Below are 140,106 nucleotides of genomic sequence, written 5' to 3'. Positions count from 1 at the left end.
TTCTCGAGGAGCCAAAGCCTTTGTCAAATCTTTGCTCTGGCTTTGGCTTTGAGAGTAGGGCCTTGCTCATCTCTGGGCTCATCCCCACACTGCCTTCCACCTGGCCTCTGGTAACCCCAAGAGCACAAGCAGAGACGGCCTAGGCTTGGCTTTTCTATACAGGAAAGCCAAGATGGTTCCTCCCTGGTCCCTCCCACTGCTGCTGTATGAGTCCCTGGTGCAGAGCTCAATGCTGCTTCCTGAACGAGCCAGAAGCTCTGGGCTTTGAGAGCTAGCCCTTCCAACTCTCTTCAGGCCATTCCTATACAAAGAGAGGAAGGGGTGGGGCGGGGGTGGTGGGTGGAGGGTCGGGAGAGGGAGTGTTGCCGAGCGACCTTGCTGTGGCAGCCCAGCCTGCTGGGTGATGGAAGCGGGGCTCTGACTTGGTCTAGGATTAAGCATGGACACGGGATTTCAGGTGGATCCCAGTTCACTGGTCACACCCAGACTCACTGCACCCCATTTTCTTCCTGCAACCTTGGGGCCTGTGGTGGGGTTTTCTGCCCCTGCAAAGACAGGCAGCAGGTGTAGCGTGCTTCTTTCTCTGAACATTTAAAGCTTTTGGAGGCAAAGAGGCCCCATTACCCAGCTCTATCCAGGCCCATCCCCAAGTTCTTGTTCAAGTCACCTCCTTATGCTGCCTAAAACCCAGCGGAGGCGGGTGACTGGGTGGCCTTGCCTGGCTCTTTCCACCCCTCTGCGTGTGGAGTAATACAAGAAACGGTTGTCCTCTTACCACCAAATGCCACTTAAACCCAGTTCTCAGCCTCAGTCTCCTGCAGTGTTCCCCCCACCCCCGAACTCCATCCCAAAGGTCCTACCAAACTAGAAGTGGGGTCTTCTTCAGCATCCCAGCTTGGCCCCAACCCTGCCAAGCAGGTCTTCCTTGCTGCATGCTACAGCCCAGGCTTATAAACGCAGCCACACTCGCCGGCTGTCCATTTAATCAGTGCAGATTATTTACAGAACTCAACAATGCGGGTGGATGCCACCCCCACCCCTTGCTGGCTCTCGGGTTCCGCAGAAGTGACGTCCAGAAAGTGCTGCTGGAGGCCCCTCTCCCCCCACCCCCAGTCCTCACCTCCAGGGCCAGGTTCTGACAATCCACCACTCAGAGAGAGGAGGTGGTCCAGAGGATCTGGGGGGTGGCGGCCCTTCACTGCTCACGGCTTTCGGGAAGCAGAGGGGACCAGAGCCAGCTGTACAGTACCATTTCCCATAGAAGCCTCCTGCTGACTCCGGAACGAAAAGAGGAAGGGGGCCCCCTTTCACCCTTAGGACAGACTTCCCAGGCCACAGTGGATTCCTTCGGGGGTTCTACAGTCTCTGTGTGGGGGTGAGCTGCTGGCCAGTGCCTAGTAGTGTCATGTGGAGAGAGAGATCCGGAGGGAAGGAGGCCCACAGTCTGGTCTATGACATTGTGGGCATCCATACCATCAGGCACTGTCTGGGGACCTCTGGTACCCTAGCCTGTGTGCCTGCCAACACCATCTCTCCAAGGGTTGGGATGAGGAGAGCAGAAGCCAGAGGGTAAGGGGATGCCCAGAATCCTGGGACCTGGGGGGTGATGAAAGAGGAAGTGGGCAGCCTAGGGAAGGAGAGGCTAGTCCCTAGCATCAGGAGGGGAGCTCGGCAGGCTCCCTTTGGTCCTTGGTGAGACAGGTCCAGGGCCCTTCCCAGAGGAAAGGAGCTCAGGGGTATGTGGGAGCTACTGATGGCCAGAATGGGAAGGGCTTCAGGCTTCAGGCTCTCAGAAGTAGCCTAAGAAGGAGCCAAGCCGCAAGGCAATCAGAATGGCCCTTGGGCCAGATGCTCTTCCTAAGGCAAAATCCAGAGGGTAGAGCCCTAGCTGGGCTCCTTCAAGGCAAACACAGCTCTTGTCATGGGAGAAGAGGTTCAGGCTGAGGAGAACCAGAGCTGAAGAAGTTTCCCAGCCTTATGCCACCTTCCAGAGGTAAGCCTCTGTCCCTCAGTCCCTGTCTGGAGCCGTGCACCCAGAGAACTCCAGGTATTACCTGGCCCCAGTCAGGAAAGCAGAAACAATTGCTGAGAGAAGGTGCCCAAAAAAAAAGGACACCTGGGCATAAATAAAGGAGGGCAGGAGGCAGGACTGGCAGGGGATGTGTGTGGCTAGGAGGGGACCCCACTGGGCTCGGGAAGCATCTGGGAGCCACACGCCTGCCCCTGTGGGGACCTGAGCACCGGGTGCTGCTGCGGATGGCGGGCGACTACACCCACTCCTGCAGCGAGCGCTTGCAGTAGAGCAGCATGCGGGGCGCGCCCTTGCGCTGCATCTGCACCAGGGCAAAGGCCAGGCCCAGGATGCAGAGCAGCAGCAGCAAGGGGACCAGCACCATCACCACGTTCACCGTCCGAACCACCTCCTCCATCTGCACCACCACGCGGCTGCCCTCGTCCTTGTCACCCGCCTCCTCTTCCTTGCCGTCCTCATCGGCCTCGGGCTCGGAGCCCCCGTTGGGGTTGAAGGGTGGACGAGCCACGTCGGGCCATCGTGGCCGGGGCTCCACGTGCTCCTGGCAGCCCATGAAGTCTCGCAGGATGGATTTGGGGTGGCCCGGTTCCATCCGCAGGCGCTCATTGTTGAATTTCCAGTATTTGGTGCCCTTGTAGAAGTAGGTGTAGGCTATAAGGAACAGACAGGCCAGGATGGCTTCAGGCTGGGAATGGTTGGTAACTTGTAGAGCATGCTAAGTGGTCTCCCAGCACCAAAACCAAACCAGAAAACAAACAGAAGAACACGTTTCCCTCATTCGCTTGCCCTCTCAAATCTGCTATCCTGCTGTGGCCTGGGGTGGGGAGGAGTTTTGGGTCTCCAGCTTCCTGGTCAGCGTAACAGGGCAAAGAAGGGACCCCCACAGCCTGCCAGGGTCTAATCAAGGAACCCTGCTGTTATTCCCAGGATGGGCTTTATTCCCAGCTACAGGAGCCGGCAGGACTGTGTTGGCCCTGGGCCTTCATGGACCTGGGTGAAACCCAGCGCTGCTCTGGACTAGCTCCTGGCCTTGGGCACCTTGTGTGCATCCCACGGACAGCAGGAAGGGCCAGGCTTGAAGCAAGGGGCGCATGTGGGCTTTACTGAGCACGGTGAGCTCAGAACAGCTGCAGTGGCATGCCCGGACACAGCGTCTGGTGATCAGGTCGAGCACTAGTAAAGCCGGCAGGTATGCCCGGAACATGAGGGTCCCAGATAAAGAATCAGACACCCAGGGACCCTGCTGGAGAACTAACAGACTCACAACCCCGTCACTCAATTACAGTAACAGATACTAGGCTCCTGGTGCAGATCTGTAAGCACAACCTGGTTGATTTAATTCAGAAGACTTTTCTAGTATCCAATGTCTCTCTGCGGCTATTGTCCCTTTCTCATTAGCGTTAAGAAAACTCAAGGTTAATAAAGCATTATGTAATCTATTTCTGGGGGCATTTTCCACCCCTTTTGGTCCTTCTATCCCTGCTCAACACTGAACCAGGTCCACTGCCCTGAGACTTTGAGTTCCTGAGTTCCAGCTCTGGACACAGACAGACATGGGAGGCACCTAGACGGCGGCCTCTCCAGGTGTGGGGCTGGAGGTCCAGGACCGATGCAGGGAAAGCAGGATGTCACGCTGGAGAAGAACCCAGGCTGCTGCATGGCACAGCTGGATCCCCCTTCCACGTCATAACAGTGCCACGGGACCTTGGGCAAGTGCGGGGTCCTCTGGGAGGGGCTGGCCCGGTACCTGCATCGTTGCTGAGGAAGGCCCCTTTGGGAGAGTTGGGGATGCCCTGCCAGACACTGATGGGCTTGGGGTAGCCAGGGTCTCCATGTTGCGTCTCCTCATTGAAGCGCCAGTACCTATGACAACGACCAGAAGTTTCAGGCTACGAACGCGGAGCCCTACTTGGGCCTCCGTCCTTTTCCCCACTGACTCTCTTTGGGCAGATCTGAGGATGAGGGGGCCTGGTTAGAGCCTTCTCCTTCAGGGAAAAGGGAATAAGGAAACGTTTACCTGTCTGCTTGGAAGAAGAAGGTGTGGCCCGTGGGCTCCCACCAGATGGCTGTGTCGATGCGGTCATAGGGGATATCTGTACCATAGCTGCTCAGTGGTTGTGGGTAGCCAGGCTCCAGGTTGGCTTCCCGGAAAAGCCAGTAGCGGTTACCTGGGAGGGGAGCGGTGGGTTGTATGAGGATGGGCCTGGGTTGGGGATGGAGATGGTAGAAGCCACGCTTTTCCGGGTCCACAATCCATTCAGACCATCACCGCCCATCCCAACACACCAACACACGTATACACAGAACCACACACACTCAGCATGGTATTCACAGAGGTGTCTGTGCTCACGGAAATCTGTGATATACGCACTTCTCTGTGCACAAGTTAGCTGCTCCCACCCAGCCCACCCACACACTATATACATGGCCCTTCATTCCACAGGACACCTTCGCTAGGCCTGGGAGCTATGCTCCTGGATATTCAAATGGCCCTTTGGTGCCCGGTCTGGAATCCCCCCATTTCAGTAGGAGTCCAGTCCTGTATTCAGAGGGTTCCTGCCTGTGGAGCCAGAGATACAGATGGTCTATCAAGGGGTACTGCCTCCCACAAGAACGTTCTTCTGCAAACAGACTGCAGAGAGCCTGGCCAAATGGGTTTGCGGATAGCTCGGCTGTCCTGGAACTCACTCTGTAGACCAGGCTGGCCTCATTGCCTTTGCTTCCCAAGTGCTGGGATTAAAGGTGTGCACCAACATCCCTTGGCAATAATATATAATAATTTGGTGTTCTCCCTACATGTGTGAGGGTGCAGGATTTCCTGGAACTGGAGTTTTAGACAGGTATGATCAGCCATGTGAGTGCTGGGTACTGAGCCCAGGTCCTCTGGAAGAGCAGCCTGTGTTCTTAACCTCTGAGCTGTCTCTTGAGTCATCACCCATGGGTAGCTGTTCTTAAAGAGGACCCGCCTGTTCTTATGGGAACCCCTTCTCAGGAGAACAAGAGGCAGGGGTAGGGCATGAGGTGGGGCTCCTAGGCTGCAGAAGATGGCAGAGATACATCTCTCATCCAGGCGGCTCTGGCCTCCAGGGTCCAGGTCTGCCTAATCCCGCAGCTTCTGTCTGCCTTTCCACTCCCACCTTGCTGCCCCCAGGGGCTGAGCAAGCCCACGATGGGGACTGGAACTGCCGGACTCTCTCCTTCCCTGGATCCAGCTGAGCTACAGTAGAGTGACAGCTGCCTGGGCCCCTCACACCATCCTGGCTTACCTTTGAAAAAGACAAAGTGTCCATCCTGGCGCTCGTAGGCAGCACTGATGTTCCCCGGCAGACCACGCCAGAAGTGGCCAATCGGCATAGGATAGTTGTCCAGAACACGGTTGTGCCGGACTCGCCAGAACCAACGGCCCTGTGAAAGGGGGTGGGTATTGACGGGCAGCACATGCAAGATGCTTTGGCTAAGGGTGGGAGCTGTGCTCACATTGCTCTTCACAGATCAGGGACAGCCTATCAAGAGAGGCCATTGGGCCCTGAGGAGCCAGGCAGTACCTGGAGGGCCAAAAGCAGCTCCAAGGAGACAGCTCTGGCCTGAGGAACAGGCACCTGACTGCTGTGTAACCCTGGACAAATCCCTTGTTTACTTGGGCTGGTTTCTTCCTGGTCTGGGGTTTGGCAGGGACCCAGAAGATGTTAGCAAGGGAGGAGCTAGGCAAGGCTCTGGTGGGTTCAGAGAGGTAACGTGAGGGAGGGGCAGGACCGGGCTCTGGGTTGGCTGGAGGAGGCACCGGAAGGATGGGACCAGACCTTAAACACAAACATCTCTCCACGAAGCACGGCCACTGTGTCGAAGTTGCCATCGCAGATGTTGGGGCCATACTGGTCAGGCCTCTCTGTGGCTCGGGGCTGGGGTGGGGGCCCTGGCTTGGGGGGCCTCTCTGGCTTCCCACCTGGATATGGTGGCTGGGGAGGCCGAGGGGGCTGGTGGTCTGGCCGTCCTGGCCGTCGGGGCCTCACCGTTGGGAGAGGCCGGGTGGGCTGTGGCTTACCATCTGGGGAGCCTGCAGAGAAGTAAGGATTAAGAAGTGAGAAGGCAGATCTGGATGTAAGGTTCTCCTACATACAGTGCTCAAGTACTGCGTGCATCCCCTCCAGGTACAAGGTCCTGTCTACCCGCAGCAGACTCCTTTCTCTGCTACCCCATCACCATCCTTGGCATGTGATGGTGGTTGGAGGGTGAGGGCAGCCTCCTCCACGTGATCTTTCTCTTGACCTCTCTGCTGGGTGAGAGGCTACCTGCCTCTGCTTTCCCTGAGGCCATTCCCCTTACAGTGCTGGCCTCCTCAGTGGGGCCCTCGGAAGGGAGGCGCCTGCAGAGTCAGGAGCATGGCTCTGGCTTAGGCTGTAGCAACTTGAACTCTACCTGATGCATAGCTCATTACTGAAGTTGCTGGGGATGCAGGACAGGGTCAGGCACCACATGGAGAAACAGGGACTGACCAGAAGAGCTGGCCTTGGGGAGACCTGGCCACTGTAGATTTGCTGGGTAGAGTCTAGGCTGGGTAGGCAGCTGTCTCAAATCCCCTGGGAAGTCTGGAGAGTGCTGGGCACAGATTCAGACTATGGGTCCTGGGGACCATGAACACCCTTCAACTAGTAGGAACACTGCCAAGGATAGGAGGGAGATAGGGTGAACCATGTGCATCCCCTTGCAGCTACAGTCTGGAGCCACACAGTGTGGGCTCTGGCTAAGTGACTGGGCCTCAGTTTTCTTGTCTATAGAATGGGCCAGAGTGCAGGGCCAGCTGGGTATAGCCTACTCACCATACAGCTGCTGAATGCCCCGAAGGTCGTCCTCGGGCAGCTGGAAGTTGTCAGTGTCCATCCATTGGTAGAAAGGAGCCATGATGGCATTGGGGTTACTCGAGTGCTCCAGCCCTAGTGCATGGCCCAGCTCGTGCACTGCCACCAGGAAGAGGCTGATTCCTGTAGCGGGGGTATGTACGGTCACTCTGGTACATCCTAGGCCCTCTGGCTGCCATGGACCCTACTCTTGCTTCTCTTTGGGATGAGGCTGAGCTGCTCCGACTTCTGGTTTCTAATTTCCCCATCTGAAAAATGGGCCCAACATATCCTCTTCCTGCCTTCCCTTGGTGGGACAATAGATTGGGACTAAGTATAAGGTTCCAGAGACATGAATAGGGGACGGTCTCCCCTCCCGAGCCTGAAGCCACTGGGCTGGAGAGGCAGCCTAGCTTGGGCACTGCCTGGCCTGTTCCCACCCTGGCCAGCTGTCCTCACCATGCAGGTCAGTGCTGGAGAAGGTCCAAGGTTCATCTGCGTCGAAATGGGTGTCCCCACCCAGACCAGGGCCAGGGAAATAAGCATGGGCCAGAAAGCCACCCACGCCATCAAACGGTGAGCTGTCGCCATGGAAGCCAGAGGCAAAGAGTACCATGATGTCAGCCTCCTCACGCCTTCGCAGCCGAATGTCATCGTAGGATACTTCCTGGAAGACCAGGGGCGTGACCTGCTCCCACACGTGAAACGCCCTGCGCACTGCTTCCATTGAGTTATACCAGCCCAGTTTCTCTGTGTAGTTCTGGATGCTGCAGGTGGGCAGGGAGGACAGGGTCAGGCACCAGAATGGACAGGGCCCTGTGGGATCCTGTCCATTGCTGCCACCTTCCTAAGAGCACACGAAGCCGCTACACTATTCACTGTGAGTTTATTCGGATATGAATTAGAACTTGCCACACTCAGTAATTCATTAAAATATGACCCGATGTTTTTATGGTAGAAGATAAACAGATTTAAATTAAGAAAGTGAGGCAGTGGTGGTACACGCCTTTAATCCCAGCACATGGGAGACAGGGGCAAGTGTCTGAGTTTAAGGCCAGTCTGGTCTACAGAGTGAGTTCCAGGACAGTCAGGGTTACATAGTGAGACCCTGTCTCAAAAAACCAAAAAGAAAAAAGAAAGAAAGAAAGAAAGAAAGAAAGAAAGGAAGGAAGGAAGGAAGGAAGAAAGGAAAAAAGAAAGGGGAAAAAGAAAAAGTAAGGACCTGGCATGGTAGTGCATGTCTGTCATCCCACCATGTAGGTGCATGTCTGCAATCCCACCATGTAGGTGCATGTCTGCAATTACACCATGTAGGTGCATGTCTTCAATCCCACCATGTAGGAGCATGTCTGCAATCCCACCACTTGGGAAGTGGGGATAGGAGGACTGGGGGTTCAAGGTTAGCTTCAGCTACACAGCAAGCTTAATGGAATCTTGGGTATAACATGAGAACTTCACCTGGTCTTAATAAATACCGCCCCCAACTCCAAATCCCAAGCCAAAAGGTATAAAAAAATAGTAAATAAAAGTGCAGGTGCTTTGTGGCCATGGGATGGGGGTAGATGAGGTGTGGAAAACTGGCCAAGCCACTCTGCCACTCTGAATGCTGACCCAGGGCCAGGCAGACCCTAACTTTATCTGTGTGACCTTGGACATTTGACTAGACAGTTTCAGTTTCTTCCTGTGAAAGACAGAAAAAGGGGAGGGAGTAATACTTCCTTTCTGGGGTCCTTGAGAGGATTAAGTAAAACACCGCACGAAGGATATACAGCATAGGGCAGTGGTTTTCAACCTTCCTAATTCTTTGACCCTTTAATACAGTTCCTCATGGTGTGGTGACCCCCAAAATTATTTCATTGCTACTTCATAACTGTACCAACTTTGCTACTGTTATAAATCATGATGCAAATATCTGGTATGTAGGATATCTAATACACAACTCCTGTGAACGGTTTACTCAATCCCCAAAGGGGTCGTGACCCACATGTTGAGAACCACTGGCCCCAGGGCCTGCACATGAAGAAGCACAAAGTCCATGTCCTCCCTGTGGCTTAGACTACGATGCTGGTGCAGACAGATGACCATCAACTGCAAAGGGGAATTTGACTGGGTGGACCAAACTCACTCTAGGATCTAAGGCCGGAGTGAAAGCTGAACACCTGACCCCACCCCCACACCTACTGACCACAGTGACTCAAAAGTCCATAGGGCCACATCAGGCCAGTCTAGCCTGCTGCTAGCTGGGGCCAGGAAAGGACTCAGCCAGCAGGAGATGCCTGAAAGAGACCTGGCTTTCCCTGGAGGGAGGCTTCCTAGACGGTGATCTGGGACCATCGGCACAGCAAGCCAGACCCCTTCTGGGAAAGGCATTCTGAGTCTCCGGGAGCGGGACAGGGTAGCTCTCTTCCCAGCTGAACCCATACCTGAAGGTTAGGTGGTGACTGTTCCACGTCTTTCCCGTCAGGGTATAACGCTTCCTCCGACGCAGGTTGGCTTTCACGCGTACCCCAAACTGATCAGGCACCCCACAGCGGGGCCGCTTCATCCACCTGGACCAAAGACATACAGAGGGGTCAGCTACGGGTCACCTCTTCCAGGCAGTCCACCTCCTTCCAACTCCCTCTTGCTTCCCAGTTTTCCCCCCACAGGGATGTACTGAGGGTGGGAGACTCTCTGTTTGGGTCCCCGGAGAGTGGGCAAGAGATTCCGTTTTAAGCGCTGAGCAATGACTAAGGAGGTGTGCTCCCTCTGAGCATGGGATGGGTGCTCTTCAGTCCTCCTGCCCCAAGTCTGTCAAGTTCTGTGCTTTTCAATGTCTCTGTAGGTCCTATCACTTCTAAGAGCAGAACAAGGCCTAGCTAGGTAGTCCCATCCAGGGCTTCTGTACTGTTATCTTTCCATTCCCATGCCTGTAGCAGACATCACTAATCGAACATTATGCCCTTCCTGCCAAAGCTGGGTTACATCTACTTCATCTCTCTTTATGTGTATGTATGTGTGTGTGTGTGTGTGTATGTATGTGTGCCTCAATGAATCTATGTGCACAGTGTGCATCCAGGCCCTCTCAGATCTGATGTGGGTGCTGGGAGCCGAATCTGGGTCATCTGCAAGAGCAGTCAGTGATCTTAACTCTCCAGCTTCTGTCTTCTCTTTCCTAACAACAAGCTTCAGGCAATCATTCTAAACAAGAAGCGTTAGCATGAAGGTGAATCATTGCCACTCCTTATCCAGGCTGTGCTCCCCTGGAAACTCCGTTTACCAAAGACTCCTCAGAGCAGGCTGGAGGGCAGGAGGCCTGTGGGGTCTGGGAGGGGTCACAAGGAGGGACTCACGCCTTTGTCTCTTCGTCAAGCACACCCGTGACAGGGATCCCATAGAAATTCTGCATCTCCGCAAGGGCGGAAGCCAGGATCTGGGCAGAGCGCATGGTGGACATGTGGCGGCTAGGCTGGGGTAGGTAGCCGTAGAGCCGCAGCCAGTTCTGCAAAGAAACCAAACAGGGTCTCCTCAGTCACTGCTCAGAATCCTCCAGGATCTCCCAATTCAAATGAAAATCCAGTTCTTCCAGGGCCTATAAACTCTTCACCACCAAGCCCAAGCCCTCAGGCCTCACTCCTACAATCCACTAGCCTCAGGGGCATTGCACTTGCTCTGCTTGCTGCCTGCCTCTTGTGCCTGCTGCTGTTGCAGGTGGGACCCTTCTGTTCCAGGAAGACTGCTGGGGACCCTCAATATGCCCTCAAATATGCCATGGAATATTTTTTTAACTATGCAAAGATGTGTTGCATTTATTTAATGACATAAAGATGTGTTGCATTTGTTTAATTATGTAGAGATGTGTTGCTGTTTTACTTTGCCTACCTAAGGCACCTGACTGACCTAATAAAAAGCTGAATGGCTAACAAGGGAGGAGGTATAAATGTGACTTTAGGACCGGGAGAGTAAGTAGGAGAAGGAATTTAGGCTGGGGAAGAAAGAAAGGGACGCAGGGGGCCAACCAGACAGATGTGGAGGAAGCAGAAAAGGAGGGCATACAGAATGAAAGGGTGGGGGGAAAACAAGGCAAAACATAGATGAATAGAAACAGTTAAGTTAAAAGAGCTAGTGGGACAAGCCTAAGCTAAGGTGGAGCATTAATAATAATAAGTCTCCATGTCTTTATTTGGGAGCTGGTTGATGGTCCAAAGGAAATGCCAACTACACTCAAGTATTTAGAATCTCTTGGTTAAGATTTTATTTTTATTTCTTTCTCTCTCTCCCTCATTGTGTATGTGTGTCTATGTCTGCACATGTGTACACCAGTGCCTGGATATACCAGAAGATGGCACTGGATCCCTGGGAACTGTAATTACAGGCAGCTGTAAGCCACTGGATACAGGCGCTGAGGACCAAATTCTGGTCCTCTGCAAGAGCAGCAAATGCTTTTAACTGCTGAGTCATCTCTCCAGACCCTCTTTTTAATTTAAAAAAAATTTTTAGTTATGTGTGTGTGCATGCTGGTGCCCATGGAGTCCAGAAGAGGGTGTTGGATCCCCTGGAACCGGAGTCACCTGACATAGGTGCTGGGAACTGAGCTTGGGTCCTCTGCAAGAGTAGTACATGCTCTTAACTGCCGAGTCATTTCCCTGGCACCATTTAAAAAGTGATTTTTAAAAATTTATTCTTTGAAAAAATGCTTACATTTATCCAATGCATTTTGGATATATCCCCATTCGTGTTGGAATTTTGACTGGCTTGATCTTCAACAGACATATCATGTCTGAAAGCCAGCTTTTCACAACTCTTTCCACATCCACCAGCTCCTAAGTCTTCCTGCACACTCTCCCACTGATCCCTGATCTGTTAACAGAGATGATTCATCCACAGCTGAACACCCACAGTTACTTACACTTGGCACTTTGACCAGTTCTGAGTCTCTGCATTGACCACTGCCCACTGTGCAAAGAGACTTCTCTGACCCATGTTAAGAGCAACACAAATCTATGGGTTTAAATATAAATATTTAGAAGGCAGTCCAGCAGCATGACTGTTTAACATAGCAGCGGTAGGTTTGGCCCTCGTGCCTATGATTTTCCCAGTCATGAACCTTTTCCCTGCTCGGCTGTGAACTGGTTTGTTTATTTTGAAACAGAGTCTCTAGTCAGGCTCTGTAACCAAGGACAACCCTGAACTCCGTGTCTTCCTGCCTCCACTTCCCCAGATTACAGGTGTGCACTACCGTGCCTGGTTTCGTGCAGTGCTTGGGGCGGGCGCAAACTCAGGGCTTCACGCATGCTAGGCAACCAATCTCCTAACAGATCTACATCTCTGGCTCCTCCTGTCTGTGTTGGATCTGTTTCTTCATCTGCAAAATGAAGCCCGATGTGCTGTCATGGGCTGATTCAGTGACTGACTATGGCTGAGATAAAGCACCATGACCTAAGCAACTTGGGGAAGGAAGGGTTTACTTGGCTTCCAGTGCATCCCTGAAGGAAATCAGGACAGGAACTCAAACAGGGCAGGAACCTGGAGGCAGGACCTGAAGCAGAGGCCATGGAAGGGTGTTGCTTACTGGCTTGTTCCCTTGCTCAGCCTGCTTTCTTACAGAATGGATGGCACCACCCACAGTGGGTTGGCCCCTCCCCATTAATTATTAATTAAGAAAATACCCTACAGGCATATCTTCCGGAGGTATTTTCTCAATTGAGGTTCCCTCCTTTCAGATAACAATAGCTTGTGTTAAGTTGACATAAACCATGGTAAGATTTGAGGGGCACAGACCCAGGAAAAGCACTCAGGGCACAATGAGCGTGTTTGGTTTCCTTCTAGAACTAACCAGGCAAATCCCATCCACGCATCCATCCATCTGACCATCTATCCACCCGTCACTCACCCATCACCCACTCTACCATGACGGTGCCAGATAGCATGCCAGCTGGGGGCTGTGGGAGACATGGCCCTCTTGAGCTTAGAGACTCCCAGGAGACTGTGTACTTGGAGAGGAGGGCTTCATGGCTCTCAAGTCCATGAACGAACTGGAAACCAGAAGTTACAACTCTGATGAACGGTTCTGAGAAACGCTAGGAGAGACCAGCCTGCCTCATGCCCTCAAGGTGGTGAAGGGATGGGACCTAGGGAGAAGGAAGGAAGCAGACATCGTCCTTGTCCTTCTATGTACTTGGCCACATGGAAGACCCACTTTCTACCTTGTTCTAGAAGGGGAAAGCTATATGCTGAGGGACCCCAAGGCAAGACAGAGTAGCTGGACATAGTAGATGCTTTAGGCTGACACCCAAATACTGGCTCACTCGGTCCAGGGCAGCGGTGTCCAAGTTGGATGGACAGAGAGCTGCTGAGCAAAGTCCCAGCCTAGCTGGCTGTGCAGCTCCACTCAGAGGCCCCAGGGCCTTGGAGGGTAGCAGAGCAGTGAGCAGAAACCCGGAGCTGAGAAACAAGTGTCAGCTCTGTATACACAGGGCAGGGCCAAGCCTACGTGCAATAAAAAGGGGCTGGATGGGAGTCTGTTTCATCTGTGAGGTTCGGCAAGGATCGAGCAGTAAAGTGCCCTGTTGTGTTGTGGATGAAGAGATCAGGGGCTCTGGCTGGCAATCTTTATTTTTTCTGCCAACACAGCTGAGGAGTCCAGGCTCCTGGTGAGACTGGTCTGGCACCAGCAGGCCCAGGGCCCAGGGCAGATGGGGGAAGAGGGAGCAAACCCATGGTGTCCCCACTAACTCTCTTCAGGATTCTGAGCCACATGGTAGCAAGGCTGCCGCAATGTCTCAGCTCTTCCCAGGCACTGACACTGCCCCCAAAGCTCCTAAAGTGGCTCCACTTCCCTTTTCCACAGCTCTCCTGAAGCCTCATGGGAAGATCCAAAGGGCAAGGCCACCAGGTTAATGACAAAGACACAGAGCTGGTGTGTGTGTGTGTGTGTTAGTGTGTGTTTATTGTGTGTGGCGGGGGTGGCTGCTAACAGGTGAGGGCACCTTCGTAACTCCTATTTGCATAAGGTAAAAATATCTCCAGTGCACGCAATCAGAGTCACAGAAGGGTTGATTAGGCTGTCTGCAGAGCTATAAGAGGACAGAGGCTCAGGAGGGGCCCTGAGCATGGAGGGGAGGGGAGCCGGCCTGCTGGCAGCAAAGAGCTCCAGAGATCTGCAGAGGTCTGGCAGAAGACCTGCTTCATCCCAGAGCCAGCTCAGGAGCTGCCAGGCAGGTCCCAAGGGAGCCTGGTGGCCCTCCTTCACAAAGTTAAATGCCTGTAAGTCCCCAGGCAGCAGAGTTCCCATCTCTTTATCAACTGTGCCTCAGCAACCACTGCTGGGGTAAAGCTAACCGATGACACCCTGGGATAGGACCTGGTGGGCGGAGCTGCAGCCTCCCAGCAGGAGGTGAAGTTGATGGCCGGCCTGCGCATGCTCAGGGTGGCTGAACCTGAACAAAGTGTCCACAAATCTGCCAAGTGGCAGCAGTCACTGCCGTGGGGCTCGCGTCCTCCGTAGTGGTGGGAGTAAGTGCGCCATCACACCGGCACAGTAGTGAGTATGACAAGTTCTAGCTATGTGGGTGGGAAGGACAGCAGCCACCACCGCCTTAGAGTGACAAGCGGCTCAGACTGCCGAGCCTCGAGTAGCTAAGGTGATTTGCCACTTTCAGACAACTGGTAGAAACAGTGCTCAAGGTCCCAAAGTGAGAAATGGCTCTGGTCAAGCCCTCACTGTTCTTATTGATGGCGTCTGTCCCTTGTACATGGTACCTCCTAATTTTCTTTGTCACCTAGAGTTTTATTGGCGAACGAAGCAGGTGAAGCTTCTCTGATGGGGAAACTGTGTATAGTAAAGGAAGGATCCTAACCCAGGACTTGTTACCACTTCCATGAAGGCCCTCCAATGATGGCCACTGGGCCAGAGGAGGCCTCTCCCATCCTTAGACAGGAGTGTGTCTGTGGGGTGTCCCTGAGCATTAAGGGAGGTTGAGAACCCACTGTCCCAGCTGTCCTTGTCATTGTTTTGATCTTCGGCCTCCATCCTTATAAGTATTTACTGATGTGGCCAGTGAGTGACTTGATCTCAGACAAGAAGACAAGGGACCAGTCATAAGGGGAATGCCTGACCCTCAGGAGAGAGGGTAAACACAACACTTGGGAACCTGCTGTGGGCCATTTAATGCTCACGACCCCTCCTGAAAGATAAATAGCTCTTCTCATTGTGCCCTGTGAGTTGCCTGCTCAAGGTGACACAGCTGATCTGTGATAGGCCTGGGCACAGGAGGCTTCGGTAGCATTCCCAGTTCCTTAGCCTGGTATGCTGAGCTCTGGCCCTTCTCAGGAACAGCACAGCACAGCTCTCTGGGGCAGGGCACCTGATCCTCTTCACACCCAACATCTCTGGCTGGGTCTGGGCACTGAGCCACTTGCCCTCCCCCAGGCCTGTTGAAGCAATATGGAGGGATGTAAACCTGCAGGGAGGGCTTGTCTGAGAGGGAGCCCCCAGATTCCATCCATGCTGTGCCTAGAACAGCTATTGGAGAGGGGGGTGGGGCCAGAGCCATTGCTGCCACCATCGCCTGCTCCTGGGGCCTACACAAGCAGATTGACCAGCAGCGCAGCAGTCCCTCCCTCCCCAGAGCCCTTATCAGGCCCCAGGTGATAAAGACAATCTCAAGGGTTCTGCTTTGACTCTCAGCTCAGCCCCCTCTGTAATCTGAGCAGTCCCCGGCTGTTTCTGCCCAGCCAGGTACAAAGGGAAGCTTGTCGGAACCATCAAAGATGGGTCAGTCCCGTCCCCCCCCCCCCCCCCCCCCCCGGACCTTCCCAGATCTGGTGAGGTTCCCTCTCTTCCACACTCCGCCTCCAAGGATTCTTGGGAACAAACCAGGGCTCTGTCTGTCTCTGTCACACCAGAAGGAACAGGCACTGGGTAATTAGGTCTGGGATGGAGACCCCACAAAGGCTAGGGCGTGTTCTCTACGAGTGGTGGGATGGTGGGGGTGATTTCCAAAGCCACCAAAAGTTCAGCCACCAAAAGCTCAGCCACCTCCCTGAGGCAGGGCTGCAGTCTGATCCAGCAGGTGCCCCTGCAGACAGGGAACTCAGAGCTGCCATTTGTGCTAGCAAGGAGCCTTAGAAAGCTCCCTCAAGGCTGAGTAGAAACTAGCCTTCGCCTTGTGCCTCTCTGCTCAGGACCTGGCTGCTTGTCCATACTAAAGGCCAGTGAGAACCTGACTGTGGCTAACATAACTCTGAACCTCAGTTCTCCTGCCTCTGCAAAATGCAGAATAGGGCTAGGAGCTTGAATGACTAGACACCAGGCCAGCAAAGAAAGAGAAAACTAGCTGGCCATGGTGGTACATGCCTTTACTGCTGGCACTTGGGAGGCCGAGTTCAAGACCAGCCTGGACGACGGTGTAAATTCTAGGCTAGTCAGGCCTACACAGAGAGCGAACGGCTCTCCCAGGCCCGATCATGGCAGACAAGTCACCTGACAGGTTTTGCCTTTTTTTTGCCTTCTCCCCCAGTCCCTCTCTATTGCATTCCTAAAGCTGACCACCGAGGTCCAGTCCCTTATTTGGCCACTTCTTCCTCCTGAGGCTAATTGCAAAGGTTCAGCTAGTAAAATGTTTAAGTCCAGCAATCAAAAGCCCCAATCAAATACGCCCAATCAAAATTAACCAACATATCCTAACGTAGGTGCATCTGTCTCCTCTAAACCAGAGGCATCTGTTTGTCGCTCTGGAGCAAATAACCCCCCACTTCCTTCCTTCTCCTTCATCCTCCATCTCCTGTCTCTGACTCTTATTCCCTGCCCTTCGTTCCTCTGGGGCAAACAAATCCTTGTGCTGAGAACTTGGGGGGGGGGAGGTCCTGTGCTGACTTCGAGAGTCCTTTAAGAGAGACCCTGTCATAAACAAACAAGGGACTGACTAGACTATCCAATTCTTGTTGCTTGATACTCCCATGGTCCACTTAAATAGTAATAGGACATGTGCATTAAAAGGGCCTAATGTATTTCTCACTATGAATCTCTCTGTTTCAGTCTCCCAAATCCTGGGACTACAAACATGTACCATCATGCCTGGGCCACCACGAGTCTTTAAAAAAATGTATATACATTTTATATACATAAAAATGTATACACACACACACACGTGTTCGTGTGCATATGAACATGAGTTCAGGTGCTTTTGGAGGCCAGAGGCCTTAGAGGTTGTTGTGAGAAGCCTGATGTGGATGTTGGGAACTGGACTCTGGGTGTTCTGCGTTTGCACACTTCTCTACTCACTGAGGCTTCATCTCTGCCTTTCCTGGCCCAAGGGTCTCCCTGCCCCCAGCACTTGGGATTAATTGACTGCACCGCCTAGAACATGCTAGGCAAGTACTCTACCTCTGAGCTCTACCTATCCCAGGCCGTTTTTTTACTTTCTATTTTGAAACAGGGTCTCCTTAAGTTGCCAAGGCTGGCCTTGGATTCATTCAATAGCCCAGGCAGCCCTTAAACTTGGAATCCTCCTGCTTCAGTTTTCCAAAGAGCTGAGACTTCAGGTCAGTACCACCAGGCCCCTACTCCACTCTGGGTGTTAAAGAAAGTTGTAGGTGATAACTCTGGGGGACTTCCAGCCAGGGAAGCAGGAAGGAGGCAGCCGCCCAACCCGCCCCCACAAGCCTTAACCTGGAGGAAAAACAAACGGGTCCTTTGGCCTGTGGGCAGGGAGGGGTGGGGCGGAAGGGGCCTTTGTTTGCCAGGAGTGTTCAAGGTTGGCCAGAGACCAGGCCTTGAGTTTCACCTGGACCTTCCATTCCAAGGGATAGGTCTTAGATGGGGCTGCCCAAGGCAGGGAACGAGGCAGCTTTGGCAGAACCTTGAAAAGGTCTTCCCGTCTGGGTCAGTCTCAGCAAGTTCTGCTAGCAGAAAGTGGAAACTCACAGGGTTCCACCTTGGGATTTGACCTTTAACCCAACCTGAGGCTCTAAAAGAGAAGGTTCTGGGTTCAAACCTCAGTTCTTCAGTCCCTGGCTGTGTAACCTGAAGTTTCCCTCACCTGAGGTATTAATTTCCTCCTCCACACACAAAGAGTTAAACAAAAGATGAAATGCAAAAATGCTTCTAGAATGCTCCTGGGCAGAATTAGTCTGATGAAGGTACTGAAATAACCCCTGAGCCTCTTGGGCAGGCTGTGCATACAGCATTCACAGCATTGCCTATAAACAGAATAAATTTCCCCATAATTCCATCAAGCGGATACTATGGGAGTATCTGCTTCCCATTTTACAGGCAGGAAAACTGAAGTTCAGACAGGTTCAATAACTTGCCAACACCTAACGCCACTTGCTTCTCAGCTATTAATTTTCCCAAAGGTTGTGATGTTGTAAAGTGCTAGACACGGAGCTTGGTGTCCTCACTTCTCCGAGGTGTACCCAAGTCTAGGGGTATCTAGACTTGTTAGAGAGGTGCTCCAGACCGTACAGCTTTAGGGGCCCAGTCACTAGTGGCTGTGGAACATGGGACACTCAGAGCTGGCTGATGGCTGTGACCTGGCTCCTCACCTGTCTCTTCCACCCTCTCCTGACAGCAGAGATCAAGTCAGATCTGCTGTTGATTTCCTCCTGCCCCTTTGACATGAGACACCCCTTCTTTCCCAGGGCAGACCCATGGCTGCCACACTTGCCTGGGGCTATACAACCTATTACTTTCCTCAGAGGCCCTAGCCCTGTAACTGCTAGTCTCCAGGTATTCTCAGAACACATGTCCTTTGGGGAGCACTGCTCAGGAGCCCTAATTCTCAAGTCCTCTAAAGGGGCTTTTCCCAATAGGATGTGCCATTGTGCTGAGGTCTGGGGATGCTCAGCTATGCTCAGGGTCTCAGGGCCTCACATTTATTGTGGATTTCCCAGCATCCTCTTTGCAATGAAGAAGTGTCCAAGCAGAGTGTCCCCAACCCCTCTTTGTTTCTGCTGACTCAGAACATTGTACTCAAGTAAAACTGGCCAAAGGATTCTTTTCCTGCCTCAGCATCCACTTAAGGTTTGGGGTGACATTGAGGATGCCACCTTTGAACTAGGAGTCCAGGGAACAGTAATTATCGTGGCCACCCTTAGGGTAACAATGGCAAGGACCGTCTGCATCCAGCCACAAAAGGGGCACAAAGGGACAGCCAGAACTAAACAGGAGGTAGGATGGGGCTTTCCATGCCCACAGCATGCCATTCTGAGCTGGCATAAGTGACCTGGGTGGCGAATTACTGGAATTCTGGAGAAAAATTTTAGGGGTGAGGATATGGGCAGGTTTCTGTGAGGTTTCCTGTCCACATTCAGGAGTGTCTTTTAGAGGTCTCCTTCCTCCTTGGGGTGGGGCAATGGAAAGTGTGTGTGTCCAGGAGTCACGGTGGCAGGCCAGACATATGCCATTCCAATGAAGACACACAAGACAGGTGGGCCCAAGGACATCCTAAACACAGTGACGTGCTAAGGGCTGAAGATGGTCCACATCCAAGCTCATCACAACCCTTCTCCTGGCTTGAGAATGTGTAGAGACCGCCTCCCAGTCATCCATACTATGAGCCTAACATGAACCCCTTTCTCTTTAAGGAAGACATGGGGCCTCTACCCATAGTTAATAAGGGGAGGGGGACCTAGAGGGACCATCACTGGTACATAAGAGGAGATCATCTCACAGACAGTGACTCCAGTCAGACCTAAAGATCAAAAGAATTCAAGGCCTGGTGGTGGTGGTAAGTGACTTTAATTGTAGCACTAGGGAGGCAGAGGCAGGCGGTTCTCTGAATTTGAGGCCAGCTTGGTCTATACAGAGAAACCTTGTCTCAAGAAACCAAAAAAAAAAAAAAAACAAAAGACAAAAAACCCACAACCACAACAACAACAACAACAACGAGAGAGAGAGAGAGAGAGAGAGAGAGAGAGAACTCTAGTTAACTCCAGCCTCCTTTTGCACATCTTCCCCTGTGGTCAGATGGGGGCAGGAAGACTTGTGACACTCTTCAGGGAAGAGGGAAGGTGGGAATGTCCAGTTTTGGTGTCGGTGGAACCCCACCTGTGAACTCTCGCAGCCTGAGTCATTTCCGTGGGACAGGCTGAGGGTGCTAACGTTCGAGGAAGAGCAGGAGGACGAGAGCTTCTCTAGGGAAGAGCAAAGGTACTTAGGTTGCCAGGTATTGTAGCCACAGAGCAGGACGGGCTCCTAACGGGCAAAGCTGGCAACTCATCCAGATGGGGATCTAGAGCTGGGGCAAGACGGGAAAGCTAGGGCGGAGTGGATCAGGAGGAGCTTTTCCAAGGAAGGCAGGCTACTGGGAGCTAGCTGCAGGCATGCGCCAGCTCCCAGCACTGGGTAGTTTCTGGTTCCTTAGTTGAGTGAATTCCGGTGGCCTTGGCTCAGTGACCAAGGTACTCAGAGCCATAAGGTGACCAGAGATCTGGAGCTGTGGACTCCCTTAGGTGACAGCTAGAGCCGTTCTCAAAGGAAGGGGTATGTGGACACTCTGTAGGCAGAGCAAAGGACTCTTTGAGCCCAATTATGGCCGGTCCTGAGGGGGTCTCCCAGAGCAGCCTGTACTTCAAAGCCAACTCTCTAGGGGTTAAGACATCTATCTGCAGCCTTCCATCCACTGTGGATCCCAACATGCAACACTTCAGAGTCCCTTCCAGCCAAAGCCTCGGCACAGCCCAAATTGTATCTTGAGTCAACAATCCTAGCCAGGGTCACCATGGCCCTCTTCCGCGGAGGTGGAGGACTGTGGGCACACTTAGCTGGGCTTCCTCAGGTGGAGGAGCTGGGATGGGAGAACTGCAGAGCAAAGGAAATAGCATGAAGTCCTCCAAACCTCGGTCCCAGCACCCAGATCCTGGCCATCCGGGAGGCCCATTCACAATGCACAATCACCAAATTCCAGCTTGGTCTGGGTAGGCCACAAACTCTCCAAGGCGAATCTGTGACTTGAAATTCTTTGGCAGGCAACTGCTCCGCGGCAGTACCTTGGATACAGGCAAACACAGTTCCTGCACGCAGGAGTCCACTGTAAGCCTCCGCCCCTAGACCTTGTGAATCGGGTTGGGCCAGGCTCCCTGAAACTCTCTGACCTGATAGGGGAAGAGGGCTGTGAGGCGGAACTGGTCTTTGCAGGTTTTTATTAAAGTAGGGTGGGGAGGGTTAGACTTCCATTGGAAAAGTCTCTCAGGCAGGCCAGAAAAGTGAGGGAAGCCTCCGGGGCTGAAATGGCAGACTGAGCTGTCTGCAAACACAAACAGCACTCCTTAAGGCCATTGATCTGGGAAGTCCAAGGGCACCAAGAGCCCAAGCCTACAAGGATGCAGTCCCTGGCTCTTGTCCTCTCTCCAGACTCCACACCTAGTCTCCCTTTCTCCCGGGGCTGGAAAGAATGATCTTTAAAAGTTCGATGACATCCTGGGGTGACTGAGCTATCGCTGGAGGGATACGCTGGAGCGGGAGGTACTGGTTGGTACTCTGCGGGGAGATCGCGTGTGGGTCACTCGCCGGACCAATCCAGAGAACCGCCAGCATATGGACGTCAGCCCGGCTTCCAAAGAAGAGGCGTGAAGTCTACCCTGTTTCACAACCAGGCCTGGGCAGTGGGGCACTGGTGGGAAAAGTGTTTCGGGAGACAGGGTCTGTTCCTCAGACACTACCCTGGCGTGGGAATGCTTCATCGCAAGAAAGTCGCTGAAGCACTTCTGCAATCCGGTCATTTGTCTGGGTGGTTCTTACCCATCCCCCAACCATCCTGGCCCACCGGGCAACGCACGATGTCACCCAAGGGAGTGTCAGTCAAAGTGCGAGCTGCGGGGCTCCAGCTCCGCCTGAGCTCTTCCCACCCGCAGCAATGCCCATCCCCACTCGCAAAGCCCACAGTGCGCGGATTTGGCTCTCGAGGAATCGGTGCGGGCAAAGACTAGAGGCGCGGGCTGGGGGCTGCGGAAGCGGCAGTAGGGACTCAAGCTCGGGCGGTTCAGTGCCCCGAGCGGCTTCAGGATGCCGAGCAGTTGTGCGCACAGGGCTTTGGGAAGAGGCGCGCTGCAGAGCTCCAGCCAGGGAGTGGCAGCCTGCCAGCCCCGCTTTCTGCCCAAGCTCTCCAGTCGGGCTCAGTCCTCACCCCCAAGGCGGGGTGCGTCTTCCCCACCTGCAGGTTCCCGTTGCGGGCGTGGTTCGCACCACGTCCCTCCAGGTTCTTACCTCGGCGGCGTACACTTCGGCGTCCTCAGACGTTGTACCGCGGCCCAGGCAATCCAGAAGCACCAGTAGCAGCGGGAGCAGCCAAGCTCGGTCGCCGAGGCAGCTGCCAGTGCAGCCCGGCCGTCTAGACGCGCTCCGGTCGCTGCCCATGCTCGTCGCCCGCCAGCCCGGTTCTGAGCGCTCCACGCGGGGCTGGCTCTCTGGCCAGCGCCGGGTCCTCGCACGAGGCTGGGAAACTTGCGACACTCCCTGGCTCCCGGCGCCGCGGATCTCGGGCTCCCAGGGCGTGCGGGAGCCGCTCAGGTCCCTTCTGCAAATTCCCAAACCGGTGGAGAAGCGGGCAGGGCAGGTCGGGGCACGCGGGGGACCCGCCCGCAGGAGAGGGGGACCGGCCGAGCTGCACGCCGCAGAGTCTCGCAGGCTTGGCGCGGTGCGCTCTGGCCCCGGCCCCCGGGAGCAAGCACAACTCCAGAGCCTTTGTCTGGCTCAGCGCTCCGGCCGCCCGGTCCCGCGGCGCCCCCTGCGCGCCCTACTCTCTCTGTCCATGCCCAGGGCCCCGGCGCTGCCCACAGCGCGCGCCTCCCGCCGGTGACTTCGCTGGCCGCCGCGCCCAACGCGGCCTGGAGCTCTAAGCAGTCCCCTGAGATACGCAGGGAACCGGCCAGAGGGAGCGACGAGCCCGCCCGCCAGCTAGCCAGCGCCCCGCGTCCCCCGCGAGTTTGGCTCCGCAGCCCTACTCCCAGTGCGCGGCGGGAGCCGCCGCTCTTAAAGGGCCAGTGCGCTCCCTGTGCGCAAACCTAGGAGGAGGCTGGGGGCGGTTCCTAACCCGAGGCTTCTCAGTAGCAGGTGCGGGCTGCGTTGCCCAGCAAGTGGGTGACCCTTCTCATCTTTCCTGATGGCAGCAAACCTCCCCTAGCCTGCTTTGCTCCCATCTCTGCTTCTGGTGAGCAGGGGTGATCCCCATAACTTGACTCCATTCTGAGTCAGGGCGCAAGGAAGGCGTGGTCTCCCTTCGAGGGTTGCACGTAGCTTTCTCAAGCCACTTGGAGGAAGGCATAAGGACATTCAGATAGAGGGTAGGCCAGAATAGAACTGGGGTAAACTGTTTTAAACTTTCAGAGATAACAATAAAACTCCAAAACAAAGAAGTTGAAGGGATAGGTAAGATGACTTAGTGGGTAAAGGCTCTGACCACCACCAAGTTTGTCAAATGTGGCAACAAGAGTTCGATCCCCAGGACTCGTTTGGTGGACCTATAGAACCCATGTCTATACATGCACACATGCACACATGCACACACAAATGTAGTTTTAGAAACAAGCCCAGAGTGTCTTAGGCTCTTTAGTAAATTTTCTAAGTCGCAAAGTCTTGGGTTAGGGCGTAACTGAGAGTCCAGGCTTACAAGGAATCTGAATCCCCATTCCCTTGCTGCCTGAGTATGAACAAATTACTAGTTCTTTCTGAATCTCCATGGTGGGGTGAGGGTTAGGGTTCCTAGGTTGCACATTTTGTTTTCCAGCTCTACTTGGTCTCTATTATGTGAAAGTCAGTGTGTGGATGAGGTTCACCAGAACGCTGGGTAGAAGAGCAAAGCTTCCGGTGAAGTTTGAGCTAGACTTTAACTTTTACTCCAGTATGAATGCTAAGGGGGTCCAAGGTCCACGAAAATATCGCACAGCCCAAGGTCAGCCCTAGTGTAGTGAACTGGAGCAACTGGGATGCCACTTGAGGACCACAGAGACCAGGGCCGAGGGCAGCAAACGTCTACCACCTCCCTCCAGACAAACGGGAGCTCACCTTACCTGAGGGTAGGTCTTTCCTGGAATAGGCTCTCTGTGTGCCTCTGCCTCTCCCATCTCCCTGGCAAAGGACCTTAGAAATAGCTGGTTCGAACCCACCCTCTGGGTGAAGGAAGACAAAACATGCCAGTACCTGGCCTAACATCTCATGGAAAGGAAATTGGAGTTTGGAGAAAAGATAGAGGTAGTGCTTCCCCTTTCTTTCCACTGATGGACTTCCCTTTGGGGTCCCTCACCTCGCAATCTGGCTTCTGAATTCTCTACTTTGGAATTCGATTTTGAGAAAAGCCCAATGTCCAGCACACAGCATCCCATTTAAGTCAGGGATACTGCAATTGTTTGCAAAATTTATTCTGGACCATTTTTTAAAATGAGTTTATGGGGTTACCTAGTGATAAATAAAATCTCAGGTATGCAGGCAAGGTTTGAGAGACCGTGGTCAATCAGGTATGGTGTTTGTTTTCTTCCATTGCCAGTGGTTCTGGTGGGAACTTCTGGCTTAAGGAAATGACTTTATTATTATTATTATTATTTATACAATATTCTGTTTGTGTGTATATGCCTGCAGGCCAGAAGAGGGCACCAGACCCCATTACAGTTGGTTGTGAGAGCCACCACGTGGTTGCTAGGAATTGAACTCAGGACCTTTGGAAGAACAGGCAATGCTCTTAACCTCTGAGCCATCTCTCCAGCCCCAAGGAAATGGCTTCTTATGTGAGAAATTCTACAGAAAACTCTGGATTTGAAGCCAGGTCTCTGGGTTCATGCCTGGTCTACTTTACTGGAATTTGGAAGATCTGTCTCCTGTTTAGGTTTACCTTCTTATTTGTAATGGCGGGGGGGGGGGGGGGGGAGAGGAGATTCAGATCCAGCCAATAGTTGAATAAGCGGGTTCTCTTCCTCACTGAAGGTGCTGTGGGCTAGAACTGGGCCTGGATAACGATGCCCTGGCTACCCAGTTACAGGGGTTCCTCAGGCAGCGTCCTCACAGAGGTGAGGCTGACACTGAGGGAAACCTGACCAACTCTGCTGTTCCGCTTCCATTTATTACCTGATTTTTCCTACCAGCTTTAGAAGTACGTGGCTATGAGCTACACTCCCAATAGCTTTGTTGTCAGTAACCCCTCTGATGAGAGGGTCATGGGAGAATAGGTTGTCGGCTTTTTAGTGCTTGGAGACTGCTCAGAGGAGGCAGAATGGGCAGCAGAGATGACTCAGTGGTTAAGAACATTTGCCTACCATTCGAAAGATGTGTTTGGTTCCCAGTGCCCACACCAGAGAGGTCAGAACTGCCTGTGACTCCAGCTCTGAGGGGGACCTGGCCCCTTTTCTGGCCTCAGTAGGCGCCCACACATACATGTGTATATACCTCTGGTGGGGCTCGAAAGTACAGAACATGTTCCGTCTCTTTTCCTGACCTCCAATCACCTTCTCCACGACCCAGACCACCCTGTCTCTTTACCCCACAAACACCTCTAAAGCCTGCAGCTGGTAAGGCTTTAGACAAAGCTCTTGCCGCCTCACACTCGGCCACTATCGCTTCATGACTGTTACTGCGCCAGGCTCACAAAACAGGACCCTTTCGACAACAGGACAGTCTTTTGGGCTCTGGGTGCCAAATGAAGGAATAAACACAGACACAAAGTACTTTCCCCCTCTCTTGGAACTAGAGCTGGGGAGGTCTAAAGAGGCAACGGAGGAGGCCTTGTTACCAGGTGAGCATTTCGCTGTCCTACGGGGGAGCATCTGAGGATGCTAGAGCCAGATGTGCCGATTCTGTACTCTCCCAAGCATGATGAAATCGTCACCGAGAGCAGTTCCTCCCCGCACACTGCGCACCTAGCGGTGGACAGGCTTGCTCTGGCCTTCCATCTCCAGCTGTCTCCTGGGTTTCTGGAACACGTCTCCTCTTTTGGAAGGAAGCACCCCAGCTGCTTCTGCACTGTCAGCGAGTGCTTGCTGAAGGCACTCCACTCTGGAAGCACATTGCCTGTCTGGGTGCCCGCCAAGCAAAGGCTGCCAGCCTCCCCAGGCACGGCTTACGTGCCCATCCCCCTCAGCAAAGCTCAGGCTTCCTTCCTCCATTGCCACCTCCACTTTCTGCTGAAGAGCCGCTTATTGATCTTGGCCCATTTTTCAAAGTGGCTGCACGCGTAACTCCACTCTCAGCACAGCCGACCTGCAGAGCCACATCCTCTCCGGAGGATGTACTCAGTGCTTTGGACAAGTACGAGGTTAGGGATGGGCATTCGAATCAGCACACCTTGCCAGTTTTCCCTTGGCACCACAGGGCCGGCCCGGATTGGTCCATCCAAGGGTGCAATCACACGGAGCAGGTGTCAGGAACGTGACCTGTGAAGCTAGGGTTACCATGTTGCCTAGAGGCCAGAAAACATGCCTAGCTTCTTCTCCAGTGTGGCTTCAGATGCCACTAACAGCAAGCAGCAGGTCAGCTGGAGCCAGTGGACTGGCACAGTGGCACTGGGGGAACAAGGCACGATTGTGTTCTCTAAGGTTGGGGAAAGACAGGCCTGTGAGGGCATGAATCACAAAGTTGGGTGCATAGCCTGAGCAGGGGGCAAGTGTAGGGATGGCCGAGGCTGTGTCATGGTGGAAGCTGAGGCCAGGGTTGAGTCAGGCCCTGACAAGTTCTCACGTCCCCGGGCAAGTCAGGTAACTGTTCTTCCTCTACCCAGTTTGCATTCCTCAGCCTGGCTGTAGGGAGAAATGGCTGAGAAGGCCTTAATATCTGTGTTTGAGGGACGGGGATGGCGATTTCTTGGGACATGCCAATCCCTGGGTTCCATGTATCATATGCTGCTTCACTTCATGAAGTCCTGGAGGACAGGGTAACAGCATCTCCTTTTCTTTTTCATGTGCGGGGTGGGGGGGATGTGTGTGTATGTGAGCACAGAGGTAGACAAGCATGCGTATATGGGTGTGCACACAGGCATAAGCCAGAGATCAATCCTGGGAGTTTACTGTTCCTCAGGAGCTAGCCACTTGTTTTCTGAGACAGTCTCACATTGGCTTAGAACTCAACACCTTGATGAGGCTGGCTGGTGAGTGAGCTCAGGGATCCTTTAGTCTCTGCTTCCCCAGTGCGGAGGTTACAAGTACCGCAACAGCTTTTTAAAGGTGGGGTTCTGAGGACTGAACTTGGGTTCTTATGCCTGCAAAGCAAGAATATTACTGATTAAGCTAGCTCTCCAGCTCCCATTTTCCTTTTTTAATTAAAATTTTATGGGTATGGGTGTTTTGCCTGCATGTATGTGCGCCACGTACATTCCTGGTGCTTGAGGGGCCAGAAGGACTGGAGTCATGAATGGTTTCGAGCTGCCACATGGGTGTGGCATCAAATCTATGCCCTCTGAAGGAGCAGCTACCTCTCCAGCATCCCCAAGCCCAACATTTTTTTTTTCTTGAGTCACAGTTACCACAGAGGGGCAGTGAGAGGGCTCACTGGCTAGAAGTTCATTTTCAGAACAACCACGGAGCCTACAAAGTGGCAGGAAAGAATTGACTCCTGAGAGCTGTGCGCGGAACTCACGTGCCTGCGCACGCACACACACACACACACACACACACACACACACACACACACACACACACACGAACACCAAAACAAATAAATACATAAAAACCTCTAATCATAACAGAGCCTCGCAAGAGCCCCCGGACCATGAAGCACAGCTGGAGGGGAGGCAGCGGCACCACTCACCTTTAAAGCAGGAGTAGTTTAAAATAAGACACCACATTAAAAAGGCAGATTTTATTTGTTGAACATAATTTAAAACTGTAAAAAAAATATTTCTTCATCCATTACTAGAAATCCCCATGACAACTGGAGAGGTTTGGTTCTTTGCCCCGAGAAGAGCTTGGTGGAAAATAAAATCCCTGGTGCCTCCCTGGCCTCTCCACCTCCCACCCCACCCCCACCCCTGGAGAAGGCTCAGCCCCAAGGGCAGGAGTATTTTGCCTGGAGGGAAGGTGTCTCTGTGCTTCCTTGGGAAAGTGGGTGGGGGGGACCAGGGGTCATAGGTGTTGGAGGCCTGGCCGGCAGCTATAGCCAGCCAAGATGAAACATCTGCTGGGCTCTCCCCAGGCACCTGGCTGGGTAAGTGGGAGGAAGGAATGAAGAAAACTGCTGCTGACCACAAGTTAGCACCCCGTGCCCTGGCCCTGAAATGACCTCTCCTGGCACAGGATGGGATGAAGGAAAAAGTGATAAATAAAGGAGATTAAGGGGGGGGGGGTGACAGACTCAGTGAAGCCTCCAGTTTGACAGAGGTGAGTCTGGGTACAATGAGTTTAAAAACTCTGTGTTGGCCAATGGCATGGATACAGATTACTGCAGGGGAGAGACCTCAGTGGGGACTCCTCTGGGGTGGACCCCACAGCAGGGCTCATTTTCTTTTACCAGACTAGACTAACAGAAGAATTAGAGGCCCGGGCTGCCCTCTACTGGTGACTTCTGGAAATGACCGCACCACAGCAGCAACCAACCCACCTACTACCCTAAAGGACCAGGAAAGAGGAGCCCGCTTCAACAGTGAGTGCTAAGTGTGTGATTAGGGCTTATTGCTTGGGGTATACCACTGATGGCAGCAAGCTCCTCCATCTCAGCTGGCCTAGAGAGAGGCATGGGGCAAAGTTCACTTCAAAGGCATTGAGAAGAATTTGTTCCCGGACTTGCAGCGGACCTGCTCAGCCAGCACACGCAGCAGCATCTCAGAATCTTCAAACTCATCCACGATTTCCTTCAGCCAGCAGCAGGAAGATGACAGCCACGTTAAGAGGAATCAGTCCCCGAGGCACCACAAACAATGCCAGTCTGATAGGCTGGGCAATACCAATCACCTTACAATCTTATGAGCTAGGCCTGTCACTCCACCTCCACTGACAGTGAAGACACACGGAGCCCTCTGAGCTAGTTTGGGGCTGGGCTCTCCTGGAGCTCTTGCTGCCTTCCACATGGCCAGGCCAAGGGGAAGGTGCCAACAGAGATCATGGCCCAAGGCCTCTACAGATTTTGACTCGCAAAGTACTTTTTAAAAATCCAAATCAGGCACCCGAGGACAGTGTGGTCTACAAAAAGAGGCCATGTCTTGAAAAACCAAGCCAAAATAAAATAGAATAAAAAAATAAAATCCGAACCAGTTACCAACATCAGAAAATCAGAAGACTGCACATAAAAATCTGGATTTCTGGCTTCTCTTGAGAAAAACATGAGAGCTACCGACTTGCACACCGCCAGGCACTGTGCACGGGCACTGCTAGTTCTTCCGGGCACTGACGGGAAGGTTGCCTGTTTCACCTGCTATCAAAATATAGCCAGACCTGGTGGCACAGGCCTGCCATCTCAGAATCTGAGGTAGGAGGAACACGGCAGGTTTGAGACTTGCCTGCTCTACAGTGAGCTCCAGGCCCAGCAAGGAGACCTTGTGAGACCTGACTCAAAAGTAAAACCCGTGAGGTAACAGGCGCTGAGGGCTGGAGCTTCCTGGTACCTGGCATTCTTCCTCTATTTACAACTGCCAGACCCAAACCTCTGACCGCAGATAAATGGCTGGTCCAGGGTGGGGGAGGTCACCCTCATCTCGTGTCAGGTGTAAGGCAGGGCACACAAAGTCCTAGAGGTTTTGTTACAGTGCAGTTCTGTTTCCCTGAGTGCCACTTAGATCCCAGCTGCTGGCTCCGGGGTGACACTCTGAGCAGGAGGGGGGCAGTTGAGGGTCTCTTCTATGCCACTCAGTTTCCTACAGATTTAGGTTCCAGTGTCCAGTCCTTCCCTTTCTGTCATTGGCTCATCATCACTCCGGAGCTCAGAGCTCTGTGCCCCTGCCCTGGAAACTCACCTGTAGTTCCTGCAGGCACTGTCCCTCCAGCTGCAGCCGTGCGTCACCCACACACCAGGCCAGACTGACATGAAATGAAGGGTCCTAGGGAAGAATGCCATGGCAGGCCTATGACAGTCCTGTCAGGTCTCCCTGTAGGATCCCTGGCCAGTGCCGAGGGCTGAAGTCCTGTCTCATCCCCTGCCTACACAGACAAAGTGGCTTATGATGGTCCCCACTACAGACTGAACTGTACTCCTCCCACAACTGCAAACAGTGAAAGCCTAACCCCAGTGTGATGTGTCTGGAGGTAATCAGGGTTAGAAGAGGGCACAGGGTGGTGCCCTCAGCAAGAGATATGCATGGGCAACGGCTCAGCGGTTAAGAACACTGGCAGCTTTTCCAGAGGACAAAGGTTTGATCCTCCGTGCCCACTTGATGGTTAACAAGACTCTGTAAGGAATGTCTGGGATACTGGTCCCAGGAGGATCTGACACCCTCTTATGGCCTCCAAGGGCACTGCACACACACGGTGCATAGCCGAAAAGGAAGGCAAAGCATCCATAAGCACAAAAATAATTAAAAACTAAGAGGGGGGTGTAGAGAAGCTATATGCTCCTTTTCCTCCATGATGGAAGGGCACAGTGAGGGATGCCTCTTACAAGCCACAGCCCTCATCAGAAACCAATCATATAGGTGCCTTAATCTTGAACTTGCAGCTTCAGGGTTAAAGGCATGCACTATCATGCCTGGCTCTGACTCTATTTTCTGATCCAGAACCTTCCAGCAGAGGCCATACTTTTCAAATTAAAAGAACAAAAGTCAAAAATGGTCACAATTTTGGAGAAACAATAATTCTATTTAAAAATAACTGTACACCTGTCATGGTTTTGAAAACACAGAGAATAAAACCAATGGCCTTTTGAAGCTGTGCCACTCAAGCTGGACTCTGAGTCCCCACAAGAACAGAGGGGAGGGACAGGGAGGATGTGAAGCCACAGCTCTTCCAGAAGGGCCATTTGACTAAATGCTGGAGATGCCTGCGAACAAGGCAAAGCCGGATACCTCACAGAGCTGAAAGCACAAATCTTGAGATGCACAAACAGTGCTCTGACGTTGGGCTTTGGGCAGACTAGAACTTGTGATACCCCAGACCCCAATCCTGTGCGCTGGCACTCGGGGCTCCATATGGGGAGATTGCCTCTGATGAGGCTTCTCTGAGGATGCTCTGTTCTAGACGGGCCAGTGTGCAGCAGCCCTGTGGCAGACCGTAATCATCTCTGTTCATTTTCCCCAACCGTGTGCATTACCTGGTAGAAGGTGGTGAGGTCAAATTCCTCCATGACTCTGTCCACCTCTGAAACCAGGTCCAAGAACTGGGCATGCCCTGAACTGACCTCGAGTCCAATGAAGGTCCTAGGAAGAGGCAGTGGAGTCAACAGGGGCACAAACGCAGCCTGCGAGAGCACAGCCTCACAAGCAGGGGCAGGAGGCATCCAACGGGAAGCCAGGGATCTGTGGCTCAGCCTCCTTCCAGTGCATGCCCTGCTGCTCTGCGTACCACCTTCCACCCCCTTCCTCCCTCACTTAGAAACCTGCCCTCACTGGACGCCTTCTCTCCTGTCTAAGGAGCCCTGCAGGGCAGCCTTCATCAACCACTGCACACCTCGTCCCCTTGCCTGCTCCCCTCTCGGGCGGACTCCTGGGCCCATCACCCTCTCCAGGCTCTGCTCTCTGGCACCCGCTTTCCCCTGCAGGTGAGAACTGCTGTCAGCAATTAAATCCTCCCCTGAACTGCATCTTCAGCCAGCCCTCATCCAATTCTCAACGAAACACCGTAAAACAACAACAACAACAAAATGGTGGCCTGCTGTCTTCCTCTGTACTAGCTGGTGTTCCACTTTTAACGCTCTCTTAGAAATGCTCTTGTCAAAGCAGCCAATGAGTATAGTGATCTCTATGTTATCAGAGTCACAGATTCTGTCCTCAGTTGCTTGGAAGTATCTGCCACAATTGGCTTCCCACTCCTGGAAACCCTTCAGCTTATATTATAAAGTTCTGTAGCCTAGACTGAGGGAGAATCGAGCCCTCTCAGAGCGGCTGGGAGGGGTGGCTCAGTGAATGAAGTGGACAAGAGGCCCTGCAGATAAAAATGCCTTCTTTTTTTGGGACGGGGGAGGGGAAAGTTTGAGACAGGGTGATGGGGAATTTTTGTCAACCAATTATCTTTAAGAGGGGGAATCAAGTTAGGGTGTGGCTTTCTGAGAGAGAAAAACACAGCTTGGCTTGTGTGCTCTCTCTGTGTGATTCCCTCGCAGCACAGCTGAGCTCTGACTTCTCGTTTCTGTTTTGTGAGTTTGCCCCTTATAATTAATAAAACTATAACTGTTTTATCTTTTAGCTAGCCTGGTTATTTCTCGACCTGAGGTAATTCAACAACAGGGCTTCTCTGTGTAGTCCTAGCTGTCCTGGAACTCCCTCTATACCAGGCTGGCCTTGAACCCACAGAGATCTGCCTGCTTCTGCCTCCCAAGTGCTGGGATTAAAGGTGTGCGCCACCACCGCCAGGCTAAAAATGCCTGCTTATGTTCACTTAATGCTTTAGGACTTCTACGTTTTCAAACCTCATTGGCTCCTTTGGCAATGGGCAAGAAAGGGGAAGTGAGAAATGGTGCAGAAGGGAAGGTAATGGGAGCTCACCACAATGGCAGGGAGGGGGCTCCACCTGCTCAGGCTGCTCTATACTGAGATGGCTCTCCTGCACCTGCACTGCTCCCCAAACTCCCTCAGTGCTTCTGAATAAGCTTGAGTTTTGTTTATTTTTAATATTTATTTATTTAATAAAGTAAATTTATTAATTTATTTTATTTTGGAGAACAGATGCCCCATAATATACGTGAAAGCGAAGTGTATCCCTTCTATCTTTGCAACACAGTCAGGGACCCACCTGGTTTTCTCTTGGTTGGTATAAATCTTTACCTGGTTGGCAGTAAAGAAGAACCTGAAATTTAAAAGAAGAAAGAAAAAAAAGAAAGACATAAACAATAGTTCATGTTTAAAAACAAAAAAATCCCCAGCCTTTTCAGCAGGGGATGGTGATGGGTGTCTACAGTGTGTGCTCTAGAGACCAAGGCAGAAGATCTCAATTTACAGTAGCAGCCTATCTCAACAAACAAACAAGTAACATCAGTCCCTCTAAATACCTCCCCTAAACAGCAATTTAAAATATAATTAACTCATTTTTACAAGCAACATTGTTACTCCATGATTGAACTAAAAATATCTTATAGTTAGACAAGACCCTAAATTACCCTTGTAGAAGCAAAAAGTTTGCTTTGCAAAGAACAGTCCATCCCAATATACAACTTGAAACCACCTATGTACTGAGAAAATCGTTCATTGTGTGGGTGGAAACAGTTGATATGACCCTGTGAGGCAGGCCCTATAATTATGCACAAGAAACTGGACCTGTGAGGCTGACTTTGGTGAGGCAGGAGATGAGGCTCAGTCCATTTGCTTGCAAAGCCCTTGATCTCGCCTAAAGAGTGAGGAGTCTCTGTTGAAGCGGGTCTGGCGGTGGAAAGTAGGGCAGAAACCCCACTCACTCAGCACCTGTATTAGTTACACAGGGGCCAGAGTCGGGGCTGAACTGCCCAGGTTTGGTCATCTCAACTCAATGCACTGAGGGTTTGCAGATGCTCTAGCTTCACTGAGAACACAGGGCAGCAAATGGAGCCAAGACAACATCAAGTCCATTTCCTCAAAGACACAAGCCAGCGCTCCAGGGGCCGCTCTCTGGTCCTCAAGTGAGCAGGGCAACAAGCAACACACGTCCCACAGAGCATGATATTCTTGAATGACTCTTGGGTCGTCTCCAGAGGTCCCAGCTTGCTCTGTTAAAGAACTAGTTCCCACTAGGATGCTGAGGGAGTGGCTTCCCAGACCTTGTTCATGGGATTCTCATGCACTGGCTTCTCACCTTCATGCAGCCTGCAGTGCACCTGTCAGTCTTGTTACCATGACAATGTGCTGATCACCCAGACTGAATGCTAATTTGTCCAGGAAACAGAGCTCCAGTAAGAAAGGGGCAGCAGCATCCTCTAGAATAAGGGAAAGGGCATTTCCACTCTTTACTTAAGGGGAGAATATGAGCAGAGTCAGACTAACCAAAGTCATTCCCATGACGTCTGCTGAAATCACATGGAAATATATGAAAGACTGGAATTCTGATACCAGGACCCAACTAACAAGCTGGGCATCCTGTATACACCTGTAACCCCAGCTATAAGCTGGACAGAGAGGATGGCTGGGGCTTGCAGGTTCCAAGCCTAGCCAAGAAAACACAAGCTCCAGGTTTGAGTAAGGCCCTGTCTCAAAGGAACAGGCAGAGAGTGACAGACAGCTGATGTCTGCTTTTGGCCGCCACATGCACAGAGGCACAGACCCCACACGTGTATGCATAGGCATGCCACGCCCACACCCACAAACACTTTAAATTTTCCTTTTCTTTTTTGAGAGTTTTTGTCTGCATGTAGTCTGTGCACCACATGTACGGAGTGCCTATGGCGGCCAGAAGAAGCCATGAGAGCCTCTGGAACTAGAGTTACAGACAGCTTGAGCTGCCAATTGGGGCTGGGAACTGAATCTAGGTGCTCTGCAACAACAGCCAGTGCTCTTACAGCCGAAGCACCCTCCCTCAAGCCTAATAAACACATTTTAAAAGGAGCCTGCAGGGTAGGGGAGATAGCGCAGTGGGTAAAAGTTGTAGCCAGACAAGTGTGAGGATGTGAGTTCAAAACTCTGGAGCCCGTGTAAAAGCTGGACACAGAAGTGTCAGCATCTGCACTTCCAGTGCGCCCATTGGGAGATGTGACAGAGGTGGGAGAATCCTGGATGCTCAGGGGCTATGCAGTCTGAGACACACGGCAGAAAAACAGTACAGAGATCCTATCCCAAACAATGTGGAAGGTAAGGACCAACACTTGACTTCTGCATGCATGTACCTGTATTCACATGAAGACACGCACACACACACACACTGGTGGGTTTCCTTGTCATTGAGAGAAGGAAGTCAACCTCATGGGGCAGAGCTGAGACAGCACAGCCCGGGTAACATCTCTGGCTACCTCCATCTCCTCATGCGTGAAACTAGGGCCGTCTCTGAGCCCATCTGTAATTCCAGTTGGGTGAAGTCAATTTAGGTTGGGTTCTGGCACCTGGGACAGACCTGACAGTACGCAGCTGGCTTACTAAATCTGGTAATGGCGATCACAGTAGATGAGACTGAGAGGCGCTATACTCTGGTTTTCTCACCAACTGACTGCAATGGAGCAAATTCCTTCCTCAGGCTCCCCGAGCAGTGGGGTGGGGTCTTAGAGAGCTCTGATCTATAACAAAATCAGAATTCTTGGCTGACCTAGGGACCTAACATGAGCTGGCATCTACTGTAGAGGGCAGCTGGTGGGACGAAGCCCTTGGGCTGTGAGGTTGCCCTCTGGGGCACCGGTGTCAGAACTGAACTAAACTGTAGGATACTCAGTCAGTCTCTGGAGAGTTGCAGATGTGTCGGTATGAGAAGCTCTTACATATCTGGGAAGAGAAGTGCTGGAAGCCCTAGGTGCGAGCACACAGACGGACAGCAGGGTTTCTGCAGACAACAGAGGGAGAGCAGTTGAGTCGTTCGTGCGAGGTGCCCGCATTACACAGAAGGGGACACAGCAGCCGCAGGTCTGGTCTGCTTGCTTGGCACCGTTCCTATCTCCAAGCACAAGGGGCCGGGTGTGGGGGGTGAGACACATCTGACAGACACGACAGACAGAAGAGGGAAGTGCTCACCTTTGGAAAGAGGCCATGTGATCTTTGAGGACCTGCACGAAGGGAAGGATCCAGTGGTGCCGGAGAACCACGCTCTGAGACAGACTGAGGTGGAACTCCTCCATCCGTACCAGCCGGGGCACACACGTCTGAGCTCGGTGCAGCAGCTTGTCGAGCAGATCCAGGAACTCTTCCTTCGCTTCGTCTAGAGAAGAGCGAGGAGAGGAGACTGGCCTCAGCCAAGCTGTCACAGAGGAATAAGGAGCCCGGAGAAGCCGGGCGGTGGCGGCGCACGCCTTTAATCCCAGCACTCGGGAGGCAGAGGCAGGTGAATCTCCGTGAGTTCGAGGCCACCCTGGTCTACAGGAGCTAGTTCCAGGACAGCTAGGATTGTTACACAGGGAAAACAAACAACAACCAAAATGTCTGCTCTGAAAAGACACTGCCTAGGGGTGGGGGGCAGACTGAGAAATACCTAATGAGAAGCACAGAAAACACAGAACCTCTAGGTAAGAAAGCCAGATTACAGGAGGTCTTCATCGTCCCAGCACTTGGGAGCTCAGGCAGGTGATTTTAGTGAGTTCCACGCCAGCCAGGGATACACAGGGAGACCCTGTCTCAAAAAAAGAAAAAGAAAGAAAGAAAAGTTCACTAAAATATAGGAGCACTATCCTAATATACAACTTGCCCAGGAAGATGGACAGACAGCAAGAGGCACATGAAGGATGCCTCACGTGGGTCAACAGTGAGAAAGAGCACCTGCCCTGCAGAGTGCTGGCTGCGTCAAGTGCTGGCAAGGACACTCACTGCTGTTGGAAATGTAAAATGGGACAGCCATTGTGGGGGACAAATTTAAACATACAGTTCCCATACAATCATGAAATCCATCAGTCACATCCCTTATCATTTACACAAAGGAGCTACTGAAACATGTCCACACAAAAACCTATAGCACACATGTACTTTTTTTGAGTCAGCGTTTCCCTGTGTAGCTCTGGGTGTCCTGGAATTAGCTCTGTAGACCAGGCTGGCCTTGAACTCACAGAGATTTGCCTGCCTCTGCTTCCCGAGTGCTGAGATTAAAGGCATGAGCCACCACCATCCAGCACATATTTTATTTTACTTTATTTTTTGAGACAGGGTCTTACTATGTAGCTCTGGCTGGCCTAGAACTCAAAGAGATCCACTTGCTTCTACCCCCAAGTGCTGAGATTAAAGTCATGCCCGCTTAAAGCATCCTGATGCTTATCTGTCCAAAGTAAGAAACAACCAAAATGCCCTTTAGTTGGTAAACATACAGCCAGACAGTTTAGCGCTAAGAAGAAATGAACTATCAAGTGTGCCAAGGCACAGAGGAACCTTAAATGTACACTACTGAGCCAAAGCAGCCCATCTGAGAGGCTATATACTAAATGATCCCAATTCTGTGACAGTTTGGAGAAGGCAAATTTGTGGAAACATGTTGTTGGAGGGCAGGGACGGCTAAGTCGAGCATGAAGATTCGTATCGCAGTGGCCTTACTCTCCACAATAGTGTAGATGCACATCTTTTTAGGTTTGTCTAAACTCACAGAATATACAACACCAAGATTTACCCATTATACAAACTGTGAAGTCTGGTGATTATAATATGGGCTCAAGCCGGGTGGTAGTGGCACACACCTTTAACTCCAGCCCTGGGGAGACAGAGGCAGGCAGATCTTGGAGTCCTAGGGCAGACAGGACTACACAGAGAGATCTTGTCTCAAAAACCCAAAAATAAGCGGGTTCATCTGTTATAAGAAATGCAGCACTCTGACGGTGGGGCTGATAATGGGAGACTCTACACTAGGTTAGAGCTGTCACCTTGTGTGCTGTGCTAAGAAGCTGACGTAGATTATCCTACTTAACCTTCCAAAGAGATAGATATTATCACCCCGCTTTAGGGAAACAGAGACCCTAAGAAGCATGTAACTTTCAGAACACCCAGGTCTGATTAGCCTGTCACCTCCTCAAGGCTGGGGTGGGATGAGTCCAGCACACAGGGGCCCTGGTTTCGTCCTCCTAGCCACAGCTAAGGGGTACCTGTTTCTGACAATTTGCCATTAGTAAGTGACTCACATGGTATGTAGATGTGGGTGGCCCAGTTGCCACGCTCATGGGGAAAGGAGCGGATGCGCCCCCCGTGTTTTGTACTGTCATCCTCAGGCCCCTCCTCCTCACCAGAGAACATGCTCAGTACACTGTCAGGTACCGGGAACCTCTGAGTGGGAAGGGGGTTCTGGCCACTGCAAAAGAAGAAAGAACAAGCATGGTCTTCCTTTGCACATCCAACAAAAGTTCTGAGCCCTTATGCACAGTGATTCTACAGCAGTCTTGTCTGTAGTATAGGCTGGCATCAAATCTGATCCTCCTTCCTCAGTCACAGCAGCTGAGTGTGTATCTCCAGGCAGGTGTTTGAGCATCTAGAGAGCCACAGAGCTCTAGAATTACCGAAGCCTCCCAGTTAATCTGGGAGGCTCAGCGGGGCTCTTGGTCGCCATGGGAAACACTAGAGCAGGTAGTAGTGTGGCTTGGAGGTCTTTATTACCTAGCTGAACAGGCCTGAACTGAAGTAGCTCTGTGATCTTGAACATTAATTTCCTCGTGTGTAAAGCTTTTTTCTATTTGCTAGAGCTCTTGTGCAATGAACTAACAACATACTGCGCTCTGCAAAGACCGGTATTTAAGGACCTAAGGTCCTTGAAGTATAAGATCCCCATAGATTTTGCATCAGTCTGGAGAGTCCAGTCTCCAGTGTGGCTAGCTCCCAGTGGCTGTTCACTGAGCATTTACTAGACGAGTGAAAAGCGTTGATTGTTGCATTGTGTTCAAATGAAGAAACAGATCTTGAAAGGAACATGCTTGCACACCAAGGGAGAAAAATGCACTGGCTAGAGCTGGCCTGGAACCCATGACCTCACTCCCAACTTTGCCTTAGCCAAGGCGGTGGTGGTGCCATTTTGGGGCTTGTCCAGGGTGTGCTCTGAATTCTTCTTTCCCTCGTCATTTCTTTTTCTTCTTCCCGGGGAACTGACCCACCCTCCCGGGTATCCCGGAGGCTCGGGTCCCACCAGGGTTTCCAAAGAATCGCGCCCTCGTGATAGAAACTTCCCCGCTCCTCACCAACGGCGGCCCCCGGACCCGGGTTTGCTACGCCTCGCGGCGGCGGCGGCGGCGGCCTCGGCTTCATCCTCCGAACCGCTGCTGCTGTAGCCCACCAGGGGCGCCTCGCTCATGGGGCCTTGACCACAGGCGGAATCCGCGGGCACCTTAAGCCGGCGCCCCCAGTTCCGCTGAGCCGGAAGTGCTCTCAGGGGGCGGGACCTAGAGTAGCTCCACCCCGGGGCGGGGCCTTACGACGGAGGGGGCAGAGCCCAGAGGACTACCGCAAACTGCGCCCGCCGGCTACGCGGTAAGTGCTGCAGGAGGCCTTCTTGGCGGGTTCAGCCGCCCTAGTGCCCCAGTGCGGCTCCGCTCGTCAGACCTGCACAAAGTCAGAGCCCCAGGGTCCCTCTTGAGAGCGAGCTGAGCGGCGCGTCCGCTGAAGAAGACCGGAGAGGCGGTGGGACGGGCTGTGGCTAGCAGGGACAGGGCTGGGGCTGGACCCCGGGCGCCTTAGCACCGTAGGCTTCGGGGAGCGAATCCCGAGGCTCCGGCCCCGCCCCTCCGTACCTACAGGCTCGGGCCGGCCGGGCCACGGATTCCCGGTAGGGGGCGGCCTCTCACCGTGCCTCTGGTTCCTCCGCAGCCGCCGCCCGGGCCGCGGCTCCTCCCCCGACCCCGCCTCCCCGGCCTCGCGCCGCCCGCCCGTCCGCCGGTCTCTGCAAGACCGTCGGTCTGTCCGCTCGCTCGTCCGTCCGCTGCCCGGGTCCCGCTAGCCCGAGTGCGCGAGTCGATTCGTCGGTTCCGGCCGCCACAAACCCGTCTCCCGCCCCCGAGCGGTCCGCCTCTGCTACGCGAGGCCGGGGATTGGCAGGGTGCGTAGGCCGCGCCGCGGCGGATGGAGCCGGAATAAAGAGGCAGCCGAGAAAGCAGCTGGTCTCCGCTCGCCCCGCGCCTGACCCCGCGGGCGGCCTGGAGCAGGTGAGCGCCAGGGTACCCGGGGCTGTATCGGGGGATCACTCCAGTGCCCACCGCACCTCGGGAGAGCCCCCTGAGTTCTGGGACGGCCCAGGCCAGGCCTGGAAGCGCAGACGCTTCCCGGGCACGGTTTGAGGCTCTGGGGCCTTCTTCGGCCCGAGCCACCCTTTCTCGGGACGCAGCGACTGGGCCATCCGGAGCCAGAGCTGACAGGAGGTAGCCCAGCTGGGCCTGATTGGAGGTGACCAGCTTTCATTCAGTTACCCGGAGAGGAAGAAGGGCTAGGGTGGGGCGCAGGTGGGGGCTTCTCCTTGCTTTTCCAATCCCTCCCCTACTCTCTCCTGCCCTTTGCGGAGTGATCTGAGAGTGTTCCTGGCTTCACCTTTCTGGAGAAGGGTTGGGGTAGGCAGTGGGGTTGCTCCTGAAGGTGGAGAGTCGGGGTGGCCGCTGGAATTGACAGCCATTCAAACCAGGAAAAATAACACACAGTTGGATTGATACAGCTAGACCGGACAGCGTTCAGAGCAATCCCCCCTCCTCTCTACCTTAGGAACGCTGTGGCGGCTTGTTCATACTCCTTGGTACATACTCCTTGGAATAAAGGCGCAGCAGCATCTTTATTCCCTTCTTTCCCAGAAGATGCTGAGGATGACAACTTTCTGCTTGATTCTTAGGTTTCTTTAGCGGAACAGTTAGAAGCTGGACTGGCTTGTGAGGTCATTTTCTACCTTTCTTCCTTCCTTCCTCTCAGAGAATACTTAACACACTTTTAAATCTAAGCGGCGGCAGATGAGCTGAGAACCTAGAAAGGGGTTGCCTTTGGTTCCAAAAGTTCCTCCCTCTCTGGAATTGCCTTGGGTTTCCTCAAAGAGGGGAAGTAGAGATTTGGGGTTGGGTGGGCTTTATTTTGCATTGATTATTGTGAATGTTTCGAGCCTGGAAGAGAAGCACCCTGTGGCATGCTTTCTCCTGTCTAACTCCGGCATCCTCTGGGAGATGGTTAGAGTACAGAAGTTCAGCTTGGGTGGGTCTGTGAACCTGCCATTTAACCCTCCCTGCAAGGTCGTTCATCCTGTTGTAACTTGAGATGCATGTGCCCTGGGAAAGACCTGGGGTGCAGGTGAAGAAGAGCGTGGACCAATCCCATGAAGAAGAGGGTTTTTGAGACGGTCCTTAATACCCTTGTATTAATATTCGCTTCCACAGTTCATTTGCCTTAGGACTGGTGCCTTGTGGGTGTGGTTTCCTTCTGCCGGCAGATTTCGCTGATCTTTTAAAACAGCGGAGTCCTCATGTTAATGTGACGGGGGCTGGCAGGCCTTAGGGACAGGTCACCCCAGACCCTGTGAGGCACCTGACTGAATAAGGCCGTATGGAAACTAGAGGGGATTTGTGGAGGCTGAGATGTCCTTCCCAAGGATGGGGAATTGAAGAAAATGGGCACGGACATGGCTCCCTTCCCCTTTGCATGGAGGAATGGAGCTGCCACCAGACTTCCTTGATAGGATGAGGGGAGCAGCTTTCCAGCCCCGAGCATCTCCCTCTCCTGAGGTAGTTTGTATCTGTGATGTGAGTGTGGGCAGCATAGAAAAAGATAAGGGGAAGGCCACTTATTCCTGCCTCAAGTTCACTGTGTCTCTCTTCCCTACAGAACCGATTACTGGGGAAGGCAGAGCCTTCTCAGCATTGCTGGGACCCTGTCCCGAAGAGCCCCCTGCCCTGTAAGCACTGCATTGTAGGCTATCTTCTTGGCTCATGACAAGGGCTATCTGACCAGTTCTCCTCTGTGCCTTGTGTGAGGTTCTTGTCCGTCCCTGAGATCCAGTAACTTCTCTCAGGGTTGGGTTCACCTTAAGCGGGAAACTGAAGCCATTACTGTCCAAACCCAGTTTCATCTTCCCAAGCATGTCGGAAAGTTGGCAGCAGCCACCACAGACGCAACCACAACAGCCACAGCCACCACAGCCTCAGCACCATGCAGAACCACCACCAGCCCTGGCTGAACACACGCTGCCCCCGGGCACGGCTGAAAACCCACTAGGCTGTGCTGTCTATGGTATACTGCTGCAACCTGACCCAGGCCTGCAGCCCCCACAGCATGCACCTCTGCAAGCAGGGGAGCCCGGCCCCAAATGTGGTGTGTGTGGCCATGACCTCGCACACCTCTCCAGCCCTCACGAGCACCAGTGCCTGGCAGGCCACGACCGCTCCTTCCAGTGCACACAGTGTCTCAAGATATTCCATCAGGCCACTGACCTGCTGGAACACCAGTGTGTGCAGGCTGAGCAGAAGCCTTTTGTCTGCGGTGTCTGCAAAATGGGCTTCTCACTGCTCACCTCGCTGGCCCAACACCACAGCTCCCACACTGGCATGGTGAAGTGCTCCATCTGTGATAAGACCTACAAGCCAGCGGAGGCTGCCGAACCGGCCACCACTACTGCCCCATCGCTGCCCTCGGCACCTCCACCCGCTAATGTTGCCCCAGTGGAACAGCCTGAGAAGCCCTACAGCTGCCCTATCTGCCAGAAACCCTTCAAGCACCTGTCGGAGCTCTCCCGGCACGAGCGGATCCACACTGGAGAGAAGCCGTACAAGTGCACGTTGTGTGACAAGAGCTTCAGCCAGTCCTCCCACCTGGTGCACCACAAGCGCACACACAGCTCCGAGCGGCCCTACAAGTGCGCGGTCTGCGAGAAGACCTTCAAGCACCGCTCCCACCTGGTGCGTCACATGTACGCGCACTCGGGCGAGCACCACCTGTTCCGCTGCAACGTGTGCGAGCTGCACTTCAAAGAGTCGTCGGAATTGCTGCAGCACCCTTGCACCCCGAGCGGTGAGCGGCCCTTTCGCTGCGGCGAGTGCCAGAAGGCCTTCAAGAGGCCATCGGACCTGCGGCAGCATGAGCGCACTCACAGTGCCGAGCGGCCCTTCAAGTGTGACCTGTGCCCCATGGGCTTCAAGCAGCAGTATGCGCTGATGCGGCACCGGCGCACACACAAGACGGAGGAGCCCTTCAAGTGCGGCTTGTGTGAGAAGGGCTTTGGGCAGCCCAGCCACCTGCTCTACCACCAGCACGTGCACACCCTGGAGACTCTCTTCAAGTGCCCGGTGTGCCAGAAGGGCTTCGACCAGTCTGCTGAGCTGCTGCGGCACAAGTGCTTGCCAACCTCCACAGAGCGGCCCTTCAAGTGCCCGGTGTGCAACAAGGCCTACAAGCGGGCGTCTGCCCTGCAGAAGCACCAGCTGTCGCACTGCGCGGCTGCAGAGAAGCCTCTGCGCTGCACCCTGTGTGAGCGCCGCTTTTTCTCCTCCTCGGAGTTCGTGCAGCACCGCTGTGACCCGGCCCGCGAGAAACCGCTCAAATGCCCAGACTGTGAGAAGCGCTTCAAGTACGCTTCAGACCTGCAGCGTCACCGGCGAGTGCACACGGGTGAGAAGCCCTACAAGTGCCCCAACTGCGATAAAGCCTTCAAGCAGCGCGAGCATCTCAACAAGCACCAGGGCGTTCACGCCCGTGAGCAGCAGTTCAAGTGTGTGTGGTGTGGCGAACGCTTCCTGGATGTGGCGCTGCTCCAGGAGCACAGTGCCCAGCACAGCGCTGCCGCTGCGGCTGCAGAGGGCGCCTACCAGGTGGCGGCCTGCCTGCCCTGAGGCCTCGGGGTTACCACCTGCCCTGTCCAGTCTCGCCTGCTTGCAGCTGCTTGGCAGCAAGCCTGTCAACCAGCTCCCTCCTCAGGAGTGAGGACCAAAGGGTTCTGGGCAGGTGGAGGGTGTGCATGTTCAGTTCTCCTAGCACCAGATCAGCCATGGGAGCAGCCAAACTGCTGGGGCCAGACCAGATTCCGTTAACCTCTACCCCACGACAGGACTTGCTTTCTGAGAGCCTGCTGCCTTCCCTCCCATCTATAGGGAACTTAAATCCCACCTGTAATCAGGTGCCTCTGCCCCAGGTGTGAGGGATGTCAACCCAACCTTCCCAAATTGTTCAGCCTAGTTAGAAGCCAGGTGGCTTGGGAAGAAGGAAGTAGGGTTTCCCTCAGATTGCTTTTTTTAGGGGGTGGGGAAGGCCAGCTTTGTGACAGTTCTGGATACTTAGAGTGTGGACCATGAGCTGCAGGCTCAGATTGCCCAGCTAGGGTGAATGTGCCCGAGCCCCAAGTGTCTGATAGTCGAGATAAGTAGGATAGGAGTCTTTGGGCAGGGTGTGCTTGAAGCCAAGGGGCCAGGCTGGGGGAAGCAGAGACATCCCATGACACCCTCGGGCCAGCCAGTGCTGTCCACAGGGAAAGGGACACAAGCCTGTGTGCCAAGGGCAGTCCTGAGTCTGCGGAAGCCCCTCCTGACTGTGAGTGTGCCCTTGGCAGAGCTGCAGCTGTAGAAGGGGGAGGCTGTTAGTCCCCTCACCCCAACCTCATTCCTGGGGTGGGGAGGAAGGAGAACCAAGCCCATGATTTCCCCAGCAGTCATAAACAGGCCCCTTCTTCCCAAACTGTGTGAACCAAAGTGTCTGGGGCTCAGAGTCATGATTTCAGGTTGTCCCAGCCCTGCCAAATGGAGTTCTGGGCACCCAGGGTGAGGAATGGCTTCTCACTTCACAGAGCCCTTCTAACCCATGGATACCATGAGCCAGCAGTCTGCTCATGGGCTTGGGCGCTGTTGCCAAAACAACCTGCTCTCTGTTGAGTTCTAGCATCCCCTTAGACCTTTGGCTACTCACAGCCTGCCTCCTATAGCAAACTTTGGGACACAAGAATAAAAGAGCTTAGTGGGCAGCGTTCTTAGCAGGTACATGGTCGGCCACCATCACTGGATGGCCAGAGCCACCTCCAGAACCTGGAGGATCTTTGTTGTCAAAGTCATCATTCTAAACCCAGCCATGCCCATGCCCTCCTCAGCCCCCCCACCCCCCGTCCATGAGTCTTGAAAGAAGACTCACTGGCACCCAAGCCAAGGGCCAGATGGTAGGAGAACACCACCACACCTCTTGTCTCCAAAAGTCCAGCTGGCTGCATGCACCTGCTCTGTCTGTCCAGGCTCTGGCCTGCAGCCGCAGAGACACATTAGCACTCCTCTTGACCTGACTCTTGTCACAAAGCCTCAACAGACTGGAACTCAGGCTACAACAGTCCAGTCCTACCTGCTCATTTTCCCCTTTGATTTTACATTCTAAAAGCAGTTTGTTACACTATTCATAACATTGTATAGCTTACTTTCATGTCATTTTGGATCATATATAAATATGAGAGTTTGGAATTTTTAAAAGAATGACTCCATTTTAGGCAGCCACTTTTGATGTTAATATCCAGTGAGTTTGATGTGTGCTCTAGAAGTAAAGACATTGACCGGTGCAGCCCACAGCTCTCTACTGTTCTTTCCGAAGGGAATGATGGGAGGTGCAGAGTCTGACAGCCACACCAACCAGAGAGGCAGGTTGGGGCTAGGCTTCAATCCTGAGCTTTGAGGCTTCCAGCTGTGTGACCTTGGACTGGTCACTTAACCTCTTTGACACAGTTGCCTCATCTGACAACCAAAAACCAAATTGGGAGGCTAACTTGCCTCTGTTGTGAGAATTGCATGAAGTCATTGTTGAGACTGAGGGGAAGCTATGGACAAACTGGCAGGTACCAGGTGCAGTGTTCCCCACCCTACCTGACTTTAAGGTTTAACCATAGCCCTTGAGAAGGGAGCTAGACTGTGAGAAAAAGAAGCTGGAGATGGCAAAAAAAAAAAAAAAAAAAAAAATGCATTCCGGTGCTCCCTGGGACAGCGGTGGATCCACCGAGCCCGGCCAGCCCACTCTCACCATTTGGTCTGCCCTACAGTGATCCCTTGGTGGGCCAAGCCCAGTGCCTTTACCTCCATCCTTACATACATTTCGCCTGTGCTCCATCCTTGCCTACAGCAGTCTGTCTGTAACTCACATAGGCCAGAGTGGAACTGGAGAGAGGGAGAGATAGCCCTCAGCCTGGCATCTGAGAGCCGAAGGCACCCTGTCCTAGGTAAAAGGTAGAAAGTTAAAGGGCACGGAGCTACCCATAAACCACACGTGTTCCTAAGAGTGACCCATTCCTCGTGTGGCCCTGAGAAGCCAGGAGATTCTGTCCCATAGGTTTCTGCCATTCGGCAGCTGTCTGTGCCAGGCTCCAGGCCCCGCTTATTTTCTAGTTGTGTGACCTAGATGCCACTACTTGGTGGGTAGGACAGGCCTGAACACTCCTTTGTCCAGACCGTTTGGAGGCTCGGGGATTGTTCAAGCCACACAGTGGTAAGTGCCCTGGAGTTCACCTGCACACGTGAAAGACAGGCAACATGGCCAGGACATCCCTGGCATTCTGGCTCCAAGTCACTTTTCTGACCAGGACTGTCCCTGACACCCAGTCTGGCCAGGGGATCAAGGCAACAAAATGTTCCTCCTGACCCAGCTGGTGCTCAGCTCCCTGACAGATCCAAACTACTGTTGTCCGCCTTCCCATGCAGGCAGAGGGGTAGGTCCTTAAAGGGCCTGGCCTCGTGGTACTGCCACAGAAGGTCACCTCCTTCCTGGCCCATAACCCTGCTCTCCCTCCAGAGCTGACTGACAACGTCCCACCCTGGACTACTCACCCTGTGACGGTCCAGAAGGCCCCAGCCAGGCTCTGGTGATGAGGTCTGCATCCCACCCTCAAGCAAGCATTTCAGTCCCTAGAGGTCACAACCCCAGGAAGAGCCTTGGCTGCTGTCTGTCTGCATCTCCAGAGGCTTCTGCTGCAGTATCCTATAAACGGCAGTCTGTGGGGACAGGGTTGTGGGATCTCCCCCTTCCCTATGTCCCCGCCCAACCCTGGCTCTGCATTCCTCCCTTTGTTTCTTCCACGACCATAACCGAGCACCGCTGTTTGCCAGGCACAGGACAAGAACTTCAGACAAGAGTTTAAATGAATCAGAAGTAGAGAGGAAAAGGTCCAGTTGGCGCAGTACTTGCTGCTCAAGCATGGGGACCTGAATTTGAATACCCAGCATCTGCATGGTTGTATCCGTAGGCTGGGAGCACAGGTGGGGGAATGACAGGACATACGGGCATTCCTGGAGCTCCTACCAGTCAGTCTAGCCATTTGGTGAATACTGGATTCAGTGAGGGACCCTATTTCAAAAAATGAGGTGGGGAATGATTGAGGACATCCATGTTGATCTCTAGCTTCCACATGTATGTGCAGCCACAGGCAAACAGGCAGTAAAAATGGCCACAGCCATCTGGGAACAGTCCCACATCTTCACCACGCCCCATCTCAGCTTGAGCATTATTTCTGAGCCTGCCCCAACCCTTGGGCTATGATGCATTTCCCCATGCTGCTCTGTAATAAACACTACTGTTTCTTTATAGTAGGAATTTCATTCAGTCCAAATTTGCTCGCATTGATTCTGGAGACCCAGATCCCATTCCTGCACCTCATAATGGAGGTAAAAGGAATGCTGGCAACTAAGACTACTGGCCAGATATGTACGTCCCCTAAAACAGCCAAGGCCCCTGTGCTGTGGTCTTTGGGAAGAATGAGAGAAGGGGGCATGTGAGGCCCTTTAAGGCTGGTGGAAGGGTGGCTTTGGACACAGTTTGGGACACTAGATCCTAAGAATAGGACAGAGCAGCGAGAAAATGTGGTGGAGTCTGGAAACGCCAGGGAACTGATTGTGTGCAGGTCCAAAGGGCCTTGAGATGAGGTCATGCTGGCTGCACGATCCCCAAGGTTACAATTGCAGTAAAGATTTCCCGTAGGATCTGTTTATCATGAGCCATGAACTCCTGAAGGTGACGAGGTGGTCAAGGCAGTGAGGTAGTGACCACTAGTACTTCTGAGAGCATCCCTATGTCTGTCTCTCAGGCTAGTCCCACACTACTGGGCTGTTTGTCATGCCGCAGCCTCCAGATCGCCTGGGACTATATATGTATGCCACCAATCTTGGCTTCTTAGTTTTCTAACGGGACATCCCTTCTAAGTCCGTCTTTAGTCCCCAGTTCCCAGGAAGCACCCCTGCTTTCGTCCCAACTCTTGGCTTGTTTCTCAGAGCAGGAAAGAAGCAGAATGAAGTGGTCACAATTCCTCTGCTTTCAACTTGCTAGTCACCGGCTATGTGGTCTTGGGCCAGTCACCGCTTCCTCAAGCCCATTTATTTAGACTTCTGTGAATGAGTGTTTTGCCTGCGTGCGTGTATGTGCACCACCTGTGTGCCTGGTGCCCCTTGGAGGTCAGAAGAGGGCTATATCCCCAGGAATTAGAGTTAAGATGGTTCTGAGCCTCCATGTGGGTGCTGAGAACTGAACCTGGGTTCTCTAGAACAGCAGCCAGCTCTCAATCTCTGAGCCATCTCTTCAGCCCCAAGTCCATTTAATTAACCAGCTAGTAAATGGATTTAAAACGACTTACCTCATGGGGCCTGTGAAGCACTTAAAAACTTAATAAAAAGTACATGCTCAATTGTTTTTGCTTATGCTTTCTACTCCCTTTATTGTTAGGTACAGTTTCTATTTCTTGTATTTTTAAAGTTGGTATTAAATGTACAGCCAGTGGACAAGAACCTTAATTACTGTTATGGGTTGTCCCTTGTGGAATCTTGGACTAGGGGAATGTGGTTTGGGGTTTAAAGTGGCTTGGCCTGCAAACCTGTTTTTCTCAATTGGGCTCAAAGCACCAATAAAGGAAGGCTGACTGCTTGTCTTTGTCACCTGAGTGTTCAGTAGAACACTGGCCCAGGCACAGGCCCCAAAGCTGGGCCACATTATGTGGTGAACTTTCTTAGTCATTCTGGGTCAAGGAAGCAGGCCCAGAAAAAAATAAATAAATTAAAAATCCTGGTCACTCAGTTCCTTCTTGCTCCATCAGCATGTTCCTTAGCGTTCCTGTGACTATTGTCACCCAAGGCAGGACTTCAGCATCCCTGCTGGGAACCTCAGGCAGGCCCATTTCTTCTCTGTCATTTGGAGGAACACTTGGAGCTCTGACACCTCAGGGGCTCTGCCATTGGCTTCCCAAAGCTGTTCACTGGATTTGCATGAAAGAGGCAAATCCTTCCCAGGTTCCTGCCCGGTTGTCTGCAGAACACCAGATACTAGATGATAATGTATTCTGACCTGTGAGGCCATTTTCCTCTCAATTCCTTCCTCCTGAGACATTAGCCTTGGCATTTAACAGCTGTGCAATGGATGCAGGAAGGAAGGAGTGAGTGAATTCCTAATGCCTATGGACGCCAACTTTGCTGAAAATAAGAAAACAGGGGTCTATCCTTGGAATACACAACAGCATGTGGACATGTGACTTGGCACGTGATTTCAGGTTTGTGGGTACCTGAGGCTCCAGGGGAACTCCGGGAACAGGAATCCCGTACTGAGTTCTTGAGCTTAGTGGCTGTTTGTCCCAGTCGGGACCTCTCCCTGCAGGCTGCCCTCTAGCAGGGTGAGGCATGGAAGACCCAGGAGCATATACAGATATCAGCTGCCCTAACATAGCACCAGGCTGTGAGACCCTCTTCCCTGAGGGTTCCCCGCACCTAGGTCATCATGGTCTCGATTACTGGAGGGGCTCAGGACAAGGGACAGATGAGGGCCACTCACACTGCTGAAGAGTAAAGCAGATGGCCTTCTATTTAGGCGATAAATTCCTTAGTGCCTTGAAGAGTCCGGAATGCTCTCACCTCATCCAGGTTTATATTTGAAACTTGCTGCTTCATAGGGAATAGATGGTACAAGCCTAACCTGCCTACTTCCTTTCAGGGAAGCTCTGGGTACCAGGAAACCCATTCCAGAGAGGTGTCACAGATCCCTCTCTAGGCCCTCCTTTCCACTTAATGCTCAAACTCAGGATCTTGGTTAGGGGTTGCAGGTAAGGGAAAGAGAAGCATAAGGGAGAGCCAGATCCCAGCCCGCCCAAGTGCTTCAGCCCCAGCTAGACTTGAGCCTCAGGCCTGATATTCTATGCAAGGCCACAAAACATCCTTCACTAGCCCCTACACACCCTCTTCTCATTCCCTAGGCATTGGTAAAGAACAGACAAGGGTAATAATACACTATCAACTGTTCTTGACCCGGACCACCCCCCACGCCACACATATATATACACACACAGAACCTGGGCCTCTCTAAAGAAACATTAGGTTTATTTCTTGAACTGAACTCCTGGAGAGATGGATGGTGCCACCATATGCCCTCTGTCCTGCTAGGGGACCTGGAGGTGGCACAGTCCAGCCATAGAGGGATCAGCCTTTCCCCACCCACAGATTAATGCCAGGGAGTCAGATAGTTGACGCGACTGTAGAGAGAAAGAGGAGTGAGATGGGAACTCCAGGGTGCTCTCAAGAGAAAACAAGCTTTTCTTCCCACGCTCCACCCCAACCCCAAAGCCCACCTCTCTGCCCTCAGGGATCTAAAAATAGTTTCCATCCAGCCTATGTGCCCAAGAGCCTTCAATAGTCCCCTATTTCCTTTCGTATTTTTTTGACTATTTTCTTCATCTCGAATCTACCTCATACTATTTCCCAATGACTCCCCAACGTCAACTGCTTCATGGGTTTTCAGTCATGTATGAACCTACTCTAGCATCACACAGTAACAACACCCAAAGTTTTCCTCCGTGTGGGCTGGGGAAGGCAGCTTTCGGGAACAGGAAAGGGCAGCACTCTGGATGCTAAAAGCTACAAGAGGTGAAGCAGAGTGTGTGTTGTAGGGAGAGACAGTGCATGGTTGTGCCAGTGTGTGTGTGTGTGTGAGAGAGAGAGTGTGTGTGTGTGTGTGTATGTGTGTGTGTGTGTATGTGTGTGTGTGTGTGTATGTGTGTGTGTGTGAAGGGGAAGCTCCATGAGGGGAAGCTCCATCATGGAGTCTGCGTCACTGGGCATGGCTGGAGAGATGAGTTTCTCAGCACTTCCACTTTGTATCTGGCCTTTAACTAAAGGTGACCCTGCTGGGGGCGCTATCACGCAATAGGAAGCAGATGGCAGTTCCTTCCTTCTCCATCCTCCCAGGCCCCCTCCTTCCAGCCTCCACTAGGCCAATCCTGGTGGGAAATGCACCCCTAGCCCGGGCCCACTAAGCAGTAGGTTGATAGCTGGCTGAGCATCTTCCAGTCCCCCTTCCCAGGGGGCGTGGCCGGCTGTGGCCAGGGCGGGGCCATTCTCTACCTGTAGTGGGAGCCAAAGCGTCGGAATGCGTTCCTGCGAAAGAACCGAGAAAACCCCTGCTGAACTCGGCTCCCAGGGCTAGGAGGTGCCCATAGGCGCCGGTTCGGTAGAAATTCAGTATCTGTCCTACAGTTACAATCCCTCCCTTCCCTGCTCGGGGATCGGGGTCCCGTAGAGGTCCCGCGTGGTGTCACTTACAGCGAGTCGAAAGGCAGGGGCTTCTGTCCGTAGCGGTCCAGACTGGGGTTCTGGTTGAGGCAGTACTGGGGCAGGCCACAGGAATGGGGACCCGTAAGCCCTCAGGGCGCGGACCCCAGCAGCCGCTCCCTCCCAACCACCCGGGTCGGGTCTGCGTGCATCTTTCCCTACCCGCCAGTTCTGGGTCACGTCAGGCTTCAAGTACCGCACCGCGTAGCCACTGAAACTCTCCACTGTGAAGAGAACCCACCTTGGGAACCTAGATCCGAACAAACCTGGCCCGCCCTCATTTAAGCTCCTCCTCGCCGGAGCCCTGCTTGACTCTCAGGCCCAGCCCCAGTGACTTCCCTGACCTGGAGTCGCCCCAGCGGCTCCCCAACCCCAACCTGGTTCCTGTGCTTGTGTTTCTGGTCCTTGGGCCCATGGCCCTTATTCCTTCATCCCTTGCTTTAGAACGTCATCAACCTGCGGGAGATCTCCCCCTTTTCTAGGGCACCCTTTGTGATTGGTAGACTGACCCCTCTTGTTTAAGCAAGGTAGCTTGAAGTCCCCGGACCTGGACACAAATTTAGACCAGTCTTCGATGGCACGCGTGTAGCAGGGCCAGTCGACCCGGTTGATGCCTGGCGCGATGGGCACCATTTTTCCTTCGCGGTACTTATGACAGAGCTTCTGGCCTGTCGCTGTGAAGTCCTGCGGAACGATGGATCATAATGGCCGATGCAAGATCCTGGGGGCTTCCTGAGCTGACATTAGGCCCATGGGACTGGGGGAGGGGGAATTCAGTAAACCAGGGCCTGGATTGGATGGGGTGAAGTCCCAGGTAGGTAGCTGGGCAGATGCTCAGGAAGTAGAGCCCTGGACCGGAAGTGCCTAGGCATCAGTACAGACTGGTGCCACTGAGCCCATCCAGGGCTGAGGACAAAGTACACTCACCAGGCATTGCAGGGGTTTGTTGGGGACTCCCAGGACTGTGAAGTGGGCCTTGTTAAAGTCATCTGTTGAAAGATGATAAAAGTGTCCCTTTCAGGAGCCCTTATAGGCCCACCCTAGAGGCTTGACCTACACTATGCCCCTTAAGAGAGGAAAAAAATGTTTTGCCAGGTGTGGTGGCACGTGACTTTACTCCAGCTATCAGGAGGCAAAGACAGACAGATCTCTGGGAGTTCAAAGTCAACTTGATCTATGACTCAAGTTCCAGGCCAACCAGGATTACATAGTGAGATTCTGTCTCAAAGAAAAAAAAGTTAGCTTTTAAATATTTAAGATAAAACAATATCAATATCTCTTACCAATAAAATGCAATGGAGAGCAATATGAAGACTTAAAAGTACTAGAAGAAAATGTGGACAAACTCCTCTATAAACCTGGGACAGAAGGACTTAATTCCCTTAAAAAGCCAAAAGTTGAAATAAAAGACCAATAACCTTGAGCACACAAAAATAAACACAAACCTAGCAAAAAGATCAGTGGTTAAAAGGCACTTGACTGATGGCCCCATGACCTGCTACCCACAGGAGGGAAGAAGAGAACTGACCCCTAAGAGTTATCCTCTGACCTCTATGAACCATGACCTATCAGCACATGCATGCATGCATGCGTGTTAATAAATAAGATAAAAAATAAGCACAAAAAGAGTCAAAAGACAAAGGAGCCAGGTGGAAGGCAGAGGCAGGAGGATCTCTGTGATTTCAAGGCCAGCCTGGTCTACAAGAGCTAGTTCTAGGACAGGACCCAAAGCTACAGAGAAATCCTGTCTTGAAAAACCAAAAAAAGAAGCAGAAGAAGAAGAAGAAGAAGAAGAAGAAGAAGAAGAAGAAGAAGAAGAAGAAGAAGAAGAAGAAGAAGAAGAAGAAAAGAAAAGAAAAGAAAAAGAAAAAGGAAAAAGGAAAATATACCAATTTTACAGAAGAGATAATTTCCTTAATGTTAGAGGAGCTCCTAGGAATCAGGACAATACAAAACAAATAAAAATCAGAAGGAAACACGGATAAATGGCTTGGTTGAGTAGTTCATACACAAATACTAGAAATACATTTGACTTCAGGCCCCTAAACACATAAAAACACACCCTGCTTCATTTACAAGATGAATGTACATTTAAGTTACATTAATATTCCAATTTCCTCCACTTATTAGGCCAGACTGGGAACAATGCAAATGTTAGTATAGCTCTAAGAAATAGGCCCCTCAGCATACATTACTGGAAGCTATGTGAATTGATTGGAGTCTGCAGACAGCAGTCCAGGAAACATTCACATAAACAGAATTGCAAATATGCACATGTCCTTTGACTCCACAAATGATGTCAAAAGAAGAAGACCTATTTTCATGTTTGTAACAGCAAAAGACCGTAAGCATTGGTCATTAAACCAAATAAACCCAATCATACCTGTGCTAGGGAACTGTGGAGAGTAATCTGAGTCAGGTGTGGTGATACATACCTGCAATTCTAGCACTTGAAGGAGGATTGTGAGTCTGAGATCAGTGTGGGCTATCTCATGAGACTTGGTCTCAAAAATCTAAGGGCTAGGGTACACCTCAATGGTAAAGAACTTGCCTAGCTTGTGTAGACTCTGTCTTCAATCCCCAGAAGAACAATAAAAAGTATTCATCTGAGTTCACGTAGGTCTAGGATCTTTAAGTTTTGAGACTGTAATGGTCTGTCCTGTCCCTTTAAGAGACAAGCCCCACCCCAACCCCTCCACCCCCATCCACCACTGAGGCAGGCAGATCTTTCTTCCTGCCTGTAGCCTGAGCTCTCTTCTTTTCTCTCTCCCAAAGAGAGCTGCTGCTGTGGCTCCTCTCCTTCCCCCACCACCTCTCTCTCTCTCTCTCTCTCTCTCTCTCTCTCTCTCTCTCTCTCTCTCTCTTCTTTCCTCTCCTCCCTTTTCCCTTCCACAACCCATTAAATAAATCTCTAACCTCACTCTGCATGGTATGCCTATCTGTGCCTCTCTGTGTGTCTCTTACCCACTGTGACTGCTGTCTTCTCATGGGACTGGCTGTTCTGTCTTGGTCTCTCACCCACCACATGGCTCCCTGCCTAGGACCCACTGGTCCTCATGGCCTGCAGGCCACTTGGGCTCCCTGCCTAGAACTGGCTGCCTTCGTGGCCCGCTGTGGTCTCAGGACCCACTGCCTGCTGCAGCCACTTGGGGAACAGCGCCTTTTGTTTTTACCATTACATTGGTGCTTGTGACTCAGCCAGGCTCTCCATGTAACTTCCTATCCGCTGGCAGGCTGGCAGAGTACACGTGGGACTCTGGGCTTGGGAACCAGGTTTCTTTACAACAGCTCTGCATTTTATCTGCCTAAATGCCAACCTCTACGCACACCAGCAGCTTCGGTGGTGAGTTTTCCTGTTTCTGCCCCCAACCACAGCCTTCACGACTATGTCCAAGCCCTTTACTAACATTCATCTCTGGTTGCTTTTCATAACTAAAAACATGACTCAGGGTTGATCCTCCTGTGCTAGCACTGCACACGCTGTGCAGTGCATTCGATTTGGGGCCCAGGGTCCCTCGGATTTTTCTTTCTCCTTTCTTTTTCTTTTCTTTTGGACCACTTGTAAGTGGTCCCCATTGTGAGAGATCACTCAGAGTGGCCTCTAGCCTCTCTGACTTCCAAGTCACCCGGACTGGAGCCAGTCAGACTTTAACACCCTGCCTGTAGAGAGAGGGACAGTCTTCTATAGGTCCTGTGATGTTTTTCATGGGTTTTCAAATTTTCAGCTATGGTATAAACCCTCAAACTATCAGCCACCTGCCTGCGAATGCTCTGACAGTGTCCTGCCAGCTCTGCTTTTCCTCAGACTGTCCCTGCCACCACTACTGCTGGTCCCGTGGACTGACTGGATCCACGAGGCAGCTGTTTTCAATTCCAGTCTTTGCTCCCCACCGAGGCGTGTGCTATGTTTAAATCTCTTGTGGCGCAAAAAAAATGTGGCTTTTCCATACAACATGTGACTGCTGCCATTTTGACTGAGGTCAGGTGAATTTACAGCCATCTTAACTGAGGTCAGGTGACTTCACTGCCATCTTAACTGAGAGCCAGGTCAGATGACCAAGTCCTGCCATCTTTACTGAGGTATTCCCTGCCTGGTTTCCCCTGTGCTGACTCTGTTACATGTGTGTGTTGCACAGTGGCATGCCTTTGGTAGGGCCCACCAAGAGCATCCATTCCAGCAGTTCCTGTTCACTGTGTGTGTGTGTGTGTGTGTGTGTGTGTGTGTGTGTGTGTGTATACATGTAACTTAAATAACCTATGTTTACTGTTAAATGTTATAATTGTCTGTTTGTTGTATCTCATTCCAGACTACAAAACAATGTCTCATGTTTTAAATTGGTATGTACTTTTAAGTCTTTTACAAAAAGTACTATATATGTAATCCAACCCTGATTTAAAATATATTAAGCTGTTCTCTACTATTGTCATTTCTGTGGCTAACCTTCTATTGCAAGCAGTTTTTTCTTCTTTCTGTCTTTTTATAAGTGTAAATCTTACCTGTTAAATTGAGAGCCGGTACAGTCAAGCTGGGACCCAGCTCTCCAGGCAGATTCTATACTGTAGTTACACCTGATAAACAGCCCTCAACTGTTCAGAGATCTGAGGAATATGACATTTAAATATTTAATTATAAAAAAATTTCAAACATAAAGGGACAGGTAGGCTCCTAGCAGCAGCACTCTGCTTCCTCCCAAGAAGACAGAAGACAAATGGACACAGAACACCATTCATCTGCAATTTACTTCAACTGCAAGTGCTGACCACTGGGAAAAACTGCTTTTCATCTAAACTGAAGATCTCCAGACATGGACAGAATCACTGGAATTGATAGCCTAGCTGCTCAGGTAAAGTTAGGCTGGTCTCCTTACAGATTCCTAGCCCACAGGATCTTCTGGAGCCTGGCAGGTCCTGAGATAAACAGCAAAAGAAAAATACGACCCTCATCGATCATGGCGGACCCTGAGGAGCAGTTCCAGGTGCCACCAAATAGGTTCTCTGTCATTTTTTAATCAATAAATCAAATAAAATTTTTTATCTTTCTCAAAGATCTCTGATGCAGTTTGACAGCTGAGAGGTTTTTTTTTCAGTTTAAAAGGACAACCTCATCAAACAAATTTCAGTAAAACTTATTAAGGTGTGTACCTGCAAATTATAAAAATGTGAGGATAAATACAAGTTACCAAATTTCTCTCTCATGCTGCCTTTCACAGTCTTAAAAAATAATTTTTTAAAATATTTATGTATTTATTTATTTATTTATTTATTATGTATACAATATTCTGTCTGTGTGTATGCTTGCAGGCCAGAAGAGGGCACCAGACTCATTACAGATGGTTGTGAGCCACCATGTGGTTGCTAGGAATTGAACTCAGGACCTCTGGAAGAACAGGCAATGCTCTTAACCACTGAGCCATCTTTCTAGCCCCTTAAAAAATACTTTTCATTGTGTAAAAACATCTGTCACAGCCGTTCTAATATAAATATACTGCTGTCTAAAACGTATGTTTTCACAAACCCCAAAAATTCTTGTGAGTTTCAGGGAGCCGAATTGAAGGATCCACCTTAAACAGGTCAGATACACCCCTCTCAATCCCCTGGTCCTAAAAAAAAAAATTTCATAAACTTAACTCTGTCCTCTGCTCTGCCAATACCTTAAACAGGTGTAAGAGAAACCAGACATTTCCACCCCATAAACACTGGACAGGAACAAAGAGACCAGTCACACCAAGATGTAACCAACATCCAGTTTTCTCAGGTTCCCCTTCAAGATGATATCCACAAATAAGCAGGAAGAAGTCTTGAGAATCTGCCACCCTAATTCATTTAACCTGTTGTGCCTAACTTCCAGCCTTTTTATTATAAAAAAGAGATAGGAATGTAATGGTCTGTCCTGTCCCTTTAAGAGACAAACCCAGCCCACTCCCTCCCACCACCAAGGCAGGCAGATCTTCCTGCCCTCCTGCAGCCTGAGCTCTCTTCTTTTCTATCTCTCTCCCAGAGAAGTAGCTACTGCCGGGACTTCTCTCCTTCCCCCACTCTCTCTGCTCTTCTCCCTTCTTCCTTTTCCTCCTTTCCCCTCTATAACCCACTAAATAAATATCCAACCTCTCTCTGTATCGTGTACCTATCAGTCTGGGTCTCACACCGCCACTTGGGGGCTCCCTGCTGTCCACTGCAGCCACTGGGGGACCTTCAGCATTTTACTTTTACCATTGCAGAGACTATTGGAGACCAAGAAGAGCTTACACTCAGGTTACCACCTTAACCAAATTGCCAAAGTTAGCAGCATAAACAATGAAGAATTTAGTGACCTTCTTACTTTGTCAAGTCACCTATGAAATGCTGAATGTGTATAAACAAGCCTTTAGATCCAGCTTTCAAGTAATGAATTAAAGAATACCCTGGAGGGGGTTGGAGAGATGGCTCAGAGGTTAAGAACACTGACTGTTCTTCCAGAGGTCCTGAGTTCAATTCCCAGCAACCACATGGTGGCTCACGGCCATCTGTAGTGAGATCTGGTGCCCTCTTCTGGCCAGCAAGCACACAGACAGACAGAACACTGTCTACATAATAAATAAATAAATCTTTTAAAAAAAAAAAAAAAGAATGCCCTGGAAACAATTGCTGAAACTCATCATGGAGGATTGCCTACAATGCTGCTGTTTTGACTCCTTTAAAAAGCCACTAATGGTCCGGCAGTGGTGGCGCATGCCTTTAATCTCAGCACTTCAGAAGCAGAGGCAGGCGAATCTTTGTGAGTTCAAGGCCAGCCTGGTCTGCAGAGTGAGTTTCAGGACAGCCATGGCTGCACAGAGAAACCCTGTCTTGAAGAACAAAATGAAACAAAACAGAATAGGACATCCTTCTTCAGAGCCTGGTTGGATAGACAGACGGAACTAGAAAAGATCATGTTGAATAAAGTAACCAAGACCCAGAAAGAGAAATGTCATAATTCTCTCTCATCTGAGGTTTCTAGTCTGAAGTCTTTGGATGTGAGTGTAGAACCTGGACTAGCTACAGAAACCAGGAAAATAAAAAGAGAACACAGGTGGGAGGCAACAGAGAAGGAAACAGCAGAGTACAAGTGATGTGAAGGAGGAAGTGGGAAAAATAGAGGAACATTAGTTCGGGAAGAAAGATAAATATGCAAAGAGCAGGGAAGGAATAAAATAACAATAAGGGTATCATACTATTATTTAGCTGCATAAAAATACCTATAGTGGGGGCTAGAGAGATGGCTCAGTGGTTAAGAGCATTGCCTGCTCTTCCAAAGGTCCTGAGTTCAATTCCCAGCAACCACATGGTGGCTCACAACCATCTACAATGAGACCTGGTGCCCTCTTCAGGCATGCACATAGACAGAATATTGTATACATAATAAATAAATACTTTTTAAAAAAAATACCTATAGTGCAATACACACACACATATTTTAAATGAAAATTTTTATCTGGGCTGACAATGCCCCCTCCAAGTGCCATGGACCATCTTAAAAAGCAAAACAAATAAGCAAACAAAACTAACACCAGGCATGGGAAGTTCTCTTCTGAATTCTTGGTCAAGGTTGTCCAAGAGACTCCTAAAACATTATAAATTATTGGTGTTCCACTTGGTTGCCTCCCAGCAGTGGCTATGACCAGGACCCAGAGCACCCACGCTGGGTCTGCCTCACCTCCTTTCTGAGGACTAGCTTTCACGGTCCCTTCTGGTAAACTTTCCAAAGGAGGAAAACAACCAACAGTCCTACCCATCTATGATACTATGAACCACAACAATGGCCGGCATGCCATGATGACCCTGAGGGTGCAATAGTAGCAAGCATAACTCAGCAGTGACCAACAGCTAACTAATTAGGCTTAATACCTACTCAACAAGAGGGAAGTCATGCCTGGGTGGAAACCTAACCAACTACTTGGGGTTAGAGGAGTCATTGATCTTGAAGAATCCACAACTGCCACTTTACTAAACCAGCGTAATCCCTTAGCGCTTTCTAAATATTTATCCTTATATCCAAGGTAAATGCAATTTTCCTCCTCTCATCAAGGAAACTTTTCTTTGTAGTGGATGGAGACTGTTGCCGGAGGCTGCTCATTCATTCTTGGATGCCTAGGCCAGAAATAATCACTGAGAAACTATATTAATTAAATCATAGCCTGGTCAATCACTTAAGTGTATTGCTAGCTAGTTTTTATATCTTAAATTAACCCACTTGCATCATTTTATATTTTACCACAAGGTTTGTGGTTTACCGGCAAGGTTCCAGTGTGTCTGTCTCCTGTAGCCTACATGGCATCCCCTTGACTCTGCCGACTTTCTCCCAGCATTCAATTTAGTTTTCCCAGCCCATCTCTATTCTGTCCTATCAGAGTAGCTTCTTTATTCATTAATCAATAAAAGCAACACATACACAGAAGGACTTCCCACACCAGGAGACCATTACAGAAAACCACAGTTGATCAAAATGGGGAGTTGTGGAGTCTCGTTCCAAGTGATACATCTATAACACAACTCTTGCAAGGCTCAGGAATCATCGTGGAAGAGGGAGCAGAAAGAGCCAGAGGAGCGGGAATTTTGCTGTGAGATTTTTGTCTCCTAGGAATGTCAATGAAGCTACACTTGTGAAATCTCACTAACATGGCTGCACATATATGACCTGAACAAGGATGGTACCAATCGACACCTAACATGGAAGCAGGGAAGGTCACAAAGTCTCAAGCATAGACAAAGAACTATAGTAACTAAGGAAGGCAGAGAGTGGGAGAAATAGTCTTCCCCAGGGAAGGGCTCACCAATCGGCTCTCCGATACCAAGTAGTCAGGCCTGAAAACACATACAAGTAACATTATACAGACTGAGCATATTATGTTGGGAGTATGTATGTATGCATGTATGTGACAGCAAGTAAAGAAAAAAAGGCATGATTTTGAGGGAGAGCCAAGGAAAGTACATAGGAGGTTTTGGAGAGCGGAAAGTGAAGGGGGGAAATGATGTAATCTTAACCTTAAATACAAAAAATTATAATAAAAAGCGAATAGTCCAAGGAAAAAATTGGAAACAATGGAAAATCGTTTTAGGCTAAGGCTAAAGACTTACATGATGCATAACCCTCAATTCAACCCCATTCCCATTTTAAACTATAAAATACATATTTGTAGACTCCAGGGGAGATTTTAAGGTGTGCTGGTTAAGGGCTATTGTGGAATTATTAACTTTCCTAGGTCTGATAATGGTATCATGTCATGAAGGGGGCTGGGAACTAACTCCCTGGCAAAATTTCACATGCACATATGTGTGTGTGTGAATGTGAGAGAAAGAGGGAGAAGAGAGAGAAAGGAAAAGAGGAGGAGGGAGAGGAAAGGGCGATACAGGAGAGAGCAGAGAGAGAGAGAGACGGAGAAAAGAAAGCAAGCAAGAGATAGCGCGTGAATACAAACTGCAACAGACCTTGGGCGGGTAGAGGGAAAGGAGCTCAGAACACTGCCGTTTCAGCTATTTTCTGTCTGAAAATCTTACAAAGTCAGGGAACAAAAGATTGTGCTTCTGTATCGAGCGTGGTGGTGTGGACTGGCAATCCCTGCTGATGCAGAGGTTGAACAGGGAGGATCGGTTGAGTTCAGGAGTTCAAGATCAGCCAGGACAGCCTCGCAAGTCACAGTCTCAAAGACTGGTGGCGCAGGGGAGATAGCTCAGTTAGTAAGGTGCTTGCTATATAAACATGAGGACCCAAGGTCTGGTCCAGGCACACTCATGAAAAGCTGAGTGTGGTGGGGGACACTTGTCATCCTAGTGTGCGGAGAGGACAGAAGGATCCCAGCATTTGTCCAGCCTAACTGATGAACCCGTCTCAAACCCACAATGAACAGCAACCAAAGAAGGACACCTGAGGTTTTTCTTCTGAACGCTTATGTGCGCGCGCGCAGCTTAAGCCCTCCTCCTCCTCCACACGACAGGCCACTAAGAAGATCAGGTATGGGGCTACATATCTGAGACAGGAGGAGCAGAGTTTCAGGCCAGCCTGGGCTACGTGTTGCAATGCAGTGGGGGCGTTACCTTCAGAATTCCAAGCTGAAGAAACCTTATTTTGTTTAAACCTAAAGAAAGTAAAAGAACTCTGCCCCCCACAACAGCAGCAGCAGGGTTCTCTGCCCATCAGTCATGCAGCAGCAGGCAACCTGCCCTTCACCCTTAGTTCACGCTGCCTCCCGTAGCCCTGGGAGTGGGGAGGCAAGCCCTGTACCGGTCCCCATTTTTTTTCTGCTCAGGAAGTAGTGGACAGATCTTGGAGGAACCTTCTGGAAGGGAGTGGACTGGCTTCCATCATTTTTTTCATCTGCCACTTGCCCCAAGCCTTTTCCTCCAAGATCTCTGTCTTGCGAGCCACCCTTGCTCCAAAGGCAAACAGCAGACCCTTGAGCAGCTGCTGATGGCGACGTGGCCTGACCTTTGGAGCAGTAGGTGGAAGACTGGGAGTGCTCATCCGATAGGTAGCCCTTGACAGTGTCCATGTCCATGCGCCGCAGCGTGGGCAGGGCTGGGTGGTAGAGCTGGTGCTTCACACCGGCGAGTGGGTTGCGCACGCGCTCCAGCGGGAGGAGGATGGCTGGGGAAGCATACACATGGGCGGAGCCATCTTCCCAGGGCACCACATCGATGATTTGGGCCATTGCTGCGGAGCAGAGGGGTTGCATTAGACATCCTTACATATAGCCACACGTTCTTGGTCTACAGGCTGATCTAACTATTTGTCAAGCATTTATTGCGTATCTTCTGTAGGCCCAGTGATTTTTCAGGAACTCCACTTGGGTAGCAGGGACATCCAAAACACACACACACACACACACACACACACACACACACACACACTGCACCCAGGGCTGTATGAGGGAAGTCAGCACAATGTGTGTGTGGGGGGGGGTCTGAGAGGCCGAAGTTGGGGCACTCCAGGAACTGTCTAAGTGAGACTTAAATATTGAACAGGAAAAGGCCATGGCAAAGCCATTTAGAATGTAATTTAGATTGTGGTGTGTCTTGTGACACTAGGTAGCCATCTCTGGATTTGCCTTGGCTGTATCTAGCATTTGCCCCAAATGGTACAGATAGATGATGAGATTGGTTTTTTTGCTTTTGTTTTGTTTTGCTTTTTTTTTTTTTTTTTTTTTTTTTCTTTTTGAGGCAGAGTTTCTCTGCAGCTTTGAAACCTGTCCTGGAACTCGCTCTGTAGATCAGGTTAGCCTCGGACTCACAGAGATCCGCCTGCTTCTGCCTCCCAAATGCTGGGATTAAAGGCGTACGCCACCACCGCCCAGCTGAGACTGTTTTTAAGGGGGGGAGAAATATGACAGATCTGAATTAGAAAAAGATGGATGGTCACCTAGTGCTTCTCTTTTAAAAAGCAGATATGCCCCCTTTTAGTCTTTTGCACCTTAGTGAGAATTCGTTGACTCTACTTCCTGACCCCCAAGTTAGAGGTGAAAAATGGAGATGGGGTGCTAGGTAGGAAGGAGGGGAGAGGAACTTGACCATGGAGGACCAGGAAGGGGCATGGCAAGAAAGTATGGGAAGCTGTCTCAGAGATGCCGCCAGCACTTGAGGACAGACAGGATGGTAGAACAGAGAGAAAGGAAGAGAGCTCCCTGCTGCCGTCGACCCACACCTACTACCTCGTCTGCAGGACACGGGCCCAGATGCACAGGCAGAAGAACCTTCTCGTCTCCTGCTCAGGGAGCAGCGGAAGAGAGGCGGGTGGGCCTTGTGGGCCGCGGCAGGATAAGGAGCACCACAGAGACAATGCCCACGGCAGCCTGATTGTGAGGGCGCAGCTCCCAGGTAACCCTGGCAACACAGGCTGCCAGAGATCCCTTTCCCTGAAAGCTTGGGGGTCTCCATGGCTGCTACACAAGCCAAGCATCTTGGGATGCCAGAACTGGGGCTCTATGAAGGTGACCTGGCCACACAAGGGCAAGCCTAGCTGCTGGGCCCGCTCAAGGCTATGCTACTGTGCTTGCCTTTTCAACTTGACACAGCTCTCCTCATCTGAGAGGAGAGAACCCTAACTGAGAAAACACCTTCATAAGATGGGGCTGTAGGCTAGCCTATAGAGCATTTTCTTAATTAGGGATCGATGGGGAGGGCCCAGCCCATGGTGGGCGGTGCTGTCCCTGGCCTGGGGGTCCCGGGTTCTATAAGGAAGGAGGCTGAGCAAGCCACGAGGAGCCAGCCAGTAAGCAGGACCCCTCCATGGCCTCTGCATCAGCTCCTGCCTCCAGGTTCCTGCCCCGTTTGAGTTCCTATCCTGGCTTCCTTCAATGATGAACAGGGATTTGGAAATATAAGCCAAGTAAACACTTTACAAGTTGCTGTGGTCTGGGTGTTTCATCACAGCAATAGTAGCCCTAACTAGGACAGTACCACTAGTCTAGTTACTACTGCCTCTCTCTGGCCCCCAAGAGCACTATTTGTTTTAGGCAAGGACCCTAGACTCTGCAACAGGGCTGCTTGGGAGCCTGGAGGGCCCCCTGTCCCCATGAATCTCAGGGAAGGGGATGCCAAGCTGTCTTTGGTCTTGGGATGCAGGGGTGGGGTGCGGGGGTGGGGTGGAGATTAGCCAGCCTCCAGGGTCAGGGCAGGGATCAGGAAGAGTGGTGGCCTCAGCAGGCTAGGGATTAGCAGGTGATACTTCACCCCACCCCCACCCCATTCCATCTCACTACCTGGGGAGCTGCAGTCTCTTTCCCCCCCCCAGGAAAGCCAGGCTGTGGGTATCTTAGCTCACAGCTTGACACTCTGGGTTTAGAACAAGACATCCCACGGTTTGCAATCCTGGGGCGCCTATTCTTTTACGTATATTAGCATATGATCTGCATACACTAACAGGGGCGCTAAACCTGACTGACATTCAGTATTTCCTGCTGTTTCACTGCCGTAGGATTGGGTGCTGCTCTTCTGTAGGGACCCAGAACCTAAGCAAGGCCTCCTCGTACAGAAGCTTGTCCAGCACTGACTCTGATTAGCACCCCCAACCTAAAACACAACTCTTTGTTGTTTTGCTTTGTTTCAAGATGGGATTTTTCTGTGTGGCCCTGGCTGTTCTGAAACTCGCTCTGTAGACCAGGCTGGCCTCAAACTCAGAGATTCACCTACCTCTGCCTCTGGGATTAAAGGCTTGCACCACCAATGCCCTGAAAAGGTCCAATTTTTTCAATATTAGAAAATACCTGGGCATAGCGACACCCACCTTTAATTCCATTACTCAGGAGGCAGAGGCAAACCTATCTCTGTGAGTTCAGGAGCAACCTGATCTACACAGTGAGTTCCAGGCCAGCCAGGGCTACATAGAGTTATCCTGTTTCACAAAAACCAAATTAAGAAAAATACAGAAAGCATATAAATATACAATTTAGTATTTTATAAATTAAGACATATCCTCCACCCCCGACACCGGTAACTGCTACTCAGGTCCAGACACGGTACTAACTTTACAAAAGAGTTTAGTGCTATATTAAAAAGTGGAACATGAACTAAGCATGCTGGCATACAGCTATAATCTCAGCACCCCAGAGGTTGAGTTCAAACCGAACCATGGCTACAGGGTGTGTGGCCCTGTGTTCTACAGGACTACCCTCCCAGCTAAACAGCTGCCTTCTTGGGGAGTTCTGCTGTGCCTATTTGCAAGAGATTATCTCCACTGGGCTTGTTGACAATTGACATCCCCAGGGGGTAGAGCAGGGAGTCACAAGATTCTCCTCTGTGTGTGTCCAGCAGCTCCTGATCACCTGTCACAGGCGACTCTGGCCTATCTACTTATGGCCTCAGAGGGGCTAGAGGATCTCCTAAGGCAGAGCAGCAAAGGCGTGTGCGTGTCTATGCAGCTGTAAGAAAGTCTTGGACGTCGGTGGCAGATGCCTTTAATACCAGGAGGCAGAGGCAGGCGGATCTCTGTGAGTTAGAGGTCAGCCTGGTCTACAGAGTGCGTTCCAGCTACAGAGAGAAACCCTGTCTCAAAAAAACAAAACAAAACAAAACGAAAAGGAACAAACAAAAAAATCTTCAACCCTGCTGGGAAAAGACTTTCTGGTGTAGACTCTTGGGGGAGGAGCACCCACACTCCAGAAATAACCTGTCGCCCACTCTCTAAGGAAGTCTGATAAATGCATTGGCTCCCCGTAGTGAACTCTGGTGGAACTGTGCTGGGTTTGTCATTGGGACCTTGGGAGAGAAGGTGTAGGAATTGCTTATGTTTCCTCCAGGGAAGGAATTTTAGCAACATCCTGTCTCTGAAACACCCAAACAACAAGAAAGAGAAGTTTACAGTATGATTGTTTCGTCTGGAAGAGCCTACCCTAGAAATGGTCTGAGAGAAGGAACCAGTGCCGGGAAGATTTGCACGCAGAGTTTGGTGCCCATGGCCGGCGTGAGAAACAAACATCACGCGCGCTTCCCAGATACCACCTCTTCTACTGCTTTGATCTTCTGTGGCAGCAGTGAACAGTACCCTTCTGTTCCTTGTAAATGACTTGTTTGAAGGTGTTGTGTTACAGTAACAGAGGCAACAGGACAATGGGCTTCGGAGGAAGTCCTAAACTGGTCTCATTCAGCAGGCTTATGGCTGACTCACAGACACACAGGATCCTCAGGTTAAGTGACCCTAGAACCAACTCGGGTGCTACCACCACACAGAGCCCCTCTCCCCTGGACCACTGCCCTTTGGAACCCCTCCTCCTGGGTCTGTATTTCTTCTGAGAGTCCAGCCTCAGTTTCCCAATTCGGTCAGTTATCAGCCAGGCCTTGGAACCTGCGATGATCAAGACTGTTAATTTTGGGTTTTAACTTGGCTGATTAGGAATGCCCAGAGATTGGTAAAGCGTGACTTCTGGGTGTGCCTGGGAGGGTGATTCCAGGCAAGCCTGGCATGCAGGTCAGCAAACTGAGGACTCACCCCATTATGTGGTTGGAATTAATCTGCTTGGTTGGTGTCTGGGAGGAAGCAGGATAGAGGAAAGAGGAGAAACTGTCTCTGATTCTTCTTCCTTAGTTGGGTGTGGTTCTTCCTGCTGCTGCTGGCCTTGGAGCTCAGACTCTGTATCCTCTGGCCACCTTGGATGCTGTATCTTGCACTCGCTACCCTCCAGGGACTCCGAGGCTAGAGATGTCTAACTGGGACATATCCTAGGCCTTCTGGTCCTGAGACTTCATACTGTCTTGGTTCTGTTTCTCTGGAAATGCTGCTAAGTACAGAATTTGGCTAAAGGTCTTGTCCTGGTTCTTGTGTTAAAGCTCCAGTAGTTAAAGACTCTGCTGCAGAGAGCCTGCTCAGGTCCAATGTTGGTGCTGGAGAGTAAGGACACACTCCTGTCCCCCTGGCTGAGCCGATGGGCTCCTGTCACCTTGAGGAGTCCCCCAGAACCACACAGACATCCAGGCTATTCCTGGTTTCACAGCCTCTCTCTGGTTATGTCAGTGTGTGGGAAGTCTGGCCCCAGCACTGGGACAGGTGCCCTAGCAATTTATAGGGCCCCAAACCCTGTTGGACACACTTGGGGGTTGTTGCTGGCTCCCCTGGCACGAGCCCTGCCCCCCCTTTCTGCACATGCTAATCCTTTGCACTTGGCCCATGTAGAGCCAATTAATCCTGGCTGTGTCTGAGGGGCCCGTTTCAGGGGCACTGAGACTGCAAAACCTGCCAGCAGCTGACATCTGAACAGGTAACTCAGAATGAAGTGGGGGCTCAGTAGGGCTCCTCGGTGAGGGGGTCCCCATGCTCAGCTTCTAGCAGGGCATTAAGAAGAAGTAGGACCTGACGGGAGAGCTGTGGTGCTGCCTCCCGCCTCCCGTGTCTTAGACTTTGGTAGCTTCAGGGCAGCCTGAGAAGTGTAGACAATGCCCCACTAGGGTTTGATGGGAGCCTAGGAATCTGTGTTTTCTCTAGCTCCTCAGAAGATTCTCAGAATGCTGGCGGTTCAACACTACAGTTCACTGGGTGGCTACCCCTAGGTCATCTTCCTGCCTCAGCCTTGCTTTTTAAAGTTGGAGGGCAGCCATCCAGAAAACTGGCCTAGGTGGCCTCTTCCTGAGTAATTTCCAGACAGTTCAGAAAAGCAAGCCAGGATTGTTGCCCTCTGGTCCTGCAACAGAGGACAAAAGAAGGCAGTCAGGGTCCAAGCACAGATTTGAGAGTAAACGCATCTTGACCCGAGTCAACCTTAGACAATTTTATTGGTCTGAGGATGGCTATCCCCCTTACAGGGAGTAGGGGAGGGCAAGATGGTCGGAAGAATGAGTGTTGTCAGAGGGGCATGGGAGCCAGGCGTTGAGGAGCGCTTTCCTCAGGTCTGGGCTGCTAATAGTTGGCTAGGGTCTGTGCTTTCTACCATCCCAAACAGGTGACTTTGAGAGAAAGTCGCTGTGTCCACATCCTCGAGCCAGCAGAAAACTAGAATCCAGGGGTTGGATCCGGTCCCCATCACTTTACCGTAAGCTGAGCTGACTCTGCAGCTGAAGCTCTGTCCCTAGGGGCTGCCCTAGGAGAAGCTGAGCCAGAGCTGGGACAGAGGTCAAGGAGCCTGGCAATGGGCTCTGGGAAGCTGGTACTGGGGCAGGGATCCCTAGCCATGGGGCTACTTTTTTCAAGGGTCCTGGCAGAGACAGGAGGGTGGTAAATCTTGGGTAGGCCTGTGTCCTGGGTGGCCTTTCATGGGCCTGTCTACGTGGCAGCCTGGATGGTACCATGGAGCCGTCCTGTGAGAATTCGGTGTCACAGAACTCGGCTCTCCATTTGCTTAATATCAATGAGCTCGAAACTGGTTGAAACGTCATTTATTAACCGTGACAGGAGGTCCAACTGGCATTTTATCTTCAAAGTTAAAAAAGTGATAAGTTGAGTTTTGTTGAGTTTTTTTGTTTGTTTGTTTGTTTGTTTTTGTTTTTTGTTTTTTGTTTTTTTGAGATAAGGTTTCTCTGTAGCTTTGGAGCCTGTCCTGGAACTAGCTCTTGTAGACCAGGCTGGCCTTGAACTCACAGAGGTCTGCCTGCCTCTGCCTCCCAAGTGCTAGGATTAAAGGCATGTGCCACCACTGCCCAGCAATTTTAAAATTTTTTGTTTGTTTTTGTTTTTGTTATTTTAAAAATATTTTTATGGTTTATTTAACTTTATTTTATGTGCATTGGTGTGAAGGTGTCAGATTCCCTGCAACTGGATCTTTAGACAGTTGTGAACTGCCATGTGGGTGCTGGAAATTGAACCCCGGGGTCCTCTGGAAGAACAGTTGTGCCCTTAACCACTGAGCCATCTCTCTAGCCCCTTGTTTTTGTTTTTCAAGACAGGATTTTTCTGTGTAGCCTTGGCTGTCCTGGAACTCACTCTGTAGACCAGGCTGGCCTCGAACTCACAGCGATCTGTCTGCCTCTGCCTCCTGAGTGCTGGGATTAAAGGCATGTGCCACTACAGTGACAAGTATTGTTATTTTTATAATTTATCTAATTTCATTTTATGTGCATTGGTGTGAAGGAGCCAGATTGCCTGAAACTGGAGTTACAGACAGTTGTGAGCTGTCAATGTGGGTGCTGGGAATTGAACCCCAGTCCTCTGGAAGAGCAGTTAGTTAACCACTGAGCCGTCTCCCCAGTCCCTTTTTTATTTATTTTTGAGCCAGGGTCTCACTGTGTAGCTCTGGCTGACCTGAAACTTACTATGTAGTTCAAACTGGCTTTAAATTCTCAGGAGTCCGCCTGCCTCGGCCTCTTGAGTGCTGGGATTAAAGCACGTGGCTAATGTTATCTTCGACAACGGACTTTGTGCTCATAAACTCCCAGTGTTTCTTTTCCGTCATGGGCTTCTGCGGCACGTGATCTTCCACAGTCTGTGTTTGCACTCAGTATTTGTATGACCAACCTTTATGAGTGAGGCCTTGACATGGGCCAGGCACTGGCTAGCAGCTGACATCTGAGCAAATAACTCAAAATTAAGGGGGCTCAGTCACTGGTCTAAGAATGTTGCTTTTATCAACTTGCAGTTTGTTGTTTTATTACTCTTTACTTTTATGGATCTTTGGCTTTTTGCGGCGGGGCGGGGTGGGGGGGAGCAGCCACCCAGCTCCCAAATAAGTCACACAGAGACTTAGTATTATTAGAAATGCCTGGCCTTAGCTTGACTTGTCTCTTGTGAGCTTTTCTTGTATTAAATTATCCCATCTATCTTTTGCCTCTGGGCTTTTATCTTTCTCTATTCCTGTATATGTCACTGTACTTCTTTCTCGGGCTTGCTGTGTAGCTGGGTGGCTGGCCCCTGATGTCCTCACTTTGTTCTACCTTGCTCCTTCCATAGTTCTCCTATCTCTTCTCTCTGCCTGCCAGCCCTGCCTATCCTTTCTCCTGCCTTGCTATTGACTGTTCAGCTCTTTATTAGCTCATCAGGTGTTTTAGACAGGCAAAGAATCACAATGTCACAGAGTTAAACAAAAGCAACAGGAAAGAATGCAACACATCTTTGCATCTTTAAAACAAATGTTCCACAGCAGAAACAAAAGTAACACAGCTTAAAATAATTTCCTAGAACATCAGTTTGTTAGTTTTTCGAAACAGGGTTTCTCTATGTAGTCTTGGCTGTCCTGGAACTCACTCTTAGACAAGGCTGGCCTCGAACTCACAGATTTGCCTGCCTCTGCCTCCTGAGTGCTGGGATTAAAAGTGTGCACCACCATGCCTGGCTTCTCTTAATGGATTTTATTCTCACACTCTGCTCACAAGGTAGGGACTATCAAGGTCACTTGCTTTTTGTTCATGCTGACCTTGAACTGCTGATCCTTCTGCCTTCCCAGCTCAAGTGCTGGAGTCTAAGTGGGTACCACTATGCCTGGCTGCAGTGCCCCCACTTTACAGACAGGCACACAGAGGCGAAAGGAGTCGAACTGATCTGCTCATGACAATGTGAGAGCATGTACATCTTCTGTTCAAACGAATGTGCTTCTTCCCTTCCAGCGTTTCCACATCTCCGTTATCGGCGGCATTACTACTTAATGCAGGCTCACATGATGAACATTCAGATTCTTTCTAACAACTAGCCTCTGATAACACTGCAGAAATATTTTAAATTTTTGATTGCTTTATTTGAGCCATTATTCCCGCAGCTTGGAAATGGATAAGCAAAGTGTGCAAAATCCATACCATAGAATACTACTCCATAATAGAAATAAATGAATTCGTGACAGTAACACTGACACAGAAGAATCTCAGATGTGTATGTCAAGTGAAAGAAATCATGCTCAAAGGCCACATTATGATATAGAAATTCTGGGATCTCTATATCCAGAATTCTATATTCTGGAATTCAGACTGCAGGGCCAGGAAGCAGATAAGCATTTCTGGGGCTGGGGTGGAAAAGGGGCTGCTCATAAATGCAGAAACTCTTTTAAAGATTTATTTTTAATGTGTCTGTGCACATATTTCATCTATGTGTGGATGCTCACAGAGGCCAGAAGAAGATATTGGATCTCCCGTAACAGGTGTTACAGGTGTTACAGGTGTCCTGGGGTTACAGGTGTCTGTGAGCTGCCTGCTGTGGATGCTGGGAACTAAATGTGGGTCCTCTGGAAGAGTAGAAAGTGCTCTCAACCATGACGCCATCTCTCCAGCCCTACTGCAGAAATATTTTTCTTTTAAGATTTATTTTATTTGTTATGTGTATAACATTCTGCGTCCATGTATGCCTGCAGGCCAGAAGAGGGCGCTAGATCTCATTACAGATGGTTGTGAGCAACCATGTGGTTGCTGGGAATCGAACTCAGGTCCTCTGGAAGAAGAGTCAATGCTCTTAACCACTGAGCCATCTCTCCAGCCCCCTGCAGAAATATTTTTAAAGATAGGCTGTGGTAAAGGGCATATGTGACCCACAAAGTGGCCGTGGATGGGGAGCATTCGCTGCAGCTAAAGACTCTCTCCATTACAGGCATCAGGATGCTGAGCTGGGTCCAGAAGGTGCTGCCTCAGCCTCCAGAGACCCCTCAGAAGACTGAGGAGGACACAGAACCAGAGCCAGAACCAGAGTTGGAGCCTGAGGCAAAGCCAGAACCTGAACCAGAGCCTCCACTGGAGCCGGAACCAGAGCCAGAACCTGAACCAGCCCCCGAAGAGGATGTGCCAGAGGACCAGACCCTGGTGAGGGGAGAGGGGGCAAGGACAGGCTGGTTTTGCCGCTCAGGGACTCACAGCCTGGGCTACCTGATCCCCGTGGCTGCTCAAGAAAGAAAGCGGGAGCCAGCAGGACACGTGGGCACTGGCTCAGCGCACATCTCAGTGTGGCCACTCAGGCCCAGAGAGTGGATAAGTTTGCTCACGGCTGTTTCTGTGAAAGGTGAAACAGGCTGTGTGGGCCATGCCGTGTCTTAGTAGCTCAACCACGCCAGCTACCGTAGGAGCACAGCTGGGCAGAACGGGTAACAAGTTGTGAGCTGCCAATGTGGGTGCTGGAAATTGAATCTGGGTCCTCTAGAAGATCAGTCAGTGCTCTTAGTTAATTAGTTAGTTAGTTAGTTGTTGGTTTTTGAGACAAGGACTCTCTGTGTAGCCCTGGCTATCCTGGAACTCACTTTATCGACACAGGCATGACTGTCTGCTGACAAACTTTATTTATGAGACTGGAGAAACGGCTCAGAGGGCAAAAGCGTTTACCATACAAACATGAGGACCTGAGTTCAAATCCCCAGAACCTAGGTGATATCTGGGTGCAATTGCATGAACATATGTTGTCCCAGCACTTCCCCAGAGAGCTGGAGAATCCCCAGAGGCCCATGTCCCCGCTAACCTGGCTAACACATCAAAAAGGCCATGAAAAGACCCTGTCTCAAAGCAAGGCAGAAGGCAAGGACTGACACCCAAAGTTGTCTTCCAAAGACATACATGGTACATGCATCATATACATATACACTCTCTATTTACGAAAACAAGCAATAGGCTATAAATGTCCTGTGGCTGTGTTTGTCTCTGGAGTTTGGAGCAGAATGAGACCCTCCAGACTCTGGTCTGTTTATTACCAGTTCCTAAGGAGATCCAGAAAGAGCTCTAGAATAGGATCGCATCACTTCCTTCAGCTGGTATTTATTTTGTAGGAAGACTTTCTCAGTTTAGGAAATAGGAAATTAATATAGGTTTTTTAAAACAGCATTTTTAAAGATTTGTTTTAAATATTATATATATAACTTTGTGTGTGAGTGTGTGTGTTTATGCGTGCGTCTGCTCTCATGAGTGCAGTGACCACAGAGGCCAGAAGAGGGCATCAGATTCCTTGAGGATAGTAGTGACTGCCTAACAGGGTGCTGGGAACATGAGTCCTCTGCAAGCAGCAAGTATTCTTAACCACTGAGATATCTCTCTGGCCTCTTAAACAGTATTTTATTTTCCAAGTATCTTTTAACATTAGTGTTCCAAGGATAACAGCAATGGATACACTAAAGTAGGCAGGGATGGGAGGCTTTAATCCAACACAAGAACTATAGGTAACTAAGGAATTCTGAAAGGAGGAAACATAGTCTCCCCCAGGGAAGAACATCAATTGTGTATCCAATACCAAATGACCAGCCCTGAAAACATACATACAAGTAACATTTATAGACTGAGCAGGTTGCATTTATGTATTTAGAAATATATATGTATACACAATATGCATATAACAACAATTAACAAATACAGAGGCCATGGATTTGAAAAAGAGAAAGAAAGGGTTTATGGGAGAGTTTAAAGGGAGGAAAGAGAAGGGAGAAGTGTAGTAATTATATTATCTTAAAAAATAAATGACTAGGGGGCTAGAGAGAAGGCTCAGAGGTTAAGAGCATTGCCTGTTTTTCCAAAGGTCCTGAGTTCAATTCTCAGCAACCACATGGTGGCTCACAACCATCTGTAATGGGGTCTGGTGCCCTCTTCTGGCCTTCAGGCGTACATGCAGACAGACTATTGTATACATAATAAATAAATAAATATTTTTTAAAAATTAATGATTAAAAAGATAAAAGAGCTGAGCAGTGGTGGCCCATACCATTAATCCCAGTACTTGGGAGGCAGAGCGAGGCAGTTCTCTGAGTTCTAGGCCAGCCTGGTCTACACAGAGAAACCTTGTCTCGAAAAACCAATAACTAACTAACAAACCAACCAACTCACTAATTATAAACAAGATTAGTGTTCCACTGAGTACATACACTTTGGTACTTCACACAGATTTTAAAAAAAAAATTTTTTTTTTCAAGACAGGGTTTAAATGTGTAGCCCAGGCTATCCTGGAACTAGCTCTTGTAGACCAGACTGGCCTCAAGTTCACAGAGATCTGCCTGCCTATGCCTCCTGAGTGCCGGGATTAAAGGTGGGTGCCACCACTGCCTGGTCGATTTTTAAAAATTTATTCCATTTACGTGCATCGTCAGAGGGCAACTCTTGTGTGGGACGTGTCCTCAGATCGGACAGCAAGTACCTTTACTCAACCACCATGGACCAGTTAGCAGTTTGCACCAGCACTGGTCCATATACCACATACTGAGGAACATTTTTCTAGCATGTTCCTTCAAGCATATCAAAAGCTTACCAGTTCGGCATCTTAACCCTTCAGGGGCCTGATGACAATTAATTCAGCAGCTTAATTAAGCAGATTTCATTTAGCTTCTAATTGATGTGAGATCCTGTGCTTAGAGCAGAAGGCATAAAGAATCAATCAGGCAATGTCCCTGGGAGTCTGTAGACAGATGCCCATCATCTCCTACCTGGAGAAAGGGCTAGTAAGGGAGCGAGCTCCAGCACTGCTCTTAGAGTTTACGGGAACTCATAGACAACGGTCATTTAACCTCCAAAATTGGAGGCTGCTGGAGCATTGTTTAGACACAGAGACTGGTGGGGGAGTTTTAACTGGGGAGATGCTGAGGCAAGGTATTTCTGGAAGAAGAAAGGTTGTCCGTGGGCAAGTGCAGAGTGTGTTTAGGAACTGGTTATAGAGTGTGTATGTGTGTACATGTATATGTGCTTATGGTATATTCATGATGGTATACTGTGAGCACACATGGGTATTTCAGATTTGGATCTGCAAGTCTATGTGTGTATATTTGTATGCATATTCATGCTTGTTTTTTTCTGTGCACACGATTCCATGTGTATGTGCATATTTCTGAGTTTGAGCTTATGTGTTTGTGCATATACATGTCTGTGTCTATTCTTTGTTTTTGTTTCTTTTTCTTTTTTGTTTTTTTGAGACAGAGTTTCTCTGTAGCTTTGAAGCCTGTCCTGGAACTCCCTCTGTAGACCAGGCTGGCCTTGAACTCACAGATATCCACCTGTCTCTGCCCCCCCCCAGCGCTGGAATTAAAGGCGTGCGCCTCCACCACCTGGCACGTGTCTGTTCTTACATTTGCACATCCATGTATACAAACATATTTTATGATGTGTGTATATTTGTATATGTATATATATATATACACATGCTTCCACAATTGTACAAATGCCTATTTATGTGATTGAGCATATACAGGTATGTGTATATGCAAATTTCTGTATTTATACACATGCAAATGTATCTTCATGTGCATATGTTTATGTGTATGTACTCTGACATGTCTATGTACAAGTGTGTATGCATGTGTATATGAATATAGTTGTATTGCTGACTTGTCTATATGTAGGTAGCTACAAGTGTATTTGTATGGATACACTTGTTTTGTATCTGTGTGCAGATATATATCACTGTTATATGCACAACAGTGTGATATGCATGATCATGTCTATGTGTGCATAAACATAAGTGTGATTTTAGGGAGGAATGGGCCTCTTGGGAGACCGGATATGAAGTATGGGACTCTTTTCCAGAGGCCCAGAAGTGTGTCTCTTTGCTGCCCACTGTCCTCCAGGCTCAGGTATGGGTATACAGCTGTGGCTGTCTGCATGGATGCCCATGCATGACTGTCTATAGCTGCACACGGTGTGCAGGAGTAGAGGAGGCTGCAGGAACAGGAGGGAGGTGAATAGCAGAGGCAAGAAGGAAAGTTTGGGCACTGGGAGGAAGAGGCCTGACTGGGGAGCACACCTGACCCCTGTTCTCCAAGACTGTCCTATGGCTCCTCCCTCTTCTCAGGCCATGAGTGGGGGATATAGGGCTGGGAGATGAGGCCCCAGCCTGGGTGCTGAGCCCCTGGGTGTGAGGAAGGAAGGGTCCTGGGTGGGGGGTGAGGCCAGCAAGACTTACAGAGATGATCCTGAAATGAGTCATTCAACTTTGGGGGCGGCAGGTCCCTGGGGAGAACCAGAGGCTCTGCTCTCTGCACCAGGTGGCCTCATCCAGGCTTACAGGTCCTGTTTGAACCCCACAGCCGCCTGAGGAGCCAATGGAAGGGGAAGGTGTGGCTGAGGCTGGCCCTAGCCTTCAAGGTGAGTGCTGGGACCCAGGCTGGCTGGATGAGGCGGGTTGGGGTTTCCTCTCAGAGCCTAGCAGCAGCTCACTTCACATATGATGGAGTGAAGGCTCGGGAAACCTTGGAGTGGGCTCCTGGGGGCTTTTCAGCTCTAATTCCTTTGTGGCCTCTTTCTGCCCTGCCTCTGACTTGATCTCCCCAGCAAGGAAGAAATAGGCCTCTCTCGGGTCCACATTTGAAATATGGGACATTCTTTTTTTTGCCAGAGGCCCAGGAAACTGACCTTCCTCAGTCTACCCCTCAGGCCCAGGTGGCTGTTGTCAAGGTGAACAGGTACCATATCACCCTCTCCCCTCCCAACTGCCCCTACAGGGAGCCACTGGCATGCAAGGGTCCCTGGCCATTCAGTAGAGGCCCACAGCATCAGGGAATGGTTGCGGGAGCTTTCATGGAAGCTGGGGGTGCTCTGAGCACAATAGGGATGGTGGGCAAGAGAGGGAAGGCCACAATAATATTGGGGGGCCAGAATGGTTTCAGTGCTGGGGTGACTTCAGGCAACTGCTGGAGCTGCCGATTTCCCAGTGAAGCCCACGTTCTTGACGCTTAGCCATTTTAGTCCAGAGAGTTTGTCCAGCAAAACACATATTGGGCTGGGGCTAACGAAAGGCAGTGACTCGGGATCCTCACATGACCAGATTAGCCTCAGCCTCTGCCTCCAGAGAGAGGACCAGATGTGAGGATGCTGGCAGCAGTAAGCTAACTGGGGTATAGAGAGAGGCTGTGCTGTTTGGAGCAATTGGAGGGCAGGCTCCAAAAGCCTCCCTCACCTCCTTGGCTAGGGACTGGAGGGTACCCTGTGCTTTCCAGAGAGGAAGGGAGGTTTGAAAGACTCACCATATGGGGATAGTAGATTAATTAATGTTAAGTCCTTTGGGATATATGTACTGCCACTCGGATGGTGTGGGAATTGATACTGGTGGTGTCTCTATCCCTTGGCAGCCCCAGCTTCTGGGTGCTGACCTGGTTCTGGAAGGGCATGGAGAAGGTCGTTCCACGGCCTGTCTGCAGCAGCAAGGGGGACCAGAACCTGGTTGCTGGAGTGGAAGACCCAGATCAGGTACAAGGGCCGGTGACCTGCGGGTGGAGGGTCAGCAGAGGGTTGTGGGGTTGAGGAGGCTGTTCTTTGTACTCCCTGTAATGTCTGTCTGTCTCAGCAGGCTGGAGTACAGATTCCGGGGCCCTGTGGCACCGGGAAATCAGGTGAGACCAAAAAGTAGGGTGCCTTTCCAAAGGTGGGAGCCCTAAGAGGATACTGGGATAGGAAGAGGGGAGAATTGCATGGTCCATGGGAGTAATCCATTCACTGACCTTAAGTGGTCTGATTTGAGTGGTTTCAGTGTTGCTGACGTGGGGGCTCAGGCAGTGTTTGCTCTTGATGATATTATGGTTGCTCTCTTTCCCCCTCTTCCCCTTCCCCTTCTTCATCTTTTCTTCGTCTCCGTCTCCTCTCGCTCTCTTCTCTTCTTTTTCCCTCTCTCTCCGCTCCCTTTTTCTTCCTCCCTCCCTCCCTTCCTTCCTTCCTTCCTTCCTTTCTTCCTTCTTTCCTTCCTTCCTTCCTTCCTCTTTCTCCGTTGACTTCACGGATGTTTTCAGTTTGTTAATTTATTGTTTTAACTGATACGTAAAGCACAATCTCGTGCATTTTAATGGCTGCTGGCGATGTTTGGTTCCCCGAGTGCTTTTGTAATCAGGTTAAACCTGCCTCTGTCCTCAGAAAATCCTCATTTCTTTGCAGTGAAAACATTTAGTCCCTTCTGTAGATTTTGAGATACGCAGTGTTCAATTGTTGTCCGTATCGGCTCCCTGCACAGCCAGGACTCCTGACGATGCTGTCTGGAGTGCAGCTTTATACCCACTGAGCAATCTTTCCTCATCCTGGCCCCCTGTCCTTTACTTCCTCACTCTGTAGGGTCTGCAGATGGCTCAGACGAAGCTTCCAGGGCTCACGATACTGAGTAAGTCTTTGTTAGCAAGTGTCACTGTTGTCTATAGTGGGCCAAGCAGTGTGCACAGCGCTCAGAGCCTTGGGGTCAGAAGCAGGGTCTATTGTTACCTCCCGTGTGACCTGCAGCATGTTCTTTCCTCTCTTCTTCTTCTGCTTCTTCTGCTTCTTCTGCTTCTTCTGCTTCTTCTGCTTCTTCTGCTTCTTCTGCTTCTTCTTCTGCTTCTTCTGCTTCTTCTTCTGCTTCTTCTGCTTCTTCTGCTTCTTCTGCTTCTTCTGCTTCTTCTGCTTCTTCTGCTTCTTCTGCTTCTTCTGCTTCTTCTGCTTCTGCTTCTGCTTCTGCTTCTGCTTCTGCTTCTGCTTCTGCTTCTTCTTCTGCTTCTTCTTCTGCTTCTTCTTCTTCTTCTTCTTCTTCTTCTTCTTCTTCTTCTTCTTCTCCTTCTCCTTCTCCTTCTCCTTCTCCTTCTCCTTCTCCTCCTCCTCCTCCTCCTCCTCCTCCTCCTCCTCCTCCTCCTCTTCTTCTTCTTCTTCTTCTTCTTCTTCTTGGAGGAGGGTTGAGACAGGGTTTCTCTGTGTAACCTTGGTTGGCCTAGAACTAGCTTTGTAGACCAGGCTGGCCTCAAACTCACAGAGATCTGCCTGCCTCTGCCTCCTGAGAGCTGGGACACCTTTAATCCCAGTATTCAGGAGGCAGAGGAAGGCGGGTCTCTGTGAGTTTGAAGACAGCCTGGTCTACAGAGTGAGTTCCAGGACAACCACAGGAGTTACACAGAGAGACCCTGTCTCACACCGTGCCCAGCCTCTTCCCTCTTTTTTTTTTTTTTTATTTATTTATTACATATACAATATTCTGTCTGTGTGTATGCCTGCTGGCCAGAAGAGGGCACCAGACCTCATTACAGGTGGTTGTGAGCCACCATGTGGTTGCTGGGAATTGAACTCAGAACCTTTGGAAGAGCAGGCAATGCTCTTAACCTCTGAGCCATCTCTCCAGTCCCCTCTTCCCTCTTTTTAACCCCTCTTTTTCTGTCTGTAGCATGGGGTGGTATAAACACCATGCTGCCCGTGCTTTCTGTTGCTTGCTGGAGACCCTGTGCTGGGCCACCTCTGAGAAGGAAACGGGCATGGATAAGCTCTGTGTACACAGCCTTTTGGGAGTGTGGGCTTATGTGGTGTCTGGAAATAGGGCCTGGACCACAGTGCAGAATATGCTACTTGGTTGTCTCAGCCTTATAGTTTAGGACCTCTCGAAAGAAGTTAGCTGCCTTATCAGTGAGGATGTCAGGTCAGATGGGGACAATGACACATTGGGGAGCCTGCTCAGCGGGGTCCTGTCCTCTTTAGCCTCCTCTGACTGGTGTAACTGCAGAGCCTCCTGTGTTTAAAGCCACAGACGGGTGGTGGTGGTTCATGCCTTTAATCTCTGCACTCCAGAGGTCAAGGCAGGTGAATCTGAGTTCAAGGCCAGCCTGATCTAAAGAGTGAGTTCCAGGACAGTCAGGAATATACAGAGAAACCCTGGCTCAAAAATCAAAAACAAAAACAATAACAAAAAGAAAAGTCACAAACCAATCCGGACACTAGGGCACACACCTGTAACCTATAACTCCAGAACTGGGGAGGCTGAGATTGGGGAATCATAAATTTGAACCTAGTTGGGGCTTTGTAACTGGACTCTGTCTCAAAAGCAAACCAAATAAAAAATAAAAACAAAATAAAGCCCAAGGCTAGAAATCTAGGACTTTATATAAAGTCCTTAATTAGTACCTGTTGCTGGTCACTAAGTTTTCAGGTTGTCCTGTCCTCAGTGTCAGCCTGAGGAACCGCTTTGTGATTTCCACAAGAAACCCAGACTCATGTCTTCTGTCCCAACCACCTCCTTCCATTCCCCCCTTCACTCACTCATTCCTAGTCCGCTGGCTCCTTGCTCCAGCTGTAGAAGGCTGGCCAGGCCTAGGCCCAGTGGGCACTAAGGTAGCTCATTTCAGGCTACCCCATTTTCTGACCTCTGACCTTCTGCAGACCCAGCCTGTGGCTGCTCAGGTGGCTTGAGCAGAACCTGGAGAAAGTGCTGCCTCAGCCCCCTAAGCCCTCCAAGGTAAGTGATGAGCTGGGGGTGGGCAACTGACCAGCAGGGAGGGCTGGGGCCCAGGGAGCTGCCCACTCCAATAGGCCACGGCAACCCCCAACATCCACTGGAGCATGGATCTTCTTGGAGAGTCGTTCATGGGAGGGGTGACTGACTAGGGCCTGGGGATATTTGGGAGCAAGAGAGAGCCACCGTATCAATTTCTTTTCTTCGCGATGAGGCAAGGCTCATTGACAAAGGATGCTTAAAGAGTTTATGTTAGCTCATGGTTTAAAGTGGGTACCATCTGCCGTGGTGGGGAAGCACCTAGCTGGTCATATTACATCTGCAGTCAGGCAGCAGACAGAAGTGAACGCTAGTGGGTCTGTCTGTCTCTGTCTGTCTGTCTCTCTCTTAAACCGTTTTTGTTGAGTTTGGCATCCCAACCCATGGCATGGTGCCACCTACATTCAGAGTGGGTCTTCTCTGTTCGCTTAAGCCTCTTTGTCAACTCCCTAAGAGGCCTGCCTAGAGGTGTGTCTCCTAGATCCTGAGTCAAGTTAATGAAGATCAGCTGTCATAGTCCCACCACCAGCACCAGGCACATGTGTATGCACACATGCATATACATGCGAGCTCATGGGGCCAGGGCACAGCTAATCAAGATGGGGTATATGCAGGGATGGCTTCGATCATGACCCATCTCTCTGTCCTCCAGGCCTGGAGAGCTGAACCTGAACCTGAACCTGAGGCTGCTGTTTTGGACCCAGGTACAGAGAACTGGGAGGGGCTTCCTAAGTGGTCACAGGCTAGGTTCCAGAGGAACCTGAGACTGAGCTGAGACTGTGGTGTGTGTGTGTGTGTGTGTGTGTGTGTGTGTGTATGTGTGTGTGGTCTCAGGGGAACCTTTAGTGCTCAGCCAGGCAAAGGGACATTCAGTCCTTGCTAATACTAGAACTCCACCTTAGATCTGGGACTCAAACAGCTAGGGTCAGCTGAACTTCACAAGCTCGGCTATGTTCCTTTCTCGTCCTGTACTGTTTGGTGGTCCCCAAGGCGCTTTTCGCCCAGTCATGGCAAGTTTCCAAATCTGGCCCTTTATAACCAGGAGGGACTGGATGAAATCCAGCTATGGGGTCTTAGTGCTGGTTCTGCTACCACTCAGATCCTCCAGAACTCCCAAGGAAGACAGAGCCCACAGAGAGTCCCTCCCAGCCCAATCCTGGAACCCTGGAGCCCAAGGAGGAGCCAGCTGCAGAGCCCCAGCCTGGTTTCCAGGCCTCTTCCCTGCCACCACCTGGGGACCCTGTCAGGTGAGCCCCCTGAAGACCACACCTCCCACAGGGAGCAGGCTCAGTGCTTTGCTCTAGCTCAGTACTAGTTCGCTAAATTAGAAAGTCAAAACATCCTCTGTGGGAGAGAACTCAGACTCCCCAGGAAAACCCCATCAGCATCTTCCTCCATCAGCCAGGCTGGGGAGTGTACTGTTCCTTTAAACTTATACCAAGTGCCCACCTGCAATCTCAAGAAGCTGAGGCAGGAGGATCATACAGTTAAGGCCAACTTGAACTCCATAGCCAGCTCTTGTCTCAAAACAAGCAACACACACACACACACACACACACACACACACACACACACACCTGTATCAAAAGCAAATTGCATGCATTCTTTTACAGCTTCCTTCCCCCTCCCCCCCCCCCCACTTAAAACAAATAAGTCCCCCAGAGTCTGGAGAACTGGCTCGGTGAATAAGAGTGGTTCTTCTGCAAGTCAGAGGGCCAGAATTTGGATCCCAATACCCATGTAAAAAGCAGCATGGTTGGGCAGTGGTGGCTTATGCCTTTAATTCCATCTCTGTGATGGAATTTGGATCTCTGTGAGTTTGAGGCCAGACTGGTCTACAAAAGCTAGTTCCAGGACAGGCTCCAAAGTCACAGAGAAACCTCGTCTTGAAAAGCAAAGACAGGGGCTGGAGATATGGCTCAGTGGTTAAGAGCATTGCCTGCTCTTCCAAAAGTCCTGAGTTCAATTCCAGCAACCACATGGTGACTCACAACCATCTGTAATGATGTCTGGTGCCCTCTTCTGGCCTGCAGACATATAAGCAGACAGAATACTATACACATAATAAATAAATATATATTTTTTTAAAAAAACAAAATGAAACCTTGTTCACGCCGTATTTAGTTGCCAGGAGTAAATGTATGGATTAAAGGCCACATAAAAATCTGGGTGGTGCTGCCTGATGCCCATCCCCTGGCTTTTGTGAGATACTGGAAACGCATATGTGACCTGAGGTGAGGAAGAGAGCTGAGCTGAGCTCCCTACCAGCGCTGTCTGGGAAGAATGGGGAGGGGAAGGAGCCTTCAGGGTTAGAGACCTGGGGCTGGTTTCCGACCTGACCTACCTCCCGGCAGGCTTGCTCTGCCCTAATCCCTCACCCTGAGAATTCTCCTCTGGATTCAGCACGTTTCTCCACTACAGGCTGATGGAGTGGCTCTTACGCAGGCTGGAGATGGCCCTGCCGCAGCCCGTGCTGCATGGGAAGGCTGCAGTGCAGGTGAGTGGGCAGCCAGAGACCCTGGCTGGGTGGTGGTGAGGGAGGGGGTCTTGGAAGCTCAGAAAAGGGTCGGATGGTTGGCCCTGGGGATGGGGACACAGCAAGAAGGGAGCCATCAGCGGCAGCTCAGTCTTGAAGCCTGCTTGTGTGCACACATTTGCTCAGGTACTGTAGCAACAGGACTGGTCTACCTGTCAGGAGCTTACAGTCTAGGGACTTCTACGGGGGTAGAGGAGCTCAGAGATTGTCCCTTGGAGCATCAAGGAAGGCTGACTAGTGGAAGTGACCCCCAAGAATATACAAAGATTCAGAGACCTGGAATGACCCAGGAAGAGGTGACGTGCCCAGAAAGCCCACAGCCTCCATGAGTATTCCTGGCAGCTTAGGACCCAACATGGATGGTGGGGAAGTGGGGCCTTGGTCACCTCTTCCTTTTCTTCATCAAGAGACTAGGGCCTGATTTTCCTTTCTGGGGGATGACTCACCTCTCCACAAAGGCACCTAGAACTGGGAAGTGGTCATGTGACATTGGTCCTAGTTACTCTGGGAACCTTACTTTATCCCCGAGAAGTGGGTGAACAATTCTGTTACCACCCAACTTTGTGGGGGGAAAAAAGGAAAGAGCTTTGAAAGTAAGTCAAAGCGCGGGGCCTGGACGGGTCCTAGCCCAGCACCTCTGAGAGGCACCTTTCTGAGGTTGTTTCTGGGCACCCTCCCTGTGTCAAAAAGCCAGGGTACCGTGTTCTTCCCTCGTTGTTGGCACTAGGCCTAGCGGAGATTTTCTTCTCTGTTTAATGGGAGGTGCACAAGAGTCAGACACCCTGGGTCCACACCCAGTTCTGTGCGCTCCTCCCCTCCCAGATGGCTCAGTGCTGAGGGAGGCCGAGCAGAAGGTACTGAAAGCCAGCCTTGTGCGCATGCCCGTCATCATGCTGTCTCCGAAGGGGCAGAGAGCCACTGGCTTTGGAGATTTCCAAGCTCAAAGGGGGCTGGGGGGCAGGAACCATTAGCTAACGAAGATGCTGCAGTGACAAAGGACTCTGGGGACCACGGCAGCAGGGGACACAGGTACAACAGAGAGATGTCCAGGTGCTGGAAGGAGAGGATGGCCTTCTCATAGAGTGAGCAGAGGAGAGGGCGTTCCAGCCTGAGCAAAAGCTGGGAGCAGGCTGCGGTTCCGGGGGAGTCGGGGGTGGGGAGAAGGAATCCGATCAGCGGGCAGCCTGGAGCGGGGAGCTGACTCATATGCCTTGGTAACAGGAGCTCCGGAGGCAGGTGAGGCGGCCATTGCAGTGTTGTCTTTTCTCCCCATGTAGGAACCTGACTGCCCTGAGACATGTGATGTGCAGACCAGTAAGTATCCCACTCAAGGGCCCCATGTTCACTTCCGGGAGAGCCACCTGATATACTCAGGTCTGAGTGTGAGGCGCAATTAGGGTCTCCTAACCTGGAGTTGAGAGAGCCCCCTTCCACTCAGCATCTCTGGAGAGCAGTGATGGAGTTGGAGGCTAGAGTGTTTCCTCTCTGACTTCCAGCCTCTATCAGGAAAACAACTGTGAAGCCAAGTCCACACCCTTTCCTGCTGGCAATCACCCAGAACTGAACTAGGGACTGGACTCTGGAAGTTGGGCACGTGGGTTTGGCTAGGCAGAGTTGGGAAAGTGGGGAGAGACGGATGTTATTGGGAAACAGATTCTAGGGACTCCACAGACTTTGAATCAGAATTCCTTCCCCTGTGATGAGTTGGAAGGTACGTGGTAGCATTACTGGAAGGCAGAAGGTTGAGGTCAGGCAGGGACAGAAAGGGGCAGCAGTACTTAAAGTAGGTAATATACTGCATGATGGCAGATAGGCATTCATGCAACCATCCATCTATCCATCCATCCTCTGCTTGACCACTCCTCAGATACCCATCCATCCATCCATCCATCCATCCATCCATCCATCCTCTGCTTGACCACTCCTCAGATACCCGTCCATCCATCCATCCATCCATCCATCCATCCATCCATCCATCCATCTATCCATCCATCCACCCATCCAACAGTGATGGGGGTCTTGCTGCCACCTGCTTCAACATGCTTCAGCCACCTTTGACCTCTATCAGGAAAGCAATTGTAAAGCCAAGTCCACACCCTTTCCTGCTGACAATCACCCAGAACCAGGGACTGGACTCAGTGAAGTCCACTTGGTGGACTTCAGGTGAGCAAAGCAGCATTCAGGCCTATGAACAGTGTAGCCCCTGTACCATCCTAGACAAGTTCCCTCTGACTCTGGCTCAGAGCTTCCCAAGGTGGGAAGAAAAACTGTGTTCAATCCCAGACCCACTGGGCCATGGTCTCCAAGAGCCTTCTGAAACCAAGTGACCACTGTGGCCAGGAACACAAACAGCCAGGCCAGGGAGGCAAGAGAGTTCACAGTAATTAGAACAATACTCAATGGGAGGAAGAACGCTGCCCCAGCTTCAAGGTGGAGCAAGCTCTTATTTTTTTCCTGTGACTCCTGGCCACTCTAGAGTATTCATGGACCCCTTGGCTGTTAGAGCAGGAAAAGGACAAACCTTGGAGAACCAAAGGGACCCGCCTGTTCAGAAAAAGTCATAGGTAGCAGCAGCAACTAGTCTCCATTTGGCTAGGCAAGTGATTATTACTCAGTTTCAAGGTCAAGGACCAAAATTTCCCAGTGTCTATGCACTGCAGGAGGCTCAGATGGGTGTTGGGTCCTCCTATTAGCTCCCTGGAAGGACACAGAATTCTCAGTCGGTTGCAATTAGGCTTCCCCAAATTTCCTGGAGCAGGCAGGTCTCTGGTGAACAAGAAGCATGACTGGACACAGGCTTAACACAGACCAGGAGCTTAGGTAGATTTGTCCCCTGTGGCTTCCATGACAAATGTGCGTATGTCCATAATGGAGGTGCTGGGAAAGGCCAATCCTTTTGAGACCCTAGGAGCGGGGCTGTCTTTGTATCTCTCCTGATCACCTTGGGCCTCCTTGGCTTGTAGCTGCTCTTTCAGCCGCTGTTCCCTCTGTTCCCTCTGTTCACCTCCTCTTTGGAAGGGCATCTATTGCTAGGTAGAAAGCCTGCTCTAAACTCAGAAGGCTCTTGCTTTGAGATCCTGAAACCAATCATGTTCTCAAAAACCCTTTTTCCACATAAAGTTACATTTACATAGAATAGGATGGAACCTGGACATGTCTTTTCAGGGACACTGTTCAACCCACTACATGGGGTAACTGGGGATCTGGAGATACATGGTCACTTCCTTCCTCAGCTCTGCCCCTAGCTTCCCCATCCATCCATACTCTGCTTGGTCACTCATATCCCCCTCCCTCCCTCCCTCCATCCATTCATCCATTCACCCATCCATACATCCATCTATCCATGCCTTCATCCACCCACTCATCCATCCACCCACCCTTCCACCCATCCATTCTCAGCTTGGCCTCTCATATCCCCATCCATCCATCCATCCATCCATCCATCCATCCATCCATCCATCCACACATCCATCCATGCCTTCATCCACCCACTCACCCATCAATTCTCTGCTTGGCCACTCATATCTCTGTCTATCTATCCATCCATGCTCTGTCTGTTCACTCAGGTGCCCACATTTCTGTCACCTCCTTTGTTTCAGGGGTGACAGCAGCTGGAAGCCTCTGAAACAAGGGAAAAGGGGACCTGGGGAGCCCATGGACAGACGGATGGATGGATGAAGGACAGAAGGATGCCTCAAGAGAAGACCTTTTAGGGGGCAGTGACTGCTAATCTCTACCCTTCTTGATTAATGAACCCCAGGCAGGACCAAGGAAACCAGAGCCATTATGTGAAACCCCAGAGCTTTCTTTTGGGGACTCTTGGCCAGGCAGACTTCCTGGTGGGAGTCTATACAGGGCCCTATTAAGGTCTCAATGTTCAATGTCTAAGCATGCTCACACCGGGGCATCTGGCACCATCCACACTGCCGCAGGACCTAGTTTCCCTACAAGTGGTTCTCCTTAGGTCTGCCCTAGTTCAGGGACCACCCCCGACGGTGATATTGTAATTGACATTAAAGAACGTGACTTTGCACTTCAAATCTGTGACTGCATGACATTCTTAGGACAATTCTGAAAGAAGCCTTTAGGTATTTATTTCTTTATTGCGTGAAGGTACCAGGTCTCCTGTGACTGAAGTTACAGATGGTTGTAAGCTTCCATGTGGGTGCTGGGAATTGAACTCAGATCCTCTGGAAGAGCAGTTAGTGCTCTTAACCGCTGAGCCATCTCTACAACCCCGGGTTTTATTTTTTTTAGACAGGTTCTTGCTGTACATTCCAGGCTGGTCGCCAACTCTCTATCCTCCTGCCTCAGTCTCCTGATGGTTGAAACTGCAAATATACCCCATAACCCTATAGTACTTAGGTATCACAGAGAGGTAAGTTGAATAGAGATTGCCTGGAGTTATAGAATAGAGGAATTGCCCAGGGACTCTGAGGTCCTAGTGGCCCTTAGATGTCTTTATTTAGATTGATTTTGAAACAGAATTGTCAACCTTTAAAAAAAAATCAGTTTTCATGTTGGTGCATGGCCTTTAATTCCAGCACTTGGGAAGCAGAGGCAGGCAGATCTCTAAATTAGAGGCCAGCCTGGTCTACAAAGTGAGTTCCAGGACACCTAGGGCTATACAGAGAAACCCTGCTTCGATAGATAGATAGATAGATAGATAGATAGATAGATAGATAGATAGATAGATAGATGAATAAGAAAGATTTAAAAATCAGCTTCCATAGAAGGGCCTAATAGAGTGTCTGGCTGTGATGACCTACATCGTGTTCATGAGAAAGGTCTGAACAAAAGCTGTCACCTGCAGGCAGCTGGCATTTGTTCCTTCATTCATGTCCACCATCTGAGTTTGAGTTTGAGACCCCCCCAGTGCCTTGCTGAGAGAATAAAGTGGGAAATGCCTGGAGGCGAGGGTAAGGGCTGGAGATCTCTGGTCATGCCACCTAGCTGGGATCCCAAGCCCTTGATGATGAAGTCCAAACTAGAAGTTTAACTAACCTGCAGGGACTAGGCTCTAGGCGATGGGGAGCCGCCGGAGGTGGTGGAGCAGGCACTGACCTCACAGACATTACTCTGGGACTGAACAAATATTGCAGGCCGGAGATATACTTAAAGCAATATACCTCGCATGACCAGGCTCAATTATGAAGGCGGTCCTACCTCCAGACCTCATTGCTGGGGGAAGGCATCCTGGGCATCTGCCTTTTCAAGAGGCTCCTGCCTCCCCAGGTGGCTTTGGTGATGGCAATGCCTGGGACCATACCCTAAGAGATGCGTGTGGTGAGGGACAGTCTATGCTTCAGAGCAGAGTAGGTGGGAGAGATAGCCCGGACTAGAGAAAAAGGGAGCATCCTGAGCTATACCTGCTAGAGAAGATAAACTGAAGCACAGGCCCCGGCTTTTGGGAGCCTTGAGGTCAGAGTGTCTGGCCTGCTGAGAACCTATGTCCCCAGACTCCCTGGAAGCAGAGCTCCTATCTCAGTGGAGCAACTGCCACTCATGCAGTGTCCCTGGGGCCAGACAGGTTGCAGAGTTGCAGGTAGCCTGTCTAGGGCGGGGGGGTGAAAGTTAAACTGGGCTGGGTCAGCACTGGGCTCCTGGGTGGACTGTGGAGGCAAAGGACAAACTACTTTTTTTTTTAAAAATATTTTTCATGGTTTATTTAACTTTATTTTATGTACATTAGTGTGAAGGTGTCAGATGTCCTGGAACTGGATTTTGAGACAGTTGGGAGCTGCCATGTGGGTGCTGGGAATTGAACCCGGGTCCTCTGGAAGAGCAGTCAGTGCTCTTAACCGCTGAGCCATCTCTCCAGCCCGACAAACTACTTCTTGATATAGTGAGGAGCCTCAGCTCTGCAGGCAGCCGCTTCTCCCAGAGGCCTGACAGCCTCCCACCCCGCCCCCAAATGTACCGGCTACACCTCGTCCTTGCCTTTCTTGGTTGGCTGTGGCCTATTTGGCCGCAAACAGGCTCATTCTAAGGCCCCTTGTCGGCCCACTGCGGAGATGAAGGGAGGAAATGCTCATGAGGGGCCAGCACCCTCTGACTATGCTCACAGCGTCTAAAAAGAGTTCATAAGGAAGGAAACAAGGATGTTGACACTGGGGACAGTGCCCAGTGGGGTACCCACTACTGGGGAGGTGCTCACCGGGACCTCTGCTGCCTGGGATGAGTGGCAAATCTTCAAAAGTTTGAGATCAGCCTGGGCTGCATAGCAAGATCCTATGTCCAAAAATCAAGACAGTCACCATGACTAATTCACACTTGACTTGAGGGCCACTGACCCCCGGAATTTTTGAGAAACAGCTGGTGTGCCGGAAGTGTCCCTTCCCTCCTCGACTAGGATGAGTCGGGTTTCCTGTGATTTGTCCTGAGCCCACTTCTTTGTCTTTTGGAATGGCATCTCCCTGTGTAGCCCAGGGTGGCCTAGAACTCACCATGTCTCAATCCTCCCTATAGAAATCCTCTTGCCTCTGTCTCTGAAGTGCTGGGGTTACAGGTGTGAACCACCACACCCAGCTATCTGAATCTACTGCCTAACAGGCTCTCATCCTTTTCAAGTCAGGGATTTGAATCCGTGGAGAAGTGTTAAAGTTACAGGCATCCGTAATTGTTTTCCATGTCCCCGTAAAAATGTCACATTGTCTCGGAGCATGGAGATTCTAAGCCTAGACGGAGAGATAAGGTTCCCAGAAGCAGGTGCTGAGCTCACAGACATGTTGTCACCAAGAGACGGCACCCAGGAATTAGGCAAGGAGCAGGCTTTGTCTGCTTCCCTTGGGGCAATCCAGGGTACCCTGTCCCTGCAGGTGGTGAAGTGTCTGGCTCCTTTGACATCAGCTGTGACTTTGTGACTAAAACATTCTTTCTGCTCTGGTCAACCCTCTAAGAAGGAAAGTCCTGATAGGAAAACAGCTTGGTCAGCTGTACCCAGAGCTGGATCCCTAGAGGGGAAAGACAGGGAGTCATGGGAAGAGGCTGGAGGAGTGGCTGTGTTGTTTGAGGCTGTCCCTGGGGCATTGAGCTGGCTGCTTATGATCCTGTTGATAACACATCCAGCTAGGGAGCAAAGGCCCCTGGGGTAGGGCTCCCAGGGTGGACCCCCCAGGATTCAGTGGCACAAGCTACCCTCCTTACTCCACAAATGGCTCCTCTTTATCCCCTGCAGTCAGCATCCTCCCAGAGGAACAGGTGGAACATGATCTCATTCTCGAGGAGGTGAACCCCTGCTGGGAGGACATCCAGCAGGAAGACAGTGACAGCCAGAAGGAGGACAGTGCCAGCCAGCAGGAGGACAGTGTCAGTCAGCAGGAAGACAGTGCTTGTCATCAGGAGAACAGTGCCAGCCAACAGGAAGATAGTGCCTGTCAGCAGGAAGACAGTGCCTGTCAACAGGAAGACAATGCCAGTCAGCAGGAAGACAGTGCCTGTCAGCAGGAAGACAGTGCCTGTCAGCAGGAAGACAGTGCCTGTCAACAGGAAGACAATGCCTGTCAGCAGGAAGACAGTGCCTGTCAACAGGAAGACAATGCCAGTCAGCAGGAAGACAGTGCCTGTCAGCAGGAAGACAGTGCCTGTCAACAGGAAGACAATGCCTGTCAGCAGGAAGACAGTGCCTGTCAACAGGAAGACAATGCCTGTCAGCAGGAAGACAGTGCCTGTCAACAGGAAGACAATGCCTGTCAGCAGGAGGACAATGCCAGCCAGCAGGAAGACAGTGTCAGCCAGCAGGAGACAGAGGCAGCTCCCGCTTATGAAGAAGAAAGCGAGCCCATAGTGGAGATGCCCAGGTGGGATAACAGAGAAGTCCTGGAAAAGCACCCAGTGCTTGAGAAGGTTCCAGGCATACAGTGTGGAATCCTAAAGGCATAAAGGGCCTGGTGCAGGACCATACCCACCTTCCCACTCTCAGCACCTGCCCTCAGTCCCTGGTACAGGGCTACCAGGCCTCATCTCAGAGGTAGATTGGGGACAGATACTCATGGAACCCCTGGTCTAGCTTGACGCCGTTGCTATGATAAAACACCCTGCTCAGAAGCAGCAAAGGAGAGGAGAGGGTTTATTTCTGCTTGTACTTTCAGGTCAGAGAGTCCATCCTTGAGGGAAGTTAGGCAGGAAGTTGAAGCAGAAGCCGCAGAGGAGTGTTGTTTGCGGGGCTTATGTTCAGCTAGCTTTTTACATAGCTCAGGGCCACTTGCCGAGGGAATGGTACTACCCATAGTGGGCTGAACCTGCCTACATGGATCAATAAGACAGTCTCCCACAGACATACCCAAAGACCACTCTTATCAAGGCAGTTCTTCAGTTGAGTTTTCCAATTCAGTCATCCTGTCAAATGACTCCAGGCTGGATCAAGCTGACAATTAAGACAATCAGGACAATCCCCCCCCCCTTTTTTTACAACAAAAATGGCATATCATTGTGTACTTACCTGCCCCTTGTTATGTTTGGGCAATGATATACTTGACACTTCCCATAACTCACCAGATGGAAATATTCGTCTTTGTTTTCAAAGTTGTATCGTATTCTATTCTATGGCTAGACCATAATTTGTTTGTTTGTTTGTTTGTTTTTAGACAAGGTCTCACTGTGTAGTCTTGGCTGGCCTGGAACTCACTGTGTAGAACAGGTGATCTGTCTACATATTCACAGAGGTCTGTCTGCCTCTGCTTCCCAAGTGCTGGGATTAAAGGTGTGTGCCCCCACCCCCAGCCCAGCTTTTACTTGCCTTCCACTGGTGACCGCTCTAGTCAGAGGCATGAACCTAGGAGAGCAGGGCCTAGAAATGAGGCGGACCAAAGTCTCATGCAATAGCCGACTTTATTCAGCGCATCAGACGACTAATACTCTGAGAATGAAGAAGAATCACAGGAGCAAAGTGTGCAATCACAGGGTCAGCTGCACGTGACGAAAACATGGTTTCTGTGGAGACCTGAACAGGTGACATAGCCAGCAGTGAGGAATGAGCTAGCATGAACTTGCTCCTGACCGCCCCACCTGGGGGATCAGGGAAGCACCTCCCAAGAACAATTCCATGCTTTTCAAGAAACTGAGATCACAAGACTCTTGTCTTGTTTTCTTGGGGTTTTCTCACAAGTACCCGCAGTTCCTCTCACACGACTCCATTCTTGGACTGTATCCCGACATTCCACCGGTGACATTTAGGTTGTGTGTTAGTCATGTTACGGTTGTAACCAAATACCAACTTCCACAGAAAGAAGGCCCGTTTTAGCTTATAGCTTCGGAAGTTCAGTTGGAAGGCGGTGGTCCTATGACCTTTGATCCCATGTTGAGGCATGGTAGGAAGGCAAAACGATGGATTTCATGTCAGGGAAGCATTTGAAAAAGAAGAGGCTGTTATGATGAGCAATCCAAGCTCCTGACCTGCATTCATTGCTGAGAAATACATAAGGGGAAACTGAGGCTCACTGAGGCTCAGAGCTGTCTTCAAGTCGCCATCAGAACAGTGTAGACAAGTTGTGGCTAGAGAGAGCGTGGGACTACTGGCGAGGAATCTCAGGTGGGACTGCGGGAAGTCCCAGAACACACAGCAGAGATGGGGTGAGGGGACTGGAGAGGCCCTGGAGGGATCATCTCTTGCCTCTTGCCTCTGGCCCTGACCTAGGGAGTTGCCTCAGATTCAAGAGGAAAGAGAAGATGAGGAGGAGGAGGAAGAGGAGGAGAACGGAGAGGAAGAGGAGCCTGTGTGAGTAACTTGTCCTGGGCTGGGCCGGTGGTGGGATTAGGGGATCCTGGGGTGGGATGCTTTCTGCCTTTGTTCTGTGCTGAGCATTGTGGAGCACTGGCCAGAGGACTGGGAAAGCCGAGGGCCCCACTGTGCTCAAAATGAGACCCAATATCGCCCCCTCCAACTCACACAGGTGCCTCCCTGTGAAATCTGAAACTTGAGCCGGTTGCTTTCACTACCGTATCCCAGATGCCTGGTACACAGTAGGCATGAAATAAATGTAAAATTAATGCATGTATAGATGCATGACTGAACACATGTACTTCTCTTTCAACAGCAAAGCCAAGGTTGTCTCCCCATGTATGCATGTACACACACACACACACACACACACACACACACACACACACACACACACCAGTGAGCCTGAGGTGGCCTCCAATGGTGTCTACAGCTTCCTTAGATTCTGCTCTGCTGCCCCGTGATGCTTGATTCCCACATCCATGCTGCGGTGGCATTGAAGTCCACACAGTGCATTTTGAATAAAGATTAAAAAGTGAAAGGCAGATCCCTGACCTATTCGGAGCTGGAGAGAGACTGCATGTAAGAGTTGACAGAGTGGGGAGCTGTGGGGCTGGGGCAAAGCAGGGAATGGGTGAGGAGAGAGCCACGGCTACGCACAGGACCAGAGAGGGTCAATGCGCAGGGTCTGAAGGACTCCCCCAGTGAGAAGAGCACACAGTCAGTGTTCAAAGCGGGCTACCTCTGAAGCAGGATATGACAGCCTTGGATCCGGTTTCCCGAATGTCACGGGGAGCATTGAAGATTTGTGAGCAGGACAGAGGGACAGGCAGGGAAGCAGGGAAGCAGTTGCTGTGAACTGAGGAAGCCTGACTCTAACCCCTTGCCTTGTTCCCTCTATTTGCCATGCTACCCAAGTCCCAGCACTGCCCCAGACCTGTAATCCCTGGCTTGTCTTCTCTGGCCAGAGCTTGTGGCCCAGCAACACCACAAGTGTTCAGAGTATAGCTTTGCTCCAGAAATGGTGCCATGCCTGTCAGCCAGGCTACCTGGCAAGTGACTTCCCTCTGCAGTGCCCACCCCCACAGCTGTAGAGGGCTGATAGTAGCCCTGGCAGAGGGGCCACAGGGATGGTAGCCAATGGGTGCAGTGGGGCCTGTCTGGAGCAAGGGCCCGTTGGTGACTAGTGTTCTTGTCCTCACTAAGGGCTATTTCATCCCCAGTCAAGAAACAGTTAACTGTGAAAACCGCATAAGATCTATGTAGAATCCTACGGGCTAGCATCAGCTCTCAAGTCAGTCTCGCTCAGGTTACATTTCGTCTTCCCAACCGTGACGGGAACCACACTTTCCTCTTGCCTACCTCCAATAATGAGGGAGCTCATTGCCTCACAAAAGCTATCTAGGGACTGTGGAGACAGAGCCCACAGAAATGCCAAGTGATGTGGTGGCCTGCCTGCAGTTTAACCCTTGAATGGTGAGAGTCCCAGAGCTAGCTGGTTAGCCAGACTAGTTAGCTAAAGTTCTGGATTAGTTGAGAGTCTTAATGGAAAGTGACGGGGGAAGAGCACAGGCCTCCACATCCCACAAACCCATGTGTACACATACACAAACATGCTTAGATATGTGCACAAACACCGTATATGTGCACATGCAAACAATTTTTTTTATTTTTTAGGCTTTTTTAAAAAAATATTTATTTATTATGTATACAATATTCTGTCTATGTGTATGCCTGCGTGCCAGAAGAGGACACCAGACCCCATTCCAGATGGTTGTGAGCCACCATGTGGTTGCTGGGAATTGAACTCAGGACCTTTGGAAGAGCAGGCAATGCTCTTAACCTCTGAGCCATCTCTCCATCCCTTTTTTAAAATTTTTTTTAAAACAATTTTTTAAGATTAAAACTTTCTGAGTCAGGTGTGGCTGCACGCTCCTTTAATCTCAGCACTCGAGAGGCAGAGACAGGCGGATCTCTGTGAGTTCGAGGCGAGCCTGGTCTACAAAACAAGTTCCAGGACAGCTGGGGCTGCTGCACAGAGGAATCCTGTGTTGAAAACAAACAAACAAACAAACAAACAAACAAACAAACAGATAGAAAGATAGGTAGATAGATAATAGATAAACTTTCCACCCTGTCCCTAGCATTATGAAAGTCTTTTTTTTTTTTTTTTTGAAAACAGCCCTCTACCTCTGCCATCAGAGCCAGGTGGGAGGGCCAGATGTTGCCTCTTCCTTAGTGCATACTGGTGTGTGCTCTGCATTCCACACACCTATATACACAGTGCTGGCTCTGGATTACTCCCCCATTGACCCAGTATGCCTGAAAATTCTGGCACGTACCCCTGTTCTTGAACTGAATACCTCCAAAGGCCAGTGGCCAATGTATACGTGTGTCTTCAGGCACAGTGACATGAGCATGCATGCATATGTATATAACACACACTGGCTGCACACACTCACATACACGTTTACACACATGCATCATCACACTGGCTCGCATGTGTGCATAAAAGGTACTCATGTACATGTTTGCATGTGTCTACTCAGTGCGGATACCCCAGGCACACATGCATCCACACAAGTGGTCACCCACAGTCAGTGATCCTAGGTACACACATAGGAGATGTGAAGCTGGGGACAGACTGGCCAGGGTTGTTACTGTCTGGGGAAGGATGCCCTTGGCCAGCTTTGCAGAGACACAGGTTACTGATGACGTGAAGGCCCTGGTAACGCAGATGGTCACCTAGCAACCCTGTCTCTGCAGGCAATAGTTCAGCTTTTCCTAGCAACCTTGGCCCCTGGTCCCCACCTGCCCTCTCTGGAGCGTTCCTGCAGCTCCCTGCCAGCCCATTGGTGTGGCTAGAAGCAGGAAGGGCCGGTGGCTCCATGCTGAATCAGTCACAGCATCAAGGAAGCTGTTGTCCCGGCTGACCCAGGGCTCTTCGCAGCTCCCCTCATATGCTTCAGTCCCAGGCTGGGTGTCATTGTCACAGCCCCAGGCTGACCCACTGCAGCATGGGCCCCCCTACCAGCAGAACCCGAGAGAACCAAGTAGGTGGCTGCTCCTGTCTTTGGGCTCTTGTCCTCTCCTCCTTCTGAGCTGGGATTTCAGAGGAGGAACATGCTGAAGGTGATCTACAGACCTGAACTTGGGGGGCAGGGCCTGTAGATGGTGGGGGAGGAGTAGGCTGCTAAACTTAGATACTGGCATGGCTGCTGCATCTTATTATGTAATCCAGGGGCCTGCTAGAAGCCTACCTCTGTCTACTTCTGCTCTTCTGGGACTTGGGAACTTTCTAGACGTTGAGGGGCTACTACTTCCAGGCTGGACAAGAGGGAACCCCAGCAAGTACTGAGCATACTGAGTAGGGCAAGTACTGAGTAGGGCAACATGGCCTTGGTACATGGACTCCTCTGCAGCCCTTGGTAATGCAGACAGGGTCACTGTTGTGCTAGTAAACTGCTTTGCTAGCTGAGGTTGTTAATCAAAGCATGTGTGTGATGGCCTAGCTTGCTACCCAGGCTGCCCCTGGGATTCGCTGTGAGGATGCAAACAAGAGCTGCTAAATCATGTGGGGGAAAAGCAGGTCCGTTACTGAGCCCACTTCACAGACAGGAACATTGAGCTTCGGAGCTGTGTTCTTGGCTGCCCTTCCGGGAAGTGTAAGGTTGGGCCTGGCTCCTCCAAAGTGAACCGTAGACAAAGCCAGCATCTCACTGTGTTTAGAGAGAAGAATCCAGAAGAATCCTGAGGCAGCACATAGCATTCTTATGGCTTATCCTTATCAGGCTCCCTGATCCTCTGACCTCAGACAGTCCATGTAGGACCCTGTCTTTCTGACACAAGAGTAGAAGAGGAAGCCTGGGGTTCCAGGCAGGGTGGCTCGCCCAGGCCATAGACACCTGACGGTGGGGGGGATCCAAACAAGGAGGCCTCTGACTGGTGCTGAGTGCTGTAGACAAGCCCGGCAACTGTTCTAGAAAGCCCATCCGCATGAGGCCAGCTTCTGCTTGTGGTGGGAGGCACAACACCACGATCTGTTAGGAGACCAAGAGAATATTAGAATATTACTTTGACGGAACCTAAGGCCTCGCGGATGTTAGGCAAGCTCTCTACCCTAAGAAACTTCCTATTTCTTTTAAAAAAACAGACCCAAAGAAGAACTTGCAAGATATAAATTAACATTGTTCTTTACACAATGCTGCCAGGAAGTAATTTTAACATATTTTTAGGGGTGAAGAGATGTGTGAAGGCTAATGAACCAGGACATGGTCAACAAGGCAGTGTAGACATTCAGGGTGGCAGCAGGCAGCGGAGCAAGCACCTGTACCTGGACTCACCCTGCAAAGACTGTGTAGCCACAGGGTGTCTGTGGGCCTCTCTGAACCTGGGCTTTCTAAGATGGAACCCTGGCAGGGTTATTTGGATAAAGGATCAGGGAGATGACAATGTTGCAAAGAGCTTGGCACATGCCTGGCACACAGCTCACAGAAGCTGCCATGGCCATGTGATTACAGGCTCATTCAAAATCCTTGGCAGGAGACATCATACTTCATATAGACTTCACTACAGCCTGTCTCAGCCCCGGCTTACCCACCTTGGGAGAACTGAGAAATGGTCCTTTGGGCAGATATGATACCTTGGAACATCTGCTATGAACCCCTGGGGACACGGCTCTGATGGGAGGCAGGACTTAGCTCTAACTACGAAAGTCATGTAAGAATCTGGGCTTGGAAGTACATGCGTGGAATCCCAACACCAGGAAGATCACAAGCTGTAGACCAGCCTGTGATACGTGACAAATTCTAGGCTAGCCCGAGCAGTGCAGGCTGCATTTTCAAACACACAAGTGTGTGTGTGTGTGTGTGTGTGTGTGTGTGTGTGTGTGTGTGTGTGTGTGTTTCGGGGTGTTTGAGATAGATTTCTATGCAGCTCAGCCTCAAACCTGCTATATAACCAAAGCTAGTTTTGAACTTCTTATCCTCCTGTCTCGACCTCTTGAGCACTGGGTAGACGCATGTTAACTAACGTAGCATCCTAAGTCAAGACATTCTACCTGAAAAACCTGGTTCAGATTCCTCTGAAAAATGAGATCTGATACTCCTGACCCCTCATTCCAAACGAGTGGGGGCGCCATTCACACAGATGAGAGCCCTTCTGTTTGCCACAGTCTCCTCCCTGCCGTTCCCAGGGCCTCCACAATCCCTGACCCTGTCACTCATACATACTTGCCAGCTGGGCCAGTGATGTCAGGGAGCCTTCAGCGTTGCCTTGTTGACACGGAACTCACAGGGAAGAGACAACAAGGGCCTTGGGTTAAGGTTTGTGATACTGGTTAGGTCACTTCACTTCTGTCCACCCACCCCCATACTGGGGATGGAACCCAGGGTTTTTCACAGGTTGGGCAAGTGCTCTATCACTGAGCTACATACCAGTCCTTGTTTTTCTTACATAGGCTACATACAGACTTGGGGAAACCCGGGATTCACCCCAAAGATGTTTCCTTGAATGTCCCCTGTGGTGTCATCTTTCTGGACCGATCTCCCCACTCATCCTTGAGACCCAGTGAATAAGCCACTTCCTTGGGGGAAGTCCTCTTTCCTTGTGTAATTGTGGCCTTTACTGCAGTCCCTTGTTGCAGATAGTAGTCTATCTGTGTGGATGTGATCTAGTCTCTGCCACCTCTATGTCCCCTGCTTCTGGTTGGCCCCCGGCAGGGTTTGGAAATGACAACCTTCACTGTCTCTTTCCTCTGTCTCTTGGGTCACAGTGTCCTGCTGGATAGCTGTTTGGCGGTACAGGCTGATGTGGACCAGTGCCAGCTAGGCAGAACACAGCCACAGATAACATCGCTGCAGGTAGAGAGTCCCAGGCCCAGAGAACCTGGGGCCATTAATGATGGGGTTTGCTGGTGAGCTGTCCACAGGACAGAGAAGGCTAAAATTGGAAGGGCTGATGTACGGGGTGGGGGAGGTGTGGTCCTGGAGTATAGATTCTGGGGAGGGGGGGTTGCTTGGGTAGCTTTGTCCCCTTGAGCAGGGCCTCATGGGGGTTCCCTCAGCATATGAGATAGTTCCTGGGTTTAGGGTCTTGAACTTTAATGCATATTTCCTGCTTTAGGTGGTAAGTCACCTCCTCAGATGGCCCAGGAGATGAGCTGCCCCTATTGGTACGGGGTGGGGTAGGAGTTGGGAGGAGTCCAATGAGGCACCCACTCTCCTCTCTCTGTGTCTCTGAAGGAGTTGCCAGAGGAGGAGGAGGTGGAGGAAGTGGAAGAGGAAGGGAAGGAGGAGGAGGACTCACGCTCAGCAGGTAGGAGTGACTTTGTACAAGGATGCCTCAGGGACTTTCTGGCTGGTGGCAGCTTGGGGTGGGGCCCTCTTCCATACCCTCCCTCTCCTTCCGGCCTGGGGCTCCTCCATTCTGTCCTTGGCAGAGACCCTCCTCTGTGTCTAGGAAAGCCACATTGTTTCAACTAGATGATGTCTTTCAAAGGGACCGGGGAAAGGATGCCCAGAGCATTGGGGAGTCTTGCCCCGCCAGCTCCTCGTGCAACCTCCTCTCAGGAAAAATTGTCCCAGAAGCTGTGCAGGGAGCCTGGGGGTGGAGGGGCAGAGCCCGTAAATGGCACCACCATGCCCCATCTCTGTGGCTACATCCTTTGGAGTCCGTCCTGGGTGGAAAGCTCCATCTCTACCCAGCTCTGTACTGTGGCCTTTGCCTGGGATGAGGACAATCCCAGGCCTGGTGTCCTCATCAGTGTTCTATTGTCGTGAAGAGGCACCATGACCACAGCAACTCTTCTAAAGGAAAGCATTCAATTGGGGCTGGTTTACAGATTCAGAAGTTTAGTCCATGATTGTCATGGCGGGGTGTGGGGGGGAGCATGGCTGCACACAGACAGACTCGGTGTTGGAAAGGTAGCTGAGAGTTCTACCTCTGCATTGGCAGACAGTAGGAAAGAAGAGAGACCCTGGACCTGGCTTGAGCCTTTGAAAACTCAAAGCCCACCCTCAGTGGCACACTTCCTTCAACAAGGCCACACCTAAGAGTGCCACTCTCTATGTGCTATGGGGGCCTATTTTTATTCAAACCACCACACCTGGTATCCCCAGGGATTGGGTGCTAAAGAGGAGGCTGGACCATTGCCCCTGGGCAGATGACATTGTGGCCTGCAGGACTGCATTCCCCCATGTTCTGCCCTTCAAGCTTCTGGTCCTTGAGTTGCCTGGTGATGCTGGTAGATTATTTTACTGATAGCAAAACTAAGGCGTGGTGTGTCCCAGTGTAGGAAAGTGAAGCCACAGACTACATTGGCTTCTGGCTCCTCCTTGTTGTGGAGCTGTGGAACCCAGAGGTAGCTCTGTCAGAGTGGAGCAGGGCTAGGACCTCCCACACAGGCTGAATGGCAGCGCAGCCTTCCACTCAAACTCTTCTCTATCGCCATCAATACTCATCTCTAGGAACCTATGATGTTCAGGCTGGACCCTAGACATCCACAGAGATGTGAAGGCTAGAACAAACAGCACGCTGGCTCCATCTCCTCCCCCCAGGCAGTCTTGGAAAGTGGTGCTTACTCCTACTCAAAAGCTGACACCTCAGTGTCCCCTAGAAACTGCTTAGAAATACAGAATCCAGGTCCTACCAAGCCCCGCGGAGCCAGGATCTGCCTGCTGTCTGCCTCACTGTCTGGTGACTGTCCTCATGTTAGCATTTGAGGCAATATCTTTGAATCCCACTTCTCAGATAGCTGGAGCAAGGCTGGACAGCAGGACCACGGAAGCCTCTTCAAGGGATTCTAGCCCCAGGGTCCTAGCGCTGTGTCTGTTTCTGACTGGAACAAAGATGAATTGGTGGCAGGGTTTCTTTAAAGAGGAAATTGTTCTGAGCTCAGCACGTTGGAGCCTGGTTTCTGAAGTTCCAAGTCTTCCTGCTCCAGATTCTGAGTCTGTTATCTTTTGAATTTGACACGGGGAATACTATTATGGTTGATAAGCAGACCCATGGCTCCAGGAAGAGGCTTGGAACTACTGGGTGGACCATCTGTGTCCCTCGGTGATGCTTCTAAGGCTGAGTGTTGGGAAAGAGAGTGATGCTTCAGGCCTGAACAGTCTATGTCAGTACTTGGGAGGAGCCCTGCCCTCACTACCTTCCTCAACTCAGTTCCTGATTACAGTCCCCAGGGTCACGCCTCTGCCTGCCACCTTCTGGACCCAGTACCATGGCTAAACCAGGCCTGAATATGGAACTGAATCACTTGGTCCAGGACCAGCCACCTGGCCAGGAGGGACCCAGGCCTGGCCCCCCAAACCCAGCCGAGCACCTCCCCAATGTGCCCAGCTATCGTCCCGCAATCACCCGCATTCCTGTCCTCGTTTCCCGGAGGACAACCTTGTCCAACTCCAACTTCGCCAAGGAGACCAGGAGCTCCATCCGTCGCCTGGGTAGCGTGATCTTGCCCCAGCATGCTTGGGACGTGGCACAGTAGTTTCTGCATGGCTTGGGCTGTCTTTCCACCTCTGTGGCGTGCTGCGGGAACTTGCTTTGAGCTCATGGAGTTCTCTTTCTTCTAAATACCTCCCTCCCACTTTGCAATGACTTAAGGGGGTTTGGTCCTTTTCTTTCCATATGCCTGAAATGTTACAGTCAGTGATTTAGTTCTTTGAGTACATTTACTTTCTGCACATCATACACAAATATACGGGTAGTTATCCCCACTCTGTTTTTTTTTTTTTTTAAATAAGTCAGCCCTAGCCGGGCGGTGGTGACACATGCCCCTAATCTCAGCACTTGGGAGGCAGAAGCAGGCAGATCTTAGTGAGTTCGAGGCCAACCTGGTCTACAAGAAACCCCTGTCTCGAACACCCCCCCCCAAAGTCAGCTCTTTAGACCATGAAGCTTGGGAAGAATGCTGGTAGAAGGGGTAGGGGGTCACTTCCATCCCTAATTGAAGTTCTGTGGACAGTCAATAGCTTCTGCAGGAGTGGGAGTCAGTTTTCTTTTAAGGCTATGGCTTCTGGTAGGTCAACCATGCCCCCATAGATGGCCTCCTACCCAGAAGTTTACATGAGGAACACAAATTGGAGTTGATAAGTTATTATAAAAAAATAAAAAGGACATGAAGGTGGGGGGGGGGAGTAGGAAGGTGGGGTGGGCCTGGGAGGATTCGGGAGTGAATATAATCAAAATACATTGTATGAAATCCTCAGGAATTATAAATAAAAAATGTTTTTAGGGGCTGGAGAGATGGCTCTGTGGTTTAAGAGCACTGTCTGCTCTTCCAGAGGTCCTGAGTTCAATTCCCAGCAACCACATGGTGGCTCACAACCATCTGTAATGAGATCTGACGCCCTCTTCTGGTGTACGGGCATACATGGAGGCAGAATGTTGTATACATAATAAATAGTGAATCTTTAAAAAATGTTTTTAAAGGAGGGAATCAGATGGTGGGGTGGTGTGAGGTCCATTGTAGGTAGACTTGCCTGACTGAGAGTCTGCTGGGCTTTCTGAGCGTCATTGGTATCTACTATTTCAAGGACAGTGGAAGCAGGCAGGCGCAAGTAGGAGAAGCAGGCGGGTGCAGGCAGGCCGGGAGAAGGGGTTCTCAGGATTCAGTGCAGATTGAGGGCCTGTCCAAACTAGTCCTTGGGCTGCTACTGCTAACTGACTAATAAATGGCAAGGTACTTGGGGACTACAGGTGCCCTGAGGTAACCTCTGTCCCCTTCTGCCTTGGTGTAAGCCAGTCTGCCCACTTCCCCTTTGATGTAACAGACATTTGTGCTAACACTGGGCCAGGCTGTCTCCAAGATCAGAGCAGGTAGCAGGAACAGGATACTCCATAGAAAAGGGTCTGGTTGTCCTTGTCTGTTCTTCCCGAATCATGTGGGCACAGAATGGGGCAAGGATACTCTAATCCTCCCTACAATGAAGGGTGACAACCAGGCTCTGTCTGCTGCTCCACAGAATCCCTAATTTCTGCCCCTTTTCTGGACTTTCTTATTGTTTTTATCTAATTATACGTAAACAGGAAGACTTTCAATGGCTAGTCAAATGGACAACTGGCATGGCTTGCCCTAGACAGAAGGTGTCAACAGTTTGCTTCTGTGTTGCAGTGATAAAATGTTGAACAAAAGCAACTAGGGTTTATTTCAGCTTATACTTCTGGGTCCATCACGGAAAGAAGCCAACACAGGCTCTCAAGGCAGGAACCTGGAGCAGGAAAGGTATGCCGCTTTCTCCCATTTCCATTAGCAATTAAGAAAATACTTTCTAGACATGCCACAGGCTAATCTGATGGAGGCAACTCCCAATTGGAAACTCAGATAAGTCTGGGCTCTGTCCAGTTGATAGGTAAAGCCAAATAGGAGGCGAGGCCTAGCCCATCCCTCAGGAAGACTGAAGCAAGAAACCAAGACTCTACCTCAAAACAAAAACAGCGAATGCCTCCCCATACACCAAAAAAACAAAAAAAAACAAAAAAAAAAAACAAAAAAACCCCACAACCACCCAGAAACAAAAGCAGAAACAGACAGCATCAGTGGGAATAACCACAAATACATGAAAGAAAATGGAGCTGTGAGCTTCTCATGCGATATAGAGCCTGCTGAAGGCTTGGAGCCCAGAGGGGCTTCCTCTGTGCCAGGCTGTGGAGCATTGACCTTGGTGGGAGAGTGAGGACCATGGTGTCATGGTCTCATTCTCTGCCTCCCCTTTTCTGGTCTGTGCATCTGGAACCATCTAAGTCATCCCGAGACCTGGGGACTCCACCTGGGAAAGACTCCCAGTGGTGCTGTGAGGGTGCGGCTGGCCCAGGGACGCCCCAGCACCAGGATTTTAGTGCTGCTGCGGAACAGCAGAGCGCAGCAAGCATGTTGATCGGGTGTGGTGGTGCCGGCCTGCAATCAATCCCAGCACTTGGGAGTTCAGGCTAGCCTGGGTTACATAGCAAGACCTTCTCTCCAAACAAACGGAAAACAGCAAAGCTGGCCGTTGGTTACTCATGCCTAAGGGCTTCTGAGCTGGGTGTGGTCTGCACTGAAGCAGGGTTCTGAGCTTTCCTGTCCCACAGTTCCCTGAGGGACAAGATGGAAACTGAGTAACAACACAGAACAGATGGGGAAGCTGACAGGCCCTGCCTGACTGCTGAGAACCTATGACCCCTGACTCTCAGGAAGCTGGGGTGAGACCATGGGTTGAGCTCACACCACATAGTCAGCTCAAACCTCAGCAAGACCCCATTTCAGTGGGGGGGGGGGACTAGATGTAAATACTGAACATTTAAAAAGCAATAACAGAAGCCCAGCAATAGTGGTACATGCTTTTCATTCCAGCACTCAAAGGCAGAGGCAGATAGATCTCTGTGAGTTCAAGGCTAGCCTGGTCTACAAAGTGAGTTCTAGCACACTCCTGTAAACCAGCACCGTACAGACTGAGGCAAGAAGACTGGAAATTCAAGGCTAACATGGGCTACATAATGAAACCCAAGAAGGAAAGAAGGAAGGAAGGAAGGAAGGAAGGAAGGAAGGAAGGAAGGAAGGAAGGGAAAGGAAAGGAAAAGAGGGATGGAGGGAGGGGAAGGGGTGGAAGGCATACTGGCCAGCAAGATGGTTCAGTAGGTCAGGTGCTTGTTGACAAGCCTGGTGATCAATCCCCAGAATGGAAGGGGAGAATCATTTCCTACAAGTTGTCCTGTGACCTGCACACACACACACACACACACACACACACACACACACACACACACACACACAATGGCATGTACTTACACACCACATGTAATAAATAAATGTAATTTTTTTTTCAAGACAGAATTTCTCTGTATAGCCCTGGCTGTCCTGGAACTCTATAATCCAGGCTGGTCTTGAACTCAGAGATCCACCTGCCTCTGCTTCCCAAATACTGGGATTAAAGGTGTGTGCCACCAAGCCTGGCTCAATAAATGTAATTTTTAAAAACTTCCCAAGACAAAGGGAAAGGGAGGGAATACATTGTAAGTACTTAACAGTAAACATTCTCTCACTATTCTGGTAGTCCTTCTCTTTCTAATATTCTTAGTGTAGATCAATCTAATATAAACCTGTCTCACCTGAACTGCCCTCTACCAGCTGGTTGTCCCCCCACTCCGTTGGGGGTGTGGCGGTGACAGAGTCCTGCCTAGGGCAGGCAGGGGTAGAGGGCATTCCCTGCTGGCTCCCTGAGTCATACTTGCTGAGAATGGAGCAGACTGTATGCACATGCTGGACCTGGAGCTGAGGTTATGGGGGCAGCGTTGGGACCCTGAGGTCTAAGTTTTGCTGTCCTTCCTCTTCTGCTCCCATGGTGACAAGTGGGCAGTGGATGAGGCCTCTCCTCTTCTCCTGAGCCTGGAGGACCTCTTGTCAATCTAGCACAGTGGTTCTCAACCTTCCTGATGCTGCAACCCTTTAGCACAGTTCCCCAACCAAAAAATTATTTTATTGTGCTACTTCATAACTGTAATTTTGTTATTGGTAGGGATCCTTTTTTTTCCCCTTGGTTTTTCAAGACGGGGTTGCTCTGTAGCTTTGGGGCCTATCCTAGAACTTGCTCTTGTAGACCAGGCTGACCTCAAACTCACAGAGATCTGCCAGCCTCTGCCTCCTGAGTGCTGGGATTAAAGGCGTGCGCCACCATGGCCTAGTTGAGAAATCTTAATTCAAATATCTAACATATAACCCCTGTGGGAGTCGAGGCCCACAGGTTGAGAATTGCTGAATTCTAGCAAATTTAAGTGTTTAAAACACTTTCCCATTCGTGTTTGTCTTCCTCCGGGGATGGGGAACATATGACTTTAGCAAAACAAACACCCAGGCCTGAGGCCCCCCTTTCCTTCCCATCGGATGCTGTAAGCTATGCACTGGATTTTCCATGGTGGCCGTGGGCAGAAGCATCCCAGGGACAGTGATTTCGGAGTGCCTTTCATGCCTTGCTGGAGAGCAGGCTTGTGTCCCGCTGCCCGTAAGGCTCCCTACTGGGTACAGTCAGCCCTCCAGTGTCCTCTAGGTCCCCAAGGTGCCACATGCAGACCCCCCAGGAAGTACTTGATCCTGAGAAAGAAGGCCCTGGCTTTTCAGAGGTCCAAATAGACAACAGGTGACTTCTGGGGGCCTCTGGTATAGATGCTAATACTCTCCAAAGCAGATTCCTGAGGAAACACGTGGCTAAGACAGCAATACATCTGAACTGGAGCCCCTTCAAGAATCCAAGGCCTCCTGCTCTCCCTACAGGCGTGGAAGGCGTAGTTTCTCCTACCTTGAGAAAGGAACAGATGGGCCTGTCTGTGTGACACTTAGTCCCAGCCTCCCCAGGTCACTGCTGCTTGCCACACTGGGAAGTTAAGAGAGAGCAATGAGGCTGAATCCAGCCTCTGCGTCTGGGGCTGGGGTGGTAGTAATAAGCAAGGGTCTCAGGCTGCATGGAACTTGGCTGGGAACTTCAGCGGGGAGACATAGCCACCAGAGACCCTTGAAATACAGCCCCAGGACCTGACTTCTCTCTTTGACTATCCCTTTCTTCCTCTTCCCAGTACCAGGCACAAAGGACCACCCAGAGCTTCAGGTAGAGGACACGGATGCTGATGCTGACAGTCTCCCCCTCATCCCAGAGGAGAAGGTCCCTTCACCAGAGAGACCACCCTCTCCTACCAAATCTGATACCCTCAGGGTCCCGGGCTCTGCTGCAGCAGTCCACAGGTTAGTCATGATGATTTGCTTGGGCTTTTGTCCTCGTGGTGGCACTAGCCCATCGGACAGATGATGGGAAACAGCAGGGCTGAGATCTCCTCTGCCGGTGGTCCTGAGAAGCGTTCTCAGAGTCCTAGCCCAGACACCCTCAGCTGCAGAACAGGGAGATGCTACCACAGAAGGCAGATCATTACATATACACTAAGTGTGACAGCTAACTCCTACCTCCTTTTATTTTGTTCTATACTACATTCAGAATATTGCTTCCGAAAGAACGCACATGATTATGATTGGCAGAGTACTAGGCCTTGTTTATTTTTCCTCTCATTTTTTTTTCCTAGCTCAGGACCTTGCACACTAGTCAAGGGCTCACACTCCCAGCATCTCTGAACAGTTTAAAAACGTGTCTATTTATTTAGCGTGTGCATGCGCCATGGCGTGCATGCAGGGGTCAGAAGACAGCTTTGTGGCACCGATTCTCTCCATCTACCTTTGCGAGATACTGGGGGTTGACCTTCGGTCTCCAGGTTTGTGCGGCAAGCACCTTGTCCGACGAAGCCATCTCATCCACCAGCACCCAGGGCCTCCTTTTTGAACTGAACCACTTGACTGTGTTATTACAGTGTCATGGCTAAAGTACACAGCCAGACCATCCTCTGGGCCCCTAGCTGATCCTAGTGCCACTGAGTTCAGCACACGGACCCCCATCCTCACAACCGTGCACACGCTGTAGCTGCATTCTGTCCCACAAGCCCAGGCATGCTTAATTCACAAGCTTCCTGCCTCTGCTCCCCCAGGGCTGTGACTATGGAGGTGCGCTGTCACACCTATCCTAACCTCTTTTATTTTTTGTGTGCCAAAGGACCTTTCTATGTGGGCCCATCCGCGTGCTTTGCCATGTTGTTCTCACGTGAGGAATACTCACGTTTAGGTCCTAAGCCCTCATCTTGTTCCCTGCTGTTCCAAGCCCTCCCTCAACAAACTAATGCATTGCCTTCGTGTGCTAACATGCCTATCTGTGTCCCCAGACTCTGGGTTCCATGTGTTTACACTGGGTGTTTTGTGTTTATATGCTAATATGAGTCTTTGGGAAATGGCCATTTTTCTCTTCTACGTTCATTACCTCACGTTTGCTTCGAAGCCATGTGCTGATAGCATGTGTGTCTAATCTCAGCACTCAGGAGGCTGAGGCAGGAGGATCACAAGTTTGAGAACAGTTCAGGAAACATGACAGGACTCTGTTAAAAAATGGGAAAGAAACCGAGAGAAACACACACACACACACACGCACACGCACACACCAGACAGGCACACACACACACACACACATACCAGACAGGCACACACAGAGATACATAGACACGCAGAAATCATTCCTAACTGTTGACCTGACCTGCATCCTCCAGATACCACCTATGTGTTTCTGTATTAGCTTGCTCTACTCTACCCTAAGCAGATGTTTCTCTGAGGCTGGGGATGGGTTTTTTGGTAATGTTAAGAAATCTCCGTCTTTCTCAGGTTTTTTAATTCCTCTATAAAGCAACTCATCCCCACTTTTGAAGGTGGAAAAGTCCAGAGAATTAACCCTAGAATGCCAGTGTCAAATAGGTCCAAGGGCCCCGCTGCCCACAGCAGATTTAATCAGACAAGATACTAGTGGCTCCAAATGCAGCCGTCTGTGGTCTTCCTGAATGACGGGGCTCCCCCCGGATAACTTAGCTTCCTTCTTTAGTCAGGAGCCTAGCAATAAGGAGGGCACTTGTTCAAGGTCACACTGTGATCTGGAGAATGAACTCCTGGCTTTGTCTCACAACTGAAGGGTGGTATGATATGGGGATGGGGTTGGGAAAACTTCAGATCAGAAATACGAGGCAGAAGGACAGAAGGACACTTAGCAGAGACTTACGTAAGGGATAGCACCTCTTTATGTCACTGGGTAGATTCAGTGCTGCTTATGGAAGAAGAGAAGGAGGCACTTTAGCATTTAAGTACTGTGCCAAGGTCGGACTCTAAGTTTACCTGATACTAAGTCCATGCTGTGCACTTTGGGCCAGGCCACTGAGAGGTGTACAGACTGAGGTCCCAAGATCAGGCCCTCTCTCCTCCCAAGAACCAGCTCAAAGCCCGTCAGTTACTTCCGTTAGGCGGCCTTCTCTGAAGGGCGTATGCCTGTCTGGGTCCCTACAGGAAGAAGCTACCTTCTCAGGACGATGAAGCCGAAGAGCTCAAGGCACTGTCACCAGCTGAGTCCCCAGTGGTTGCCTGGTCAGACCCCACCACCCCACAGGAGGCTGAGTAAGTGTGTGTGTGGGGTCAATATGGAGAACCACGCATTAGCTATGTAGACTAACCTCTTGGAATAAACAGGTCCCGATGGTCCAGTGGCTAAAAAGACAGAATTCCTCATATGTTATAGCCACAGATCTTTGTGTTTTTCAGGTCAGTGGAAGGTTCTGTTTCATGCAATCATTTAGGGACCCAAGTGTCAGTGACTCTGCTCTCTTTGTGCAGCTTATAAGAAGTTCTGGTCAAGACGAGAGAGAGGAAACTTGAGCCACACATGGTGGCACAGGCCTACAATCTCAGCTACTGCAGAAGCTAAGGGAGTGAAGTGGGTCTGATATTGTCAGGAAAAAAAATGGCTGGAGCGGCCTCCCTTGGGTTCTGCTAGAAGTGGAGGCATAGACATTACTCAGCATAGGCCTGGGGTCCTGGACGCTCTTCCTGCTTGGTGTTTATCCTCGGCCTTGCTCCCACAGTGGTCAGGACCGTGCAGCCTCCACAGCCAGCCAGAACAGTGCCATCATCAACGACCGGCTCCAGGAGCTGGTGAAGCTGTTCAAGGAGCGCACGGAGAAGGTGAAGGAGAAGCTCATTGACCCCGATGTCACCTCCGATGAGGAGAGCCCCAAGCCCTGTGAGTGGGGGTGGAGGTGGCCACGGGCCAAGGAGGGTGGGGTGCCCGAAGAACCTCATCACCTACTCATGGGGAGAGTGGCATAGGCAAATGGTTGGGGTGTGTGAGAAAAGCCCAGACCCCCAAACTCTGAATTTGGGGCTTAGAAGTGTACTCAGGAGAGGAAGAAAGTCAAAAGTGAACTTGGTCTTCCCACAGCCAGTGGCTTATAGACTCTTCTGCCTCCTTCTCCCATAGGGGAGGGGCTGGGATGTCTATCTCAGGCTGGCTCTCAGGGCTAGCACAGCTGCTCTGGGAACAGTCTCTCTCTCTCTCTCTCTCTCTCTCTCTCTCTCTCTCTCTCTTTCTCTCGGCCTGGCTGTCCTGGAACTCACTCTGTAGACCAGGCTGGTCTCAAACTCAGAGATCCTACTGCCTCTGCCTCCTAAGTGCAGGGATCAAAGGCATGTGCCACCGCCGCCCAGCAGCAGGCTGTCTTTATGTTCAGAGGCACAGATGCCTTGCTGGGGCCAACTGAATAGTTATTTTTTTCTTTTTTGAGACCAGATCTCATTCTATAGCCCCAGCTGGCCTGGAACTCACCCAGTAGCCCCAGGTTGGCTGGGAACTCAAGGCAATCCTCTGACATGCTGGAATTACAGGTGTGAGCCAGTGTGCTGGTCTAACGTCTCCTTCCTTTAAGGAGTTGTCCAGCAAGGTGATAAATGTCTGGAATCCCTAGCACTTGGGAGTCTGAGGCTGGAGGATCACAAGTTTGGGGCTAGCCTGAACTAAATAATGAGATACTATCAGAAACAGAAACAAAGACAGAGAAAGAAAATTTACAAGAATGAACTCAAACATGTTTTTCTTTTTCTTTTTTAAATAGAATCTCACTGTGTAGCCCTGACTGGCCTCTAACTCACTTTGTAGACCAGGCTGGTCTTGGACTCACTGAGATCCACCTGCATCTGCCTCCCAAGCATTGGGATTAAAGGTGTGTGCCCCTATACTACAAGTGTTTTGTCAGGGATATTTTCTAGGTTTTTCTGACGAGGGTTGTACACTGGGACTCAAATGTCCATGATAGATTATCAGAGACCGACTTCACACTCCTAACACTAGAAACACAGCCGTGTTGGACCCTAAGAGCCAAGGTACAGCACCACAGACCCACGGGAGGCCGAATCCCAGGCAGATAATGGAGCTGAGCCCTACTCTGAGAAGTCAGAATTCACAGGTCCCCGAGCTGGTTGAATCCTTCAGCATTCTGAGTAAGGAAGATGGGAGCATGGGCGTAAAATGCCTTGCTCATCAAAGGAGCAATGAGTCCACTGACATACAGACATTGACAGACAGACTCACATACATGCACACGTGCACACGTGCACATGTACACACACACACACGCACACGCACTGAGATAAAGTGTGCTCTCAAGGAGCACCTCCTGGCTGGAGTATAGGAAGAGCTGCCAGGGATTCCACGCTGCTGTGAAAGAGGGGGCCATGGAGTTGGCTCCCAGGGAGCATTTCGACTTCTGCACTCAGAGTTTGTGAGCGAGTTGTGTGTTCGGATGTGTGGAGGCCTTGCAGTCCCAACTCTGTGGGTGGGACCCTTTCTCTCATATTCTCCACAAAGCCTCAGGGCTGGGTCAGATGGTCACTAGTGTCATCCCACAGCCCCAGCCAAGAAGGCCCCAGAGCCGACCCCCGCCCAGAAGCCCGCAGAGGCGGAGGCAGCAGAGGAGGAACACTACTGCGACATGCTCTGCTGCAAGTTCAAGCGCAGGCCCTGGAAGATGTACCGGTTCCCCCAGAGCATCGACCCGCTGACCAGTGAGTCCCCTCAGAGGGGGTCACAATTCCTCACACTTAACAAAAATGATTCCACATATCCTTGCCTGATTCTTTAACACAAGTCCCCGGGCTAGGGACATAGATCACACCCATTTTACAGATGAAGAAGCGGAGGCACAAAGGAATGAACTACCTGAGAAGCAGCCAATTAGACTCCCCACCTTGACCTTGCTAAGTCTTCTTTCTAAGCTGGCCAGGTGGGCTCAGAGCAGGGGCAAGGTGGAGTCCGTCCTAATTCAGAGTAGATTCCCATGATCCTCTGTAGTCCAGACCATAGTGCTCCAGCCCAGCACCCACCACGTGTGCACCACACTTTACAGTTCACACTGGAGCCCCTTGCCTTCTCAGCTGGTGATTTCTTGTGACCTTGAAAAGACCAAGGCAGGTGCCAGGGAGGAATATCTTAGTTAAACAGGGAGTCACCCAGAAGTAGGACCCCAACCCTTGATGTTTACTGGGTTTCTAAGATACCAAGTCATCTCTAGTCTGCCCAGGTATCCACCCACATCTGTGTCCATCTGTCTGTCCATTCCCCCTATGTCATTTACTATTCTAGAATTTCTAAGACAGAAAGTTTATCGTTTAAAACTGTCCATGGGCTGATGACGTAGCTCAGAGGGTAAATATGCCAGCCAGGACTTACAACGTAAGTTCCATCCCCAGGACCCACATGGTGAAAGGAAAGAACCAACTCCTGAGAGTTGACCTTCGACCTCCAAAATGCTCTGTGGTACCCTTCTGCCCCTCCATAAATAAATGGACGTAATACAAAATTTTGAAAGAGGGAAAGCAAAGGAGGTTTCCACTTAGCTGTCTGTTATCCAATAACGTCACCATGCCCCCTCATCAGAAGACTGTGACCTTTCAGGGCCCATCAGTGACCTCCATGCCCACCTATCCCCTCATCCCCTCATCTACCCATCTGTCTGTCTATCTTCCGTGGAGCCCGGGGGAAGCGTCCCCTCTTGCTGGCCTCCAAGCCCATCCCTGTCGCCCCTCAGATCTCATGTACATCTTGTGGCTGTTCTTCGTGGTGCTGGCCTGGAACTGGAACTGCTGGCTGATCCCCGTGCGGTGGGCCTTCCCATACCAGCGGCCGGACAACATCCACTTCTGGCTGCTGATGGATTACCTGTGTGATCTCATCTACCTCCTGGACATCACCGTGTTCCAGATGCGCCTGCAGTTTGTCAAAGGCGGGGACATCATTGTGAGTCACAGGCCGGCGGTGGGGAGAGGGTGGCCTGGGCCTTCAGGGGACTGACCTTTGATGCTGCGGCAGGCGATGGAAGGAATGACAAGGAAACCCTGCAGCAGCTGATCACGGTTGTGTGTGTTGGTTGGTTCTGTACCACTTGCATGTGTTCACATTATACACATCAGATGCCATCCAGGGATGAACTGCTTTCTGGACCACCTAATAGAGTTAAAGAAGTGGTCCAGAGAATAAGCATCTGGGGCTGGTGCACCTGCATCAAAGTCTAACTGAAGCCTTATCTGAGCTTCAGCGTCCTCATCCATGAACGGGGTGGTAACAGCACCCTATGATGCAAGTATTTCTGTGAAACTAGATGTTGCATGCAGAGTGCGGGGCTCAGGAGCTGAGTGCCTCCTGCCGAGGGCACGGTGATGATCTGCTATATGGACCAGCCTGAGCTGGCCCCTTACTGAGGGGAAACCAAAGCCCTGACTGTGACCCAGCTGGTGTGACCCATGCCTGGGACTCAGGAGGTTGAGGCAGGTAGAGCTGAGTTTGAAGCTACATCAGGCTGTGTAGTCAAAAACCTGTCTTTTTGTTTGTTTGTTTGTTTTAAATATATTTATTGTGTACACGGTGTTCTGTCTGCATTTTTCCTGTACACCAGAAGAGGACATCAGATCTCATTACAGATGGTCGTGAGCCACCATGTGGTTGCTGGGAGTTGAACTCAGGACCTCTGGAAGAGTAGCCTGTGCTCTTAACCTCTGAGCCATCCCTCCAGCCCCTGTTTGTTTGTTTTTTGAGACAGGGTATCTCTGTGTAGATCTGGTTGTCCTGGAACTCACTCTGTAAACCAGGCTGGCCTTGAGCTCAGAGATCCATCTGCCTCTGCCTCCCAAGTGCTGGAATTAAAGGCTTGTGCCACCACTGCCTGGCAAAACCCTGTCTTAAAAACATACCGGCTTGGAGTGGGGGGAAGGGGTAGGAGAAAGGAAAGGAAAAGAGAGACAGGCATCCCAATTCCCATCTCTGTGAGCAAGTCGTTTCCTAAAATTCCACACCAAGGGCTGGGTGTGTAGCTCAGCGGTACTTGCCTAGCTCCCAAGGCCCGGGGTCCATCTTCACCATTGCAAAGTTAAAAAAAAAAAAAGTCCGCAGTACAGCAAAGCTGGGGCTTTCTTTTCAAACAGCTTCCAAGTGGCCTCTTCTTCTGAATTAGAGTTTCCTTTGATACTTACTGGCTGTAAGTATCAATGGAAGAGGTCAGGCCATTAATATATAGAAGGGGGCTGACAAGGAGGCAAAAACATATTAGGGAAAGGTTTTGGCCGCTTTCATTATGTTAATAAGAATTATGAGGGAGCCAGGCATGGTGGCACACACCTATAATCCTAGCACCCAGGAGACAGAGGCAGGGAGGATCTTTGTAAATCTGAGGCCAGCTTGGTCTACAGAGGACCCTGTCTCAAAACAAAATGAGTCAAGGTCTCTGGAGAGATGGCTCAGCAGTTATGAACACTTGTTGGTCTTCCAGGGGACCCAACTTCAGTTCCGGCACACACATCGGGTAGCTACGGGGGATCCAATGCCCTCTTCTGGCCTCTGTGGACACCTGCACACAAACATACACACACACAGACACACACACACAGACACACACACAGACACACACACACAGACACACACAGAGACATGCACACACACACACAGACACACACAGATACCTACACACACACACAGAGACCACACAGACACACACAGACACACACACAGACACACAGAGACGCACACACACAGACACACACGCAGACACGCACACACACAGACATGCACACACAGACACACACATACACACACAGACACGTGCGCACACACAGACACGCACACATACAAACACACACACAGACACACACAGACACGTACACACAGAGACACACACACAGACACGCACACACGAAGAAAAATAGATCTTTTAGCAAAAAGAATAATTTGATAAAGAAAAAAGGAAAATCAATAGTGTTATAAAGCTAATTATTAATCTATATTGAGTTTTTGAGTGCCATGTAAGGGGGTCGCTTAACAGTTAGTAAAATAAAATGTAACAGTTAAGGTCTGGGACATTGTACCATATGCAATGGGTGCCATAGCAAGGAATGTTAGGCCAACAGCTGCTTCACAGACCACAAACGCTATTGTTAACAACAGGCACCGTGAATTAAAGTGTAGTACGAATCCAAAATCTCGGAGCCTGTGATATCCTGAGACAGCATATGCCAGAAATGGAAGTGTTGGTAACAATCGAGGAGTCATTGGCCAGATTCCTCCCTAGTACCATCAGAGAATTGCCAGCTTCTCACAAATCAAGTGGCTAGTCGTCCTGGAGGAGCTGAGGGTCCCCACTTGTCGTCCTGGAGGAGCTGAGGGTCCCCACTAGTCGTCCTGGAGGAGCTGAGGGTCCCCACTAGTCGTCCTGGAGGAGCTGAGGGTCCCCACTAGTCGTCCTGGAGGAGCTGAGGGTCCCCACTAGTCGTCCTGGGAGGAGCTGAGGGTCCCCACTAGTCGTCCTGGGAGGAGCTGAGGGTCCCCACTAGTCATCCTGGGAGGAGCTGAGGGTCCCCACTAGTCGTCCTGGGAGGAGCTGAGGGTCCCCACTAGTCGTCCTGGGAGGAGCTGAGGGTCCCCACTAGTCGTCCTGGGAGGAGCTGAGGGTCCCCACTTGTCGTCCTGGAGGAGCTGAGGGTCCCCACTAGTCGTCCTGGAAGGAGCTGAGGGTCCCCACTAGTCATCCTGGGAGGAGCTGAGGGTCCCCACTAGTTGTCCTGGGAGGAGCTGAGGGTCCCCACTAGTCATCCTGGGAGGAGCTGAGGGTCCCCACTAGTTGTCCTGGGAGGAGCTGAGGGTCCCCACTAGTCGTCCTGGAAGGAGCTGAGGGTCCCCACTTGTCGTCCTGGAGGAGCTGAGGGTCCCCACTAGTCGTCCTGGAAGGAGCTGAGAGTCCCCACTTTCCTCCATCCATGGGATCGGAGGCTGGCTGGTGACTCCAGCACAGCTTGTTCCTATGGTAGCTACCCACCTGCGACCACAAGTCCTTCCTGGTGGTGTGGCTGTGTGTGCCTAGGTGGCATCCTGGCTCTCTCTGGTCAGAACTTAATCTAACACCGTTTCCCCATCACTGTGCCTCCTTCTTCCAGACAGACAAAAAGGAGATGCGTAATAACTATCTGAAGTCTCGCCGGTTTAAGGTGTGTACCTGGAGGGTGGGGGGATGAGTGATAGTCATTGGGTCTCTGAGGACCTGGGTATTTGGGGGTCTGTGCCATGTAGTCCCATCTTCCATGGGAATGCCCACTGGGCCATAAGCCTTCTGAGACAGCCCAGGCTGGGTGGCCCTCACAACACACCTTTCCATGTCTGTGTTTCCGTTTCCAGTTCAGCAGCACAGGGTCCCTGACCATGGTCAGTAACAGAGCTGCACTGGAAATGGACGCCATGGTCTATGAAGCCACACAGGCGTGGGTTGGTGGGAGGCCTTGTGCCCTCTCATCTGAGGCTGTCTTGGGCATTCTGACCCTTCTCTGGCAGATAGAGGCCTGTCCCTCAGCCCCCCTCCCCCTGAGGTTCTGTGCCTTATTCCCTGCGGTGCCCCATTGGGATTTCAGATGGACCTGCTCTGCCTCCTGCCCTTGGACTTCCTCTACTTGAAACTCGGAGTGAACCCCCTCCTTCGCCTGCCCCGCTGCTTGAAGGTAAGACTGGCCGGTCCCCGAGGCCTTCGGTCCCTCTGTGCTTGGCATGGGCACTGCCACTTGGGGAATGGAAGGTGTCCCCAAGAGGAGACGCTGGGGAGGTGAATGCCCCCCGAGCATGCCTTAGTAAGAATAAGAAGCTTGTTATAATTGCTGCTGACTCTGGGCAACTCTTGTTCATCTCTGAGCCAAAGACTACTAATTCTAGTTATTCAATTCCATGACTTGAATACTGTTCTTAGCATATTAATTTATCTGTTCGTTTTTGTTTTATTTTATTTCATTTTGTTTTTTCGAGACAGGATTTCTCTGTATAGCTTTGAAGCCTATCCTGGAACTCGCTCTGTAGACCAGGCTGTCCTCAAACTCACAGAGATCCTCTGCCTCCCGAGTGCTGGGATTAAAGGTGTGCACCACCACCACCCGGCTGTTCTTATCATCTTAAGGAGCACAGAGAAGCTAAGGAACTTGCCCAGTGTCACACAGCTAGGCAGGAGTGGAGTCTGGATTTGAATGTAGGCAATCTAGCTCCAGCTCCATCCCTACAGAGCTTCTCAAAGAAGGGTCTTCGACTTTATAATGAACTCCATCCAGAGGATGGGGAAATTGGCCCTTGGAAGGGCTGGGTGACTTGCTCAGGGTACCAGGAGTAAGGGTGTGCCAAGGAGGGATTTGAATGCCAGGCACCCATTTTACTAGCACTCGGTGTCATTCTGTAGTTTTATTCTGACATTCACTGGCTGGACCCAGGATCCTAGGAGGATCGGCCATGTGAATGTGGTCAGGATAGATGGCCACTTGGGGCACTCAGGATCCCCTAAATGGACTTTTTTTAGCCACCCAATTAAACTTACGATTCCCCTTACATGATACTGGTACTCTTTCCAAAGACAGTAAGCGGCGAGAATTACTAACAGGGGGACCATGACAATACCGGTTACCTGGAGAAAGAAGGCAAAGAAGGTTATCTGGTAGCCATCGGGTAGGGTGGGAGTCAGGGGTAGTGTGCCATGGCCCCAGCAGGCACAGGGCTACCCTGACACCTTCCTCTCCCTTCTAGTACATGGCCTTCTTCGAGTTTAATAACCGCTTGGAAGCCATCCTCAGCAAAGCCTACGTTTACAGGTGAGAGTTCTCCAGCATGCATGCGCATATATGCATGTCAGCACGTGTGCACATCTACACACACACACACACACTGCACCTGAGCCTCCACCCAGGCCTCATGGCCTCTTCTTGGCCCAACCTCTTCTCTGGAAGAATATTCGTTTCATTTGTTTGATAAGATCCAGGAATGGTCTTATTTACCCCCCATCCACTGTGACAAGGACATTCACAGGTTGGCTCAAGTCACAAGTCAGCATTTCTGGGGACCTGAAGCCCCACCCTAGCTCTAACCAGCAGGACCATTGTAAGAACACAGTGGGCACAACATAGATGTTCAAGGTAGGGCCCAGGACTAGGTAGTCCCTACCTGGAGGCAAGGCTCCTTGTTCCTATTTCAAGCAGTACGTAGATCACTGCCGTGTCTCTGTACACACCGGTCTCCTCCCTGCTGCTCCTCAGACATATTTCCCCTTTGACCCCTCAGCTTCTCCAGCCCCGCATTCCGACAAGGCTCCAACCAAGTGCCCTGGGTTCAATTCCAACCCCCTCCACAAAGAAAAGCCCGAATTGACTCAGTGGTGTGTTGACTCAGTTAGCTCCACCTTAGAATTAAAGGGACGCAGCAGAGGAGAGAGAGAGGGTGTCGGCCAACTGGGCAGGGTTGTGTGGCTCCAGCAGGGAAACCTAGGAGGTGGGCTGTGAGGAACTGAGCTCTGGTTCATTTCCTAAAGCGCTGTCCCTGGGGCAAGGTGTCACCTCCACAACTGTGTCACACCCTCTCCCTCTGCAGGGTCATCAGGACCACTGCCTACCTGCTGTACAGCTTGCACCTCAACTCGTGTCTTTACTACTGGGCATCGGCTTTCCAGGGCATTGGTTCCACTCACTGGGTGTATGATGGCGTGGGGAACAGGTGAGCCAGGCTTCCCCCAGGGCATCACATGGGCCTCTACAGTCGCAAGCATTGCGTTGGCCAGACAGCCTTGTGCCCAAGGAGCCAATCATGGCCAAGGTTCTAGGGCCAAGTTCTCCTTTCCCATCCATCTCCCTAAGCAAAGGTCTCCTGGGAACTGTGCCAGGAGAAGGTCTGGGCATGAGATGTGCTAGAGAGATCTCAGCATCTGCAAGTCCAGTAGGGTGGGCAAATACACCACACAGGCTTTAGTGGGAGGAAATATTCAGGGGAGGGGACAAGGACTCATGGATAAAGATATTTCCCATAATGTCATTCGTTATATATACATATATAAAAAAAACCGGAAACACCCGTTGGGACCCGTGATAGAGGACTGTTGGCAGACGCAGCATGGCTCCAGAGGATCTATGTGATATTGTGTTATTTTACCTCCCCGAGGCCGACCTACTTTTTCAGATTTTAGCATTTCTAAATGTGAGGTATATGGATAATCCATGCATCTGTTTAACGTGATATTTATTTTTGTATATAATGCTGAATTTGGGTTGAAGATGCAGCTCAGTGGGAGAGTTCTCAGGCACAGGGCCCTAGACTCAAACTCCAGTATCTCAAAGGGAAAAAAAAAATTAATTAACTCACTGGTGTGCTGTGCAATCTTCGAACTGAAGAAATGCAACAAGAGCGTGTAGTCCTGGGTTTCCTCTCAGAGTCAGCATCAGCAAAGTGTTGCATGTGGCATTATGCATGCGTATGTGTCTAGTACAATGGTCTGCAAACAGCAGACCGTAGCTGGTTCCCCACTGCCTAAAGCAAGGCTCTGTAATTCATACACTATTATGGTGTGATGTGACTCATACATGCAACCTGAAATGTTTTAGTAGCCACATTATAAACATAAAAGGAGGTGAAATTAATTTTAGTAATGTGTTTGGTTAACCCCAATGACAAAATGATCACTTCTACGTGTAATTGCTGGGTTAAGCGTGAGTTAAGCTTGTTGACTGGACCGTGGCATGCTGGCCTGGTTCCTCTGCACCTTCCCCTCTGCACCTTCTGAACCCTGCGCGCGTCCCACACCCACAGCCCGGCATTGTCTGTGCATCACTGGCCCCTGGCTTCATGGCTTCCTTATGATAGATATTTTAAGTTCTGAAATAGAGCCCAATGCCTTCTGTGTGGAAAAAGACAGTCTCTCTAAGTTGCCCAGGTTGGCCTTGAGTTCATTCTGTAGCCAAGTTGCAGGGCTACCAATGAGACCCTGTCTTAAAAACAGAAACAAAAAAATGAAAAAGAAAAACAGACTGTTGACAAAACCACCTAAGTGGGTCTCAGGATATTCTGTTGACTGGCTTCCCGAGTGCTAGGGTGTTACCCCGGAGTCTTGTGAAGACCAGCAAAACACAAAACAAACCAGTGAGTGTGAGCGTCTGGCTGAGGCCTGGATGCCAGGGCTGCACCTGCCTGTGCTGTGAAAGCCAGCACGCCAGGAAAGGGGTCAGAAATTCTAACAGCCCCAGCCTGGAAACGGAAGTGAAATTCCCTGACTATGTCTGCTGTTCTAGATCATTTTATGGCCTTCCTTCAGCTCTCAAAGGAGTCTGTGCCCAGAATCTAAGAAGCCCCTTCTCAGTGGCAGCCAGACTGGCAGCCCTAGAAAGAAGGAACAGGAAGGCGAGGTCAGGGAATCTCTGGAACCTTCTTCCCAAGGACAGGGTATGTAGGTTTGCTTGCTGACATGCTCTTTCCCAGGGAAGTCCTCCAGGGACCCTGGATATGGGAACAAAGTGCAGCGACAGAAAATTCTTCAGGAAGTTCAATAGCACAAGCAATAACTGTTAGGAATATTTCCTAACCGTGCCTCTCCACTGACGCAAAATAATCCCAATCAGACCAAATTACAAGATATCCAGGTTTAATTAGACTCCTGAGCTCTCGGGTAGCCCCGGGGTGGGATGGAGGGAATGGAAAGCCATCGACGGGACCACCGGAGAGGAAGAGGTAAAACCACATGTTTATTTTCTGGGGAGCAGTTTAAAGAGCCTGTGGGAGTGGGCCTGACCTTTCCTGGCGAGAGGTCAAGGTTTGGGGGGGCTACCTTGACCTTCCCCAGGAAGGGGTCAAGGTTTAACGGGTATGGTGGGGAAGGGCCTCCATCGTGCTGGGATTACAATACCTATAAAATTAGCCACTACTTCCTGGGGGGCTTCTGGAGGCTGGGGCAAGGAACCTTGGCAAATCAGTGACTGCCTATGGCAGTCCACTGTGCTGTCTCAGCATGTACCATGTCTGTGGGAGATTGCTCCAACTAGAAACATTTAGGGGACTTTGAGGGCACCACCCTTACACCTTCTGTGATTCACTCCCTAGGTGCATAAACCCTCAATTTCCCCCACAGTTGGGTCGTCTAGATGGCTGAAATGGAGGCAATGGTGATGGGGGTGGGGACAGGATACGGGACTGCTCGTGCGCCCTCTGGTGACTGGTACTGGTATGGCATGTATTGTCAGGGCAGACTGGTCTGTTGTCCTCGGATGTTCGGATGTCCAGGCAACTCTTGACAAGGAGCCCTGCTGAAGACCTCCCAGGAAGCCTGAGGCAGAGTGGGTGTGCGTGCACACGCACACACGCACAAACACAAACACAGCCTGCCACAGCTCCTGCCTCCTGGGCTCCCTCTCAGCACGAGTGCACGTTGGATGCTTGTTCCCACTAAGGAGGAAATGTCTGGAAGACGTGGGTCCCTCTCCTCTGTTCCCCATGCCAGGTGCTGGCAGGCACAGGCACTGGGCAGATCTTGATGGCTGACTTAGGGCCTGGTCATTGCTCTAGCAGTTCACGTCATCCTTACAGTTGCCTGGGAAGAACGTGCCCATTTTGTGGACGGTGAGGCCCGCTGGAGGGAGTCAAAATTGGTCCACCCTAGAAAGCGGCGCTAGGACAGTGGTTCTCAACCTGTGGGTCGCTATCCCTTTGGGAGTTGAACAACCTTTTCACAGGGGTCACGTATCGGATAGCCTGCATACTATTTATATTATGATTCATAAGTAGCAAAATTACAATGATATATCGAGGTAAATAATTTTATGGTTGGGGGTCACTATAACATGAGGGGCTGTATTAAATGGTCGCAGCATTAGGAAGGTTGAGAACCACTGCTCTAGGCTTGGGCTTTGCCTGCACTTTGTGTAAGGAGCAGGTGAGCGGAGTGGGAAGAAGGCCCAGGTGGGAAGAAGGCCCCGGAAAGTCAGTTAGGTTGCTTGGTCCAGCTGATCTCCCCTTGCTGCCTTCAGGAAGGACTCAGGTGGGAGCTGTGGTCAGATGCACCAAGCCTGCTGCTTTGTGATCAGTAGACAAACGCAGGCTATTTCCTGTGCGTTTTCCTATACAGTAGTACCTCACCACCTGTACTTCCTGTTCCGGGAACCGTGAGCTTGTACTGGTGGCTACCTGAGGGGACATGATTGCTTAGAGAAGCAGGTTATGCCCTGGGCTCTTGTCAAAGTTCTGGAATGTGCCAACTGGAGACCATGAGTCCTTTTCCCTTTGTGGGCCTCAGTTTCCCTGTGTGGAGAACAGTGATACCAGACACAGGCAGATCTCTGTGAGTTTGAGGCCCAGCCTGGTCCTTATAGCAAGTTCCAGGTTGGCTGGGGCTACACAGTGATCGCCTGTCTTGGAGAGAGAGAAAGGGGGGAGGGGAGCATAAGAATGCAGTTGTCCCACGGTGGCTATGGGGACTGGCTCCAGGACTCCCAAGGAGTCCAAATTCCAAGGAGATTCAAGTTCCTTGTGTGAAGTGGCGTAGTGTTTGCATGTGACTTGCGTGTACCCTCTCAGAGAACGCTCCATCTCCAGGGTTCTCACAGACCTCAGGCTGCGCAGAGGCTGTGATGGTTGCTATGCTGCATCATTAAGAAATAATGACGAAAAGGTCTACACACACTCAGTACAGGCACAATGACTTTCCAGTTGTGTGTGTGTGTGTGTGTGCGCGAGCACGCACATGTGTGTGTTAGTGGGGACTGAACCCAGCTAGACACATTTTTCCCTCAGATGTTTCCCATCTGCCGCTGGCTGGGTCTGCAGGAGCTAGCCCTTCAGGTGTGAGGACTCCAGTATCTCCTGGTTTTGTTTTTCTTCTTACTTTCTGTGAGTCAACACCACAGGGGAGAGCAAAGAAAAAGACGGGAAACTGAGCAAACCCAGTCACCAGGGCCAATCTGTCCCCGTGCTAGCTTTTCCTTGCTGTCTCCTGGAACCTCCTTGGCCCTGCTGGCTTCCCCTTTGCTGGCGTCAGGGAGCAGTCAACCTAGAGCTGTGTCCAGGTGTCTGCTGGAACCTCAGTTCCAAATCCACGTTTCAGGGTGACATGTTCTCGCTGACATGTTCTCACATGGCTGGGCCAGAGCCTCAGCCACACGTGATAGCATTTGAGAGTGCTGCTGGAGGGGGGGCCATTTTCTTGCACCTGTGGCTGTATAGGATGGCAAGGGCAGCTGGGCAGTTCCTACACCGCCCAAGGTTCCCTTTTCTCATCTCTTACTAGTTACATCCGATGCTACTACTGGGCTGTGAAAACTCTCATCACCATTGGAGGACTGCCTGACCCCCAGACGCTCTTTGAAATTGTCTTCCAGCTGCTGAATTATTTCACAGGTGTCTTCGCTTTCTCTGTGATGATTGGACAGGTAACTGGGGTCACACATCCACCCACCTGTGGCTCCCCTCCTCCAAGCTGGAAACCTCCCTGTGTGTTGTGGTTTTGGGATTGAGCACTGGGAAGACTTGGGCTGATCCAGAAGCCCACAGCATTTGAAACAGGAGGATGTCTGTGTCCCAGGATTGCCTGAGATGTCTTTCTGTTTGAATGTTGGTCCCTTTGGGGAGTATGGTGACCCAGGTGGCTATGTGACTTTCTCAAAGGCTGGGCACCTGGGCTGTGCCCTGTGAGAAAACCCCTTGGAGTCTCTGATGTGATGGGTGACTTGTGTTCTAGTCAGGGCAGGAGGCAACAAATCAAGTCCTCAAAGCAAACTTGGAAGGGTCCCACTCTGAGAAACAATATTCGAGGCTCAGTGCTCCTCCCCAGGGAGAGTGTCTGTATACTCCAATTAGCCTATCCCGGTGGGACATCCCAACCCAGCACTGTGCTGGGGACCAGAAAGGTCTGCAGCCTAGCTCCCTGCTTTATGTGTGGCCATCTAGGGTTTTCTTCCTGACGCAAGCACAGGTACCCGATCTATCCTTACATATCCCAACCTGAGTCCTGCGCAGCTTGGGCCCAGCTTCCTTACACTCCCCTCACTGCTGTCTTTGCTATAGATGAGAGACGTAGTGGGAGCCGCCACAGCAGGCCAGACCTACTACCGCAGCTGCATGGACAGTACGGTGAAGTACATGAACTTCTACAAGATCCCCAGGTCTGTGCAGAACCGTGTCAAGACCTGGTATGAATATACCTGGCATTCACAAGGCATGCTGGGTAAGCCTGGCCACGCCCCCACAGCCCCTACCTCCCCTCACCAACCTTTACCTGATTCCCAGATTGGCCAACTCTTCCATTGTCCTCTGTGTCCTGAGGGGTCTCTCTTGTTTGTACCCCCAGCACTGATATTAGAGGGACCTCTCGAGGCCAGTGAAGACCCTGGAAGACTTACAGGGCTTGTCCTCTCTCCTCTTGCTTCATCTGCCTTGAGATGCAGCTCCATCCAAGGTGGAAGCGATCACAATAGAGGGTAGAGCCAGGCATGGCAACGCAGGCCTAGGATCCTGGCACTTAGGAGGACATCTTAAGTTTGAGTCAAGGGTGGACCGCATAGCTAGAACTTGTCTCCAAAGGAATAGAGTGATAGGTGGGCCAATGGGATGGCTCAGCCAGTGGAGGGGCTTGCTGCCAAGTACGATGACTCAGCTCAGTCCCTAGGACCTCCACAAGTTGTCCTCTGACATCTACGGGTGTGTTATGATGCACGTGCATACACACACACACACACACACACACGATGTAAAGAAAAATCAAAGTGGGGTTGACAAGCGCGACAGAATAGGGAATACTGATACAAAATCTGGGTAGGCGCTTCAAAGTCAGGAGGAAGTGGCATTAGTCCATTAGTTTTGAAGGATGGGTAGGAGTTTGGAAAGGAAGGGATGCTATATCTGATAGGAACTATCAGAAGAGGCTCCCTGTGACGGGAGAAGCTGAGTTGGGCCGAGCCAGTGCAGGGCATCACGTGGTTGAGTGTGGCCTGAGGGGCCAGGCCTGGCCTGAACTCTGACCCTGGCCGGGTCTCTTCCCAGATGAGTCAGAGCTGATGGTGCAGCTTCCAGACAAGATGAGACTGGACCTGGCCATCGATGTGAACTACGACATTGTCAGCAAAGTGGCGCTCTTCCAGGTACCCCCACAGGTGTCCTCTGGCCCGCCGGGGGATCGAGGACAAAGCCCCTCCCTTCCTCTAACGGGCTCCTTCCCCTTGGTCTGGGCAGGGCTGTGACCGGCAGATGATCTTCGACATGCTCAAGCGCCTTCGCTCGGTTGTCTACCTGCCCAATGACTATGTGTGCAAGAAGGTGAGCTGCGCATGCGTGTGTACGTGCGGGCGGGGGTGTGGGGGGGGACGGGGAGCGGCGCGGTGTACGCGCGTGTAGGGGGTGGAGACATCTGCAGGGCCTGTGAGGGGGTCCGCTCGCAGCCCCACTATAGAGAAGTCGAGGGCAGTGGCAGGCTGAACAGAGAGCACCTGCTGCAGAGGGTGCCCAGGCTCTGCCAAGCGCTTCCAATGCTCGCTTCACACAGAGGAGCCCACCATGCAGAAAAGGGGTGGAGGGGAGCTCTGATCCACAAAACTGCCGCCAGGGTCTCCATTTTCCCATCAGGAAAGCGGGTAGTTTACGGCCCTGCGGTGTTTTATGAATTTATTTAAGTGGAATTAATTCCTAACCTTTAAACGCTGGAAGATTCCACATCAAATTCCAAACGTCTGGATGAAGCAGAACATTGGCTAGCTCTGGGTCCCGCTTCCCGCGGTGGGCAGCGAGAATCAGCATGAGAGTAGGGGCTGTCTCTAAAGGGACGGGTGATGCCCTGTCTGATGCCATGGGCCCAACCACTCTGTACCACTGCACACCAGGTTCCCTTCATTGCTTTGAGTCACCCAGGAAACACCTACGTTAGAATCTGGCCCTTGACAGTGTAAAGCCCTTTGTGTTCCTTGTCAAGGGCACTAAGATGTCAGCAAGGTCACCAGGGGCAGGGGTGGGCAAGTTTCAGGTCTTTTGTACAGAGATGTCTGGGTGAGTGTATGGGGTGAAGATAAGTAAGGCTTGGGAGCCTCTAGCCCCTGTCAGGTGGGTTAAAATTATTATTTATTATTTTTGAGACTGGGTCTTTCTCTATAACCCTAGCGGTCCCGGAACTCACTACGTAGACCAGGCTGGCCTTGAATCATAGAAATCCTCCTGCGTCTGTCTCCTGAGTGCTAGAATTAACAGTGTGTGTTGCCATGACTGGCTTTTTTGGTTTGTTTTTTCAATCTTGTAAGGATGTTATTTTTACTTATTTGTGCGGTCCCCTGGAAGAGCAGTAAGTGCGCCTAACTCCTGCATTCTCTCTCCAGCCCCTCCTTTAAAATTACTTATCTGTTGGGGGCGTGGGCATGCAATGCCGAGCATGTGGAAGGCAGAGGACGACTTGAGGGGCTTGCTTCTCTCTTTCCACCATGCGGGCTCTGGGGATCAAACTGCTCATCAAGACTGCCAGCAAACGCCTTTAGCTGCTGAGCCGTCCCTGAGTTCAGTTTACATCCCTTACCTATCCCTGGCCAAAGGTGGCTCGGAGAGCTGCAGGTTGAACATGTCTGCCGAGCAGTATGCGAGGCAGCGGTGAAGTTTCTGGAATTACAGAGCCAAGGAGCGAGGACGAATTTAAAGTCTTAGGAGCAGGGAGGAGTTTGGGAATGATAGATTGATTTACACGGTGTTGGAGCCACTTCCTGGCGGTGTGGCATTGGGCAGGCAACCTGCCCTCTCTGAGTCCTGTTCTTATGGATGAAGTATAGATACTGTTAGTGCCTTTTTCATGAGGTGGCTGGGAAGATTGGATTAAGATGTGCCGATTTGGCACCAAACAGACACAATGGCTGCCACTGTTTAGAGTCTGTGGCAGGTCAGAGGTCGCTTGGCGCTTGGGTGTTGGGGAGTGCGTGTGAGCAGCACCCACTGCTGTTGCTTCCTCTGTGACTCTCTGAAACACTGGGACTTGACCCCCCCCCCCCCCACTTCGACCCCATGTAAGGCTGAAAAGAGCATTTGTGGGGTAAATTAAACGGCAACTGGGTGGCCGTCACCCTTTAATCGTGACAGCTGTGATTGACAGGGGGCCGCCCAGGTGGGATCTGAGAAGGCACTAGGGTTAGAAGACATGCAGCAGGTGACTGTTTCTGATTGACTCCAGAGGACGCCATTCATTCCTCCGTTCCCTTGATCATTCATCTGTTCCCTCATTCATTCATTCATTCCTCCGATTTAGTTTGGGATTCAGATTACTGTGTGTTAGGGCCGGCAGAACAAAAGAATGACCCATTTCCTCAGGTAGCAAGATGTTCATCTTCTCCTTGGCTCTCTTTACCTCTATGTGCTTTCGGTGCGAATGTCATTTCGATTGGATGAGGGCCAGCCTACTCAAGTAGGTCTTCTTAATTGCGTTACACCTGCGACAACTTTATTGCCTAATAAGGACCTATTGGGAGGTGCTGGGAATTTCAGCAGACAGCCTGGGTCTGGGGACAGAGTAACCATAGCAACTATGCACCCTGGGTCAGGCTGTCTGGATTCAAGTCCCACCACTGGTTCGACCTTGCATTACAATCTTGGTAAAGCATAATCTTACACTAGCAGGTTCACCTGTGGGAAAACCGCCCACCAGCATCAACTTAGAAGATGTCCTGGCCTCCTGACCGCTATTATCATTCCTACCCAACTGACCAAGCTCCTGGGCCACTGGCCATAGGTTCTCACTGGGCTGTGGGTCATGGGGTCGTACAAGTGGGAGCTGCAGAATAGTATCATACCCAACATTCAAGAGAAAAGACGGGGGCCAAGAGCAAAGCTACCCCCTCCTCCACACCACACCATGTGGTGTCTCATGTCTATAATCCTAAAGACAGAGGCAGGAGGATTGCTGCAAGTTCAAGACCAATCAGGCCTGTGTTTCAAGTTCCATGCCAGTCAGAGTTATATTGTAAAACCCTTTCTCAAAATGATGAAGTAAAAATAATTTTTTTTTAATTGGTGGTGGTGGCGCACGCCTTTAATCCCAGCACTCGGGAGGCAGAGGCAGGTGGATCTCTGTGAGTTTGAGGCCAGCCTGGTTTATAAGAACTAGTTCCAGGACAGGCTCCAAAGCTACAGAGAAACCTTGTCTTGAAAAAACCAATAAATAAATAAATGAAATCGAAAGAAGATCTGAACCTGAAGGGTACTCATTGCTATGGAGAGCTACTTGGCTTCCTTGTGAACCCCCACACCTGTGTTCATCAGTATGAATATTTCCACATGTATTTGCACATACATGGTACATCTATGAAACAATCTCAGATTATCCCCTCAGTTCGTTGGTGGTGCAGGGCTGGGGCAGTCATGCGGTGTGGGACTCCACTCTCTTCTGTTCCAGGGGGAGATTGGCCGCGAGATGTACATCATCCAGGCGGGGCAGGTGCAGGTGCTGGGCGGTCCAGATGGGAAAGCCGTGCTGGTGACACTCAAAGCTGGATCCGTGTTTGGAGAGATCAGGTCAGTGGTGGTGGGGGTCACATGTACCCTGGGCTACCCCACCCTGGCATACCGCGAAGGAGGTAGGGAAATGCAGAGCTGAATAAATGTGAACAAAACCCAAGCCACTGGGTGGCATACGCCTGTAGTCCCATTTACTAGGAAGGCTGATAGCAAATCAGTCTGAAAAACAAAGATTCTACTTCAAAACCTAAACGACGCCAGATGTGATGACACTCTCCTTTAGTCTCAGCACTGAGGAAGCAGAAGCAGGAAGATCTCTGTGAGTTCAAGGGCAGCGTGATAAACAGAGCGAGTTCCAGGACAGCCAGATCCACATAGTGAGATCTTGCCTCAAAACAAAACATCAACAAAGACTTAAGACAATCTCTCTAAAACCACAGCCTCCGAATGGTCTCATTCCCTTCCCTTTTCTATTCCAGCTTGCTGGCCGTGGGGGGCGGGAACCGGCGCACGGCCAACGTGGTGGCCCATGGGTTCACCAACCTCTTCATTCTGGACAAGAAGGACTTGAATGAAATTTTGGTGCATTACCCTGAATCTCAGAAGTTGCTCCGGAAGAAGGCCAGGTACAGAATCTCTCTTTCTTTTTTCTTTTCGGGTTTTGAGTAATGATCGGGAAGAGTAGCTTCTCTCATACCGCTGTAATACCGTTATGAACATCAGAGCATTGTGTGGAAACCATACTGTTCACTCATCTCTGATCCATGTTGAGGTTGTCTGCTGGCTTTCTCCTTCCTGCGTCAATGTACTGAGTCCCCTGTCTCCTCTGACCTGGGACAGTTCCTTGTGGTGTCTCTAACGGCTTTGGTCTCTTAGCAGCCAATGGCCCAGCTGGGTTTTAGAATGCTCCTTGGATTAGATGTGTCTGGTGTTTTCTGGTGATGGCTTTTGGCTCTGCGTCTGATGCAGAAACGACCAGGGGTAACTGTGCCCCTCAAAGCAGCATAGGGGGGGTACATGGTCTGGATTCTTACCAGGTGATGAATTCACCTCAAGCGTATGGACAAGGTTTCTGGACTACAGAGTTACTTGACAAGCAATTAGTGGGGACCTCTTTGGAACGGCATAGATGTTCCCGTTCCCCCAGTTTGCACCCGTTGCTTGGTGGACACCAGTCTGCCCATGGCTCCTTGGTCCTCAGTGGTCTCTCTGAACCATCACTGTTCAGCCTCCTCCTGCTTCCCTCTCCTTGGTTCCCACTCGGCTGTAGGGCCTCATCTCCTCTCCTGGGGTTTATCTACTATATGAGCAGGCATTGCTTTGTTTCATGAACACCTATTACAGTTTTTCTGAGGCTTTGGTTGCCCTGGTGTGGCCAGTGAGAACTCTTTAAGCTGACTTTTGTCACCCTTTGAAGTCCCATCCTAATTCAACATTTCCTGTGTCTCTGGGGGACAAACAGGCACAGCCAGACAGCCTAGGCAACCTGGGGCTCCCACTTCAACTGCCCGCCACCCCCGGAAATGGCAGTTTCTCCAAGGAACTAAATTTCTTCTAGTGGAAAATGTTTGGAGGAGTTTTGAGGGGCACAAGGGTTGGGGATGGAGCCCCGGGCTTTATCCATGCTAGACATGTGTGCTTTACCATTGGAATACCTAACTGCAGCCCACCACTGGTTTCTAGAAACCCAGATCTCGGCCTGGTATGGGGTCTCATGCTTATAATCCAAGAGGCAGAGGCAGGAGGATTGCTGCAAGTTCAAGACCACTCAGGTCTGTGCTTCAAGTTCCATGCCAGCCAGAGCTTTATTGTAAAACCCTTTCTCAAAATGATGAAGTAAAAATAAAATCGAAAGAAGATCTGAACCTGAAGGGTACTCATTGCTATGGAGAGCTACTTGGCTTCCTCGTGAACCCCCACACCTGTGTTCATCAATATGAATATTTCCACATGTGTTTGCACATACGTGATTTTTCTTAGCTAGTGATGAATTGGTGCATCTGTGAAACAATTTCAGATCTTCCCCTCAGTTCGTTTTAGTCTCCCTCTCTATGCTACACCCCCTTCCCGACACTGGGACATCTGGCTGCCTTGATCGTGTTGTATTTATTCATTTATCCAGTCCTATGATATAACGTTTCAGAATGTTTAACCCATCCACCCTGTGAAAACAAGCCTCCCAGGTAGAGTTCAGTATCTGACAAAGTTATTTTTGCTTTTGACTCAAATATCTATGGTAAAAGTATTGTGTTTGAAGTTATTTGGGTCAAGGTCCTGGAGGATGCCTCAGTGACCTAGTGTGCCTGGGACTCTGGATTTGACCCCCAGCAGGGGAGCGGACAGGCATCTGACTAGTTCTCAGGTAATGCACTGTTTTGTTTTGCTTTGTTTGTGGTTTTCTTTTGCTTTTTTTTTCTTTTCCTTTCTGGACTTGCATTCCATTTTAAGGCTGTACCCATCCTGACTGTAGCTGTTGATGTTTTTGTGACAGAGTCTCACCGTGTAGCCCTACCTGGTCTGGAACGCAGACAGATTCATCTGCCTCTCCAGTGCTGGAATTAGAGGCGTGTGCCACCATGCCTAGCTAGCCTGGAGCTTTTGAACCTCCTGCCTCAGCTTCCCGGGTGCCGTGATCCCAGGCGTGTGCTGCTCTGACTGGCAGAACTATTGTTCTGACAACATAAAATATTAACAGGACTCCCAAAGTACAAAGCTGTATGCTCAGTAAAGTGCCACACATTCTCCTTAGCATGGGACCTGCCCCTATAAGGGGTTAAATGTGTTAGGTTTGTTTGGGGAATATTTTTGCCTTCCTTCCTTCCTTCCTTCTTTCCTTCTTCCTTTCTTCCTTTGGGACCCAGGGTCCTGTGCATATTGGACAGGTGCTTTACCACTGAGCTTAACCTCCAGCCTTTAAGTTTACTGTATTTGATTTGGTATTGGGACAGGGTCTTGTTCAATTGGCCAGGTTGTCATTCCTGCTGTTTTGTAGTCCAAGTGAGCACTACCTTCTCCATCTGCTCAGCCTTCTAGGTAACTGGGCTCACAGGCCTGTGCCTCCTGCTCTGGCCAACCTCATTGAGTCCCACTTTTTGTGCCATGTGTTTACTTTTTCAAAGAGAGGCAGGCCCATGGCTGTTTCTTTATCTCTCATTATATGAATAATAGCATGTTGGACAGTCATCTGAGCCCACAGAGCCCCTCCCTCCCTTCCCCCAGAGTGAGCCTGTGGGGCAGTGCCAATGTTTGGTGACTGTGAATAGCAATGCAGGTGTATGTGCAGGTGTGTTTGTGTTTTGTACTGGGAAATAAGTTATTTTATTTTTAGAAAAGCAGACTTTAGCTTTCTAGTCTTCCAGATGAGGTTTCAAACTGAGTGACCAAGGAAGCCTCTAGGGTTGGTCTGTCGGTCACGGGGTCACTCACAGACCTGCATAGGGTGGCTGCAGACTCGGTTGCCCAGTGTGTGCTCTAGCTGGTGTCAAACAAGATGGCATTCTGTCCCTGAGAAGATCAGCTCGAAAGGAGGAAAAGCTTGTTTTGGCTCTTGGTTTCAAAGGTTTCAGTCCATGTTTGCCTGACCTGAGTGCTTTGCATCTGTGGTGAGGAAGGACGTTGGGTGGGGACGTGTGGTCGAATAGATAGAGACAGACAGGGGGACAGACTGGAACCCAGATCCTCGTCAGAGTTGCACTCCCAGTGACATCTGTTATTTAGGGGTATTTGTCACCAGTCCCCACTCTCCTGCCTCATGCCCTTTCCAGAACAGAGGCCTGGACTGCAGAGAATCCCATTCACGTGGGCGCATCTGTCCACACGGACTCAAAGCAGAGCCTCTGTCCCCTCCACTGCTCTTTGTCATCTCAGCATCAGACCGAGCCTTCCTGCTGCCTGTCACGTATGAATTATGGACTCACGTGACATAGGTGACAGCGCCCGGGCTGCTGGCGAGCCTGCTTCCAAGGCCTCTGATGGATGGTCATGCTTGCGTCTCCTGGGGAAACCCAGAGAGAAATGCAAATCTCGTTCGATTAATAACACCGCGCACACTTCAAGCCCGCTGGCTCTGATTAGCTAAGCAGCCGGCAGCGGCCTCGTCTAAAAACAAACAGGCAAACAGAAAACAAACAAGTTGCGCTGGAACCCTGATGAATGAATTTTCCGATTAGCCGTCTCGCCCACTAGATTGCACGCAAAATGCATGCGTTCTTGAGCCAAGCTGTTGATCGCATATTCATAGCTTGAAAAATTCCTAGTAAAAGGCACGGGCTCTGTTTGATGGAAAATTCCATCTTTATTCAAAGAAACAGCGTGCTGGGTCACATCCGATCCTGTGTCTGGTTCTGCCTCTGCCACTTCCTGGTGACCCGGAGCAGGTCGCTCCTTGCCCCTATTCCCAGCCTCAGTTTCCTCAGTTTTCAGGGGTGCAATAACCCCAACCTTTTCCAGATAAAATCGAGAGGGGACCAGGATGGCTTTCATAACAACCCCTTTTGTGAGAACTAGCCAGGGTCCCAGGGGAACTAGAGCACTAAAGACTTCCCAACAGGCCCTGACTCTAGAAGGTTCCGTGTTCTCTCCCTCCCTCCCAATATCACCATAAGCCTACGAACCCTTTGAGATACCCTCAAACGATATCTGAACTATAGCTGTGTCCTTCAGTCTATCCGGTGTGACCTCAAGCAAGGTAATCAACCTCTCTGGGTTCCAGTGTTCCCTTCCCTATAGCACAGACAATAAGCCCCGCCTTATTATGGCTGCTCTAATCCTCCATCTATGCGTAAGCACTCAGCACTGTGCTTGCCCCAGCAAAGTACCCTGAAACCACCAGTCAATGGCAGCACCAACACTACGACCACCACCACTATGTAGGACACATAGGGTTCTACACAGGCATGGATGGGGCTCCTCCTTCCCCACTGTGCTTGGGATGGAAGTGGGTGTGGCTCACGGAAGTGGGTGTGGCTCTCTTTCAGGCGCATGCTGAGGAACAACAACAAGCCCAAGGAGGAGAAGAGCGTACTCATCCTGCCCCCACGTGCGGGCACCCCGAAACTCTTCAATGCCGCCCTCGCTGCAGCAGGAAAGATGGGCGGCAGGGGCGCCAAGGGTGGCAAGCTTGCCCACCTGAGAGCCAGGCTCAAGGAACTGGCTGCATTGGAGGCAGCCGCACGGCAACAGCAGCTGCTGGAACAGGTAACACGGTTGGGACCTGACTCTTCCCACTTAGCAGGTTTGTTTCGGGGAGAAGGTCGGGGACCTCCAAGAGCTGACCACACATCCAGTGTCGGGACTTTCTCCTTTGCAGCAGCAGACTTTGTCTGGTTGCAGGTGATGGAAGCAGGTTCAAGCCAGGTTGAGTAACCTGGGTCGCAGCTCACATGAGTGAGAAGCTGATGGCGGGATTGCTATGAATTCTAGGCCAGCCTGGGCTACCTAATTTCAAGGCAGCCTGAGCTACATTATGAAGCCTTGCCTCAAACAACCCCTAAGTAAGACATTATGTTGACAGGCTAGGAAAGTGAGAGAGGACTTAATACTTGGCAAGTTCGAATATGGCTGAATCTCAAGTTGCAAGACTAGTCCCTTCTGTCTGCCGTCTCTCTTTCCTTATCGGGTGACTCCACATCCTTTCATGTAGCAACCCTGCCAGGAAGTACATCTTCCCCCAAGAGCAAAGCCAAAGTCCCCAGGACTCATTGTCACTGGTCAGTGCTGGGACTCATGCCAATTTCAGAACCATTGCCGGTGGGGCCAGGACAGTGCGTGTCCCACACCTGCCCACTCCTGGACTGGAAGTCGTGAGAGGCTTCTTTGGGGGAAGGTCTTGGGGTTGGCGGGAGGAGTGGATATAGGCTGGGAACATCTCTCCCCAGGGGACAGTGATGTTCTATTTAATACAGTGTCTGTGACCATTGAAATGATTTGGAAAGAAAAAAAAAATAATCCCATAGTTATGCACAGTGACAATGGCTTCTATTCCTGTGACCCTAAAGGGATATTAAAATTAGCTCACGGGTCTTTTTTTCTGTGACTGAAGCCAAGGAGACCTCTTCGAATAATGGTATGAATTTGACCTGCTCATAACAGCCTGGAAGTGGGCAGTAGTCTGTGTGGCTAACAGAGGAGCCCAGTGAACTCAGCTTCAATCCAGGGGTGTGAGTCAGCGGACCCATTCAGGGTTCACTTGACAGCAGAAGTTGGGCAAGTGACATCAAAGCCACCTGGGATTCCAGGCCATGGCCCACACCAATAGCCCCAGACAGAGGAAAAAAAATGTGATTGTTGTGTTGGTCAAGGTTGAGGCTGCACAGTGGGGTCTTTTGTGCTGGCTGCTGTTTCGGGGTTGAGTGGATGTGAACTCCAAGACTCAGAGCAGCAAAAGGCCTCAGCTAAGATGGGTTTTTGCTCCTGTTGCATGAGTGTTCTGATAAAAGCGCCCTGTGAGATTTAGAACGCCAGCGCAGGACGGCAGTGAAGGAGCTCTATACTAAACAAGCCCAGAGGCTGTCACCGGGAAAGAGCCTCGCACCCCCTGAGACTCCGAGGACTCATGGTGGCCACATGGGACTGCAGAGGTGAAGCGGTGGTTCCTTTTTGCCAAACATTTGAACACCGCATAGCATGTGACCAGCCTTCCCATGATCCCCCCCCTTCCTGTTTGTATCTCTCGGCTTCATAAGTTGCATCTGAACACCCTGCCCAGGGTGGGGTGTCCTGAGAACTTAGGGTGCACACGTAGGGTAGAACGTGTGTAGCGAGTAACAAGGAAGCATGGAAGCAGCAGCAGCAGCAGCAGGCCTCCAGAGCTGCTTCTGATTATAGAAGCATCCTGATGCCCCCCGCCCCGCTTCTTTAACACCTATGATCTGCGCAACCTTCAAGGGTCTCTGCTCTGCACAAGCACACCGACTACTCTCCCTTGGGTCTTGGTCAGTTGAGTATCTTCTAGATTGTTCCCTCTCCCATTGCCTTCCTTGCAGAACTAGGGTGAAAGAGCAAGGAGGTGAGAACACAGGGATTTTTAAAATCCCCCCATTACTTATTGATGGCCAACAACACCCATGGGGGAAGCACAGGTTAGGATCTACAGTTGCCCACCAAGCCTCTGAACACAGGGTCACCTCAGCCTCATTTTTCTGATACCCAACTCCATTCTTCCTATAAGGGTTGCAACCTTTGGAACCTTCTAGAAAGATGGCCAGGCCACAAGTTCTTCTGCTCACTCAGCTTTACCTATGTGCTCCAAATTTTTCTCACTCACCATTCATTACTAAGAAAAACTGTGTGTGTGTGTGTAGCCAGGCAGTGGTGGCACATGCCCTTAATCCCAGTGTCCAGGAAACAGAGATAGGGAGATCTCTGAGCTGAATCTACAGAGTGAGATCCAGAACAGCCAGAGTCACACAGACAAACCCTGTCTTGAAAAAACCAGAAGAGGAGAAGGAGTGGAGGTCAGGATGGTTCAGCTTTTAAAAAGGCCATTCCTCATGGTTATCAACTCCCCAAATAAGTTGGGGGGATGGGGGATGGATCTGTACTTGAATGCACAACTTAATACAGGTTTCCAGCCCATAATAGTCTAAATTATCCTAAGAGATGGGCATGGTAGCTCGTACCTGCCGTCTCAGCATCCAAAAGGCTGAGGAAGAAGGACCCTGAGTTTGAGGCCAACTTGTGCTCCACACCAGGGATACATATGGAGACACTGTCTCAAAATTAAACAAATCCCCAAGACTTATCCCGCAAAAACATGCTGGCCTCTCATCCTCAAACTTCAACCTGCCAACACTGCATTGTTTTCTTTTACACTACCCTGCCGCTGCTCTGCTAGGCCACTAGCTTTCACCTCCGGTGTGCCATTGTCTTCTAGAAGTCCTAGAAGGTGGGGGCAAGTTGGCTTGTAAGGTCCCTTTATGCTTCTTTGGGGGAGAAGGCTTCACCTCACGTATCACACTCTCTGGGTTTCAGGCCAAGAGCTCGCAGGAAGCTGGGGGAGAGGAGGGCTCCGGAGCTGCGGACCAATCTGCGCCCCAGGAACCGCCAGATCCCAAGAAGCCCCAGGAGCCCCCAGAGCCTCAGGAGCCCCCGGAGCCTCTGGCCCGACGCTCTCCACCGCCGGCCCAGGGGAAGCCAGAGGATGCCACGGAGGAGGTGGCGGCTGGGCCCTCGGAGCCCCCGGAGCCCTCAGTGAGGATCCGTGTGAGCCCAGGGCCGGATCCTGAGGAGCAGACACTGTCGGTGGAGATGCTGGAGGAGAAGAAGGAGGAAGCAGAGTGAGGCACATGCAGTGCCCCATGATCCATGATCCCCATCCCTGGGTGCACACCTGGCGGTAGAACTGCCTGCCTGGACAGTCTTGTGGAAACCCTCAAACCATGGTGGTGTTCTTGAGCTCTGACCATAGGTGGAGCACCCTGCCCCCTCCCACAGTTGCTATTTTCAAGAAGAAACCTGCCTTGCACTTTTAAAAGTTTTTAGGAGGGAATAGAAGAGGGCTCCAACATCATGGAGCACTCTACTAGAAAAATCAAGGGTTGGTGATACGGCAGGGTCCCCACCAGAACCCACCCTTGGTTTAAGTGATGGGGAAGAGCTGGAGTAGGAACCCAGAACTGGGGAAGCTAAGGCAGGAGGATCCTTGGATCAAAGTCAACCAGGGTTGCATAGTGAGAATCTGTCTCAATACAAACTAGTAGAGAAACAGCTTAGGAGTTCCAAGTTCCTGTAAACACAGGGGTCTCGGTGATGGCAGTGCGGGTGAGCCAGGCACTTTGTACACTGCAGGTAATGATTGGCATTCTTATCTCACCCCTTTAAAGTTTTGCTTATTTTAGTAGGCGATGACATTAAAAGTTCTCTCTGCTATTCCTGGCACCCATCCTCCCTGAGCACTCTCGAGCACCAAGTAACGACTGTGAAAAACCTAGTGGTTCTCTGTCAGCACACAGAGAGCATGCTTGTAGCTGGGCATCATGGAGCACTAGATGCCAAGGCAGGAGAATCACAAGTTTGAAGTCAGCTGGGGCTACATGACAGTACCCTATGCCTAAAAAAGGAAAGAAGGGAAATGCACTGGTCCATTGGTGACGGCAGCGTAGTCCCTTGTTCAGATGTGTGGTGACATTTTCTCCACTGTTCATCTGTGAGTATTTGGGTTGTTTCCAGTCTCACATTGTTAAGAATAACATCGCAGGACATTGAGAGGGCTCAGTGAATAAAGGCCCTTGCCACACCACTGTGCATGCTTGACAACCTGAATCTCTGAAACCCATGCAAAGGTGAAAAGAATCAGCCCCACAAAGTTGTCTTCTGACCTTCACATGTGCACTGTGGCACACACGTACACACACACACACACACACATACACGCACACACACATGCACGCATGCATGCACACACACAAGAGCTAACAATGATAAAATCATCTTGTACAGAATGGGGTTGTCCTTACTGTAGAGCGCTTGTCTGGCCCATGTGAGTCCCTGGGTTTGATCCTCAAAACCAAAAGAAAGATTCCTACACAGATCTAATCTCACAGGTACACCTTATTTTTTTTTTTAAAGCGGGGTGAGTTTGGAGTCTAGTCATATTTTTTTTTTTTAGCCTTAGATTTCTCATGTATCATTCTCATATCTGCCCCCTAGAATCTAAAGCCCAGGCATAGTAAATGCTTCCGCCCGCAGCAAGAATTTCAGATGTTCCTCTAAGGCAAACATGCCGCCCTTCAGTAGACAGCAAATTGTTTCCTGACCCTGCCACTGTGAGGTTCTGCGTCTTCCTGACCCTGCCACTGTGAGATCCTGCTTCATAAGGAATCTGTTTTCTATGACTGTACCTACTCTTTTAGATGCTGGTCCCTGAAAATAGTCTGCTTATTATAGAAAGCAAGAGATTCTTGAGGTTCCTGGAAAGAACACTAATTCTGAAATGAGATTGGCAGTGTCTTAATTTCACCGAGCTAAATCTCATTCCGGATAACATTCTCACAGAACCCAGATATTAGATAAACTGAGCTGGAGACAGGCACTAATCTCCAAGTTAAATTGGACTGGCTGGCCTCTGAGGCATGAATGACACAGCTCAGAGATCGCCTGTAATCCTGAAGTCAGAATGGAGTGAGTGTGAGTCACTGTTGAATCTCTCCTCCTTTAATCTCCTCCGTCTGTCTTGTGTTTTGATAGATAATGAATTGCACACCATCTTTTATTTTTAACTACACAAATATTTTAAATGGAATTAAAACGAAGAAGCTGTTTAAAATTTCGTTATCAAACGGTGGGGACTAGTCTAAGCTGTTTTCTCAGTAAACAAGAATGCTTTCTGTACACGCCGGCTTCCGTAGTGCCGTGAATTTTAATTAAAGTGTTTAGACAGATGTTCCTGGGTTGTGGATTCACTTTCAAAACTAGAAGTCGGGACCAGGTATGATGGTGACCACCTGGAACCCCACCCAGCACTTAGGAGGTGGAAGTCAAGGAGTTCAAGGCCAGCCTCAGCTACTGTTGAGGCCAGCTGGGTATATGATACCCTGTCTCAAAACAAACAACAAACTCCCAACAAATGAAAAGCCGCAAGTCTGGCTTGGTGGCATATACATGTACACCTAGTATTTAAGAGGTTGAAGATTGAGAGTTCAAGGTCAACCTGGTCTCCCTAAAGAGACCTTGTCAAAAGACAAGCCAAGCAAAAGGGAGCCAGTGAGAGGAACTAGCGGCAAGAGGCTGTGCAGCAGAAACAGAAGCCTCCTCCTAAAGGTAAGCCAGATGACCGTGCAGAAAGACAGCTGGCAGACCTATCTATAGGACAAGCTCAGGTGTTGGAAGCAGGGCCGCTTGTTGGTTCCCAGCTGCTCAGCCCCAAAATAACCCACACAGAAACTATAGTATTTAAAAATCACTGCTTGGCCCATTAGCTCTAGCTTCTTATTGGCTAACTCTCAGATCGTAATTTAACCCATTTCTAGTCATCTGTGTATCGCCATATTGCCACGTGGCTGTGGCTTTCCATCTAAAGTTCTGGCGTCTGTCTCTGGTGGGGCTACATGGCTTCTCTCTGACTCTGTCTCCTTTCTCCCAGCATTCTGTTTAGCTTTCCCTGCCTACCTCTATATCCCTGTGCAGGCCCAAGACAGTTTCTTAATAAATAAATGGCATTCACAGCATACAGAGGGGAATCCCATATCACTCAGGGTCTGTGAAAGCTTCAAATACCAGTCAGGAGTTCTGGTGAGATACTGACTACTCCTGACGGAGGGTTCGCAATGAATACCTGCTCTGGTTTACTATTTCCAAGTCTCAGAGAGCTGTGGCTGGTCATCGTCTCTGAGAGGGAGCCTATTGTTGAAACCGAAATTCCCTGCAGGCCTGAAAAAGGGAGCAGTCACAAGGTACAAAGCTAGTGATCAAACCACATCCCCCCCTCCATCGGACTCCTGAAGCCACAGGAGGCTGTCACAGAGAGGGGGAGGGTCAGTCATTGACAGGCTGGAAGGCTCAGGTGGCAGGAGGTTTGGCTTTGGTGTGACTAAGAGCTGAGCCCATCTCCTGACTATAATGGAGAGTGAGTTTGGTGGTTGGGATGAGAATGGCCTCCTCAGGTTCATGTATCTGTGTGCTCAATTCCCCAGTTGGTGAACTGTCTGAGGACTAGAAGGGTTAGGAGAGGTGGCCTTGTTGGAGGAGGTGTGTCACTCGCTTTGAGGTTTCCAAAGCCCATGCCAGGCCCAGTGTCTCGGTCCCGCTATCTGCTGCCTGCATATCAGGGCGGAAACTCTCAGCTTCTGCTCCAGCGCTATGCCTGTTTCCTTCCGGCCGTGATCATCATGGACTATAAACCTGTAAGCAAGCTCCCAGTAAAATGCTTTTGTTTGTAAGAGTTGCCTTGGACGTGCTGTCTCTTCACAGCCACAGAACGGTAACTGGGACAGTGAGATAGCTGGGAGCTGGAGGATCAGCTTCTAGAGCCAGACCGACCGTGAGGTTCACTGTCTGGGGATCCCTGACGCTCCGGTAGACAACATGATCACCCACAGCTTTATCCGTCCAGTGGTATTTTTAATGCTGAGTAGGTTCTGAAGGTACAGAGACTGGCTCTCCACGCAGATCTCAGCTGTATTTTCACTCCTCTTGGGAGGCATCCCTGGCCGAGCATCTTCGCCACACCCTGGAGGGAAGAGAGTGAGACATGATCACCCATGGCCCACAGCTTTATCTGTCCAGAGGTGGATTTAACGCTGAGTGGGTTCTGAAGGTACAAAGACTGGCTCTCCACACAGATCTAGGCTGGGTTTCCACTCCTCTTGGGAGGCATCTCTGGCCAAGCATTCTTGCCACCCTGTAGGGAAGAGGGTAAGAGAACCTGCCCTGCCCATAGACTGCAACACTAAGTGTGGCCAGCAGAGGCCGCTAAAGAAAGGAACCGGCTAAAGTGAAAACAGCTGTGTTGAACGCCTGTCGCTATCCTGGGTCCACACCTGCCTCTTTCCGTCTCCACGTCTACTGGGCAGATTCCAATTTTAGACGACCCAGGAGGAAGCCGCTCAAGTGCTTTATTCTGCCCCCTCCTTGTAAAAAAAAAAAAAAAGTTTTCTTAGTGAGCACACTCTGCGCATGCTCAGACTTTCACATCGCAGTACAATTTTCTCTTCACAGTAAAAACCGTTCGCTACAATTTTATATTTATTTTACTTTCCTTTTATTTTCTTAAGGATTTAGCCTATATTCCCCTTCTTACAGTGTGCCTGCAGCCTCCATATGCACTTCCTGTCCACTGTGTACCGGGCACCTCTCTGACGAGCCTTGGTCCCCTGGGATAGTCTTAGATTGAGACTCCACCCTACGGCACTGAACTCTTGCAGGTCATCCTCCCTGGGTCTCCGTTTCTGTGCTGCTGGGATCCTCCTTCTGGCAGGACTCCTATTGACGGCTCCTAAGACCTGGATGTGGAAAGGAAAAACCCTTTTCCGAGTCTCTCCCACCTCCTCTTTGCGCTGCTTCTGGGAATTCTCGACTGCTGCCTCTTCTTCAAGGGCATCTCCCTTTCTCTTTCTAACTGACCCCGGGCTCCTCCCATTTGAAAGCAGACGCCTCTCATCTGCCCTACTCGGACTTGGGTACCATCAACCTTGACACCCTGAGTTTTATATATATATATATATATATATATATATATATATATATATATATATATATATATATATATACCGCAGTGTATCTTGGTCTCAA

At 50.8% G+C, this 140,106-nt stretch overlaps 5 protein-coding genes across 7 annotated transcripts; 2 read left to right on the top strand and 3 right to left on the bottom strand.

Annotated features, from left to right (window-relative positions):
• Positions 1–966: 966 nt before the first annotated feature.
• Positions 967–22,818, bottom strand: Mmp15 (matrix metallopeptidase 15). Of its 2 annotated transcripts, none has more exons than XM_048431776.3 (10): positions 22,055–22,818; positions 10,200–10,348; positions 9,291–9,416; positions 7,327–7,634; positions 6,850–7,011; positions 5,833–6,086; positions 5,299–5,437; positions 4,050–4,200; positions 3,780–3,895; positions 967–2,683 (listed from the first exon to the last, which is right to left on the bottom strand). In XM_048431776.3, the coding sequence occupies exons 1-10, from the start codon at positions 22,202–22,204 to the stop codon at positions 2,268–2,270; spliced, it is 1,971 nt and encodes a 656-aa protein (XP_048287733.1). In that variant the 5' UTR covers positions 22,205–22,818; the 3' UTR covers positions 967–2,267. The 2 variants fall into 2 exon arrangements, with proteins under 2 accessions (XP_048287733.1, XP_085538132.1); XM_085682006.2 differs by lacking the exon at positions 22,055–22,818 and adding an exon at positions 12,740–12,926.
• A 4,792-nt stretch (positions 22,819–27,610) lies between these two features.
• Positions 27,611–38,849, bottom strand: Usb1 (U6 snRNA biogenesis phosphodiesterase 1). Its single transcript, XM_048431806.3, has 7 exons — positions 38,648–38,849; positions 37,604–37,770; positions 35,526–35,709; positions 32,638–32,691; positions 31,001–31,106; positions 29,712–29,795; positions 27,611–28,613 (listed from the first exon to the last, which is right to left on the bottom strand). The coding sequence occupies exons 1-7, from the start codon at positions 38,758–38,760 to the stop codon at positions 28,509–28,511; spliced, it is 813 nt and encodes a 270-aa protein (XP_048287763.2). The 5' UTR covers positions 38,761–38,849; the 3' UTR covers positions 27,611–28,508.
• A 22-nt stretch (positions 38,850–38,871) lies between these two features.
• On the top strand, positions 38,872–48,054 carry Znf319 (zinc finger protein 319). Of its 2 annotated transcripts, none has more exons than XM_048431797.3 (2): positions 38,872–38,936; positions 41,256–48,054. In XM_048431797.3, the coding sequence occupies exon 2, from the start codon at positions 41,510–41,512 to the stop codon at positions 43,253–43,255; it is 1,746 nt and encodes a 581-aa protein (XP_048287754.1). In that variant the 5' UTR covers positions 38,872–38,936; positions 41,256–41,509; the 3' UTR covers positions 43,256–48,054. The 2 variants fall into 2 exon arrangements, with proteins under 2 accessions (XP_048287754.1, XP_048287746.1); XM_048431789.3 differs by lacking the exon at positions 38,872–38,936 and adding an exon at positions 38,972–39,607.
• Positions 48,055–49,712: 1,658 nt separating this feature from the next.
• Spmip8 (sperm microtubule inner protein 8) lies at positions 49,713–62,722 on the bottom strand. The gene is made up of 8 exons (XM_087900201.1): positions 62,617–62,722; positions 61,398–61,622; positions 51,884–51,945; positions 51,466–51,640; positions 51,119–51,180; positions 50,948–51,012; positions 50,750–50,782; positions 49,713–49,881 (listed from the first exon to the last, which is right to left on the bottom strand). Exons 2-8 carry the CDS (start codon positions 61,618–61,620, stop codon positions 49,851–49,853), a joined length of 651 nt encoding a protein of 216 aa, XP_087756327.1. The 5' UTR covers positions 61,621–61,622; positions 62,617–62,722; the 3' UTR covers positions 49,713–49,850.
• Positions 62,723–70,903: 8,181 nt separating this feature from the next.
• Cngb1 (cyclic nucleotide gated channel subunit beta 1) lies at positions 70,904–137,258 on the top strand. The gene is made up of 32 exons (XM_087900313.1): positions 70,904–71,104; positions 75,286–75,343; positions 75,594–75,660; positions 76,327–76,444; positions 76,545–76,587; positions 77,297–77,342; positions 79,352–79,427; positions 80,116–80,167; positions 80,563–80,710; positions 81,885–81,960; positions 83,277–83,313; positions 89,177–89,858; positions 91,634–91,714; positions 97,491–97,578; positions 99,897–100,164; positions 105,266–105,431; positions 107,610–107,717; positions 108,182–108,339; positions 110,001–110,156; positions 111,179–111,387; positions 114,570–114,620; positions 115,038–115,124; positions 116,185–116,249; positions 117,022–117,144; positions 121,694–121,835; positions 122,470–122,629; positions 123,445–123,542; positions 123,634–123,717; positions 126,818–126,936; positions 127,359–127,505; positions 131,856–132,075; positions 134,851–137,258. Exons 1-32 carry the CDS (start codon positions 70,904–70,906, stop codon positions 135,157–135,159), a joined length of 4,443 nt encoding a protein of 1,480 aa, XP_087756439.1. The 3' UTR covers positions 135,160–137,258.
• The last annotated feature ends 2,848 nt before the right edge of the window (positions 137,259–140,106 follow it).

The sequence above is a fragment of the Myodes glareolus genome, chromosome 22 (genome assembly GCF_982192425.1).
Source record: "Myodes glareolus chromosome 22, mMyoGla1.1, whole genome shotgun sequence".
NCBI lineage: Eukaryota > Metazoa > Chordata > Mammalia > Rodentia > Cricetidae > Myodes > Myodes glareolus.
This window is presented reverse-complemented; position numbering and strand designations above follow the sequence as displayed.

Excerpts from the sequence above, each read along its gene's own strand:
- Cngb1 (XM_087900313.1), top strand. The coding sequence starts at position 70,904 with ATGCTGAGCTGGGTCCAGAAGGTGCTGCCTCAGCCTCCAGAGACCCCT. Across the intron at positions 71,105-75,285 it reads TGCCAGAGGACCAGACCCTG|CCGCCTGAGGAGCCAATGGA; the intron begins GTGAGGGGAGAG and ends TGAACCCCACAG. Across the intron at positions 111,388-114,569 it reads TCAAAGGCGGGGACATCATT|ACAGACAAAAAGGAGATGCG; the intron begins GTGAGTCACAGG and ends TCCTTCTTCCAG.
- Znf319 (XM_048431797.3), top strand. The coding sequence starts at position 41,510 with ATGTCGGAAAGTTGGCAGCAGCCACCACAGACGCAACCACAACAGCCA.
- Mmp15 (XM_048431776.3), bottom strand. The coding sequence starts at position 22,204 with ATGGGCAGCGACCGGAGCGCGTCTAGACGGCCGGGCTGCACTGGCAGC. Across the intron at positions 9,417-10,199 it reads CTTGACGAAGAGACAAAGGC|GTGGATGAAGCGGCCCCGCT; the intron begins GTGAGTCCCTCC and ends TCTTTGGTCCAG. Across the intron at positions 4,201-5,298 it reads ACACTTTGTCTTTTTCAAAG|GTAACCGCTACTGGCTTTTC; the intron begins GTAAGCCAGGAT and ends CTCCCCTCCCAG.
- Spmip8 (XM_087900201.1), bottom strand. The coding sequence starts at position 61,620 with ATGGCCCAAATCATCGATGTGGTGCCCTGGGAAGATGGCTCCGCCCAT. Across the intron at positions 51,641-51,883 it reads ACAAACCCCTGCAATGCCTG|GACTTCACAGCGACAGGCCA; the intron begins GTGAGTGTACTT and ends ATCGTTCCGCAG. Across the intron at positions 51,013-51,118 it reads ACGTGACCCAGAACTGGCGG|TACTGCCTCAACCAGAACCC; the intron begins GTAGGGAAAGAT and ends GGCCTGCCCCAG.
- Usb1 (XM_048431806.3), bottom strand. The coding sequence starts at position 38,760 with ATGAGCGAGGCGCCCCTGGTGGGCTACAGCAGCAGCGGTTCGGAGGAT. Across the intron at positions 37,771-38,647 it reads GGGTCCGGGGGCCGCCGTTG|TGGCCAGAACCCCCTTCCCA; the intron begins GTGAGGAGCGGG and ends CTTCTTTTGCAG. Across the intron at positions 35,710-37,603 it reads CACCCACATCTACATACCAT|ACGAAGCGAAGGAAGAGTTC; the intron begins GTGAGTCACTTA and ends GCTCTTCTCTAG.